At 41.3% G+C, this 144,179-nt stretch overlaps 2 long non-coding RNA genes across 2 annotated transcripts; one reads left to right on the top strand and one right to left on the bottom strand.

Moving 5' to 3' along the window:
* The first annotated feature begins 79,896 nt into the window (after positions 1-79,896).
* On the top strand, positions 79,897-128,216 carry LOC142072858 (uncharacterized). The gene is made up of 5 exons (XR_012669461.1): positions 79,897-80,010; positions 120,472-120,642; positions 125,175-125,256; positions 126,808-126,970; positions 127,844-128,216. It is a non-coding gene; the product is annotated as an uncharacterized LOC142072858 (long non-coding RNA).
* Positions 104,175-109,530, bottom strand: LOC142072680 (uncharacterized). Its single transcript, XR_012669193.1, has 2 exons — positions 109,439-109,530; positions 104,175-105,664 (listed from the first exon to the last, which is right to left on the bottom strand). It is a non-coding gene; the product is annotated as an uncharacterized LOC142072680 (long non-coding RNA).
* Positions 128,217-144,179: the final 15,963 nt, after the last annotated feature.

Here is a 144,179-nt window from a genome sequence, read left to right as displayed (position 1 = left end):
CGGGAGTGACTGAGGAAAATGGTGAGCAGTTGGCTGGCGGGAGGCAGTGAGGAACAGTGGCTAGCAGAGCAGCCAGCCAGAGAAAGTGCTCAGATGGCAGAGCAAGCCAGGGTCTTCTTCCCTGGGTGGGAGGTGAACTCACACAGATGTACTTCTGAAACGGGGTCCTCACTGACCAAGGATAACCACTGTGAGTGGAGTATGGTGAGGGAGCAGAGGGGGACACAGTAAAGAAACTTTTGGTTGTAGAACTCAAGAACATGAGGCAGAAGGCACTGCCCCACTCACTCTGGGGTGGGTGTCCTGCTCACAGTTTTAGGTTCATGAATCCTGATTGCGGCATTTTCCCTAATTAGTGTCGGGTAACTTCTCTCCTTTCATTAAAAGTTTATTTTCTACACTCAGACTCTGTGCTTGCGGGTAGGGAAGTATTCCCTCTCAGAGGCACCCAGGGGTGGTGTGTAATTTTCCCAGGTTACAGGGTGGGGGCTCCACCTGGCAGAAGGTTTACACTTGGGCAGACATTTGTAGAGTAGTCTCCTCTTATACAGTAGAGGCCTGACTCTAGACAGTGCTATTCATCCTTCATTTTAATGACTATCTACTTTCCCCACAAAATCCTTTAGTTAAATAATCAGAATCAAAGTTGCAAATGCTGCATTGCCTTCTTGAGTTCCTATTAATAGCAAAAATACATAAATAAAATAAAAATAAAAAGCCTATCTTTAAGAGAAAGTAAATATTTTAGACTTTACTGTACTAAAACTTTCAATCACAATGTTCTCATTACTTTGACCACATTTTTAACTTGTATTACCCCTTTAGCAGAATAAACCTACCCTTTGTTTAACCAACAATTGCTGTGAGATCTTCTCAGTCAAAGGAAGTAATATTTTTCCTCAGAGTCTTGCTACTGTTTTGAGTTTCTTGGTCTCCTTTCAACTGCTTTGTAGGAGAGCTTGTGCCTGACACGTTCCTTCTGCTCATAATGAGCTTTCACTCAAGCCACTGATCAATAGCAGAAACCAGCAGGTCTGTCTCTATTGCTTGTTTTCTCTATCTTGAATCTGCCAAACTAGATTAGACTATTGCCAAGGTCACTCAATATGTTGCGAGTGGATGAAAAGATATCTGGTTGGCTCTTTATAGGACAGGAATGCAAAAGACAATACTAGAGCTACACTGAGTGTACCATGACAGATTAAATCTGCATCAAGGTCACGGAGGGTATTTTTAGTGAACCTTTTGATACGACTGAGTGTGGTACATACCTGCTATCAGCTGAGAGGCTTGTGTATTATTTTTTTTCAGGCAAAGCCTTGTGGCAACAGGCTTGAGAGGAGGAACTTGGTTTGGGACAAACAAGAAGGGTCAGCTTTTGCCCTAAGAAAGATACTCAGGTGCAGGTCTCATTGAAATCAATGGGTGCTGTGCACATATATCTGACAGTAGAATGTTCCTAGAAAGTGACTAGGGCAGACATATATGAATAAGAGCAGCAAATTCTACAAGACCATCCCTGGGCTAATTAGCCAGCACCAGGAGCAAAGAGATTCCTTATTTGGCCCAGGCCTCTCCCCTTTGGCCTGAATCTGACTGGAAGGAGCTCCCCCCTGGGTGCACCAAGTCCCAGTCATCCCCAAGTTCCCAGTAGTATGCTTAAGGGAGATAAAAAGTATGGCTTTTAATGGACACATCCAACCCATATGAATCCTCCTGGCAAATATGCAGAGACCAATGATTTTCTTACTTTACACTCTGAATGGTTTTGCCCTCTCCTGGTTGGTTGGGGACCTCATGGACTCAAGATGAGTCTTGTGAGGGAATCTGTGATACCCACTCCAAGCCCACCTTGGGGCACATCTACTTACAGTGTGTGCATGGGAACATAAAGCCATATCCTTACACCCAAATTCAGCTAACTGTGGGATAACACACAAGACCCCTAATGGTTGGCTTTGCTGCATCTCTCACCTACCCAGTCATGATCAGCCAAGCCAGGGAGGAAGTTCTCAGGATCCCTCTAGAACAAGGAGTCCTCACAGTTCTCTACAACCATCCTTTCCTTCACAGACCCTCTCTTGCTGGATTTATTTTTCCTGTTCTGCAATCTCCTCTCCATCCTTCTCTCCCTCCTATTCAACAATTCCTCTCTCTAATTCTCTCCTCTCCCCTGCTCAATGTCTCTGTTCCCTTTCTTCCTCTCATAGTTCTGTGATTCCACTAACTCATCCTCTCATGCCTTCACCTCACCATGGAATATATGAAAACAAAACAAAACAAAACAAAAACAAAACATGGAACTAACATGTTGTTTGCCAGCTACCATGATAAGTCCTTTGCTTCTATGCTTCAAGCCTTTTGTGGCAGGGTACAACACCTAGCACATGGGGGCTGATTGGAGCCTGTGATCACCTCCACGGTATAATAACAGTAATAACAATTTATAATAAAGATGGGTCAGAGCTGTACAGTTCAGATCTGATTGCTCCCAATTACACAGGTTTAATGTTGCAAGCTTTTAGTTTGTCCAGCATTCCCAAATTATGGCCTGTGTCTTGGTGCTTTGGCCCTCTAGCTAAAGTATCCTTCAGTCCTACTCCTTTGGGGGCATTGAGGTTCAAAGGTAATCAGGAACAAAATACACACAACTCAAAAAAGGTGTCCTCCCATGAAACTTCAGTAGGGTCCTGCTCTTTATTCAGGGCTAGTCCCCCAAATAGTCTATGCTTCCATTGATTGCCTCCTGCCAGTGTCTGGTCATGCCTTCTAGGACAGCTGATCTAGCTGGCAAACAATTGAAATTGCAGGGCTGCAACCAATCTTATTCACCATTAAGAGAAGCAGAGCTCTGTCTTCCTTCTTGATCATCCCCAAACTCTCATCCTTTCAGCTCTCCTCTCCAGGCTAGATATTGGCTGCCAACGTAGCAGGGTGTGATCACCTGGATCCACAGGCTTTCCCTAACCCTTTCATTGCCAGTAGAGAGCTTACCAGCCTCCTTAGCCCCCTCACTGGGGTGTGTGGCTCCTCTGCCCAGTCACACCCTTGTTCAGACAGTTTTAGGAATAGGCACTACTGAGCTCAAGAGAAGAACTCCCATTGCTGTGAACTTCATATCTGGATTTGGACTCAAACGTTCCCAAAGCTTGCAGTTGTTTTGAATCTGGTTTCCATTGGACTAATGTCTCAATTTTGCTCATCAACGTTTGTTGTACAAATGACAAAAAAGAAAAACATCTGGCACCACATTATATTTGGTATTTGCTGCCCAGTTACCAAGTTCATAACAACAAAGCACTTCATCATGCGATTATTCAAGTAATTAGTCCCATTGACTTCAATAGAATTGGTCATGTGCTTAAAGTAAAGCATGTGCCTAAGTGCTTGGTAGGATTGGAGCCAGAGTGCCCACTGAAATAAATCCGAGAGTCCACAAAAGTCTAACAGAATGGGGCTTAGCTGCTGCTGTGAGATACAGAGTGCCTCCAGCTGTTCTTGTTTTCAGTGTCAACTGAAGATGTTCAGCAGCTTGCAAGGTTGGGCCCACAATATCAATTCTGTTAATAGGTGAAAAAAATATGTACTAATTACTCAAAATGCAAAAGAAACCCCCATAGATAATAAACCAGAGCTTTAAATCTAGGAAATATGCAGTGCAATTCCTTCTTCATTTGACCGAAAGTCTTCAAAGGCCTGCAAGATTTAATACCCGCTTAAGTAATCTGACGGCATAGCTAGCAAATTCGCTAAACAAGAAAGGAAATAAAAAGACTGCAGCTTTGAGTATGTCTATAGTTATCTCACAGTGTTATCTTAGTTTCTGATTGAATTTTAAAGATCCTCATCATGATTCACTGAAAGAGGCCAGACCAAAGCTTCAGCTTGGATGAAAATTAAATAAGAAGCCTGTAATTCTACTTTTCTTTGGCTTTGAAGCATGCAGTGTCCTTCCTAATGGAGGGCTTTTTATTCATCAGATTTAATCTGCAGATCTGCACACATGCAAGGTCACAGTAGGTCATGGTTTGTACCTTTAGACCCCACTGCGAGGAGTCACCAAGCATTTGCCTGGGCCACAGAAAATATTTTGCGCAATCATGCCTGTCAATTTCAATTAAAGTGAGAATTGTAAGTTGATTTACAAGAATTGGCTTCCCTTCTCCAGCTGTATTTTCACAACAGACCTAAGGGGAAGGGGAGAATGTTTTGAAATTGCAACAAAGTGCACCTTAGCGCTGAATTAACTACCATGCAAATCCTAATTGCACCAACCATGTGACTTTTCTAGACCTGTCAAAGCTTTCTTTGTTTGTATGTGATGCCCGAAAGCTCAGTTCTGTTGGGTGTAGAGAATCCCAATCTCTTTCTACATGTGAATGTGAAGGGCCAGGTTGCCCTGTGTGGTCTGATTGCTTTGCATGGTGCTGCCAGCAGAATCTGGTCCTGACATCAGTTTAACCATCCAAGGCAGGATCATCATGTGGCCACTAGCATGGGACAGAGGGCCACACTGAGTAAGTGTGGGTAACCTGTTTTTGTTTTTTTAACCAACATTTTGGTTCTTTTTCTCTTTTCTTTTTAAAAATTTTGTATCCCATCAAAACACAGCTTTAGTATCAGCAAACAGTTGTCTCTTACCCTCCTAATGGATTATTACCTATCTTTAAACTTTTGAACATCTGATGTTGGCACTATTTCTTGTCTCAGGGCTATGGCAAGGGATCATAGCTTTAGAAAACCCCAGACTCTCTGTGCTTTGGTTTCACACTCCCAACATTTACATGGCTGGTTCAGTGGTTTGGGTAGTAGCCTAGGCTGTGGGAGACCTGAGTTCAACTCTGCATTACCACAAGCTTCCTGTTTGACCTTGGACAAATCACTTAGTCTCTCTTAGCCTCTGTTCCACCATCTGTATCATGCATGGGTCCAGTACAATGGAGCTGTACACAGTTACAGCAGCCCTGAAATTGGCCCCTATTTCATAAGGTTAAAGGAATACTGGATAAAATGAGCATGCATGTATTGCTGAGATAGGAATGAACAAAAACTCCCTTCCAGGACAGCTATGGTTAGCTGAGTCCCTGATGTCAGGGCTGCAATGGCATTGTGCTGCTCCTCCCAGAGGCACTGAGGATAAACACATTAAATGTTGTGGGGTGCTCAAATATTAGAGTAATGTGGGCCATAGAAACACCTAAGACAGATAAATATAAAGGGATACACCTGAATATCCGGTAAACATTGAAGGTGTTTCTTTTTACGTATAAAGCCATGCATTTGTTTGCTATCGAACTTGATGTCAGGTAGACACAGTTTTTATGCTTTATTTACAAATTCTTCATGTTGTGTTACACAGTATCAAATCAGCTTAAGATATGATGCAATGAAATGACATTGTACAACTCCAAGTAAGTTAATATAATATGGCAGAATGTTTTAGGCATTTATTTCACTTCCAGTAACCACAATTAATTTGGACAATGGAGAATCCAGCTTGAAATTCAGAGATAGAAACCTGACAAAACTGCCAATGACCTATATTTAATTCAGTGATATACCCTAAATATAGACCTCTATGATAAAATCATGAATGGTGTGGAGAAAGCGAATAAGAAAGTGTTATTTACCTTTTCACATAAGTCAAGAACCTGGGGTCTCCCAATGAAAGGAATAGGCAGCAGGTTTAAAACAAATATAAGGAAGTACTTCTTTGCACAGTGCACAGTCAACATGTGAAACTAGTTGCCAGGGGATGTTGGGAAGGCCAAAAATATAACTGGGTTAAAAAAAGATAAGTTCATGGAGGATAGGTCCATCAATAGCTATTAGCCAATATGATCAGGGACGCAACCCAATGGACAACAGGGAATGGATCATTCAATAAATGCTCTGTTCTGCTTATTCCCTCTGAAGCACCTGGCACCAACTACTGTCAGAAGACAGAATCCTCGGCGAGATAGACCATTGGTCTGACGCAGTATGGCTTTCTTATGTTCTTATGTCTTTAAATTGCAGGCAATCTCTAATTGTTCTTGATAAAAAAAATTGGAAGTTTTTTTTTTTTAGGGTGCTTGGCAAGAAAAGTTGCTAAATCCAGTTAGTACGTGTAGTATCCTTTGAGTTTCTTTCAGCTATAACCACTAAATCTATTGTTACTTCAAGAGGTGATTTGTCTTCATTCTCTACTATTGGTGGTTTATTTGATGTTCTAAATGTATCTTCAGATGGGTTACTCTGTTACAAGGAAAATAAATTTTGCACTGAATAAACCTTTATCAATATTTAGACAGATGTCACAGCACTATTGTACATTTACCTAGGAGGCTTATTCCCTTCTAGATGAGATAAAATATCTGTCCCACCCTCATGTTTAGTTAGAAAAGGGAAAGCAGCAGACAATCCACTTCTAGCACTTTTTGAAAATATTATTAACTTAAGAGGTGACTGAAAGAGGATTAAAGCATCTTGTGCTGACAAATGATTTCAAAGGTGAGATCCATCAGACTACTTGTCTCAGGATCATTACAGTTATTGGGTCTCCTCCCATGAGAGCTATTTGTGCAATGTGTAAATGGAAAATCACCAGAATTATCTGTATGGTGCTCTGGTCCAGAACAGCCAAACAAGCAGTTTGGTCCTGCTGCTCATTTAGTATGGGCAAAGCCAGACAAGGTGAGAAGGCAAACCTTCTTATCATAAAGCTGATTGAAAAATGTCCAGTTGTGGAATTTTGACCACATGTTGGAAAAAAGAACCCCCCCACCAATTTTTGTGAAAATGTTGTTTCATTTTTCAACCAATTATATCTTACTACAATGAACCTATGTTATTCAGACAGCAGGTAAATAGCATGCTCAAACACCTGCCCAACTGGGACCACAATCTTGACTTTCAGCCTCAGGAACACAGATATCTACCACATCAGCTAAAAGACAGTATCCTTTCCTGCCAGCAGTAGTTAGTAAGGCCTTTAACCTCACTGTAGGTCTACATTTCCCTTAGGGCTTGTCTACACAGAAAGTTAATGTGTGGCAAACCAGGAAGGTACAGTGCGCCAATTTGCCACACACTAACTGGGCATGTGGCAGACTAAAAGTTCTGTAGGTTTCAGAGTAGCAGCCATGTTAGTCTGTATCCACAAAAAGAAAAGAAGGACTTGTGGCACCTTAGAGACTAACAAATTTATTTGAGCATAAGCTTTCGTGAGCTACAGTAGTGATGAAGTGAGCTGTAGCTCACGAAAGCTTATGCTCAAATAAATTTGTTAGTCTCTAAGGTGCCACAAGTCCTCCTTTTTTAAAAAGTTCTGTAGTGAGCTTTGATGTTGTCTCTGTATAGATAAGCTCTTACTCTCTCACATATCCACACAGATAGCACACCACATACATACTCAGCGCTTGTCTTCAATGCAACAGTTAGCTCGAGTTACTCCTCTCAGACTAGCTTAGTTTGACTGGAGTAACTAGCTTGGTTTTTGTGAGAATGGTCACACTGCAAAACAACCCTAAAATTACAGTGATTAGATTAGCAGCATTGAGTTACTGGATTAGCAGTTGGTGGGTTGTGGTAATGCAAGCTTGTAGCCTGTAGCTGTATCCCTGTTACATTATTAGCTTGAGCATCGGCAGCACTTGAGCTGCATCCCATGACCCTGGACAAGCCAGCTAACTCGAGTTTAAAGGACCATGGAATCTGTGCTAGAGAGTTTTGTGTGTGTATGGGAGTTGGGTTAGGGGCAAGAGTCAAGCTGTACCTTGAGTCAACATAGCAGTGAAGACTAACCCTTAGACAAACCATGGCTTGAGTGTTTGAGCTTCAAGGGAATTCAAATCCAGCAGTCAGATACCAATCTGTATTGAATCCACTATGCACTATAGAAGAAGAAGGGGAAAAAATCCAGGAGGGGGCTAATGTGGAAGAAAATGCTGTGAGTTTCCTCCACATTGTCCTCTAGGAAAGGGGCTTCCTCCCACAGAATTCTGCCCTAAATACAGTGGGTCTTCAAGAGCCTCCTGAGGCCTTGCTCTGAAACCCAGGCACTGACACTTCCTGGCAGTGCAGCTCCAATGCAGGCCAGAGTTGTCCAGGAGCCAGTTTTGGTTCCTTCCACCACTGCAGTACATTCCTGGTCAAAAGAAAAGGAGGACTTGTGGCACCTTAGAGACTAACCAATTTATTTGAGCATAAGCTTTCGTGAGCTACAGCTCACTTCATCGGATGCATACTGTGGAAAATACAGAAGATGTTCTTATACATACAAACCATGAAAAAATGGGTGTTTACCACTACAAAAGGTTTTCTCTCCCCCCACCCCACTCTCCTGCTGGTAATAGCTTATCTAAAGTGGAAACTCTCCTTACAATGTGTATGATAAATAAATTGGTTAGTCTCTAAGGTGCCACAAGTCCTCCTGTTCTTTTTGCGAATACAGACTAACACGGCTGCTCCTCTGATTCCTGGTCAGTTTATCTATTATCTCCTTAGTTTTATAAACTATGGGCCAATTTCAGGCTTGGTGTAAGCAGGTGCAACTCTTTATTCCATTCTCCTCTTTCCTTCCCACTCCTCACCTCTGCATCAATGTCAGACTTAATAAAGTCTATATCTCCCTTGACCCCAGAATGGACACTGCTCATACTATGAGATACACTAAATGCTGACTGCAAATGTTTTTTGACATATCTACATAATAACTTCCATCAATGGGCCATCAGCTTGGACAAAACCTGCAACAGCAGAAGCAGGGTCTTTTACCATGTGAGCTGCAAGAACATTACAATTGGCTGGTATCGGCTGTTATGCTCTGTGTGGGTTAGCCACTAAAGGGGGACTTAGCTAGCATGTTATATCTGCATACCAGTCTCCTGACTCCATACTGGTAGCTCGGGGGTGATTTAAAGGGCCCGGGGCTCCCAGTCACCACTAGCACAGCTGGAGCCCTGAGCCCTTTAAATCAAGATTTAAAGGGCCCGGGGACTAAAGGCCCTGCCCATTCCAGTTGGGGCCATGCCCCCTGCTCAGGACTCTGGCGTACTGGTAAGTCCTTTAACTTACTTTCACCTCTGCCCAAGCCCCTTCACCCCCTTTCCTGGGGAGGCTTGAGATTAAACAAGGTGAGCACAGACCAGCCCCTTGGGTTTTTAGGACACTAAAAACCAATCAGGTTCTTAAAAGCAGAACTTTATTATAAAGAAAAAGTAAAAGAAGCACCTCTGTAAAATCAGGATGGAAGGTAATTTTACAGGGTAATCAGATTCAATACACAGAGGATTCCCCTCAAAGCAAAAACTTAAATTTACAAAAAAATAACAAACCCAGGAATAAACCTCCCTCTTAGCCTAGGGAAAAGTCACAAGCTAAAACAAAAGATACTCTAACACCTTTCCTTGCTATTACTTACTATTTCTGTAATTTTAGATGTATCATTCAGTAGGAGCTGGATTACTTGCTTGGTCTCTCTTTTGGTCTCCAGAGAGAACCTACAGAAACACAAAACAAAAATCTTCCCCCACAGATTTGAAAGTATCTTCTCCCCTTATTGGTCCTTTTGGTCAGGTGCCAGCTAGGTTATCTGAGCTTTTTAACCCTTTACAGGTAAAGGAGGGATTTTATGCTACCCTTAGCTGTATACTTATGACAAGGATAAAATAGAAACCAGAAGCAAAGTGGAATCAAATCTTTTTTAAAGTTCCGAAAGGTAGCTCAGTGGTTTTCCCCAACTTTTCAATGCCTCTGAATTTCTGTGTTTCTTGTATGAATCACTATTACCTTTTCTTTCACTCTGTTTGTTCAAGCCACTTGTTGCTTCCATCTTATGGTAGATTGTGAGCTCTTTATGTGTACAGTGCCTGACCCAAGACCAAGGCCTCTAGGTGCTAGCATAATATGAATAAATAATAAAAATAATAAATTAATGTGGCAGGAGTGGAAATAGATAAGGATAAATTAAGCCCCCCAAAAGCTGTTTTCAGAGTTGTCTCAGCACAAAATGAATGAGAAAGCCTTGAAAGGCCTCTTGGGAAAGCCTACACTCGCAAGATTTTCAAGCCCAAAAGGTTCAGATACATATTTTAACTTTGGGATAATTAACAGAACTATTAAACCTTTGTATGAGACAGAGCTTTCTCAAGGGCTGGCCTGAGACTGAGGAATGAAGTCCTTCAGGACCTAAGAACCATCACAAACCTTCTGCTCCAGATGCAAAGCGCATTTCTTTGATCTCTTTCTCTAACATGAACATATACCTACATGTCCAAAATAAGCACTGCATACACGTATTCCTCCTTGGTAGGTTTCAGAGTAACAGCCGTGTTAGTCTGTATTCGCAAAAAGAAAAGGAGTACTTGTGGCACCTTAGAGACTAACCAATTTATTTGAGCATGAGCTTTCGTGAGCTACAGCTCACTTCATCGGATGCATACCGTGGAAACTGCAGCAGACTTTATATACACACAGAGAATATGAAACAATACCTCCTCCCACCCCACTGTCCTGCTGGTAATAGCTTATCTAAAGTGATCATCAGGTTGGGCCATTTCCAGCACAAATCCAGGTTTTCTCACCCTCCACCCCCCCCCCCCCCACAAATTCACTCTCCTGCTGGTGATAGCCCATCCAAAGTGACAACTCTTTACACAATGTGCATGATAATCAAGTTGGGCCATTTCCAGCACAAATCCAGGTTCTCTCACCCCCTCACCCCCCTCCCAAAAACCACACACACAAACTCACTATCCTGCTGGTAATAGCTCATCCAAAGTGACCATTCTCCCTACAATGTGCATGATAATCAAGGTGGGCCATTTCTAGCACAAATCCAGGTTTTCTCACCCCCACCCACACCCCGATACACACACAAACTCACTCTCCTGCTGGTAATAGCTCATCCAAACTGACCACTCTCCAAGTTTAAATCCAAGTTAAACCAGAACATCTGGGGGGGGGGTAGGAAAAAACAAGAGGAAATAGGCTACCTTGCATAATGACTTAGCCACTCCCAGTCTCTATTTAAGCCTAAATTAATAGTATCCAATATGCAAATGAATTCCAATTCAGCAGTTTCTCGCTGGAGTCTGGATTTGAAGTTTTTTTGTTTTAAGATAGCGACCTTCATGTCTGTGATTGCGTGACCAGAGAGATTGAAGTGTTCTCCGACTGGTTTATGAATGTTATAATTCTTGACATCTGATTTGTGTCCATTTATTCTTTTACGTAGACACTGTCCAGTTTGACCAATGTACATGGCAGAGGGGCATTGCTGGCACATGATGGCATATATCACATTGGTGGATGTGCAGGTGAATGAGCCTCTGATAGTGTGGCTGATGTTATTAGGCCCTGTGATGGTGTCCCCTGAATAGATATGTGGGCACCTCCTTGGTAGCGGATGAGAGAATAAACAAATGACAGATGCATAGTCACATTCATTGCTTAATACGCTACTGGGAGGCGCTCAGATACTGCAGTGATGACTGTGGCATAAAAACCTAAATAGAATACAATAAATGAATCTGCCTGTCAAAAGAATGGTGGAAGAACATTAAAAGAACAATATTTAAGCATTCACATTTTAAAAGAAATAATGTTTGATGTAGCCTGAGGAAAGGTTGTATCATCATACACACACACTTCAAATTGCATTTCAAAATATAAATTGTGATGGGATGAAGCTGTTATAGAGCCTGGGATGAAGCTGTGCTAGAGCCAGGAGCAAGAGAGCTAATTGGCTGGATGGACTGTCAGTCACCCAGAGAGACAGGGGAAGAACTTCCCTTATGTGCAAAGGGTTCTGGGTAAGGAAGCCCTCTATAAAACTCCCAGGGGCCCAAGTAGGAGTCACAGTTGTAGGAGGAAGGGGTATTTGGAGGAATCTGTGGGAGTTATATTATGAAAGTATGTGTTGTTTTTATTTTAGTTATCTTTAAAAACTTCTCTCAACTGAGTTGTGTGGACTGGGGCAAGCTTTCTGCTGCACACTGCCAAATAGATTGCTTTGTTTCCTTCTTCTGCAGATAAGCATTTCTAAGTCCTCTGCTGATGGTGAATACTCTGCGAAGAGGTGATACTGTTTGTTGGCTGGGAAAAAGCAGGTTTGGAGAAAGCAGTAGTAGGAGTTTCAGAACTGGCTGTTTTAAACCTGCAAATGCAAATAGGATCATTGTGAGTCTGTTTTGGCCTGTGTGTGCTTTAAAACATCTTGTGGTAGAGTGTTGGCTTTTTGGATTAAAAAAAGTTATTTGTTTATTTACAAATAGATTTGTAAGAATGAAATCTTTCTCTAACTTGAAAAGACAGCCTCAGAGCTTATCCCATGATGGTCCAGGTTAGACTACTGCAGCATCTTTTGTAGAAAGATTTTATAATCTTCTGACTCCCCTAATGTTTTATAGCACTGGAAAACAATTAATAAAGTCTGTTTTGTGCAAGTAGTCTCCATCCCTTTCTGCTTCCATACAGGGGCCAGGCATTATTTTGGTGGGGATGGGACTCAGAGTGAAGAATACATGAAGTAGTGCCCACATAACTCTAGCCTTCCCAAAGGGGGAAAGAGGGGTGGAGATTTGGCCAGGTGCTTATTCAGTCATTATCTTGCAGAGAGCTGATCAAAGGGGTTCTGTTTTCAGGATACTCAAATGTGCACATCACAGCAATACAAGTTGTGTAGTGCCCTGAGTGCTATCCATCTTCCCTGCAGCTACCCAGGAGACCTCTGCACTATCTTCAGGGCAGAGGGAGGCCTTCATGTTTGCTGGACTTCATGGGTAATTCCAGGACCCCAAACTTGCCTGTTTTGCTCATATATGGTTAAAAATGAAGGAACTAATTTTTATCTCGGATCTAGTCAATCCAAATATTGTAAATTTGAAAGTTAGACTCAAAGCATTATCACATGGGATTTGGGTTAAAAATGACGGAAGTAAGGAGAGAAGCAAAGTTCCTGTGTCTAGGATGGGAATACAGTAACAAAATCGGGACCTATGTGGTGAACTCTGAATTGCCAATTCTTATGACAGTCATAAAAACAAACCCAATATTTGCTGCTTTGCTTATACCCCAGTTCTTGAACTTCAGTAATTACATGGGACCTTCAGCTTTTTTTATATAAAAATGTTTCTGCTCCTCATGACTGCAGAGAATAGCTTGAAAGCCTGACTCAAGTGTACTCTAAATGCTCAAACCAGGTTAAAAATTAAAAAAAACCCTAAAATTTCATGACACTTTTTTTTTTTTTTGGAGACTAACTCATGACTTCTGAATGTTCAGGATTTGCAATACTGCTGATTATCTATTTTCTTACATTACCCTACCTCTATCTAAGCACACTTTGGAGTCAAAAATCTTGGAGAATCCTCCATCCTCACTGACACAATCCAGAACTGCATCCAAATGCGAGAGGTTGTAAACAAATTTATATTCTGTTTACCGAATGGTTTAGTTATTGGGAAATAACAAGGGTAATGTAAACAGCTCCAGGTGTGGGTGGCTAAAATTGGACTTCTCACTCTTATTATAATTTATTTTGAAATTAAACTAGTAGAATACTAGAACTTGGCCCCATGTCTCCCAGAAAAACAATAAAAGTATCACTAAGTGACACATCTTGATGGACTTCAAAGGTCACTTAAAACTATTAAGACAGTTTTGTAAATGCTTATGCATGACATATATTGTCTGCTCCTCTGATATGATTAGTGGCTTCTGGCATCTCTTGCAAGTTAACTCCATACCTCATCAGAACCAAGAGATTGAAGACAGCCTGGCAGGATTTCTTAACAATGGTGGAGGAGGGGGGAGAATCAGTGTTGTGTACTGCCACAGGGAAAGTGTGGGACAACTTTAAAAGGCACAAAAAGTGACTTCTGTGCCAACAACCAGCAGTGCTTAGATACTTGATGCTTAGATACTATGGTGATAATTATACAAAGAACACGGGAACTGACTCTGTTACCTTACTCATATGGAGCAGTGCCTTTCAGTTCACTATAGTACTCACTGAAGGCTGGTTACTCTATATCAGAGATCCATAGTAGAGCTGAATTCTGTTAGCCCTCATCCCGATAAAGAGGAATTGATCACAGAACTAAAAGCTAATGTAGCTGCTTAGGTGCAAGTGATCATGAGTTGTTTACTTTTGTTACCTGCCAAACGTCTCAACCCGTAGTACATGGCCCTTGTAAAGCACCAAGTATTAATTTTTCATCTTTGCAAAGTATCTGGGGTAAAGAACTTATTCACAAATGTGAGTGATAATTGGGAACTGTTTAAGAACCTAGATACCCAAATCAGTGCAGTTCTATTGCCTGTGTTTAGGAGGTCAGACTAGATGATCCCAGCAGTCCCTTCTGACCTTAATGTCTACATGTGCAGTGAAGTCAGTGGGAATTTTTGGATTGACTTCAATGGCTTTTGGGTCAGCCCCAGAGTAAGGTATTTCTGAAAATAAGGATGCCAGAATTGGGTTTGTGATCAGTCCGTGGCTTGACCACATGCAGTTCTAATGGAGAATGCCAAACTTAAAGTCTGTCTTTGCAATGGGATAGAACAGCCACACTCCTGTCATGAGAAATAATAAAACTTACAGGCAAGTGCTACTTCAGTCAAAACTCTCTAGGTGTCAGTGCTTAAATGAGATGGATGCTGCCCCTTGTTTACTGCAAACCTCTCCCCATTTTCTGTATCTCTGGTGTTTGTTTCCCCTCATGGAAATAGGGTTAACTATTTATTAATACCAAATCTCCCATCATGGCCTGCAGCCCTCCCCCCCACCTCTCTAATCTAATCTCCAATCTGTTTGCAACATGATTGTGGCTGCATTTGTATTTACTACAACTCTTCAGTTCTGGTGTCATTAACAACTTGGCCATTCTTTAACACCTGTCATGAAGGAACCACTTGTTTATATAGCCGGTTAACCTATAGTATGGAAAATGTTGATAAAGATTTCAGTGAAAAATTCCCATTCAAACTCCATGATTTTTTTTTTTGGCAACTGAAAACCAAAAAATTCAACTGCTGTAAACCAGAACACTCTTATCTGAAAACTGTTGGGGAGGAGGGGGTACAGGGGACTGTCTGAATTTTTGGTTTTCATGTCTTTTTTTTCCCCCCTAATACAATTTTAAATGCTTTCTAGGAAAGTGCACACTCTCTGTGGGAAAACTTTCATTTTGTCAAAACCCCAGTTTTCTAAAGTGTCAACAAAATTTCTCACTGACCATACTTTTTAATTTAGACAATTTAAAAAGCTGTCCAGAACTCCCTATACAAGCCTTGAATTGGTCTGTTGCTTTCATACCAGAAAGTATCAGTGTTCTAACGACTCAGTCCCATCTCACTATGGTGATCTGAACCGCTCTGCCTACTATCTGGAAGAGATCCACATATTACAAGAGAGGTCTACAGCTTTTAGAGCAGGGGCGGGCAAACTTTTTGGTCTGAGGGCCACATTGGGTTTCCAAAATTGTATGGAGGGCCAGTTAGGGGAGGCTGTATGTCCCCAAACAGCCAGGCGTGGCCCATTCCCCCACCTCCTATCTGACACTCCTCTTCTCACCCCCTGACAGCTCCCCCTGGACTCCTGCCCCATTCACCACCCCCCTGTCCCCTGACCACCCCTGGACCCGCACCCCTGACTGCCCCCTGCTGCCCCATCCAACCCCCCCCCATTCCTGACTACCCCTCTGAGGCTGCGGGAGCGGGGAAACAGAAGGGGATGGGCTAGGGACTAGTCTGCCGGGCCAGGAGCTCAGGAGTTGGGCAGGAGAGTCCCGCGGGCCAGATATGGCACGTGGGCCGTAGTTTGCCCACCTCTGCTTTAGAGCCACTGCTCTGCAGTGTGTGACTAGGCACAATTAATCAAAAATTACCAGTGCATCCCTTTTCTAAAGATTGTTAATATAATTTCAGTAGCACCAGCAAACAGTTCCAAAGCAGAAGTTTCATGTTCAACAGAGGGAGCTATCTAGCTTCAAAAGAATCTCTCCCTGGTAAAACCAGTTTCTAGTACTTGTCAAATACATTAGTGCTATAGCTTTCTGGTTGCTTGTCTCTACTTGTGTGTTGCATGATGCTCTATTTAAGCTCTGTATTGAGTAATTTAATAAACGTTTAGATGTAACAACTGCTGTTGGTTGTTCTCTATTGTTAGGTTGTTCTTTTGTAGTGTACAGTTAGGGTGGTGGGGAGATGCACTACCCCCAGGATAGCACTAGGAGTCATTGTGCCTCAGTTATTCACTGTTTAACAGTACTCCCCAATTGCATGGTGATGGGAGTAATTCTCTATACCCATTTAAAGAGTGTAGCTCAGTTCCCTCATACAGCCAGCCAGCTACTTTGGGTGGTATCCTTGATACATCTACCCTTCCCTGGCCTGGCAACTCCATGACTAAACATCTGAAGTGAAGCCTCTGTTCCCTGTAAACAATTGTCTGCAATGATGATCTGCCCTTTTGTGGACTATACAAAGGAGGTGAGATCCCCTCCCTCCTATTCTTCTGTGCAGCTGCATAAGAGCAGGCAACAATAGAGCCCCTATTTAGAATGTTGTGACAGATGTGAGATCGTGGTGCCTTCTTCAATACTGATGCTGCAGTCAAGAAATGATTCAGCCTTCTGTGTACATGTCACTAGAGGAGATGGTTAATTGTCACACTGGGACTTCCTTGAAACTTTCCAAAGAGTAACTTCAGGACCTAGACTTTTAACGGTGGCCACTCCAAAGCGAGGTACCCCAAATTAGAGGCCACTTTAGAAATGTGGGTTCTAATATCTCTGGCCACATCCTAATATCCATGAAGCAGTTTCATCCATGATACTTAACATGCTGAATTGCTTTGATACAAATGTAATGCTGTTTTCCTAATATGTCTTAAATTATTGCCAACACCTTTCTTCTTCTTTTTCCTTCAGAGGGCATACTCTCTAACATACATATGGAATCAGAGACCACTTCATTTCCAGTATAACTCAATTGAAAGGAAACATCTAGGATGAATCTGGCCCTTGGAATCACAGGTGTTAGACTGGATGACCTAATAGGTATTTCATGTTTATCTCCCTTTCAGTGCAGAATTATTCTCTATGGTACATTTTTCTAATGTTTTGTCTGGTTAATGTTTAAATATTCCAAGTGGTAGGTTTTTTTTTTTTTTGGCTTTTTGGAACACTTCCTGATATTCAGCCTAAATATTCCATTAATGTCATGTTTGCTTAGTTATATTCCTTTGTACCATTTGACATAATTATCTTCAATTCTTGCTATTTACCCCCATCAAATATATGTAAATAGTTATGTCCCCTTTTAGTTATTTCTCAGCCAAGTCAATCCCACTGGTATCCTAATGGCAAATTAGAAGTTCAAAGAATTTATATTGCTACTATCTATCTAGTAATAGGATTCTCAGAATTGGTGGAATATGAGGTGTAGTTGCACCAGACTAGTACAGAGGGACCAGTATCTCTTTTCTGTGACCAGGTTTCTCTGCATAGAAACTACAACAGTTCATTTGCCTTTTCTGCTGACCACACCACATAGCAAACTAGACATTAGTTTGCAGTCCAGTATCACCCATTAGCCCTCTTTCAAGATGGCTGTTTCCAGGTTTCTCTTCTATTGAAGACCTGTGGATTTTTTTGGTTCACTTGTCCCCAGCTATACTCGCCTGCTTTTTCCAAATCTGACACAACTGAGTTTGCAAACCCTCTTATTCAGTCTGAAGTGATCTGTGGCTGAAGATTAGTGAATAGATTGGAGCACTTTATAAAGTATTTCACACTGAAAACAAACAGGAAGAAAAATAAAAAGGGAAACTCATCTTCATAGTTTCACCTGTACCATTGGGTACCCCACTCATGTCACTGTGCACCATGGTAAACAAGTCATCGCATATGAGTGATGGGTGAGAGAGAATAGATGTCTCACCTCTGCAATTCTGTTCCACATCTGCCAAGTGGGGATAATCCTAGAAATGTAGGACTGGAAGGGACCTCAAGTGGTCATTGAGTCCTTTTCCCCCATGCTGAGGTTGGATTAAATATACCTAAACCTTCCGTTCTTCACCCCTTTGACTATTTAGACTGTAAATTCTTTGGGTCAGGGACTGTCTTACTATGGGTTGGTTCAGCATTTAGCACAATGGGGCACACCTCTCCACTGAGGCCTTCTTGCAGGACTCATATATAACCACTGTAATAGGAAGAAGAATGAAACATTTAAACTTGAGATGAATCTTGTAAGTTAAGAAGCCAAATATTCAATTTCTCAACAGGCTAGCTGCAAATGGAAATAAACTCTTTGCTGAAAAAGAACCAGCTGAGAAGCTTTGTTGTAGTAAAAGATTGTGGAGCTTGTTTTGAATTACTTTGTGCACGTTAAGAACTTTACAAGTTATCTCACTATGTAAAGAATCCTACCATAAGGGAAAGGAGTACTTGTGGCACCTTAGAGACTAACAGATTTATTTGAGCATAAGCTTTCATGAGCTACAGCTCACTTCATCGGATGCATTCAGTGGAAAATACAGTGGGGAGATTTATATACACAGAGAACATGAAACAATGGGTGTTACCATACACACTGTAAGGAGAGTGATCAGGTAAGGTGAGCTATTACCAGCAGGAGAGCGGGATGGGGAGGAAATGGACCTTTTGTAGTGATAATCAAGGAGGGCCATTTCCAGCAGTTGACAGGACGTCTGAGGAACAGTTGGGGGGGGGACGGGGACATGCAATAAACATGGGGAAATAGTTTTACTTTGTGTAATGACCCATCCACTCCCAGTCTTTATTCAAGCCTAAATTAATTGTATCCGGTTTGCAAATTAATTCGAATTCAGCAGTCTCTCGTTGGAGTCTGGTTTTGAAGTTTTTTTTGTTGAAGAATTGCCACTTTTAGGTCTGTAATCAAGTGACCAAAGAGATTGAAGTATTCTCCAGCTGGTCTTTGAACGTTATCATTCTTGACGTCTGATTTGTGTCCATTTATTCTTTTACGTAGAGACTGTCCAGTTTGACCAATGTACTTGGCAGAGGGGCATTGCTGGCACATGATGGCATATATCACATTGGTAGATGTGCAGGTGAACGAGCCTCTGATAGTGTGGCTGATGTGATTAGCCCCTATGATGGCATCCCCTGAATAGATATGTGGGCACAGTTGGCAACGGGCTTTGTTGCAAGGATAGGTTCCTGAGTTAGTGGTTCTGTTGTGTGGTGTGTGGTTGCTGGTGAGTATTTGCTTCAGATTGGGGGGCTGTCTGTAAGCAAGGACTGGCCTGTCTCCCAAGATCTGTGAGAGTGATGGGTTGTCCTTCAGGATAGGTTGTAGATCCTTGATGAGACTGCTGAATTGGAATTAATTTACCCACTGTTTCATGTTCTCTGTGTATATAAATCTCCTCACTGTATTTTCCACTGAATGCATCCGATGAAGTGAGCTGTAGCTCATGAAAGCTTATGCTCAAAATAAATTTGTTAGTCTCTAAGGTGCCACAAGTACTCCTTTTCTTTTTGCGGATACAGTGTGAAACCTACTCTGAAACCTACCCTAAGGGACTGATTGGAGATCCTTTTGACAGTTATAGTGGTTTTGGGTTTTTTTGTTTTTTGTTGTTTTTTTAAATCAGGCAAGCCCAGATTACTGGAGAGGAACATAGCAATATCTGAGACAGTACTCCTGAGTCAATAGAGGTGTGTTGTTATAACAATGCCAACACATTCACAAAGTGTTCAAATGATGGAATATTGATCTTGGTCCTCTCCGTTGCAATGGAATTCTGGAATGAGTGGCTATAAAACAAGCTTGTGTTTAGTTCTATAGAATAGTATTCTACCCTCTAATTTCTTTTTACATGAAACTTACTCCAGGAGACCTTAGAAAAAAGCCTTTTCTCTTATAAAAAGCTGAGCTTGTTTATGAAACCACTCACAGATACAAACAAATGATATAAGACGAAATAAGACTGCAACACCAAAGGAAACCAAGGTAGGAGGTGGTGATGTGAACTTTTTAATAGACAATTATATGGATATTTGTATTACAGCAAAGAACACAATGATCGTTGTAGGAGTTTTCAGTCTTTAAAGGCTTACATTCAATTTCCCCAGTTGATCCAATCCCGACAAATAAAGTCATTTTAGGCTGAAATGTGCAAAGCTGCTTGAATATTTGGATTCCTTAATTTTAATGGGAACTGAGAGAAAATCTTCTGCTGGTGTAAAATATAGCTCCATTGAAGGCAATAGGGCTATGACAATTTACACAAACTTAGGATAAGCCCCTGAGTGTCCTAATCTCCTAGGTGGCTTAAACTAAGTCAAGTCAGCATGCTCTTTATTCCCAGAATGAGGAGAGCCATGCTTTACGCTAGTGTAGAATAATGGAGGCTGCATACAGAAGTATGAAGTTGTCTTTGAACTTGTTTCAGAGTAGCAGCCGTGTTACTCCGTATCCACAAAAAGAAAAAGGAGTACCTGTGGCACCTTAGAGACTAACAAATTTATTTGAGCATGAGCTTTCGTGAGCTACAGCTCACTTCATGGGGTGCATTCACTGCTCAAATAAATTTGTTAGTCTCTAAGGTGCCACAAGTACTCCTTTGCTTTGAACTTGTAGGCTTGGGTATCCTACCATCACATTTCATACACTGTTTCACACAACTGGTAACAGCATGTACCCAACAGTGTACTACCATGCAGGAGACCAGAGTCTGGAATGGACTTGAGACTATAGTCCCTAAATAAGGCCAGATATGAATATAGTGGAATATAATAAGGAAGGCCCTATACAAGCGGTCAGAGGTTGACCATCTATTGTATTGTGAGAAGGAGGATTTCATCACCCCCAGAAGTGCTCCCCTCTGATTGTGGAGCTATAATCCACTACTACTGCCATCCATTTCAAACCCCTCTCTCCAAAGGAAAAGAAATGCATGTAATGATCTGAAATAGGGAAAAAGAATTCCATCTAGTGAGAGGGAAGAAAAAGGGGTCAAAAGCTCTCAAGTTCAGGCCAATATCATGCCTCAAAAGCCTAAAAACACAACCCTATATTGACAACACTAAGGATACCCAGGCTGCAAGTTCAAAGACAAATTCATACTTCTGTATGCAGCCTCCATTATTCTACACTAGCATAAAGCATGGCTCTCCTCATTCTGGGAATAAAGAGCATGCTGACTTGACTTAGTTGATCTAGTGCCAGTAGATCAGTGTAGACAATGATAAATGGTCATAAAAATCACAGTTGTATAATTAGGTATGTACTATATGAGAGAAGTTGGATGGAAAACATCCATGAAATCATCCTGTGCTGTGGGCTGTGTGACCAGTACCAGGAACCAAAGTTCATATTCTTCCAAGGACTGCTGGTGTCACCCCATTCTTATGGGAGTTGTGAAGCCACTCCACCAAAGAAGGAGTTTTAGGAGGAATCCATGGTAGCATGCTTCCCCTGTGCCAGCTGCCACATATGCTAGTTGGCATGGAGGTTGGAGGGCCACAGCTGCACATCGTCCCTACCCCCTTTGGGATGGTTTGCACAACCACTATTAGCAGGAGGGCCATTTTCCAGCATTCTCTTGGGATTGTCCAAGCTCTTTGAAGTGGGGAGGGGAAACACACCTTGGGCACTCCCCTCACATCTCACAATCTGGCCCTGTGTAGCAGGGTGGCTACCCCGCTCCTAAAACAGAAGGGGTTAAAAGCAGCCCTGGAGAGGGCTGTGGCTGGCTGATTGGGGAAGCAGCCACAGTTGGACCACACCCCAATCAGGCCCCAGCTGGCCTGTCTAGAAAGGCTGTGAGCCAGAGGCCTAAGAAGTCTCTCTCCAGGCTGGGAGAGACTAGGACCTGGCTGCCTGCCTGACAGGGTACTGAGGGTGGTGCAGTGCTGGGGAAGGAGCAGGCTGAGTGGGGGCGCTCCAGGCTGGCAACTCCCCAGGCTGTAAGGCCTGGTCCAAGGCCCATAGAGGTACTGGGAGGCAGAGGAAGGCAACAGGTCCTAACCCCCTTGCCTATGATGAGTGGCCTTTACACTGCAGTCTGCCCCAGGGAGTGGGGGTTTGGTGATGACTGGCAGTAGCCCAGATTGAGGCAAGGTGGGGATAGTGGATTGGGGGTTCCCCAGGAAGGGGAGACCCAGAGGCAGAGAGAGGGGGTACTGCCAGGGGGCAGAACCCCAGAGAAAGGGGCACTGGGGTCTGTGAGGGATGTGGGGGCCAGAGCTGTGAGGATCACTGGCCTGCAGAGGGCACTACAGGCTGGAAAAGAGATAATTCCCAAAGACCAGCAGGAGGCACCGCAGGGGTAAGTCTGCTCCTTTACACCCTGACTCATTTCCTGCTAAGGTCTTTCCAGTGAGAACGTGGATTATCACATGGGCTATCTTTTTAAAATTAAACAAGATACGTGGGGGGAGGGGTACCCTGTCTTGTAACAGTGCAATGAAAGAGATAAACGAGGGAATATACATGGAGCTCAACCACAATGACTGACTGAAATTAGTGCTGGGATGGTGCAGGTGTGGTGGGGAGGGAAGGAAGTGTGTATCAGACCTATCAGTATTTGTTCTTGTATCCTCTACACAGTCTCCCTTTTTCACTAGTCTATGCCTTTGTGATCCCCCTGTTACTGTCTGTGTATCATGGAAGCTAGTTTCATGACTACAGGATTTCAGCAAATATGTTCCGCTCAGTGAGTGTAGCATGGGCATTCTTTTGAACGAATTTACTTCAGACAGATGGCATTCCTCTGGGATCCCATGGCTTTGTCTTTCTCCTTCTGGCATCTCAAGTTTCTTCCCCTAGCACAATCTTTCCTCCACAATGTACATCATGGATTGGATCTTGCATAGGAAATCCTTCTACTATTTTGCACATCAGTGTAGTGTTATCCTGCTGATATCTGACTAAGGGCCTCTCATAAATAGGCCTGTATCAAGGGTGCAGATATCAGTGAGGGATGGAGGAGACTTTCTTTATATAGCTAAACAGTGAAAAATCAGGAGAATCTTCCATAAGGACTCGGATTCCTGTGATATTGGACAGATGCATTTTCTTTTGTGGCTTACACACTGTTCCAGTAATACTATTCATTCTCCTCAATACACTTTCCTTTTGTGAAAAGAACTTGTCACTTTGAATCACTGATTCTTGACAGATTACATAAAACAAGACCTTATGTTAACAGCAGTTGCATAAGAAAGATGAATGTTTGTCCACGCTACAGGAACGTTAGTGAAATTTTCTTACGTTACTGCCTCTGAAAGATGCTTTTTCTCCCCCCACTGGGGACTAGTGCTTATGTTCCAACTTTAGTTCCATGTCCCCATTAATGAGGCTCAGATCTGCTAGAATGCCAATGCTGTATGATGAGGGTGAAAACCTGATCCCATTTAAGTCAATAGTAAAATGCCCATTGATTTCAATATTGGCAGGATTTTACCCTTAGACTTCAGGCTTTGTTTCCTATACCACCCTTGGCCTGCCTTTTTCCCAACCCTTCTGTAGACAGATGCCCAGGAGCCTCCGTTACCCCAGGCCTGAGCTCTGCAATGCACAAGGGGAGTGGATCCTCTCTGTAGGTACCCAAATTCTGCTGTCTACCCTTTGCAGTGGAACTGCTGCATCTGAGATACCCCTATGACCAGGGAGGAATGGTGGGATACTCCTACTGTGTGAACCATAAATGAATGAACAGATTACTCCTAGTTTCTATATATCTTAAAGATCAGGATCAGCTAGAACTACTGGGCCAGATTCTTAACTGTTGTAATTTGGCATAATTCCTGACAGCCCCTCTGGAGATTGTGTGTAAATAAGGGAACCTGGATATTCCCCTAGATGGCAACATGACTTTTAGTGGAAAGAGAGGAGCTCACTGAACAGTGATTCATTGTTTTTGGCATTTAGTTAAATAGAACACCCACTATATAAGAGTTTTGAAAGGCTTCTCTTTTAAAAAGTGGTAAACAAAGAACGGTCATGCAATTAACTTCAAACTACTCCTAACATTTTATGAATTTCAACTGACATAATCCCTGTTATCCTGTAGAACCAAGATTATGGTAGGTCATTAAAATGACAATTGCAAGTCCAAACGCTTTAAGAAAAACTATTGTTATGGGGAGGAAAAAACAAATAGGATGCCTCCTGAGATCAAGTAGAAATTAGGGATACCAAGAAGGACATAAAGTGCAGTTCTCAGATACTGGTACTAAAAATCCCTCTGTCACACTTTAACACTCAGGCACTCATTTTGTCTCTGGCCTATGGGAATACTTCATTTCTTTCCCTGTTCTACAATGAAAACCCATCTCAGTTTAACAAGAGAAATCCTCAAGCTTCATTAAAAATGCATGATCATTCTCCTGGGTCCCAGTCATGGACATCAGTAGAAAAGTTCAGATTTCTTAGTACCATTTGTATCCTTTACTTCACCTGAGGAACAGCAAACTAACTTTAACCACGACTTTATTTTTCCATTTGAATCTTTACATTTCAGAATAGAAATTGTAACTGACAAGTCTCAGTACCATCATTACCTGAGATCCAAACATCTTAGGGGTTTCATTGCTTGACTAGCCTCTTATCTGTCCACCTTGCATAAAGCCTCCCATTGGCACCATTTGTAATGTTCAAAGACATCAAAATGGCGCCTCTCTGTCTTAGTGAATCCTTTTGTTTCCAATATATAGCACACATGCATGAGAAAGTGGTGACTTATTCATGCTAGAAACTAAATCTATAGTGTGGCTTATAGGCTGACAATACCAAAGCTGTAAAAGCAACAAGATGATCTCAAGCAGGGGTCTCAAACTCAAATGACCACGAGGGCCACAGGAGTACTAGTGCATTGGCCCGAGGGCCGCATCACTGACACTCCACCCTTGCTGCCCCTACCCTGCCCCCATTTCAACCCCTTCCCCAAAGTCCCGACCCCGCCCTCCCTCTCTGCCCCCAGGGGGAGCAGGAGGGGTGCGGGATGTGGCAGGGGCTCAGGGCAGGGAGTTGGGGTGTGGAGTGCAGGAGGGGTATCTCGGGGGTCAGGGTGCAGGGTACAGCAGGGGGCTCAGGGCAGGGAGTTGGGGTATGGGCTCCAGCCCAGCACCGCTTAGCTAGAGTGGCTTCGGGATGGCAGCGGCACGCACCGGGGCCAGAGCCGGCTCGCTGCCTGCCTGCCCTGGCCATGCACCACTCTGCTCCGCTCCAGGAAGCGGTCGGAACCACATCTCGGGGGGTGGGGGGGGGACACGACACACGGCTCCGTGTGCTGCTCTTGCTGCTCCTCCACATACCTTCCCCAAAGCTCCCATTGGACACGGTTCCCTGTTCCTGGCCAATGGGAGCTGCCGGGGGCGGTGCCTGGAAGCAAGAGTAATGCACAGAGCCATCTGCCCCCCCTGCCCTGGGGCCGCAGGGGCATGGTTCCGGCCGCTTCCAGGAGCAGCACGGGTTCGCAGCGCCACGGGATAGGCAGAGGGGCGCGTGGGATGGGGGGGCGTGGGGAGCTTGGTGGGCTGCACGAAAGAACCCCGCGAGCTGCGTGTTTGAGACCCCTGATCTAAAGTATTAGACCGGACAGAGTGGGAAGTATTTCTTTTTAAAGGTTTAGTGGTTTTAGAAATCTCTTCTGAAACTAATGTACACTTTTAGTGAATCACTGCAGTGGATCAAGTATAATACTAAAGAAATATTCATCTCTTACACAGGATTCCTTTATTTCTAAAACAGAAGGAATCCTCTGTGCTTTTGTGACTGTCAACTTTATGCAAAGTAGGCTTTTGCAAATTCATTGGAAACTGATTGTGACCCGTCGGTTGCCTTGATTTAAAGGGATAATGTTAAGCTTAGCCTCCAGACGTGGCCTTTCTTTTCTCATATTGTAGGGCTTAGTCCTACAATCCTTATTTGTGTGCAATTCCCATGAAAGTCAATGCAAGAGTTGTCTGTGTTGCACCGATAGCTTGCAGAACCCATATGAGCATGGGTATGTGCCCATATATGGTTTTCCCCTAAATAAAAGTACTTTCTTCTCCATCAAATAAACTCAGTAAGATAAGTTTGGCCCTTTGATGCTTCTAACCAGCTTTCATTTAGCCAGATGAGAGCTTTCCACTTGTATTTGAAGGCAGAATTGGCTCAATGACCGCAATCCCAAGAGTAGTCATGAGCAGCTGTACAGTGACAGTATACCCTCTACTTCCTTCATTACAAATGATGCAGAAACAATCTTTCTTTCAGGCTTCCAAGAAGTTCTTACAATATGATTACTCTACATGTTAGTGAGAGTAAGTGACTTGCAGGATTAAGCCATAATCATTATAGGCAGAGAATTTGCTGTTTTCATAGCATCTGAGCTACCTTCCAGTGAGTGCTCAGATATCATTCCTAGCAACATATACACTTACAAGGAAGATTCGCCAACATTCAAACCAATGGTAAAAAGATCTCGCTATCATAGTAGCAAATATAACATGCTGGTGTCTTGCTATGGAGTATAACAATGAGGAAACAGGGCTTAATGGCTGGTATTACCAGGTGGTGCTGTTGAACACATGCTTCCTTACAGTGCAAGCACGCTTTTAGTCTATTGGAGAAAGGCTGCTTGGGTTAAGCAAGGCTCTGGAGAGGATCTGTTAGAGGACCAGCTCTCTGTTTTGGTCTCTGATTAGAGTTAACTGTTGAGACAGAATTGTTCCCTGGTAACCAGGCACTGCTGTTGGGTGGAAATCATCCTGAATGCTGATTGACCATCTTGTTTCAGGACTGGCATATTTATGTGAATAAAACTTGAAGTATACCCAGGCTTAATGTCACTGATTTCTCCTCCCTAAAAACCACCTAGCAAGGCCCCAGCTGTCTACCACTCAGCAAGGTGATACTGGTGTTAGAATATGATGAGGGTGACCAGATGTCCCCTTTTCTTTTTAAGGGACAGTCCCATTTTTGGGGATTTTTTGTCTTATATGGCGCCTATTACCCCCACCCCACCCCCTGACCTGTTTTTTCACAGTTGCGGTCTGGTAACCCTAAATATGACACTGGTGTAGGAAGAAAGGGGAAAATATTTGAATATATTTAGGCTTAGCCTTTCAAAGAAATCTAAGGACTGAGGTGATCAAAACCCTTTTGCATTTCCTTGGGATTTGGGTAACTTCCTTGGGCTCCTTTGAAAATTCCAGAGTTGGTTAATAAGACAAAACCTACCAACTCCCACAGTTGTACATAGAGCTAAATATTTTGCTGAATGCTGCCGGGGCTAGCCTCTGCGTTGTGCTTATTTATGATCTGTCCTATTAAATACCATGGAACAAGGATTTTATAAAGTTCTAGTCCATTTCTATTGAGCAAAATCATGGCTCTCAAAGTAACAAAGCATTTGCTTACATTGTAATTACATGATGCTTCTCAGAACTCTTATTTCTGTAGTTAGCTCTTCTCAAGGTTCCTTCCCCACTCTGAACTCTAGGGTACAGATGTGGGGACCTGCATGAAAACCCCCAAAGCTTTTTTTTACCATCTTAGGTTAAAACTTCCCCAAGGCACAAACTATTTTACCTTTTGCCCCTGGACTTTATTGCTGGCACCACCAAGCATCTAACAAATATATAACAGGGAAAGAGCCCGCTTGGAAATGTCTTTTCCCCCCCAGAATCCTCCCAAGCCCTACACCCCCTTTCCTAGGGAAGGCTTGATAAAAATCCTCACCAATTTGCATAAGTGAACACAGACCCAAACCCTTGGATCTTAAGAACAGTTAAAAAGCAATCAGGTTCTTAAAAGAAGAATTTTAACTGAAGAAAAGGTAAAAGAATCACCTCTGTAAAATCAGGATGGTAAATACTTTACAGGGTAATCAGATTCAAAACATAGAGAATCCCTCTAGGCAAAACCTTAAGTTACACAAAGACAGGAATATCCATTCCATTCAGCACAACTTATTTTATCAGCCATTTAAACAAAACCAAATCTAATGCATATCTAACTAGATTGCTTATTAGCCGTTTACAGGAGTTCTGACCTGCATTCCTGCTCTGGTCCCAGCGAAAGCAACACACAGACCGAGAGAACCTTTGTTTCTCCCCCCCTCCAGCATTGAAAGTATCTTGTCTCCTCATTGGTCGTTTTGGTCAGGTGCCAGCGAGGTTATCCTAGCTTCTTAACCCTTTACAGGTGAAATGGTTTTTCCTTGGGCCAGGAGGGATTTAAAGGTGTTTACCCTTCCATTTATGTTTATGACAGCTCTCCACTGAGACTCTCCAGATATGTGAGCTATGTGCATACTGTGATGTACAAAATCTATAGATAAATGTAGCATAGGTCATAGTACTTGCAACAAAGTCTCTTATTCAAATTTAGGACTTAACTCTGCAAGCAGCTCTGCATATCAAGGACTGCAAATTCAGAGTTGCTTACAGGATTGGGGGCTTAGTATTTTTTTTTTAAGGGACAACAGAGTTGTTGACTGTGCAATTTCTATTTCTACATTAACTTTAATATGGAGGGCCTCCATCTGGCTGTATGCGAAGTGCCTACAAATATTACACTCTACTTCTGAAATGGCTCTTTGAGGTATTTTGAACACAATTTTTTTTCTATGGGTTTTTTCCTCTTCTCTGCCAGGAAAATTGAGTAAACACAGATTGAAAGCTTATTTAAAAAAGCCCTTAAAGTTAATGATGGCTAATAGAAAGGACATGCTTTCTGTTCTTCAGTTTATTTCAGTGGAGACAAATATTACATATGTAATTATTTGAATGCCTGCTGCTACTTTTAAAATATTTATGATATCTTTCAGCTGTAAATGCTGGTAGTTATAGACATAAGCATTTCAAGGTCCTTGGCAATAAAGAGAAGGGCAGTGTCTCTTCAATTATTAATAACCCTCTGAAAGATACTATATGTTTTAACTAAGTTTCTTTGCATGATTGGGTTAAAAGTTATTGCAGGACATCCTGCCATATTTAATTCAATTTAATGTTTCTATTATAGTTTACCAGCATTGACAAATATCTGGCTGGGCATTTCATTTTAAATATAAAAGGCCCAAATCTCCAAAGCTGCTTCAACAAATTGTTGCATCAAACAAGCATGCACCCACTTGCCCGCACAATTATGCATTTTCTGCACACCCAGCACTAGACTGTTTATGCCTTCCTTCGCATTGGTGAGCAGTCAATTGCTCAAGTAATTCTGTGGAGGTCAATGGTACTCATGAGGCACAATCAGACTCAGATTTTTGGCATATTTTATTGAAGAACTAGTTTAAACTTGGCCTAAATGTAAGGGGACTGTTGCCCCCTTACTAACATTCGGTGGGGGTGTTTTAGTTGCTAGCTCCCAGTACTAAAAAGAGGGAAGGGTCCATGGGGAATCAGGACCCTGGGACTGACAGCCCCCAGGAACAATGGGGAGAGGCCAGTGCTCCAGGTCAGCCTGAATGACAGTGCGGGCAGGCTAATCAGGGAGTCAGGAGGCCAGAGAGGTCCTGTCCTCCGTGTGAGCTGGATTTTGCCTGGGTCAGACAGGGTGGGGCCGAGCTAAGGAGAAAGCAGGGGCCCGAGCTGAGCTGGGGAGTAGAGGTGTACCAGATCCAGAGAGAGCAGATCTGTACTGGGAGCAGAGCTGCAGCAACCAGAGCCAGAGGGGCCAGAAAAGCAGCCCAGGGAGCTGGAGGCAGAGCAGCAGCAGTGCAGAGACAGAGTGGTGCTGCTGGGTGCAGTGAGCAGCTGGGGAGACCAGCACAGGGAGACACCTCAGCCTAGAGGCTCTGTAGGCCAGGCTTGGATCGTAACCCCAACAGGGTGGGGGCAACACTGGGAAGAAGGGTCCTACCACTTGGAGCCTGCGAGCGTGTGGCCACCACCAGAGCTAGTGTCCAACCCACAGCATTCCTGCAGCACAGCCAGGGCCGGAGAAGGTGGCCTGGGACTTACAAGGAACAGACTGTAAACTGCCCTGACGTTCCAGAGACACCATTTGTGATGTTCCCTGACAGAGCGGGTTGATGTGTTTCCTTTAACCTTTCCCATTTTTCCTTATTCTTTTTTTTTAAATTAATTGTTGATTAAATAACTTGCATTTGCTTTAACTTGTATGTAATGGTCAGTGGGTCAGAGAAGTGCCCAGTGCAGAGAGAGTACCCCAGAGTGGGGACACCCTAGCCCCTGTCCTAGGTGACCACAGCAGGGTTGAGGGTCGAGCCCCCCAGGAATCCTGGGCCCAGCCTTATTGGGGTTACGAGGACTCTGCCAGACAGGAGAGTGGAAGGGGAGTTCTAAAGGGCAGGGAGGCCACTGGGTAAAGGAAGTGGGAGCGAGGACTCGGATCCTGTCGCTAGCCCACTTCACAGTGCAGAAGACAGGAAAGTTCCCCACAAGAGCGGAACTATTACCCCGCTTACATAAAGAGTAAAAAAAAGGCCAGCAAGTCAGTGCAGACCTTGTACAATTCTTCTGTATTTCCCCTACCACAAGGTGGCTTGCCCTTTACAGGAAGATGGGTGTCAGCCCCATCTGTGACACAACCAACTCCCCTCCAGGTGTGGGACAATGAAGGCTATATGACTGGTGGCTCATATGATCCAGTCAGGCTCTGGGATAGATGAGGGAGAAGGTTGCTATGACTGGCAGAGAGCAAGAAGGATTCTGTGAGAGACCCAGAGAGGAAGATGACTCCTCTAGGAGACTTTGATTCACCAGGAGAGCACTCCAGCTAGGTAAGGCAGGGAATGCCTTTGTGGAACAGCTTTCTCCCTACTGTGCACCAGCCTCCCTACTCTGATAAACAAGTAGCAGTGATAGAACCATGGCTCCTCCCCTCCCTACTTCTTTCTATCCCCTCCTCTCCCACTTACCTTGGGCAGATATCAAGCGAAGAGGCTTGATCTTCCCTTAATGCTGGAGTCACAATCTGAGAAGGGCCTTCTACCCAAGGCAAAACCAAATGAAGGCAATGACAGCCTAGCCCAAAATGAGAAGTAGAAGCCCTATTCTTTGTTGCCCTAAATCTGTGTCTCAGTTTACCCACCTGCGAAAGAGATACATTATTTGATTTTTCTGAATGCCACCGCAAATTAGGCAATTAGCATTTGAACACTGTGAACCTTAGATAAAGGGCACTGCAGAGCTGAAAACTAGTTTACTACTGTCTCTAGAATAAAAGCATGTAATACCATAAAAGTAATCGAGGATACAAACAGCAGCACAAAGGAATGTTCCTACTGTGACACCCCATGAGTATGTCATTCCAAATATTCTAATCCTTAACTATAATGTTAAGGAGATAAAATGCAATGAGCAAGCAGGCAGAGGAGGGAGAAGTAGCAGGGGAACAAGTGGCTAGATTCTGGAATTGTTGCTTGTATGCCCTCCAGGGGACTGCCATAGACATGAGAACAGCACATTCTGGTGCTGATGACATTTATTGGCTTTGACAAGGCGCCTGATGGTGTCCATCAGCAGCCTATATAGAATACTCTTAGCATACTGTATGTGGAGTAAATGACAAAATAACAACTAATATCAGTGATGACTTTGAGAATGGGAACCTACATAGTGTAACAACAGAAGTTGAGCTCAAATGATATGCAGGGAATCCTGTGTCAGAAGGGATATGTGCATTGTCATAAATGATGCAGTTTATCCCAACTGGCAGGTTAATATGCATGTCATTAGTAGACATGTCTGTCTGCATTTCATGGGGAAAAAATAAAATTGCTAGTATACAAGACATGAGATGATGATGCAACTGTTGGGAAATAGGTGAAACTGGTCCAAACAGACATCCACAATGTCTGGAAACAAGAAATTGTGGAATAAAAAAAGCAATGCGGAGTGGAAGTGAACTGATAATAGACAAATGACCTGGCTGTTCCTTGCTCGTAGTTAAATCAAGATGGCTACATCTAGTAAAAAAGTTAAATTAATTGATGCAACAGTGTACATAGCAGGGAAGGAAGCAATTCTTTTAATAGTATGTAAAAAAATTCAGGGCTAGATTTTGCTGACAGGCAAAGGTTGATGAGTATGTGGCACCATCTAGGAGTAGCCCTGTTAGGCATTGTGACTCAGATACTTCTCTGGGGTACAAGTCCTCTCTGATAAGGATAGGGATTTGTTGCTAGCCTATATCACCATGAGGTGAGCAGTTTTAGCTGGTGTGCTAGACTCCCTGCTCACCTGTTCCTCAGCCCTCCCCCCCTACCTGCTCTAAGAAGCCTGCGCAGGGCCATAAAGGGGTAAGGACTGTTCTGTGTGGTCCTGTAGTACAACCTAGTAAATAAGAAATAGGAGCAAGCTTGAAGCCAAAGCTAAGTACATTGTACCTGTAGCTTGAATCTGAAAATTAGTCAACTGAAAAAGCCTATGGGAAACAAATTGACCTTAGTAGCAGATATTAAAGAGCTCTCTTCTTAAATTAAAATACTATGAACAGTTTATTGTGTGAATTTATCAAAAATACGGTAAAAGTATTTCTTGTTCTTCCAGCTTGTTACTATAACAAATGCTGTAGTATCGGGCTAACGAAAAGAGTCAATAAAAATTACATTCTAAGAAGACAGGCCAAGTTATAAATGGGCCATAGAGATGAAACTCTCCTTTGAACACCAAAATTCTCCTTCAAGACAAAATTAAAACGTGTTGACAGCGATCAATGCCAGAGAAGATGGTTTCTTCTAAACATAACTCCGTTAATGGGATTTCAATTCCCAGGTCTTCAAATACATACATTACTTTTATTACATAGTTACTTTTGTTACCTCAGAAACCAAATTTAGGATCTGTCACTGTAGATATATTAATGTGGCAGAATGAGTCTTATGTTGATGTTTGACATTCCTTTCCACTTACGTTCAATGAAAGCTGTATTTTGGATACAACTCAATTATTGCATGCACCTTCAAATGAATTAGATTATGGCTATTCTGCCCATGAAGAAAGTGATTTTTTTTTTCACCCACTGAACACATCTAGGATGTGTTGTTGCCACTTACATTATCTTTAGTGGTGCTGCATGTCTTTGTCTTAACAGAGCTGGCTTTGCAGCACAGTGCAGGAAATATAAAGTTTAGTGGAATTAAATGTCAAATTTGGCATTATAATCTTCCTTCTGAATAACTCAAGGTACAATATGAATTTCTACATATTAGTTGCAGAGGAGAAAAGTATATGTCAAACTTTTCATGGAAATGACAAGGTTCGTTCTTCCCCTAGAAAGAACAAAGTACTAAAAAGTAAAGTTTAGATGTTATGCGTCAATTATTATTGGCACCTGTTTCTGCAAATCAGCCAGTTAAAGAGCATAAAGTTCTCCTGACACAAAACACTTACAATAATTGGCTGTTGGTTTTTTTTTTTTTAAGGTATTGAGCAACTTCTGCAGTGGCCTGATGATGTCAATGGGCAAAGAAGGCCCTCAGTACCCTATAGTTTCAAGTACTAAGCTTGCAAAGCTAAGCAAGAGGGAGACTAGGAAACAAAATTAATGGTGTGGCAGAACAGTTTTGCAGCCTTAGGACTCAGTCTTGCAAACCCTTACGTAAGGGAGCAGTCTCACAGAAGTCAGTAAGGCCCTGATACTATTCCCTTTGAAGTTCATGACAAAACTCCCATTGACTATAATCAGGCCATAAGAATGTCGTTTTTAGAGGGGTAGCACACCCACAACTCCCCAGTTGAAATCTGTAAGATTCCCAGGTGCTCAGCACCTCTGGGGGGAAAAAAAATGAGCACTCATGTGCCATACTCTTATGCTTGTAGGGCCAACCACTAGGAGACATGACACGTGCCCAAACACTGAGCTGGAGAATGATCTCTATTTAGCTGTCTTAGGTTTCCCTATAGCACCTATTACCATAAAGTATAAGCCACATTTAAAATTTTATTGTTCCATATTCAGAAAGACTGGAGAAACTGGTGGCCAGATTCATCAGGATCTGGTCCTAGGTGAGTGCTTCCTTTTAACAGAGAATGCAGCAAACACATTTCAATGTAAACTTAATTCTGAAAGGATCAAAGCGGGTCGTCTTTTTAGAATTTGGCTCTCTGAAATAACTTCAGATTCAAGAACAAGTGAGAAAATATGCCAAGTATAACCTAAAACAGGAGAATTAGATGACTAGTGGATGATGTAGAATCAACTCAAGGGCAGAAATAGCATCAGGTCCATTTTCACTCAGACATGAGAATGATTCTGTGAACCTGTATAAACATCTTTTGAAGTAAGTGTTTGGGAGAGGAAAAATCTTAAATTTCCTCTGTAATCCAGTTTTCTGTCCTTATTATGTGGTTGCACATGAAAGGGCTGAGAGACTCCTAATGGCTGATTTTATTGTATATTGGAAGAACAAACCTTTGATTTCTCTCCACCACATTAACACTCAGCTTTGGCACTTTTGCCCATTTGAACTACACAGCTGGAGATTTCTCCTATTAGTGCTTAAACAAACAGCTGCAAAGATTACAGGTTTCAGAGTAGCAGCCATGTTAGTCTGTATTCGCAAAAAGAAAAGGAGTACTTGTGGCACCTTAGAGACTAACCAATTTATTTGAGCATAAGTTTTCGTGAGCTACAGCTCACTTCATCAGATGTAGCTCACGAAAGCTTATGCTCAAATTGGTTAGTCTCGAAGGTGCCACTAGTACTCCTTTTCTAACTGCAAAGATGTGTCAATAGATTTACCTTGTTTGTTCTGATGCACTTGACACCAGTCAAGAAAGCTAGCTTACTCTCAGCAATGACAGCTTTATATATATACACACTGATTAGCCAAAATTACAGTTGAGCTTAAATCTGTGTGCCACATTCTAAAATGGTGTAACTAATAGCTCCATTAAAGCCATTGGAGCTATATTAGTTCTTCAGTAGACTTCTTGGGTATACACAAGTTTACATTGTACATAAATTTTCTGGCTCTTCCTTTGTTTAAAGGTTGTTTGTATTATAGTAGCACTGAAGGGCCCCTTCTGCAAGGTGCAATACAAACTCATGGGAAGATGTTGTCCCAGATGGTGGTTTGTTGTCGCTGCCTCTTGTCCATTAGAAACAAAATTCTGATCATTGGTTTATTTCAAATATACCACTTTACAATCATCAGATAGAACATTTGTAATACAGTCGCACCGAGATGATCCAGCGGAGATCAAGACTCCATTGTGCTGGGCACTGTACAAACACAGTCAGAGATGGTCCCTACCTTGAAAAGTTGGTAATCTAAACAGATAACAGAAGGTGTAAATAGTAAGTATCTTTATCCCCAATGTACAGATGGGGAACTAAAGTACCAAGAGATTAAGTAAATGCCCATGGTTACACAGGATATTTGGCAGAGCTAGGAAATAATCAGATTTCCTAAATCCTAGTCAAATGCCTTAAATACAAGGCCTTCCTTCCTTTAATGCTATTTGTGCAAATTACCAATTCAGAACATTTATACTAATATCTGCTAACTTTTAATATTTTATTACATGGTCTTTGCTCTGCCTTTTTAGCCTGGACATCTCAACTGTATACCCAAGAAGTCTACTGTTCGTTGGCAAAGAAACCCTTATGAATAATAAATATCTATTACACATCATTTAAAGTGAATAAATCCCATGAAAGGTAATCATACTGGACATAAATTTACTAACTGATCTCCAAGACAGCACAACTTCTTTCTTAACATTTAGAATATATACTTCCACTTCCTTAGGTACCACATTTAATTTGCTTTTACTAAGCATATTGGTTCAGATGATATCAATTTGACACTAAGCACTTATCACAAAACCCTCTTCAAAAATAAGTAACTTTGAAATTTTTATCCTCTGGTCAAACAGCATTTTTTTGCTGGATTTTCAAAGGTGGCCCCATAAGCTTTGTATTTCTGACAAAATGTAGGTTTGAAAGTGCTATAATTAATCAGGCACTAAGTTGGAAGGCAAGAAACTTGGCTTATATTCTTTGCTCCGGCAGTTGCAGGCAATATTAAGCCAATCTCTGTACTTCAGTTTCTCAGTCTGTAATAGACCTAATGATACTTACTTGCTTTGTAAAATGCTATGTCAGAGGTAGCTATTATTTAAAAAAATATTCTAATAATCCATGCAATATAACTGTATGCCTTCTTTTGCCACTGTCAGAAGGTAGCAGAATTAGACAAAGTTTTGGTCTTGTGGTTAAGGCACTGGGCTGACATTGAAGAAAATCTGCATTCAAACCTTGGCTGTGCCATAGCGACTTCCTGTGTCACCTTGGGCGGTCATTTAATTTGACTCTTTCACATCTGTAAAATGGGATATTTCCTTTCTCTCCACCCTTGGCCTGTCGGGTCTCTTTAGATTGTAAGTTCATCAGGGCGGGAACTCTATTGAGTAGTGTATGTACAGTACTGAGTACTATCAGGCTTCAGTCTTGAGTGGGGAAAGGGATGAAGTATCCAGGAGGACTGCTCAGGAGAGTTTCAGCAGGAAGAGAGAAAAGATTGCCCACTCTAGTCTCTTCCCTGTTTCTGCCAACTCCTTCTCTTTACATCATGAGAATAAAACCAAACACACATTACCATAGATATGGGTGTGGTGCATGGTGATGGGTAACTACTGTTATCTTTCTGGTCTGAGTATATTAATTAAAACAAACATGGTGGACCATTTGTTTGAACAAGAAGACCTAGCTTTGTGTACCCAACTTCCTACAGATTAAGAAACACTGAGTGGAAAATGTGGTTGCATATAGTGAGGCCCCCTACGCATTTGATCTGAGTAAACCTTGTTTACACATCTCCTCCAGTGAATGCTTCCGAACACACAACCTTAGACATGAAAATCTATATAGCCACAATTTTAGATGGAACTTCTGAAATATTAATCCAGTTACTCTAATAGCATTTTTCAAACTTCATAGCACCTCTATAAGCTTCCTGTTGAACATGTCATCATACCGATTCTGTGTTGGTCCTGACACAAAACTAATGCAATTCCATGTGGCAGATCAAATGGCAGGAAGAGGTAAGCCCCCAGACATTTTTCTTCATAACTTACTTTAAAAGATATAGATTTTTATTTTTATTATCTTTGTGGTTAAAAAAAAAAAACGACAAAAAACAGGTGGAATGTTTTCTGTCAACCATGTTCTACATGTGATCTTGTTTAGTGTTCTAAAGGAAAAGAAATCTCCCACCAACATGTTAGCATGTGGGCCTTTTTCTCTTCTACTAGAATGGGACTGATGTCAAAATCTATCCTGCTAAATAAAGTGATCACTGGGAATGAGAAAAATGCTGCTGCTTGATGGGTCAGCTGTCAGCTTTGATAGCAGTAGTCATAACTTGCTGAATAAGGGATAAAGCAGGATGAATAAGGGATAAAGCAGAAAAACTTAGCCAGACATAGGTTTGTGACACCATCAAATGTCACTTAGTTTGATTCAAATGACTGGAACATTAGAAACTGTTAGTTTACTAGTTACTTTTTTCTCTATGCTACACTGAACCAGGAATTTAGCAGAATATCTTAAGTCTAAAGGGATATTTAGTTTACAAATGCCATCCAGGCAAAATAGCTTTTTTAAAAAAAAAAACAAAACTTTAATGAAGTTCTTGAGCCAGGTTCTCCTGTGTCAAGACCTGCTTGACGCAACGGGGAGGTTGAAGTAAGGGTCCTTATGGAGCCGATCAGCACTCCATGATTCTCAAGCTGCAGTGGGTTGGTTCTGTCCCTAGTCTAAATTAGAGGAGTCCCTACATCCTCTAACTTACATCCTCTGGCTCCAGTCCCTAAGAAACCAGATACCAGTTGAGAATTGACAAAGTGGGATGTATGCTCCACCCCACCCTTCTCATGCTTTCTACATTGAGATGAGGGAGGCATTTGGAACAAAAGCTGTAGCAACCTGCATGGAACTTGGAGGGAGGAGTACAGATTGCAGGAAGGGAGAGCTTGGAGAGGGCACCAAGAAGTCATAATGTGAGGAGATGGCATGAACGCTAGCTGTAGTATCACTGTAAATAATTCTCTTAAGAGAGTTGGTTTAAGTTTTGAAACACGGAGTCTTTTCATGTTACCTAGCTTGCATTACATGACAAGGAGCTGGCTGTTTCAGCTTTACACCAGCTGTGAACTTTTCTACCTTGGGGAAATTCTCAGCTAAGCAACATGCCCTTTTGCAGCACAAAAAGGCCAGAGCAGAGAGAATCAGGCCCAGTATTTCTTCCCACTAGAAAAGAAATATTAGGTTTGTCAAATGACACCTGCTCAAAGCTATTCCTGGACCAAGGGGGTTGATCAAATAGTTGTTCAGTTAATTAAAAAAATATATATTAGAGCACTTCTGCGCTGCCAAGCCAAATGAGTAATTCTTCCTGTTCTCTTCAAATCTTTATTTTCCAGGGATTCATACAAATAATAAGAGGTTATTAGATTAGTGGCTGAAATCCCCAGTGTAGCAAGGGCTCTAGATGCAAAGTTGTTAGGTGCTATCTGAACACTAGAGCAAATGGGCTGGATGAATGCACTACAAGGTGGGTAGAAAGCTGGCTAGATTGTCGGGCTCAACGGGTAGTGATCAATGGCTCCATGTCTAGTTGGCAGCCGGTATCAAGTGGTGTGCCCCAAGGGTCGGTCCTGGGGCCGGTTTTGTTCAATATCTTCATAAATGATCTGGAGGATGGTGTGGATTGCACTCTCAGCAAATTTGCGGATGATACTAAACTGGGAGGAGTGGTAGATACGCTGGAGGGGAGGGATAGGATACAGAGGGACCTAGACAAATTGGAGGATTGGGCCAAAAGAAATCTGATGAGGTTCAATAAGGATAAGTGCAGGGTCCTGCACTTAGGACGGAAGAACCCAATGCACAGCTACAGACTAGGGACCGAATGGCTAGGCAGCAGTTCTGCGGAAAAGGACCTAGGGGTGACAGTGGACGAGAAGCTGGATATGAGTCAGCAGTGTGCCCTTGTTGCCAAGAAGTCCAATGGCATTTTGGGATGTATAAGTAGGGGCATAGCGAGCAGATCGAGGGACGTGATCGTTCCCCTCTATTCGACATTGGTGAGGCCTCATCTGGAGTACTGTGTCCAGTTTTGGGCCCCACACTTCAAGAAGGATGTGGATAAATTGGAGAGAGTCCAGCGAAGGGCAACAAAAATGATTAGGGGTCTGGAACATATGAGTTATGAGGAGAGGCTGAGGGAGCTGGGATTGTTTAGCCTGCAGAAGAGAAGAATGAGGGGGGATTTGATAGCTGTTTTCAACTACCTGAAAGGGGGTTCCAAAGAGGATGGCTCTAGACTGTTCTCAATGGTATCAGATGACAGAACGAGGAGTAATGGTCTCAAGTTACAGTGGGGGAGGTTTAGATTGGATATTAGGAAAAACTTTTTCACTATGAGGGTGGTGAAACACTGGAATGCGTTACCTAGGGAGGTGGTAGAATCTCCTTCCTTAGAGGTTTTTAAGGTCAGGCTTGACAAAGCCCTGGCTGGGATGATTTAACTGGGAATTGGTCCTGCTTTGAGCAGGGGGTTGGACTAGATGACCTTCTGGGGTCCCTTCCAACCCTTATATTCTATGATTCTATGAAATCTCCACGAGGTTCCAGTGAGGCGTTTGTCCCTATTCAATCTCGGCACTGTTAGGCTTATCTTGGGATCCACAAGCAGTCTGGGCCATCTGCACAAAAGTCCTCCACTGCATCTCTAGGCCCCAGTATGTCTTTGGTTCTTGGAAGTACAGCAACATTAGAGCATACTAACAGGAATTCCCCTAGTTAAGGCTTCCCAAATACCATTTGCAGGTGCAAGAAAGACAATTCATCCCCAATCTATCATCTCTTGCTAAGCAAGTCTATGGGGCTGGAAGGAAGAATCCTATGTTGCTGGATCCCCACCCCATTCAATGAGGGTTCTACCCATTCCTAACCATGATCCCTTCCAAAGATTCTGAGCCCATGGAAGGCCCCATCACTAACAATTCTAGGAAACCAGGATGGTTCACCAGAGGCAACACACCCTCCTCCATTCACATGAGAGAATCTCTTCCATGTTTCCCACTATCCTCCTCCAAAGTTGTTCTGCTCAATATTACCCTTATCTTCTTCATGGCTTGATTTCTTTCATGATTTTCTCTACGTTGGACTTTCTCCAAGTACCAACTGTCTCCTTTTCAAAGTAAGATCTGTAGGATCAAGTTCTAATTACATGAACTTGGGAAAGTCCGTTAACTCATTTGTACCACAAATTAACAATCTGTATAATAAAGGAAAGTTGAGTCTTAACTACTATTAACAAAGTCCTGTGAGACATTTGGACAAAGGGTGCTATTTCAAGGGATATTTCTACTCAGTCTTGCATCTCTGTCTGCATATCAAGGGGACTATTCATGGGAATGTGTCGTGGGAATAGGGGTTATTTGAGCATTCAGGACCTAAATTGTGTGGATTATGTTAGATAACATTTTTCACAATTTACACCAAAATGTGTATATAATCTTTATTTCTAAGATACCCATTGTGATTGTTTTCAACAGTGCAAGTCTTTTCACTTCTCTCTGTTTAGGGCAACTAGATAGGTAAATATTTTACTGCTAAACTTTTGGGTCAAAAGTAGCAAAGCTCAGAAGTGGAAATCAGTTTGATTAAAATTATAAATCAACATCTAACTGGGGGTTAGGGTGAAACTTCCCAGAGGCAAGTTATTTCACATCTACCTGATGCAGAACTTCATGTACCTTCTAACACATCTGCATTCTTGCCAGTCCTAAGCATTTGAATGTCATGAATCAGTCCCCTGCCTCCTGCAAAAAATCTTGAGATTGGATTAAATTAAACTTTTTTAAAATTAAAAATACATTTGCCCTTTGGTTTTTGAGCTTTAAGGCTGATCAACATTTTTTTCCATCAAACCTTCCCCACCCGCCCTTTTTTTAAAAAAAACAGAAAATAGGGTTTTTGACTAAATGGACGTTTCTGGGGGTTTTGGGTTTTTTTTTTTTGTCTTGATTTTTATGAAAACAAATTGTGCATGGAGGATCAGAGGAAACAACATTACAACCTGTTCTATCTTAGGGTGCACTTGGATAACACTTTGGGGCTTTTTTCCACAACCATCAGGACTAGAAACTTTCTCTTTTTAAAAAAGAGAGAGCTGAATTATCTTTTACTTCATCATTTGCCTCCAGGAAGTGGGGCTCTATGAAGAGAACCAAATGTTGCAAGAGTTGGCCACAATGTGTCTGGTTCTGGCGAGTATCTGACAGCTTACTGGACTAGATGGACCATTGCTCTGATTTTAACATGAGAAGTCCTAAACTCTACACTAGAGAATCTCTTCCACAACATAAAATCACCTTCCATTTTGATATAACAAGGACAGAGACTGGAATGACAATGCTAGGTGCAGATCTGGACTGAGATGCATTGGTAAAGCTGTGTGGATGATGCTCCGAGGTGCATTGGCAGACCTGCATGAAAATTTCTTACCCAGTGCCTGCTGACACCAGATTTTGGCACCAGTCCAAGCTATCAGCCTCATTTTCATGACCACTAACCTTTTTTATTTTTCTGGGAATTGAAACTGGCTCAGTATCAAGAATTTTCCAAATCATTATTTACACAATAGTTATTAGCTTCCAATTCCAGTTGAAATTACCTCCATTTGGTAAATATATCTGTTATGTTATAAAATCTTCCTAGTACTTGGATACAGCAGTGAAGTCATCATCCAAGCATTGCTTTGAGACACTGGGATGCCTTCTTCTGTTGATAAAATAGTAGCCTGGCCAGCCACAGCTTAATTGCTTATTAGTAGTTATGCAGACTAACCTTCCTGTGTGGGGAGAATTGGCTAGATGGTTCTTTCATTCTTCACACTTGCCCACTGAGAATCATTTAACCGAAAACCTCTCTTATCAGCCCTAGATTTCATTGAATTAATAATGGTACTGCCAATGGGAGTTTTGCCTCAGCGAGGATCTGACCATGCTCTTTAGATCTGTGCCCTCCCCACACACAAGAAGGCAGGGCAGGAAATGAGGAGGGCTTCCCCCAGATGCAAGTACACTTCACTAACTCTTCAGCAGTGCTCCCTCTGCAATGGGGGAAACACTTTGGACAGCTGCAGCCAGGACAATCTGACTACACAGCTACAGTAGATGGTGGCCATAGAGCTGCATGGGATCCTAGAGCTGTTATGGGTGCACAAGGCCGCCATTCAAAGCCCCATTTTCTCCAGAATTTTGGGTCTGGATCCTCACTTTCTTTTCCAGGGAGCAAACCATGCCTCCCCAATGGGAAGAGGCAGAAAAACATAGTTTCCTGCCCTCTTCATGGGCAGCGCCGTGCAGGACAATGATGTGGGTTGGGGTTATAACTACAGAGTTTAGGCCACTTCTTCCATTTATGATGTGTGCTAACAGTGCAATTAGAGGTTTGGTTCTCTGAATCTGCTGCAGACTACCTGTGTGACCCTAAAGAAGTCACGGTAGGTCATGATTCAGCAAAGGGCTTAAACACAAGCCTAACTTTAAGTAGCCTGATTAACTTCAAGCTTTGCCTCAGTTCCCCATCTGTAATAAGGAGATATTTTCATTTTCTTTGCCCTGTCTACTGATATTGTTAGCATCTTGAGCAAGACTGTACTTTGTACAGTATCTAGCACTGTAGGACATTGACTTCACTCTAGGCATCTCTTTTATTCTTAATATAAAGATACAGTATAGGGAGAGAACCCAAATAGTCTCAGAGACAAAATGCTATTCTGTTTTGCTGCCAGCTGGAATGCAATTCTCTCTATTTTTAGTATGTTCATAAAGCTCCATCTGCTGAAATCATATTACATGAAACTTACTTTTTAAAAAAATGATAGCTGAAAGTTTCTAGCCCTTCTAGCTGCTGAGGAAAGGATGAATGTGTGAGGTGAGTGCATCCTAATGGCTAAAAAGCCAGAAGGTAGAGCGAGAACTCAATTTACACTTAATAAAATCTAATGACATTTATGCCAACCTCATGATTTCTGTGGGCCTTACTCAGATTTCTGAATGTTTTGGATTGGCAATACTGCTTTGCCCAAATCTCAGGTGTGACATTTAGGGTTCTTTCTAGTTCATCCAGTAGTTTTGCAGTTCACTGAAGTGCTGATACTACAGTACAATAAAACATGTATAAGGTTCTCCTCCCTCTTCAGTTTTAAATTCTTCGTATGCTGGTGGAGTCAATGGGTATTACACTGTTTAACTTTAATTAAACAAGAGTCTGGGGAGAAGCCAGAAGCTCCATGTCAAATTAAAACTATTGCCTGTGTAAACATCTTCCCATAAATCCGATTCTCTTGTATACATAACAGTGGTTAATTGAATACCTAAATTTTGTTTCAAATTTTTCTTTGGGGAAACATGTTAAATTTACTTGGAAGCACTGAATTTTGCAGCATATTTTAATTTAGCAAAGTTCAAGTTTTAATATAGCATGTTACCAGGTATGCAAAAACTTTCAAGAGTTTATGGCTGAGTTGAGGCTTAGCAGGGCTAGAGAATAGAATGTGATAACATGAGTAAGAAAGCTATGAATCTCTAAAGGTAAATAAAGTTGGGTAAATAGTTGTCAAATCAGTATCATGATTTCTAAATATTTGAGAATCTAGACAAAGGCTTGCAAAGTTAAAATAACTTTATATACGGGCTTCATCCTGGAATGACTGAAGTCAATGGGAAGACTCCCATTGACTTCAATAGGATTTACATCATGCCCTTTGTTTATATCTAGCACAGTGGGGCCCAGCTCCCATTTGAGAACTTTAGGTATTAGTGCAATGCAACAGTAATAACATTGCCCTAAGACTACTTCTCTCTAATACAAAGCATGTTTCCTGGAAAAGTCTACCTTCAGGGCATGGGGATCAGATGAAAACCTCCATGAATCTCCATGCCCTCAAGGTAGACACTGTACTGAATAAAACTGAGTCTCACCGGTCCAAAATTGGTGGGATATGAGACTTGGGCCCTGTGTTCCAATATGAAATGACTGAAACATAAGGTTCCATTTCCACTGTAGTTAAGGTTGCAAAACATCTGGTTTTAGAACGCCTGGTCCAAAAGGGACACTGGCAGCCTCAGTCAGCATGGCTGACCAGGCTGCTAAATGTCCAGTCAGTGGTGTAGTAGGGCTAAGGCAGTTTCCCTTCTTGCCTTGGCCCCGCATGGCTCCTGGAAGCAGCTGGTGTGTCTGGCTCCTAGGCACAGGGGCAGCCACTGGGGCTCTGTGCACTGCCCCCGCTCCCAGTGCCGTCTCCACAGCTCCCATTGGCCAGGACCTGCAGCCAATAGGAGCTGTGGGGTGGTGCCTGAGGGCGCGGGCAGTGCACAGAGGCCCCTGGTCCCTCTGCCTAGGAGCTGGACATACCAGCTGCTTCCGGGAGCCACCTGCGGTAAGCGACGCCAAGCTGGAGCCTGCACAAACCTCTGCCGCAGATTGAAACCCCATCTCGCACTCCAAACTCCTTGGCCCTAGCCCCACCCCAGAGCACACACCCCCAGCTGGAGCCCACACCCCCTCATTCACCCTGCCCCAGCCCTGAGCCCCTTCCTACACCCTGAACCCCTCATTTCTGGCCCCATCCTGGAGCCCTCACCCCCTCCTGTGCTCCAACCCCTTGCTCCAGCCCAGTGAAAATGAGTGAGGGTGGGGGAGAGCAACTGATGGAGGGACAGGGGATGGAGTGAGTGGGGGCATGGCCTTGGAGAAGGGCAGGGCAGGGACATGGCCTCAGGGAGGGGACAGGGAAGGGTGTTCGGTTTTGTGCGATTAGAAAGTTGGCAGTCCTAACTGTAGTCCTTGCATATAGCCCAGTTGTGGATGGCTAAGATTTTATCTGGTATTACTCCTTTCCAACAACTCACTGTACAAAATAACCTGCTTGCAGTAATGCACATGCATTTTCTTACATGACTAGCATCTCAAATGTAATAAAATCTCCCCCTTAACATTACTTCCTAAACTTCTGTTAGGAGAGTATATGGATCCTGGGATCTAATTATTTAATTCTGGATCAGATCATAAAATCTGAAGCCCATTTTCCTGATTCAGTTTGGATTACAGCTCAAGATAACACATCTCATGAGAACATCTGATTGCACCTTTTGGGGACCAATATCTCATGAGGACAACTCTTCAGACTTCACATCTGAATCTTTGTTCCATCTCTAGTTAAGAACACTCATTGATTCCCTTAGCAGTCTGTAGCATCTTTAGTTAATTTCTGTGGCAATTTGGTTGCAACTTTGGGAAATTGTGCACCTTTTATAAATTGTCAAATCTTACAGAACTACAAAATGGCAACCTAGTATCAGGCACATAAATATAAAGTCTAAAATTCATTGTTTTATCAAGTGACTGAAGAAACTATTGATGTTGTACTTTGAAATTTCAAAAAAACCTTTTGGTCAAACGTATCTTGGCTTGGAAATGGACACATTTTCAAGGGAAAGGGGAGGAGTCACTTTTTAAGATAAATTTACAAAATGTTTTAGTTTGTACTGACTTCAATAGTGGTTTTTATGTAGCCTGCTGTAAAACTAGGCAAATATCTAGTTGAGTTGATGTACCCGCTGGAAAGCCTCTGAGTACCCCCAGGGTACACGTACCCCTGGTTGAGAACCACTGCTTTAATTCACTTTTCTGTTTGATTCTGACGAATGACATCAATTTAATGTTGTTGTGCCAGATTGTGGAATCCTTATTCATATCCATGAGCATTTGTTTGTGATTGATCTCATTTACTCAGGCAAGCAATCACATTAAAGTCAGTGCTCCCAAGGTGAGCAAAGCCTCTACTGTCTGGCAAAGCCTCTATTGATTGTACAACATAAAGAAAAATATGGGGCCAGATTCTCAGCTGGTGTAACTCCTAAATTTGGCCAACATTCAAGTTCAAGGAACTTTAACCTATAATTTACTGAATCAATTGATACCTGGTTTGCTTCCCCCCCACCCCCCTTGCAGGCAATAACATCAAAAGAAACAGGTCTTGATCTTTGTTTTTTCTAATGGAAATGAAGCACAAATACACTCTAACTACTAGAAGTTTTTTTTAAGTGACAGCTGAGAACCTCCAACTCTCTGAATTTAGAAAATATGATCAGATCATAGCAACCCAGCTCTTCCTTGTATGCATATTGCTGAAGGGCAAAGGAGTCACTGGTGTACAATTAAACTTGGTAATTGTTTCTGCAATGATTCAAATAGTCAATGGGCACTGCCTTGCTGTAAGCCAAAGTAAACAGCCAACACACAGTTTTGTCTCTAACTCCCCATCTTACAGAAATGGCAAATAAGAGCTATGTGCCCATCTTTAATGGGTAGTAGAGAGAGGCAGAGGAAATTCTTTGATGGAAATAATGTGAATGGTGTACAAAGCCCACATGGCGCAGAGGAAAGTAAATTCAGATCTGAAGAGTGGTGTCTCCAGATACTGCTCCCCTCATCCACCCGGAGCCCCTGCTTCACTGTGTGGCATCCACAGAATATCTTTCTTTGGAAGGGAGGAGGAGGTGGCTTACCAGAGGTGGGGGAGGAGTTGGGGAACAGGCTCCTTGAGAGCATGCTCACCTCTGAACTCAACAACTTTTACTTATGGAAAGATGGCTATGCACAAATGACTGGCGCTCGGAGTGTCCACTCTGAGCTTTGCAGGTATGAGCAGTTGTAGTTTGGCTTATCCGTGCTGGAGGGAGAAGGAGTCCATTGAGCAGCATGGAGAGGCTGCCTTTCCGGATCGATGCGAACAAACATATTTGCGTAGAATAGTCTCAGGGTCAATAGGCGGGGTCCCCATGTCCCCTATGCCACCTCCTCAGAGCAGACTGTAGCATCACCTCTTGTGTGTGGGGGGGAGAGGCTTTGTGGTGCTATAGGTGTACTTTTCCTTTCCTTGGGCTTTTCTCTTTGATAGAAGCACAGAGACTGCAACCATTAAAGGGCCCTAGCTATACTCACCTAATTCACCAATTTAATGGGTGGCATTTGTTTTGAGAAGGTGGTTGATCAACTAAATGTCTTAAAACTCAACCTGCTTTTAAGGTGGGTTGAGTTAGGGAATGTCTGCAGAGTCAGTCTGTGGTTGTAACTGAAGATGCATAATGTGTCTTATATGGTAAGATATGCCTCTTGTCTAATGAGTTTTGGACAAATTTCTGTACCATTTGTTGGTTGTCCATCTCCAATTGGAAATCACAGCATAGAATGAACACTGCTACCAAACCAAATAGCATACATCCAGGCTCTTTAAATTTGTCCTGTGCTGCAGGAAGGGAATGCATATAAATGTATATTTCTAAATATTTTAGATACTTAATAATGTTGTTCAATGGAACTCAGTCGGCTGGCCAGAAGGAATTTTAAAAGGGGAAGACTTGGATTCCACATGTAGATCTACAGAGCAAAAATTGCAGCTGCCCACTTTTTAATGTTTTGGCTTTTCCAGCCATTTTCTAATAAAATCAACAAACTCTCTGGAAAAGTCTCCCCAGTTTTATTTTGTGCATTGTATTTTAAAGACAGCTGGTAGCAGGAAAAGAAGTCATATTTAGGGTGACCAGATGTCCCGATTTTATAGGGAAAGTCCCGATATTTGGGCCTTTTTCTTAAATGGGCTTGTATTACACCCCCCCCCCCCACCCTCTGGCCTGATTTTTTCACACTTGCTGTCAGGTCACCCTAGTCATATTTAAGAAACTCATCAACCAAGATTGTAAAAATTTTGTACAATTCACAGGTTTTCATTAATGGGTGTGAGTAACGCAGAATGAAAGTTGTGCCCAGAGGACCGCGATCAGCTAGAATATAGAACTGGAAAGTAGAATGTAAATTGTGCATTTTTGTTCTTGTTTTAACTAACATTGCATGGTTATTACTTATTATGGACCATATCTTTCTGTTTAGAGAAGGAATATAGAGAATTACCGTTATGCAAATACCTTGAGGGATCTGATCAAATGCATTTCAGTTTGAATCCATCTTTCCAAGATTGTATGTTACTACTCTGTGTACATGGTAAGCTACTGGCTTAAAAAAAAAAAAAAAAAAAGCTTCTTCCACAGGTTTAAGGGCTCTAACACTTCTCTATTTTGATCCCTTATGCAGGGTTAGGTTTGTGTCTTTAAAAAAAGACACAATGAATCAGGGGCATTGAGTACTTTCTTTTATTTAAATAACCCACTGTGCTAGTCTCTGAAGACCTGACTTTTAAAAAGGGTGTACTTTTGCATCTGCACATAACTGTGCCTGAAATTAAATGTGGAGACAAATGCCAGCACTTAAGGCCCTAGCCAATACATTTTGAAGTCACTGGAAATAATTTCATTAATATTGATGAAAAAAGTACCTCCAACTGCCTTATTGCACATCGGGTTAGGTGCATATGCTAGCATTTACACACCAAACTAAAGGTGCAAAACTATCCATACAGTTCTGTGTGGGTGAAGAACCACACAAGAAAAAGGGCAGGCGGAGGCCATGCAGTAAATCAGGCCTGTAGAATTTCATAAAAGGCTTGAAAAAGTTGTCAACTAAATTTGGGTGAAGGACAGGTGGAGGTATGGGGGTGGCAATATCTAAAAAATCAGGAACAAACTGTTACCAGCTGATAACTGTTTGTGGTTTAGTTGACATCTTCATTCCCATTCCTAGTGGAGCTATGTCCATACTGTAATACAAAGACTGTAACTGAGACTTTTCTTGGCAGTAGCCATATTGAGTCATTCTGGAGAAGCTTTTGCTGCTGCTGCCTATCTTGTTGGTTTCCAGTGCTGCTCAACTGGCGCTTCCGTAAATACAGAATTTTTTTAACAAAAAGGCAAAGAAACTGGTAAGACAAGGTTCAATAGATCCAAACAAGAAAATTATACTTGTTTGAGAATTACGCAGAGAACTACTACAAGACATGACTTTTTTGTCTTTCAAGACAGTCCTATCCAAAAGAGAAGTTACGCACCTGGTGAATCTGTACAGGCTTTACACAGCCCTCATCACCATCTGAGGACCTCACAATCTCTAATGCATTTATCCTCCTCATCACTGGGGTAAGGCAGTGCCATAATACAGAGGGGGGCTGAGGCACACAGGTTAAGTGACTTGTGCAAGGTTACACAGGAAGTTTGTGGCAGAGCTGGTATTGAACCCAAGTCTCCGAGGTCCTAGGCTAGTGCCCAAATCCCAGGAGTGGAGAACAGCACTCTAGAACGGAATGCCAATTATCTTATTCCAGGGAAACATTATCTTTAAAAGTACTGAGTTGTGGTTTCCAACTCTGCTTGAAGCCAATGAGTTGTAGGTGTGTTCTACCCTCTGAAAATCAGACTACTGGACTGTTGAATGGATCTGCTGTAGGATGTCAGGTCTAAGGATTCAAAGGTCTAAGGATTCAAAGGACAAAAGGGCACAAGCTGTGAGTTGCTGAGCATCTTCCGTGAGTTGCTGAGTTCCCTCAATTCCCACAGATTTCAAGTGGTCATTGAAGGAGTGGAGGGAAATTTGAGGTATGTGTGAACTGCCCATTTGGATAGAAGTGAGGGTTCTAGGAGTCAAACATACTGTGGCAAATGGAAGCAGACAAGCAATACCAGACAAAGAGTTCAGCAGAGCTCCTCTCAACCTTAGAAGCTAACAGGAACACGTGTTGCTGCAGGGACCATAAGGAAGAAAAAAGAATCCAGGTGATCTCATTCTCCATTCTGAGATTTCAGTTAGTATGGTAGGACTTTGTATTCTTGTAACATCCCATTTGTGGTCACTCTAAAGGATAAATGGCTTTGAATGTATCACAAACATTCATATTGTACATGAATAACTGAAAGAATGAAGTGTAAAGGTCAAAGTTGCAAGAACATAGACACCTTGAAAAAATGTCATTTGATTTTTTTAAGAGCTATTAACTTCACCACATTTTCCGGTATACTGGCAGGATTGTGCTGCCAATGAAGAGCTCATTTTAAACGGTTAATTTTGAGCTGTTAGTTAAGTTTTTTAAATGTCCAGAAGACCTGTGCAGTAGTTTTACTAATGGGAACTTGACCAGCACCATGATAATTGCTTAAAACTCAGCATAATTATTTGGTTTTATAACAGCCCTTTTAGATATCACTCTTTGCTTACCGGGGTCCATCACATCTTGAACTGTCTTCTGAGCTCAACCATGAGACACGAATGAATGTTTCTGGAAGATTCAAGTTCAAGATCCTAGGAACATTGCTTTGTGCTTTATTTTTTCTGCTGAGGAGCCTCTTTGTACTTCCCTTTACTGATGGTAAATAGTGAATAACAAAATTTGCACAGCTATTCTTGCATGATAACTGCAATTTTGGAATCCTGTCCAACATGCAGAAGAAGGTACTCTGCTACAGAGGTTTATAGAGCTGAACTGAGGCTAAGGAAGCAGAGCAAGATGCTGACCATGAATGAGCTTGGAAGATGCAATCCCGAGAGATTTAGGAACCCTAAATCCCCCCATAGTGACTTGCCAAAGAAGACTTGCAAGAGACCATTCAAGATGGAAGTCCATTCTACACACCAGTACTGCTACATCATAGCCGTGTTTATCTACTGCTGCTGTACAGCTATCTTGGATAAGAACTGCAATGAGAGGAGATTTTGCATTATTTAAGTCTGGAGCTCTTTGGTGACTAATTGTCACTAACATCTCTAAATGAGTAAATCATTTGACAGCAGTTATTTAAAATAAAATGCCTATTGATCTCAATTGCAAAAATCCTAGTGACTTCAATGGGGAGCAGCAACAGGCCATTTCCGAAGGAAGGAAAAAGGAATGTCTCATGGGTGGTTAACTTGATTGCCATTCAAATAGCATTCACAGAGTTCTAGCTCTTTTGCTTTCTCAGAAAGGTAGAATTCTCCTTCAGCTTCCCTTGCCCGGATCATAACTTAGGGGCTTCTGTAGGGCTGGGGATAATGGTGAGCTCTCACCCTTCCCACTTTCTGTACCTGCCCCATCTAGGTTCATGTGTTTCTGCAAATAGAGAGTACAGGGGGAATGATCTTACCCAAAACTATCTGCATTCTGCTGCCTTGAGGCTGTCTAGACAAAAGGAAAAGCTTTCAGAGTAAAGCTAACAACTAGTGCTGCTAATCTTAGATCATCTGACTTTTTTTGTTTTTGCTCATCCCTACCATGTATCAGACTGCCAAAGAATCAGTGAGAGTCTTGGGAAGATACAGGACAGCTAAATGCAGTTTTAGTGAGTGGCTAGACAAGATGGCACTGTGATGCCACTGTGAACTCTCTACTCCAAAATTCCATTAGGAGAGATGTCACAGCATTTATATTTAATATACACTCAGTGAACTGTTCTGGCCATAGTGAACTGAATCTGGTGGAGGAAATTAGTCCATTGACAGCTGCATGCCAAGTATCGAGTATAAATGCATCTCTGTCAGGGAGAGTAGGCAACTTTGTCACCCTTTCATCAGATGTAATTGAATGCCTAGAGAGGTGGTAATTACAAATACCATCCAAACTGCACAGACTCATTTGTCTTTGTTTATCATCAGAGCAAGTGTATTGATCATTGCTAAAGCATTAAATCTCCCTAGAGAGGAACAGGAAGGTCAGATTAATAAGGCCTGACATGCATTGTAAAATTCAATGACAAAATTCAAGTGCACCTACTCTTAATCGTTAGGTGCACTTTACACTAACATAGCAGGTGCTTGCTGAGAGTTCAGCACCTTTCTGAATCTGGCCCTATAATTGGAACTGTTGTAAGGGTAACTACAGTATCTGATGATCAAATGTAGCTTGAAAAGTCCTGAAATGCATTCCTTCCCCCCCCACCCCATCAACTGCCATCGTGTTGCAGATGAAGATAGACCAGCTCAAATGTACCTTTTTATCTCCTGTGAACCCAGTTCAGTGAGCATTTTCTAATAATCTAGTCCCTGATTCTTCACAATTTATGTCAATGGGAGCTTGTCCATCAACTTCAATAGACACGGGATTAGATCCCTAGTAAGGGCACTGCAAAGTATTGTGGTTGCACACATGCATTTTTGATTTGGTAAATATATTTGCCTTATATGCAAAACAGGGGTAGAACCATGAGAACTAAGTTTCAATGGCAAGTGATCATGCTATCCTTTAAGATTTGATCTTCAATCTCCTAGCAAACTGCTAACATAGTTCTTGTTTTGCAGGATTCCCTACCAATAATTCTGAGACAATAAATCATTAATAGATGTTTTAAATTAATCTTTAATCATCATAGAGCAAAAAAAAATCTCTTTTCAGGGACAGAAAGTCTAGACTATATACCAGTTTTCAGGTGGTCTGATTAAGTTTCCCACAAAGTTAGGGGAATAGTCAAAATTGGCTTTATATTGGAAAGGGAGATTCAGTTTTAACGATGGAATAGTTTTCAAACCTTTATAATAAGAGAGCCTGTAATCACTTCCTTTTAGTCTCAAATTAGATTTTCAGGCATGCCAATTAATAGAACCTTGTTTTCTAAAGATATAATCTTTCCTGTTTTGAAAGCTTGACAGATCTAATGCTTTCAAATTATTGAAGCTGACACACCTCCTCAAGAAGACTGTTTAATCTGTCAGATTCTTTTCTCCTTTATGCTCTCTATCATTGTAGTGACTTAACTGATTGGGAGGGGAGGGTGGCTTTTTACTTTAATTCACCATTGTTAAAAGACTTTTTTACCTGTGATGGAATTCATCCTTAGAAAGATGAGAGCTAATTAAAAATGCCCAATATTCCAAAAGATGAAAGGTATGATGGAATGACAAGCTGGTGTCAAAATCAACTGTGTAGGGGGTTACTTTTCACAACAGGCATTTAAAAAGAGATGATGCCTTGGCACGAAACAGCCTTTTAGATTGTGCTGACCCTTGATTTACAAATGGTGCGTCATTCCAACTCTGCACCAGCTCAACATTCTGACTTAGGGTGAGAGCCAACCACCTCTTAGTGGGAAGAAATTTCCCCTGTTGGCCAGTTTCCCCATAATTTTCTTCTACAGAGATTCTTGTACCTTCCTTTCGCGCATCGGGTATTGGCCATTGCTGGGAACAGGAGACTGGACCAGATAGGCCACTTGTCTTATCCAATGTGGCTTTTCCTGTGGGAGCTAGATTTTAACGTAAGCCATAGCAAGTAGCACAAATGTGCTTGTAAGTCACAGGGAAGACAGAGGAAAATAAATATAAAAAGCAAGAGAGTACTATTGTAGACATAGGACAGAATTCTCTACTCAGGTTTGGCTCTTTTGCACCACTGAATAGATACAAAGCAGCCAGAAGCCAGCTGCAATCGACCAGCAGAGAATTTCCAGGTCAGAGGGGAACTCCCTTCTGGCCAGGGGTTCTGCAACTGGGTTCTGTGCCTGCTTATTCTCTGACCCCAGTCAGTGTAGGAGCAGAAGGAGGTAGGTAGAGGGTACGTTGGGGGTGAAGAGTGGGTGATGGCAGAATTCCCTTACACTATGCCTATCCTTTGCTTGTGCAGGTCTATTAAGAACCATGCCTCAGTGACATATGTTAGTTGCTAAGCAGCAGATCTAGCTCCAATCAGGGCTAGCCTGGCACAGAGTAATCCCACACCACCCCCGTACATTGAGCAGAGCTCTGGCATAGGAGAAAATCAAGCCCCTTCAATAGCGCATCCAGCATGTAATGAGTCTAGGAGAATCAGTAACAGTTTCTCTTGGCCTCGCTGATTCAGGATTTAGACTTCTTATAAAGAAAACAATGGGATCTAAAGAGAACTGGACCTATTTAAAGAGAGCCAGGTCATGTCATTACAACTTTAATTATCCTGACTGGTTGACTTTTTCAGAAATCAATTCAACATCATCACCTTGTTGTGAAAAAAATATTGAAAATTTGTCTCCATGGTTAAAGAAAAAATGCACTAGTTAAAATTTAAGGCTATAGAAGTGCTATAGCTGTTTCTAAATCTTTAGTTTGTACATATCTTTTTCCTGCTGAAAATGGGGAAACATTATGGTGGGTATACTTAATAACACAGAAATTAAAAGCAAATTCTGGCAGAAAGATGGATATAGTTTAGTGGGAATGGTTGGGAATGGAGGGGTTTGCTGTGATGAAAGGAGCCGTGTAATATTTCTAATGCCCTAAGCCATTCAGTACTCCATTAAATTTTTTTGTGCTTTTACCTACCCATAGGAGTGCTATAAATCATGTCAGGTTTGCAGAGGTATTGAAACACTAACTTACTGTACCATCCTCTAAAGAGGACATTTTGAAGAAGCATCAAAAAAGCATTTGATGCTTTAGGCAAACAAACAAAACCACAAAAACCCAAGAGTAAAGGAAACCAGCAAATTATGAGAAACCTGTCAGCTTGTGTATTTGGTACACTTTAATTTATAAATTGGACTAATTGGTTTTATATTATAATGTTTCACAGAGACACCTGCATTCAAATCTGGATTTCATCACAAACTAAAATGTGGTTTTCCCCATCTAGCTCCCAGAGAGTTGATCCATATCGCCAAATCAAATGACAAATTTAGCACAACTTGGCAGTCTCCTCTCAGGAGAGGACCAAAGATAGACTAGCAGGGAAGTTGCAGACTAATATGCTTTGGCAAAGCTGTATGAGGAAGTTCAAACAGCTTTTGTCCTCACTTTACCTAAGTTTAGTGAGCATTATTAGTCTCTTCTGTAACCAGTAAAACTCATCAAAAGAGCCCACGAATTGAAACAGAAATCCATACTGAAAGGGTGATATGTGACTCTGTTCAAAGCAGGGTTGGCATGCGAACTTCAGTAACTCAGGACTTGTTACATAAGGAAATACACGGTTTTCATCTTGGAAAATACATTGTGTGAAGAAAATTAAAGTGTTTCCACAATGGCACCATGTGGGGAAGATTTCATACCAACTGTTTCATTACTTTTGCTATTAAAAGATGCATGCATTCTACATCCACTTGTCCAGTGACGTAACAAGCCAGAGAGACTATAGGAAAGACCTCAATCATTTTGCTTTTTGTTCAAGGCTTGAGATAATTATTCTCTTATCTGAACTGATTCACCTATTCCAAGTTTTTAACTTCCGTGGTCTGAATGAAAGCAGGTTATATAAATATCCATATTTTTCTCAGCCAATGACTTAAAGTCATGAGTGTGTGTCTTTAAATCTCAGCTCAGCAGATCATGTAAAGGTATTTTTATTTTATTTTTTGTATGGATCATTATAGCAGGGAATGCATCCCTTCATTACAGAGAAGTACAGTGGGTACTTCAAGAAGAGATAAGAATACAAACGAGATTATGGCATTTAATAAAACTGGATTTATTTCTGCTGAAAATGTTGACTAAAAAAACCCAGAACTTTTTGGCTCAAAAAAAAAATCCCAGTTTTTGGCCAAAATTATTTGGTTTGGGGATTTTTATTTTTGATAAAGTCAGTTTTCAGTGGGAAGCAGACACTTCCCAAAGAGAACTTTTAATTTAAAAAGCAGTCTTCTGTTAAAGTGGTTTTGATTAAAAAAAAAAAAACAATGGCCAATCCTGTTTAATGTAGGTGCTCAGTTTTGTCTTCTGTTTAGAGCCCACTGCCCACCTTTTGGTTGTGATGTGAAACTAAAATTTTAAGTTTTAGATGTTAAAGATCCCATGACACTTGTTGAAAAAGTATTTGCCCTGGTGAAATTTTGAGTTTTAACTCCCACGTATTTTTACATTTCTTCATTCCAGCTGCAGTGTCAGATGAAAGTGATATGGTATTCTTTACTTCCTGCCCTAAACTAACGCTATTGTGTAGTACTGATGTGTCCAGTTAAATGGGGGCCACATACTACCCCCTAGTTGACTACATTTTAGCCGTGGATAAAATGATCTGTATGTATAGGACTTGAGTCATTAGCCCCTACTTATACAAATTCCCACAGAAATCAAACTATTCAAATTCCTTTATACCTTTCATAGTCATTCACACCAATACAGTGAGTATAAACCACTAGCCTTCTGACTTGCTATTGTTTTACAACCCACTTTGCACTGGCGCAAATGACTACATGCGGTTCAGCCGAACGGTGGTGAGTCAGGCATATAGTCTGTAAAATTCAGTGGGATGAAAGACACAACATGGATATATGATATCATCATCACTGTTAACATTGCTTTTCTCTATGCTTTTGAATATAATTTATTGATTTCAATGGGAGTTTGCATGAGTAAGAGCTGAATGTTTTAATTTATTTTACAGTCTGTAATCATAACCATAATATCTAAGTGACAACTGAATAAGAACCTTATGATTTGGCTTTAACATATTCATATAGCTAAAGTTCTAATACATTATATAACTCTGATGGATAGACATTACAATAATGAAAAATTTACAGCAGGGTAGCACTAACAGGACGTTATGCACAAACAATGTAGTAGTTGCAATTAACCAACAAACTGCAAACACAGGCAAACCAAAGCTTAATATGCAGTGGTTTACTTTGTTCTGCCTTTGTCTCATGGTGTTCTTAATTTACAGCATTTGCATGTACAATGGTAGGTGGATATCCCACAATAAATTACTCAAGCTATAAAAATTCAACTTATATGTAAGGGTTAAAATGCATTTTAGAGTGACTCTTTAAAAATATATTTTCCAATTACTTTCATTTCAGAGATACCATTGTAGAATGTAAATTTTAGTTGTCAGTTCCCACAACTGTTTGCTAGCTATGTGGTGAATACATTGGAGATAAATAATACAATAAATTTGCACTGAAATTACACTCTGTTGCTTTGGTTTTTATCAATCTCCACATGAAGATTGATTCACATTATAAAATGGAACATCTTCAATAAAAATCAAATATGCTTCTGATAATGTCATGGAATAGAATGTATTCAATTTTTTTTCCTTTAGGCTTTTGAAAAGCTGTCCATTGTGGAAAATAATAAAAGGGTAGGTGCAAAGCTGAAAAAAATAGTTCTCCAGTTGGAGGGATCAGAGAATGTCAAGTCTTTTATAATAAGGTCACAGGGAGACACAGCTTATGGATGATCTGGATGATAAATACTGGTATTCCCATATTTTTGAGATGTTACACTAATTTATCCCTGAACAGAAATTGCAAACAAGAATGGTCATGTAGATAAATCACAGGTGCTTGATTCTTCTCATATGCTCGTGTAAATCAGGAGGCTCTCCACTGAAGTTAATTGGGTTATAGTGGTATGAAAGTGAGAAAATAAAATCCTAGGCCTGAGAGTTAGCCCCCAGCTTGGCACTACTGAAATCTTGAATTCTGCCATAAATTACTGTACCTTATATTCTTATTCCCCAGCCTCGGATTTTAAATTATGGGAATAGAGCCTAGCATACCCCTCATAATATCTTTATGGAGGGTGAAATTCAGCTGTGCAGAGCAGCTGTAAGCCCTTTGACATGGATTCTCTCTCTTCTGTGTCTGTATAGTGCCCAGCACAATGGGTCCCAATCCCAATTTGAGTCCTTTGGACACTGCCATATTGTAAATGCTTACTACTACAACAGCTATGTCTCATGGCCTATGCACAATTTAATTACTACTGAAACCCACAAAATAGGACTTCAGTGATGCATGGACTCTGCGTGAAGGTATCAGAGTCTGGCACAAAGCAGAGCAGGGAGAAACTATTTCCAACAACATCAACAAAGCAACGTCTGCAACAATTGCTCCTTCTAGCAAAACAAATCTTTTGCAATTAAACAGTAGCATTGTTTTCTCAAGTTTGTGTCATTCGTTTTGTGGAAGATTACACTGAAAGTAGTAATTACCATTGTGGCCACCAATAATGGCTTTAATCACTTTAAAAAATGTCACAGGTCTCATGCTGCAATTTTCTAGAATAACCTTGATGCACTCCTTTACCTTTATTTTTTTTCCAATTAAATTGGCGTGTTCACAAGTGGGCTATAATTGCTTTAGTTTACTAGGAAATGGAGCTTTACGTGACCTGTTCCATTATTACATTTACTAAGTATACTTACCATATTTTGCTGTGTGTTGGAGACATTATAAGAAGCCAAGGGGAAAAGCTAAGCTGCTGTCCTCAACCAAACCTTTAACTTCCCTGATTATACATCTGCATCTAGTTCTGTTCAGCTTAAAGAAGTTCAGGCCGTCAATTATGAACATCAGAGAGCTAAAGTAGATTGCACTGTGAGAGCCAACCATGATGGGGTCACAACAGATAGTTTTGGGGAGTTGAGGGTAGGCACACTGAAATGATATCAGTACAATACCATGTGGGTAATCAGTCTACATTACTCCAACTGTCACTTTGTGAAGCCTCTGAGGAGGCTGAAATGCTTTAAACCATAAGTTTTATGATCTGTCAGGTTATATAAAGCTACTCCATCCCTTCACGCTTTCAAGGAATGTTTATGGGGTTTTTTAAATAGGTAATACCAGTAGTAATAGCACTTTACAAGAGAAATGGTACGAGTGAACTGACAAAGGGAAGCATTACTGGAGAAAAATAAAATGATCAAATCCTCAGCCAGTGTAAACTGGCAGTTCCCATGAAGACCTATTTATACCACTGAGCCCCATGGAGTTACACTGACTTATACTAGCTGAAGTTCTTACCCAAAATATACAGCTGTGTAACGATTTGTGGATGGCTCCTAGGTACTACTTTGACGAGGGGGCCCTTCTTCTCCTAAGCCACACAAAAAGCACACTCCAGTCAATAGAGTTGGAGAGAAAGCAGGTCAGGTTTCAGGAGGGGAATTATTTCAGCTTGATTCAAGGACTCAAGAATGCAAACCAGGCCCAGCCTGTTCGCATGCTAGCATCTCAGCATACAACAATGGCCACTCAGCACATGTAATAAAGATCTCCTTTCTACAACCCTGCCTGGTGCGTCACTTCTTGCTAATAAAGCTAGTCAAAAGTTTTCCCCTCAACTTTTGTGATGGAAAATTTGGGTTTTTTACATAATGAGTCTGTTTTCCTCAGATTTTCAAAGAAAACCAAACCATATTTTCTTCCAGTTTTCAGCAGTTTGTCTGAATTTTAGATTGTTGGCAGTTTTTGGTTTGGAAATTTATTTCTATTGGGCAATAGAAGTTTTCAGATGCTGTTTCCCCACTTCTCTTCTGCCCATGATCTTTGTATGCTTGTGCACTAAGAAACTTCATTAAACTGCTCAGTAAAGGATGATGGGCTGGATCTTTCCAAGTGGTTATAAATGTCTTTGGGCAGCTGCTACAAGCTCTCTCCTAATATTTTATAATGTGTGTATTTAAGCCAGTGGTTCCCAAACTTGTTCTGCTGCTTATGCAGGGAAAGCCCCTGGCGGGCTGGGCCGGTTTGTTTACCTGCTGCGTCCACAGGTTCGGCCGATCGCGGCTCCCAGGGGCCGCGGTTTGCCGCTCCAGACCAATGGGAGCTGCTGGAAGCAGCGCGGGCCGAGGGACATACTGGCTGCTGCTTCCAACAGCCCCCATTGGCATGGAGCAGCAAACCACAGCCGGTGGGAGCTGCGATTGACCGACCCTGCGGACGCGCCTGGTAAACAAACTGGCCTGGCCCAGCCCAGCAGGGGCTTTCCCTGTACAAGCGGCGGAACAAGTTTGGGAACCACTGATCTAAGCACTTGATTTTAGAATCTCAGGCTCCTGGAATTTGTTAGTCAAACCTGGTTCCAAAACTATGAACTGCATTGTGCGGATGGAACACAAATACCGGTGCGCCAAAAAGACAGTAATGAAATCCCATGTGGCTGATCGGCAGCTGAAACTGTCAGTGAAGTCAATGGAGCTATGACAGTTTACACCAGCTAAGGATCTGCCCCTAGATATATAGTACACTTGCTATAGCCAATACAAGCGGACTCACTTCCGTTTGCCGCTATACACGCTTCCTCTGCCCCTGCTACTGCATGCCCTCCTGTTTTTATGAAGTGCCTGCTGACAGTGTGGCTCAGTAACATTTCAACCTGAAGCAAATACTCACCAGCAACCACACACCACACAACAGAACCACTAACCCAGGAACCTATCCTTGCAACAAAGCCTGTTGCCAACTGTGTCCACATATCTATTCAGGGGACACCATCACAGGGCCTAATCACATCAGCCACACTATCAGAGGCTCGTTCACCTGCACATCTCCCAATGTGATATATGCCATCATGTGCCAGCAATGCCCCTCTACCATGTACATTGGTCAAACTGGACAGTCTCTACGTAAAAGAATAAATGGACACAAATCAGATGTCAAGAATGATAACATTCAAAAACCAGTCTGAGAATACTTCAATATCTTTGGTTACTCGATTACAGACCTAAAAGTGGCAATTCTTCAACAAAAAAATTTCAAAACCAGACTCCGAGAGACTGCTGAACTGGAATTAATTTGCAAACTGGATACAATTAACTTAGGCTTGAATAGAGATTGGGAGTGGATGGGTCATTACACAAAGTAAAACTATTTCCCCATGTTTATGCCCCCACCCCCCCCAACTGTTCCTCAGACATTCTTGTCAACTGCTGGAAATGGCCCACCTTGATTATCACTACAAAAAGCTTTTTCCCCCCTGCATTCCTGCTGGTAATAGCTCACCTTAAGCGATCACTCTGGTTACAGTGTGTATGGTAACACCCATTGTTTCATGTTCTCTGTGTATATAAATCTCCTCACTGTATTTTCCACTGAATGCATCTGATGAAGTGAGCTGTAGCTCACGAAAGCTTATGCTCAAATAAATTTGTTAGTCTCTAAGGTGCTCCTTTTCTTTTTGCGAATACAGACTAACACGGCTGCTACTCTGAAAAAAGTAACATTTCTGATATACATAACCTTAGTTAGACAAATCCTATGAATGCTAATCTGAGATACACCAGTAAATTTTGTGCTATTGTAAGCCCGTTACCAGATTGCTTTTCCCTTCTCATGAGTCTCTTATTGAAACAATAGCTAGAAGTTCTTCATGTTTAAAATACTCAAGCGTTTTTTCCCCTTGACTTTGGTCTGTGGATTGGGCCCAAGATGAATGAGTATTATGTGCCAGATCCTCAGATGGTGCAAATGGGTGTAGTGAGTTACACCAACAAAGGATCTGCTGCTGCGTGTTCAAGTAACTGTATTCTCTGTGCACTCATTAAAAAAGCAACAAATGTGTACTGTGAGCAAGGTATAACACAAAAATGCAGACTAGAGTATACAAAATGGAGCTGCGTGAAGAGCATGTACAACGTGTACTCAGCTAGAAAATGTAAAATGATTAAGAGAATGATGGTAGGTGATTGATGCTTGATGATTACCTGTTCTGTTCATTCCCTCTGGGGCACCTGGCAATGGCCACGGTCGAAAGACAGGATACTGGGCTAGATGGACCTTTGGTCTGACCCAGTATGACCATTCTTATGTTCTTCTTGTGTTAGGAAATTTATTTACTATGAGGATGTGAGCATAGCATCCTTGCTGCCTCTTTCTTGCCAACAGAAGTTGGTCTAATAAAAGATATCACCTCACCCACCTTACCTCTCTAATATCCTGGGGTTGACACAACTATAACCACACTGCCTACACCCTACAATCTTTATCCACATACTCAGGAAGCCTTTGTTCATCCAAATCTTTTTTGTATAGAATATTTTATTCCCTGAAATTAGCAAAGAAGTTTTTTTTTTGGTCACTTAGTGATCCAAGATGAATAAAGGATAATATGTTTGTTTTTGATTAGCAGTAATGGGATGTAGATATACAAATGTCCTTTGTGTGCACATTTCTTCTCTTGTTGTTCAGGGATTATTTAAGTACTATTTAAATATTTTATGAACGTGACCGTTAGACAATGAAAATCTTTTAAAACAGAAATTCACATCACTTTGTATGTCAGTTAAGTGTCTCTGACTTATCCTGGTTAGTCCATGACTCTGTCATTGGGCAAAATGTACAAATAAATGTTTTACATTTTTCAACTCTGGGGAATCAGGACTAATTATACTATGCAAGTTACCAGTGGAAGTACATAACAGAACTTCATAAAGTACTTCAGGCTTGTTCTACTCCTTGATAAAAAAGCTGTGTCCTATTAAAGTTATCCATGGCTGTATTTGTACATGCTAGATCAGAGATAGGCAACCAAAGGCGGCACGCGAGCCGATTTTCAGTGGCACTCACACTGCCCGGGTCCTGGCCACCGGTCCGGGGGGCTCTGCATTTTAATTTAATTTTAAACATTTAAAAAATTCTTAAAAATTTTAAAAACCTTATTTACTTTATGTACAACAAGAGTTTAGTTATATATTAAAGACTTCTAGAAAGAGACCTTCTAAAAACGTTAAAATGTATTACTGGCACGCAAAACCTTAAATTAGAGTGAATAAATGAAGACTCGGCACACCGCTTCTGAAAGGTTGCCGACCCCTGTGCTAGATAGTATCCTGAAGTTAGATGCTGCTCATCTTGGACTTCAGAATTAAAAATCTATAGCCTACTATCAGGCTCTAACACTAATGATCTGCTATCTGAATAATTTAGTGGCAATTAATTATCAATAATCATGTTCATGGTTTTGCTTAAAGGCCAACCAAGAACAGCACTGTACAAACATAGACTTACAGGTCTGCCCCAAAGAGCTTACAATGTCGATAGATAAAGCAGGAGAAAGGGATATAAGACAAGCAGAGTGATCCATATGATCATGGCAAATGTCATGTTAGTTCTGTGATCGTTTTTGGTTTGGCGTTATGTTAGGAGAGGATTTTCTGGTTGGAAAGTCAAAGAAAGGGAAGGGGTGGGAGGGAACTGGAGACCCTATTGTAGGATCAATAGCCAATAAGTACAGGGGATTGGCACCTTCCCTGACAAAGTCAATCAGTCCCTGTTTGGACTGCTTCCTAGAGGCGTTGTGCCAACTTCAGTCTCTAGCTGGCTCCTCTCTGGTGTTTCTTTCCCAAAGGCCACGTGGCTGGGAGGAGGGACACTGCATAGGACCTAGCACCCCCAGAGATCTAGTAAATAAGTATGTAACCTCAAAAGAGTTGGAAGTCATAGCAGCCAAACTTTCCTCAATCTCTATCCTTTTGTATTTCCAGTGATACTCTGTGTGAAGATTAGGATGGTGGGGGAATGATCAGATCCATCCCTCTGGGAAACATGGCTACCTGCTATCACTCAATACTTAGGCATTTTTTCATATGCAGGTACAGGGGATAAATCTTCAGTCCTAGCCCCATGTTTTCCCCCCTCAAATTCACCCTGATTTTTCTCCAAGAAGTGGGAATGTAGCCACTTCTCCCATGTGAAATCTGGCAGTTTGGCTTTGTTCACGCAGACTAGCACACATCCACTTCCGCAGAGACAGTCAGTCCAGGCACCCAGAAGTCAGGCTATAAGGAGAGGCTCTGTTATAGGCTGGAAGTTAAGCACTAAAGAGGCTCTCTATAGTGAAGACCAGCATTTCTGCAGGGAATTGCCCACAGGTTTGTGAGATGATGCTGTGGAGAGGCACTCCCTTTAATACTTCACCTTGACCTCTGTCCCTTGGAGTTAGAGTCTACATGATCAAGGGGCGCATACGGTGGAGGTACAGCTTCTTCAGTGCGCTCACCAGAATTTCCTTGCATGAATAGAGGTGAGCATATGAGAATGACCTGAGCCTCCCAGATCTATAAACCCGGGCTGGAGCACTAATCTGGACAAGATTTCTCATGAGTCACCTGCTTCCATTCAGACTGTAGATACTGGAAGAAAAGCCACTTTTGTACTATCTGGTTCCTTCCAGCCCAGACTTGGGTGAGAAAATGCAGAAGCACTCTGTAGCGGGGCAGCTACCTCAGGAGTGTCGTCATCCCCAGGCCATAGCTTTGCCAACACTGGGCCAGGCCTGCCTATGTCCTGTAAAGGTCTCTGGGGCAATTTAATGTTGCTGTTGAAGGAGCTGCTCCTGGTTTTGGTGTGGAAGCTTCTGCCACTGCTGCTGGAAGGCATATTGCACCTCCTGGTTTTTTTGTGGACAGCAAAAGTGGCAGGAGGACCTGCAGTCTCTTGCTGCTGGTTTGTCTGTGTATCAGCAATCACCCCCATTTGTTTTTTTTTCATTTACTTCTTCAGTTTCCACTGCCCTCCTTGTCAGGAGGAGGGATGAGTACCCTGCTGACTACACCAGTCATATCAGCCTGCTGCTGTTTCCATCTCAGGACTGGTCTACACCTAAAACTTAAGTTGCTCAGGGGTGCGGAAAATATGTACCCCAACAGACTTAGTTAAGCTGCCATAAGCGTCAGAGTAGAGATCTCTAGGTAGTCAGAAAAATGCTTCCATCAGCCTAGCTACAGCGACAGAAGGGGTTTTTCTGTTGCTGTAGCCAGTGTCTACACTACAGGGGCATAGCTGCTGTGCCACTAGAGCACTTGCAAAGTGGACATATTGTCAGTGAGGTAACAATGAGTTCCCTTTAACAGGCCACAAAGAGAAGATAAACACTCCTATAGCTCTGTCTCTAATGGAGCCTTCTGGAAAAGTACATACACAGTTTACAGGATCGTGCCACAGAGCCCAGGCAAAACTATGTTCTCTGGGTTCTGGCAGAAGCTTCTTGAACAAGGTGCAGGCTTGTGCAGTCTCTCTCAAGCCTCCCTGCTTAGAGAGTTCTGTAGTCTTTCTCTTCCGCTTTGGAGCTCCCTGCTGCTCTTTTCTAGGGGGATCACCTGATCCTTCTCAGGTGTGTCCGCTTTATAACTAGGTTTGGTTGGCCCCAGGCCTCCAGCCCTGAAAGGGGCAAGCCACCCTGATACATACACAAAAATAATAAAAAAAAAATACTATCTGGCTTAAAATTCTGATAAAGAATTTTGGGGGTTTCTGTAACCCAACTAAAAGTTTTTATCCTAATATTACCCCTCCTGATTCCTATTCGACTTCATACTTGGATAAAGTTACAATATACTTTCCCTTTGGCAACTACTTAATCATAATTTAATAAAGATTTGTTTGTCTCAACTGGTGTTGCCCTTGGTTTTGAATGGAAAAGTGAATATCTCATATCTACATACCAATTGGTTTTTATATTTAAAATTTCCAGTGCTTCTGTGTTAAAGCTTGTCTTTTTTGAGGGGCAGATCCTCTGCTCCTGTAAATTGCCCTGGCTCGACTGACATCAGTGGAGCTATTCAGCTACACATCAGCTGAGGGGGCTGGCCTCAAATCTAATTTTAAATAACTGTGCAGCACAATGCTTTCCCCACTTCCCATGTAGCTTGCTGCACTGCAGATGCTCTACATGGCTGGAGGTGTTTATTTCTCATACCTGAACTCTGCTTTGTGTTCCAGGTATTCTGCATCTCAAGTGGAATACCTACACTTTCAGAAGCATTCTGCTGTTTAGAGTAAGATTTTGAAAGGTCCTGGATTTGTAATATATATATTTTTGGAGGGGTGGAAGTGGAGAGGAGGAAAAAAGTTAAGAACAGAAAGGTTTTGCAATTCTGTGAAATACTTGGCAATGTGTTTCCAAATTCTGAATGGAAGAACATTAATTTCATTTGATAGTTCTGCAGTTCTACAGGATGTAAATGATAACTAGAATATACATAAGTCTGAGTCTCCTTCCATTTATGCCAGATTCTCATTGAGGAAGTCAGATGAGAATAATGCCACACTTGTTTCATTCTTGTCCTATTAAGAGCCACATTAATTTAAATTTGGTTATTCTAAAGCAGGGATCAGCAACCTTTGGCACGCAGCCCATCAGGGAAAGCTGCTGGCGGGCCGGGCCGGTTTGTTTACCTGCAGCGTCTGCAGGTTCAGCCAATCGCAGCTCCCACTGGCCATGGTTCGCCATTTCAGGCCAATGGGAGCTGTGCGAAGCGGCGGCCAGCATATCCCATCCCTCGGCCCACACCAGGCTATATACTCTTATTGGTGAGGAATATAGTTAGTATACGGAGCAAAAAAAGCATGGGGAATGAAGATTAGTCTGGTGACAAGAGTCTTCATTCTCCTCTACTACTCCTGATGAGTGATTCTGAATCTGCAGGTAGGATGATGGTTCAAGAGAAGTGCTTTAGTGCTCTAGATCACTAAATAGTTGTAGACTTTAGGGGCTAAGACCCAGACTACAGTAGTGGGGGGAATCGAGCTAAGTTACGCAACTTCAGCTACATGAATAACTGAAGTCGATGTACTTAGATCTACTCACAGCAGTAAGTCAATGGCTGATGCACTCCCATCGACTCCACCTATGCCTCTCACCCTAGTGGAGTACTGGAGTCAACGGGAGAGTGGTCGATTTATCACGTCTAGACTAGACTAGACTAAATGTGATAAATTGACCCCTGCTGGATCGATCGCTGCCCGTCGATCCAGCAGGTAATGTAGACAAGCCCTAATTGTTCCATAGTCAGTAAAAATAGAGAAAGTGGTGTCATCAATGGCATCATCCTAAACTAATGTGAATAAATTTCACTTTGCAGCTTTGAGCAATAAGCAGCAAGAATCATGTTGCCCTCGCTTTGCTAAACCCATTCAATGAAAACAGCTTGAGTAGCTCTTGAATTGCTGTATATAAATAACTTATGTACTCGGCACCATAAACATGCATGACACTTGATAGACAAGCAAAAAACAATATCCGCACCCGAAAAATCAATATAGTAAATTGAAAAAGAGGGATGTTGACAGCCATTACAATACATTAGCTATTAGGAAATGCAGACAGTTGATAGGGAAAGCAATAGATATCAATAGAAAAATCAGTGGTTAGCAGGATTAAGACCTGTAAGAAGGACCTTTTATAAAAGATATCGGGAACAAAAGAAATCCCAGCTATGGTATACGTCTCTCACTATAAAGGGAAGGTAAAATTGTCAATGATGCAGCAAAGGCTGAAGTGTTCAATACATATTTCTGTATTTGGAAAGAAGCTGGATGAGGCATTCCCATCCTACGGTAATAATGAAATAATTTTTGTTCCAACAGCTGCTAGGAATAGATTGTTGTGCTGTCCAAGGAGCAGACCAGAAGACAGATTGTGATTCTCAGTCACAGTATGACTCCCAACTTATCCCTGCTCTACAAGGGAAGTATCCTACACCAGGCCTATGCCTAGGGCAGCATACTTTCTCCAGTGCACTGGCATAGCTATGCCAGTCAGCTTATTTTGGAGGGAAGGGGGTACAAGAGCGTGGAACAAAGGCTCTGCCCAATCTCCATCCTGTCTTGCCCACTTGTACCTCCCAGAGGCCTCTGTCCTCCCCATGCTGCTACCCATGAACTGTGCAGTTAGTGCAAAGTAATAAAGAGTAGCTTATGTCCGCTCACTCCCTTGTACAGCCACAGTCACATAATGGCACATACTGACAGATGGTGACAAAGAAGCATATACTTACTTTGATATCTAGGGACCAAAACTCATAATCGCAACTAACAAATAATTAATACTGTGTTCATTTTATCAACATCAGCTGTGTGCTTGGTACTTTACAAGACATAGCCTCCCCAGCTGAATGGGGAGGAAAGATACTCATGATAATAAAAGGGAGCCTGGCAGCTATCGTATTCTATGTAGTAATTAGAGTGGGGGGAAATCACTTTGTTTTTATCACAATTTCATCCTTATTAAAAATTCCTGACCAACTCTAGTTATATCAATTTCTCAGGATAAAATGAAAATATATTGTACAGTAGATATTATAGGTGCTCAGATACTGTCATGAATACATCTAGAAAGAGATTAGATGCAATCTAAGTAGGATACAGTACCGTTGAATTCATGCATTCATTTCTGGCCTCCCCTCTTCAACTTAACATTGTCTGTGTGTCTCTGGTTATGAATCATTTTGATATTATGTGATAGTCTAATGTTAGTGCTACACTGTGTTGAAATATAAAACTTAACAAGAATTAAGTACCAGCCTGAGACAACAATGAGTTAATGCAGCCATAAGTCATTTAAAGAAGGGGAAAAAATCATTTATTTGCCACAACCCACTGTAAGAGCTTGTTATAAGGTGGTAATTTGTTTGTGACTGTGTCTAGCTCAATGGGTTTTGCTTCCACTGTCTCTTCTGCTGAGGCGTTTTCAGGCCAATTTACTTGATTCTGTTTGCTGTATTCATGTGATTTTTAGGTTTGCTTTGAACCTGAGACCCTTATGACAACCAAAGACACTGCTAACAAGAAGTACGGTTAGTAAGTGATTTGTTTTCCAATTTATTCATTCAGTGCACACACATATTACATTGAGGGGCATGGAGCAGACTAGTAGCACCACGTTTTATTAAGCTTGCCCAACACTTCCCATGATACGATCCTGTTTGCATACAGCGATCCCACAATGCACCGTTCCATGCCACATGCATGTAGCACGCAATTGTATTCCCAAAAGAGACAATCTAAAAATGGCAAAGTGAGCATTCTAGGTTAATTGTCGCTCTAGACGCTCCAAATGATCTCCGCTTTCCAGCAAAGAAACACGTTCTGCAGGCTCGGTTTGTACCCTGGCAATGAGCTGCACACAACAGCTTGCTCAGAAACAGGAGTGGCTTGCAGAAATGAACATCAGAGACTGCTAATGTCGAGTGGATTCACCGATTGTACAGAGCAGCTAGTTCTTCATATTTATTTGATTTGCATCCAAGCACATGCTCACTTAAAGGGTGCCAGAAAAGAGATTAATACTACTAATAATAACAATAATAATAATAATAATAAATATAGTATTCACTATTTGTTAAACATCAGCAGTGTGCTGACACAGAAGAAGACATAGGAGTTGATATTCTGGCCCCACTGAAGTAAAGGGGAGTTTTGCCTCTGGTTTCAAAGGAGTCGGGGTTTTACCCATGGTCCCTACACTGAGGAGCTAATAGTTTACATAGACACAGCACACATCACCCTGAGTTCCAGAGAGGTTTCTTTGTTTTTGTTCTCTCTGTTTAATCGAATGGACCAGATGCTGTGCTGTTTAGACCTGCACCTCTAGCGCAAAGCTCCCCTGAAGCTGACATAGCTGGGTAAAGGAGTACGCATCGCAGCATTGTGTTGTGGGGAGATGCTACGTTGGCTCCTATATCATTCACCCCCCTATGGTTGGTGTAGAGGGTACACAGCCAGGGCATTTATATGCTCAAGTGATCCCCAGCTGGTGTGACAGCTGGTGCAGCTTACAGCATCCCTTGGGCTTGTCTAAGGTGTACTGCGTACCCAGCCTAGGGTGTCTATACATCCTGTTTTGGCCAGGACAGTCCCTTTTTAAAGACCTGTCCCAGAAAAAGTGGGCTTTTGTCCTGTTTTCTCTTGCTGACTTGATTAGTTGGCAAGAGCAAATGGGACAAATGCCCACTTTTGGCAAAAAAGTGGGGTGCGGAAGAATGTGTGTGGGGTGAGCAGCAATGCCAACCCCACACGGGGGGGATAGGCAGGGCTTGGGTGAGCAGTGACACCAGCCCCAGCCTTGCGTGGGGGTTGAGCCGTGATGCCAGCCCCAGCCTTGCATGGGGTAGGGGCTCGGACCAGCTCAGGGCGGGCAGGGGTCTTGGGCGAGCGGCTTGGGGAATGCAGCGTCCTGTTTTCCCTTTGGGAAATATGATCACCCTAACCCAGCCTAGCACTGATCAGCCCAATGACAGGGAAATGCAAAGGTGAATTAAAGCAGCCTTTGTGCCCCATCCCCAGCCGAGTGGTGCAGAGTGCTTTTTGGTCACTTGCTAATTTCTGGGCCAATGCATCATTTCAGGGTTTCACAGTTAAGATTGCCTTCAGAAGGGAGTTTCATGCTGGACAGTGACAAACCAGTTTGACTCTTATTTTTGAATTTTACGAAAAAATAACATGCTGTATTTAGGTTGTAAGGTCTCTGAGACAGGGACTGTGTGTTTGTTGTGATTGTCCAGTTCACCGCACAATAGGTCTGTGGCTGCTATGTGCTACTGAAGTACAAGTAAGTAAGGATAAAATTGAACCGGTGAATATCAACCCATAGGAGATAGTTATCTATACTCCACACTGCACTCATAAAGAGAGGCTGTGAAGGAATGTGCAATTTACCACCTAAAACAAACTGACATGCAACATGCCATAAAAAGGTATAGGACCAATAATGCAGTTTTATGGAGAGATGCTTTTCAGTATAAAAAAGTTTGCTTTGCTTCTAGCAGTAAACAATCAAAATAAGCATCTTTTGATGTAGCCCAGGGTGAAAGCAGCCTGTTTTATTTGCTGTTTGAGAAGAAATCAACCAACCAACCATTGTAGATACAAAGCCTCTATTCAAAAGCTACTGATTCTATTACTTGTTAGATAATCAGAATAGAATGACAACATTTATGGTATGTACAGAGTCTTGAGCATAATCCTCCCCTAGGGAGGTGTTCAAATTGCAAATGCATTACTTCATAAAATAAACATATGCATGCGGTCAGCATCTTGGTGGCTGTTAGTTCTGCATCTGATATCAATGTTTAATTTGGTGGTGTATAAAAGCTAACTCCTTAGTTGTAAAGAGGCTGGTTTCAATGCCAAGGACTTCCATACAGGCTGCATTTGATTTGAGAAAACATGATAATTGTAGTCACCACCAGAGTAACAAGTATTAAGGGAAGAGAAGATTGGTGTAGCTCCTGGTAAGAAACATTGAAAGATAATAAACTGATATGTTGCAGGAGGCTGACAGTCATAGGTGAGCACTGTCTGCTTTTTCGACTTGTTTCAGAGTAGCAGCCATGTTAGTCTGTATCCGCAAAAAGAAAAGGAGTACTTGTAGCACCTTAGAGACTAACAAATTTATTTGAGCATAAGCTTTCGTGAGCTACATCTGATGAAGTGAGCTGTAGCTCACGAAAGCTTATGCTCAAATAAATTTGTTAGTCTCTAAGGTGCCACAAGTACTCCTTTTCTTTTTTCGACTTGGTGTGCCTAGGTTTAATCACCAGATAAAATCCACTCAGCCCTGTTGAGTGAAAAATGAGACCCACCTCAATTTAAACAGTTTTTTTCAGCCTTTATTTTGTACATTTTAATACAATGCTATTATTGCTTATAAATTACATATACATGCAAGAAAGATAAGTGACTAAGTTTCTTCTCCTGGGGAAGGGGTGATTATCTTCAAATCTTTGGTTTCTGCTATATTTGTCATGTGTCTTCTTCACTCTCTTGTGGTCCATTTTCAGGATGGAGAAAGGAAAATAATAGTGTCCCCCAAGGACCAGTACTATTTAACATATTCATAAATGATCTGCAAAAGGAAGTAAACAGTGAGGTGGCAAAATTTGCAGATGATACAAAACTACTCAGGATAGGTAAGTCCAAAGCAGACTGCAAAGAGTTACAAAGGGATCTCACAAAACTGCATGACTGGGCAACAAAATGGCAGAGGAAATTTAATGTTGATAAATGCAAATTTAATGCACATTGGAAAACATAATCCCAGCCATACATATAAAAGGATGGAGTCTAAATTAGCTGTTACCACTCAAGAAAGAGACCTTGTAGTCATTGTGGATAGTCCCTTAAAAAATCCACTCAGTGTGCAGTGGCAGTCAAAAAGGTGAACAGAATGTTGGGAATCATTAAGAAAGGGATAGATAATAAGTCAGAAAATATCATATTGCCTCTACATAAATCCATGGTACGCCCACATCTTGAATACTGCATACAAATGTGGTTGCCCCATCTAAAAAAGATATATTGGAATTAGAAACGGTACAGAAAAGGCCAACAAAAATGATTAGGGGTATGGAACAGCTTCCACATGAGGAGAAATTAATAAAACTGGGACTTTTCAGCTTGGAAAAGAGATGACTAAGTGGAGATATGATTGAGATCTATACATTCATGACTGGTGTGGAGAAAGTAAATAAGGAAGTGTCATTTACTCTGTCTCATAACACAAGAACTAGGGGTCACTAAATGAAATTAATAGGCAGCAGGTTTAAAACAAACAAAAGGAAGTATTTCTTCACACAACGCGCAGTCAACCTGTGCCAGAGGATGTTGTGAAGGCCAAGACTATAACAGGTTCAAAAAGAACCTGATAAATTCATGGAGGATAAATCCATCAATGTCTATTAGCCAAAATGCCCAGGATGTTGTCCCTAGCCTCTGTTTGAAGCTGGGAATGGGCAAGAGGGGATGGATCAAGTGATGATTACCTGTTCTGTTTATTCCCTCTGGGACACCTGGCATTGACCATTGTTGGAAGACAGAATACTGGGCTAGATGGACCTTTGGTCTGACCAAGTATGGCCGTTCTTATGTTTTTATATTCTCATTCCATAATCCAGATTCAGTATACCCAGTTACCTCATTTGTGTGCCTATATAGCTAATCCTCTAATTAAAACTTTCTCATGCATATATCACAACTAACGTAAATTAATACATTTTTGCTTGTCCAGATAAAACTTCTTCTTTTTTTCTGTCTACTTCTTTCAACCCTGCTGGTTTCTTCCCGTTGTTTGTTCTTCTTTTTGGTCTGTTTTTGTGGCCTTGGGGTGTTTTGGGTTTTTTTTTTTTTTTGGCTTGTTAACTTGCCTTGTTAGGGAAGGGGGGAAGAGAGATGGTGCCAACAATTGTCTCTTGATACTGTACTTCACCTTGCCATTTGCATAGGCTGAGAGCTTTACAGATAAGGTACACAAAAGGCTTACATAACCCTGAAGCAGTTACAGCTAAATTCTGAAATGCTGCATCAGCAGAGATGCATCCAAAAAGCAAAAATTCCTTTATCTTATAATAAATAATTTCTAACATTATTTAAAATTTAATATATATATATATATATATATATATATGACTAACATACAGTTCATTAGTTTTCTAACTACCCTTTGCAGAAATTTACACTGTACATTATGGAGGGTTAATAACTACATGAGAGCAACCTAAATCCAGTCTGTTCTAGATAGTTAGATTATGAAAATTAGGAATGAAGACAACTTGCTCTCACAGCTTCTAGTTGGAGTTGTAATATCTGTAGTGGACAAAATAAAGATTGACAGAGGATGTCTCAGCATGGAAGCCTATGCAATTATAGTGTGGGTAAAAGCTGTAAATAAAAGCATTAAAAGCTACTTAATGGATTTTCATCTTTTATATTGTAGCTCAGTATGAACTATGTTGCTGAAAATTAGGTTGTGAAATGCTGGTTTCAAAAATATAAGTTGTGATCCAGTAAATTATATGTATAACGTACTTCTAGTTAAACCTACTTTAAGGTTGCAAAGTCAAGCACTCAAATGTAACAAAATGCCAGAACTAAGGTTGCCCATGCACCATTAATTTGTCCCCTTGCACATTATGATAGTCTTTAAACAGATCCCACGCTATTTTTTCAGTTCTATTCTTCCCACTCTGAACCTATCTGTGACATTCTGTACCTTGTGGGAGCACCCTGTAATCCTCATATTTCTCATTTTTATCCAATCGTGATCTTACCTTAAAAGGCATGCTTTATATGTATCAGGGGAAAGGTTATGATCTGCTGAAAGGTTTCAGAGTAACAGCCGTGTTAGTCTGTATTCGCAAAAAGAAAAGTCTCTAAGGTGCCACAAGTATTCCTTTTCGATCTGCTCAAAGTCATTTCTGTCCACATATGTATATTATTAATGTATATGAAATTATGAGAATTGCGTTCTATGGTTGTCACTAAAACATGCTGTAAGTTGGGGAATCAGCCAGATATTAACTCCCCAGAGGCAACAGCAAGGAAAGTAACTAACACCCGGGTGGGGTATCAATCAACCCATCAACAACCATTGTCCAGTAAGGGAGCTACAATGCAATGACTCACCTGCATGAGGCCACACCAGGGGAATTGCTCAAACTTGCCTGGAGACTCAGCAATGCCCTCAGACATGCCTGGACTTGTGCTCCCCAAGACACAGTGGCCACATGCGAGGCCTTTTCTCCTGCCCCCACCTATGCTGCAAGCAACAAAGACACCAAGAAGAAGACTGAAGATTCCAACTGAGGAGACTGGCCCAGATTTAAGGAACAAACCTATATATTAAGGACTGAAATATCCAGTGGGGTGAGAAAAACTGCTTAATCTAGATGTTTCCCAGTCTAATAGGGTTGAGAGGTTATACTGCGTGCTTATATATATATATATATTTGGTAACTAACCCTGACTTTTTGCCTAACACTTTTAGTCACTTACAATCTGCCTTTTATAGTCAATACATTTGTTTTACTCTTTATCTTTACCAGTGAGTTTGTATGAAGTGTGTGGCAAACCTCCTCAGGTTTTGCAAAGGCTGGTGTATATCCACTTTCCATTGATGAAGTGGTGAACCAATTAATAAATCTGCATTGCTCACCTTGAGAAGTGCAAGATGGTATATTCCTGAGGTACAGTGCTGGGATCTGGGGGGATTTGGCTCTGGTGCCTTTCTCTGTGTAATTCATGAGTGGATCTGGGAGCATTCATGCAATCTAGCTGGGTTTGGGGTCTCCACATGCAGTTGTGCTGAGTGATAACAGCTCCTAGAGGGGCTTGGTGCTCGTCACGAGCAAGGCATTGTGAGAGACAGCCCAGGCTGGAGAGAGTTAAGGGGCACAGCGGTCCCACAGTTCCAGGCTGCACCCCGGGATCTTGTCTTGTCACACTATCATCCCAGTCATCCCCTGCACCACAGTCCCAAGTTACAGTCTCTCCTCCAAGGCTCCTTAATTTGCTAGTCCCAATCTCCCCATCCAGCTTCTCATTTGATCTTAATCCTTCTTCTGAGATTTAAAGTGGAATTTAAGTGATGCAAAGACATTATACCTGTAATCTACACAGGAGTGAATGCCACTTACTGTTACTTGACATCTTGCATTAGCCAGTATTTCGTAATAGTCTTTTGCAAATTAACACCCCCAATGACAGCAACAGCTATGTAAATAAAGTAACATGAATTGCTGCTTGAGGGCAGTGATCTTCTTTTACCAACAGTCAGATAGTTGGTTTATATCTCCTCCTCTTCTTTGTTTAGCCAAATAGTGCCATGCTGGAAGATATGCTTTAGTCAAATACAAGTTATTCGACTCAATGAGGGGGTAACTGGGTGAAATTCTGTGGTCTATGTTATACAGGAGTTTGGAGTAGATAAGGTAAAGGTCCTTTCTGCCTTTAGAATTTCTCATTCTATGAAAAACCTTCACCCCTCCTATTTAAGGCCAGATATTTCCAAAGGACCAATGGGAGTTAGGCACCCATCCAAGTATGTCAGTTGCTTCACACTGAATAGGAGTTGGTTTCCTATTGACTCCTTTGAAGAGCCCAGCCTAAAAAAGATCCTTTAAAATAAATAATTGCATTTGCGCATATAGCACCTTTCTTTCAAAGTATGTCAATGACCTTTATATATTAGACCTTATAGTTATGTAATACAACAAGGTCCTGATCCTTTGACATGCTAAGTAGTTCCAGAGCCATTGTAAATAGCCTGAGATCTCACTGAAAAACAGTTCACAAACTTCAGTATGTAATTACGTGTGAGACACTTGCTAATGCCAAAAAAAACCTTTGCTGTCCTAATAACTTCCAAAGACCGAGAACAAAACAAGTCATAACATCGATTTTTGTATTCTAGCATGTCCTGTGTATACAACAAACTAAAGAGGCTAGTTTGTTCAAGATCATACAAGTACTTACAGGAGGAATCCTCAAATGAGAGAACTCACCTATGGAGGCATTACTACTATGTGTTTGCTGACGATCTGGCCCTCATGCAGTACTTGTTGTTCCTACTATGGAAGGCTCATTAACCATACATTACTTCACCCAACATAAGTTCAAGACATTCAGCTCTGCTAAATTTTTATTCTTAGGTGATTAAACTTCTATAAATGAACCCTGGAGATTCCTTCAATGACATCCATAATCTTTTCCAGGGCTATCTCATGCCCCCTTTTAAGTAGCATTCTCCGTTAAAATCCATGGAAAGTGCTGCTTAACAATCAGTATAATGAGATTGCCAAATGTCTCACTAATTCTTAGTTTATAGTGAGGCATTATTTTCTTTTGCTGTGTGCTCATAGGTCAAAATCCAGGCCTTTCTTCAAAAGTTCCTGTAAATAGTGGTTTCAAATGAAATAGCTGAAGCAGGGTTACATACTGCTGACACATTCTACATATATGTCAAGCAGGTGATCCTGAAAACCCTAATTCATGTACACATAGAAGTCAATGAGACTACTTGACCATGCAAGGCCTATGTGTATGGGGGAGGTTGTGAGAGCCCCTACTTATGTGGGGGAAATGGTTACTCTTCTGCTTATGTTTTCTGTCTTTGTGGGGTGGAGGTGGGGAGAAATGCAAAGACCAGCTATAGTGCGCTGCAACCCCTGAAACTAACCAAGTCGTTCAATGGCTTTCATAAATCATAAAATAAAAGACAGCACCAATAGTTAAATTTTCTTAAAGGTTAAGAAAGAGAAGATTTTGCATTTAATTAGTAAAAGTATTGAAATCAAGCTGACCCACCCCAAGAAATAGAGGTCAGACTATGTAGGATGTAAATCACATGAGGCCTTCACCTACATTATTTTGTTTAATTAAAATCCATATTTGTGATGTTATTTACAGTTCGGTGCTGTGAAATCAATTACTGAGATGCATTTCAATTAAGACAGGTTAACACTCAATCTAAGGCACTAAACCCATAGCATATAATTTCAGAGTACTAATCATTGTTATGCTAATGGCTATTTGACATCTGTTCAATGAAATTGCGCAATCCTTTTTGGTATCAATTTACTCAGTAATCTTTTTTTTTTCTGCTTCACAAAGGGTAGTGCTTCTGATCACAGTTGAGTGACGCCTGGACAACAGTAATGGAGTTTACTTTAGTTCATTCTTAATCGTGCTGCTTCCTGTGTTTTCTGATCAAATTTGACATGGATATAACTAACTCCTTTAATGCTAAGAGAAGATACATTTTTATTAAGTGCTTCTGTTCTTGCCAGTGACCTGAGTTCTATTCTGACTCTGCCATTGTCCTGTTGTGTGACCGTGGGCAAGTCAGTTCAGCACTCGGTGCCATCTTTACTCTGCTTTGACTTCTAGGGTGTTCAATGAAAACATGCTGTCTTGTACCCTGTGACTTTGATTTTTACACAACATTAAGAATATGAGGAAACCAAATACACACACACACACACACACACACACACACACACACACACACACACACACACTACTACTACTTTGTTAGGGTCTGGTGGTTTCTGAGTAGTGTAGAGGTACAATGTCAATCAAATGTTGACCCATCCAGACCCCTAAGGCCACACACACCTGTCACCCTAAGTCCCTCCTCTGGGTATTACTTCTGGGGCTGACAATGACAGGTGACCAGCAGCTAGGAGTGGAATGTGACCCCCTCTAAGAACCCTCCCACCTCCCCCGCTGCCCTATATTAATTGGAGTGGGTTTCACCACCATAGGCCCTCCTGGAAAAGAAATGTGTAACAATCAACATAGATATAGCACAAGAGTCTAGGCCAGAATCCCGATCTCTGCAGTTTAATGGTTGACCAGTCAGCACCACCACCCAAAAGCCTCATCACTGTGTGGAAGAGGCCATCTTGTTTCACAAATGTATTTTTCAGAAATTGTGGAAATGCTGAGAGGAAACATGGCCTCCTTCTCTACCCACTTGAGAACCACAAAATGTGTTGTAGTGGCAAGGTTGCTTGGCCACCTGCAAGGAAAGCTACAGTTCTGGGGAGGAGGAAGGAGCTGATGAAGGGAGCCCCTTCAGCCAGCTGTTAATGGATATGCCATAACCTGACCCCAAGACCCAAGCACTCGTGAGGCAAACTGATTAGCATGATGGCCACCTGGCGTTTGCCCCCACAGAGGAAGGTGACTACAGCTCTTCGGAGTCACCAGTGGACAAGGTGAACAGAGAAGACGTTGCTTGAGTAAACGAAAGAGAAGAAGTAGTGGTCAAGGATGGGTGTAATTGGATAGGTACTGATCTGATTTTGAATAAATCTGAAAATCTCTCAACAGCTGGATGCCTTTGTCCAGGGCCTCTGGGTCTTCTAGAACTTCGCATCAAAGAGCAAAATGACTTGGGCTCAACTTGTTTTTGTTCAACACCTAGACAAACTGTTCAAGAGGACACCAAGTGTGCAGAGTGTCATAGTTATATGGATTTAAGAATGGGCCTTGGCATAGAACTAACTAAGCCTGTGCCATGTCATGAGCATAAAAGAGTTATGTGGTCTATTGCATGCATTTCTGTGTATCCTATCTTTAATCGTTGTCTTTCGGAGTAGATTTTTGAAAATTGTGAGGGCTATGTTATACACACACCAGGCCACTGGCATCATGACTTTGTCAATTGGACTTCGGAAGATATAAACTGCCAGCTGTGGGCCCTGCGTGCTAACCTGCCTTTGGAAAGCTTATTAAACATTGTTATTGCCATAGGCTATGCAATTCAGTGTCTGTGCTTATCCCAAGAAAACTTAAAACAAGGGGGGAGACCTTGGTAAATGCTGTGCAAAGCACTAAGGACCCTAACAGTGTTTTAAACAAAATTACTAAACCAAAGGATACCCATTTAACACATTATATTGACTACCTGATCCACACAAAAGTTACAGGACCCTGCTTAGGAAAAAATAATTTGTAAGAAATCTAAAAGGATTAAGTTAGAGATGGAGAGGGGCCAAATTTGATATAAAATATAATAAAACTTAGTATCTGTAAATACAAATATCTGTTGAGAAGATCTTTGTTTCTGTTACAAAGTCTATGTGACTCTTAAATAAGATTAATTTTTTTTTTATTCAAGGAAATTTAAGACTTTTAAATAAAAATAGTTTGTGGGAACGTTGCTATTGTGTCTTTAAGAAAAGAGACCTATTTACAGCAGAAAGCGAATGCATGTAATACAGTGATGGGCAGCAGCGAACCGCGGCCACTATGAGCTGTGGGCGGCTTTGCCTGCGGACGGTCAGTGTAAACAAACTGTCTTGCAACCCACCAGCGGATTACCCTGATGGGCTGCGAGCGGGCCACAGGTTGCCCACCACTGTTGTAGTAATATCCAGGGGAAATAAAACAAAATCATTGTTTAAAATAAAGCAAAAAAAGGCCTATATTCTATATAAACCATGGATGTTTGAGACATGCTTGAGTACAATACAGCTGACTCAACCCCAATGAACTAGACTGGTTTAAACATAACCTGTTTCAAAAATGGGGTTGTGTGGAACAATTGCCTTCACATGTAATCACACACCAATGTTTTCTTAATGTTCCATCAAAGTTTGAGATTTTAGGCCTTCTTCAGGTTGGAAAAATTATCAAGAATTAGGTTTGATGGTTCACCAACAGAAAGGCGGGCGGTGAGCTATAATTAATAGTAAACTAAATGAAACCTCAGGAGTTTGTAGAATGCTATGGGTCAGCCTTTCTAGAAACTCAGTCATAAAAAGTTTAAAAATATATTTTCAAAAATAAAAAAAATGGTCTAACCCAAAACAGAAACATTGCAAGGGTTCACAAACCTTCACCTTATTTATAAAATAATATGTTGTAAGAACAATCAAACATTTAAAAGCTATGGGTATTTGTGAGCTGTTTACTATGGTGAAACGAAGTCCACTTTTATTTAAAAACAACCCAAAACTTTAAGCACAGAAGGAACATGTTTAAAATGAAAACAACTAAGACCTTCATTGACATCTGCAAGTCTGTCAGTCAGGAGAGAGTATATTAATATTAAAGGTTTGTTATGTATGATGATTTACTGCGTAAGACTGTAAATATATATATATAACTAAAAATTAGCAAAAAGAAGCTCTGTTGTGTAGACAATTTAATTTGCACCCACAGATTACAAAAGGGAATGTTTGAGGAGGAGTGCATAAATTCCTTACATATCTATTGATTAAGAGCTGCAGTGATCAAATGAACCTGCTAACTACAGACATTGAGGTCCCTTTGAAACAAGAGGTAGCTTGGTATAAAAACCTAAGCTTTATTGAAGACTGTCTTTTTACAATGGAAACCATTTTGAACAGCTGCTGCTGGACTACAAGATGAGGTATGTTTCTTGTTTTATAACTGTGAAAATGTATTCTACATTTTTACTCGTTGTACTAATAGCGGTACACGTCTTTATTGAAGTGTGGTCTTTTTAGTATGGAAACAGGAACTTCAAGCTGTATTTCACCAGGACAAGATAAAACCCCATTTTAACTGTAGTTGTGTTTAATAATGTTTTTTTAAAACTCTGCTATTAAATAAATCGTATGGGGGCAGGGGAGGGTGTTGTGCATTTGGGGAATAATACTAACTAAAATTTTGCTTGTTCTTTAGCCAGAAGGCCCAAATACTTGTTGGGGGAAAAAAAGAATAATCATAATCCAGCACCCCTGTGCATAGATGCTGGAACTCGGGGTGCTGCCTCACCCCCTGGCTTGAAGTGATTTCCATCATATACAGGGTTTACAGTTTTGTTCAATGGCTCTCAGCATCCCCACTATACACATTTTGATGCTAATTTTGTGTGTGTGTGTGTGTGTGTGTGTGTGTGATGTAGGGGCATATGCCATGTCTCTTATTTTTTTCCTATGGGAAAATGTATGTGTGTCTTATGAGGAGGGTACATAAATGTGTGGTTTTTAAAATTATTTTGTTGCAAACTATTTGGTTTTGGGTGTTTAAAACACTGGGGGGGAGGGGGGTTACTCTGTGCAAAATGTGTTTTTTTGTGTGTGTTTTCAGCAAGCCTAGATGTGCCTGAGATTTTGTTTTTTATTTTTTACAAAATTCATCGCCATCTGCTCCTTTTGTACTAAGCTATTAGAATGCAGTTTTAAGATCTGGTCAAAAGATAGCACCTTGCTATGGTGATGTAAGAAAAACATGCAGTGATAGCTGCAGCTGACAGTGGGGGAGTCTTATAATTGTCTAATGTGAAACACTATGTCAGTGGCATTTTTTTAAAAAAAATTAATAATCCTTCTAGGAAAAAACACACTGTTTGGTGGGTGTCCATATGAGTCAGAAAATGCCGTGGTCATGCTTTGTCAGGCACAAGGCAAGCCAGTGTTCCTCTGGCTGGTTCCGTGGGTGCATGTTGACCATCAAACCTAGGGGTCTCTGAGACAGCCTGCCGCCTGGGAATCAATCACAAGGGTACACATCTAAGAAATTCTCTTTTGTGAAAGGGTCCACTGATAAAAACACATGCTAGCTGTACAGTGTCCATATTCCCATGTAGTCAAATGGAACATTTTCCCTGTGATTTATTTCTGATATTGTCAAAAACCCCATACACAAACATATTGATGGTGTCTTTCAAAGCCTTTGCAAAAGATATTTCTGCTCTCAGGTTCCCTGTTTTAATCAGGGAATAGTGATAGGCACATACCTGATCGGGAGACACATCAAAGGCAAACAAGGTGTAACCCATCACAAATGATCAACGGAGAACAATCTTTCATGCCTTTACCAGCCATCTGCACCAAATTCATACACTCTCACATGCAGTTTCCGGCCTCAACGTCTGATTGCAGAGAATTAGCTGGTATCTGTTCATCATCCACATATAAGGCCACAAAATTAATATTGTAATGTTTAAAGTGAAAGGAGTTTACAGTGTAATTTCCACTAAAGGCAATATTATCCCCAAACTCAAGGACAAGCATTTTGGGGAGTTGCCCCAAGAATAGGTTCTCTGCGGAAATGCTAAACACTTTCATTTCCACATGGTTCACAGGGGTATATAGCATTAGCAATAAGCATTAATGATCTGGAGGATGGTGTGGATTGCACCCTCAGCAAGTTTGCAGATGACATTAAATTGGGAGGAGAGGTAGATACGCTGGAGGGTAGGGATAGGATACAGAGGGACCTAGACAAATTAGAGGATTGGGCCAAAAGAAATCTGATGTGGTTCAACGAGGACAAGTACAGAGTCCTGCACTTAGGACGGAAGAATCCCATGCACCGCTACAGACTAGGGACCGAATGGCTCTGCAGGAGTTCTGCAGAAAAGGACCGAGGGGTTACAGTGGAGGAGAAGCTGGATATGAGTCAACAGTGTGCCGTTGTTGCCAAGAAGGCCAATGGCATTTTGGGCTGTATAAGTAGGGGCATTGCCAGCAGATTGAGGGACGTGATCGTTCCCCTCTATTCGACATTGGTGAGGCCTCATCTGGAGTACTGTGTCCAGTTTTGGGCCCCACACTACAAGAAGGATGTGGGAAAATTGGAAAATGTCCAGCGGAGGGCAACACAAATGATTAGGGGACTGGAACACATAACTTATGAGGCAAGGCTGAGGGAACTGGGATTGTTTAGTCTGCAAAAGAGAAGAATGAGGGGGGATTTGATAACTGCTTTCAACTACCTGAAAGGGGGTTCCAAAGAGGATGGATCTAGACTGTTCTCAGTGGTAGCGGATGACAGAACAAGGAGTAATGGTCTCAAGTTGCAGTGGGGGAGGTTTAGGTTGGAAATTAGGAAAAAAATTTTCACTAGGAGGGTGGTGAAACACTGGAATGGGGGAGCTGCAGTGGGGGAGGTTTAGGTTGGAAATTAGGAAAAAGTTTTTCACTAGGAGGGTGGTGAAACACTGGAATGGGGGAGCTGCAGCGGGGGAGGTTTAGGTTGGAAATTAGGAAAAACTTTTTCACTAGGAGGGTGGTGAAACACTGGAATGTGTTACCTAGGGAGGTGGTGGACTCTCCTTCCTTAGAAGTTTTTAAGGTCAGGCTTGACAAAGCCCTGGCTGGGATGATTTAGTTTGGAATTGGTCCTGCTTTGAGCAGGGGGTTGGACTAGATGAGCTCCTGAGGTCCCTTCCAACCCTGATATTCTATGATTCTATGATTCTAAGGCCTCCGCGTACCAGCCATACTTCCTTTACAAAAAGAAAACATTGATATAACTGGTAGTTTAAAACCTTTGGTTGCATCACCCATTAAGCAGAAAGTATCTTTATTGCATGTCAGTTTAATTTTCACATCCACACCATTTTCTTGAAAAAATAGGTTGCTGTGTAGATGACCCAACAGCTCTATCTCCCTGCTCTGGGTCATCAGGTTTGCCCACCTCACAAACCCATCCAGATCCGTTGCTTTGTGTTGCCCAGAAGTGTCTTTGTAAAACAGGTGGGTGGAAAATTGTGTGGCAAGGGTGGTGTTGCTGTAACTGGGCACCAGTTCCATAAAGGCCCTGAAGGGTAACAGTTATTGCTTTGGCTTATGAGGCAGTCTCCCAATGTGACGTCCTAATGACTGAAAATAGAGGCCACGGGATAATTCACCAGATCCATCTAGTCCCCCTGTTGAAGGCCGTTCCATCTTCTTTTACAATCTTGCAACAAATGTACAGCAGTGTGTTGTTTAAATCCATATAATCTATGCCATTCCCTGCTATAAAATGTCAAGGCGGTCATCCTCCATAATGGCTAATAGAGGCACTATCTCGATGTAGATGCTTTTCTTGATGCTGGTCTGGGTAGGGGCTATTTGGAACAAGCCTAATTTAGACTTGGTGCATTCTTCAGATCTGCAGTGAACAACAGCCATATTGATTGAAATGTCTTTACCAGGTGGTGAGTATCTCCTGTTTGTCTCAGACTTCCTCTTGGTCTTTCACTTATGGCTGGCCCTGTGTGTCAAGGCCTGGCTTTTAAGGGATTTGTGGGGGGTCGGGGGGGAGCGAGACGTGTGCATTGCAGGTATGATGCATTTCTTTTTCTTAAACTTCCTACGTTTAATATATATCAGCCTTGATCCCTCATGTGTAGCCAGGTTGCCCACCTTCTCCAGCTTGGGAGACATGGCCAACCATGTCTCTGGATATGTTTTAAGCAGATGTTTTTATCTGGAGTTTAATAATTTCTAGCCCCTTCCTCAAAAGTGATATAGCTTTTCAAAAGAGGCTGTGGAATATTCTGTCAATGCCAGCCCCATATATTATGGAGGCTCTATGATATCTAGAAGAGGCACATCCAGCCTAGGCTTTATACTAGTTTCTGAAGACAGGAGGGTCCCCGTAATTTTTGGGGGGTCATCATAGCATATTGCTTTTTAAAAACCCTGCTCTCTCTGGGAGTGCAGATGGTGTCTGTTCTGATCTGTCCTTATTGCAGTGGTGATGGTATCAATTGTAGTGTTTACTGACGGGGGTTAATACAGTTTATCGTATGTGATGGTGACAGACCTGTTCCTTCTTCAGATGGAGATGCAGCATAACAGGGTATAGAAAAGTCCTTCACAAACTGATGTGTGCTGAGAAGAGAATTTTTTGACACTGCTATTGGGGCCCCAACCCAAAATATTAGCTAGCTCACCTTTCGTAGAAAATGCATAAGCAACATCAAAGGATTTAAATCTAACTTTTCTATCCACAAGGTTGTATTTCATGATCACCACAGGTGGTCCTGGATGACTAGCCACAATGTTGTTCATATGATTTAGTAATTTGTTCCAGCTGTGCAGGTACTGTATTTTTACTTACCGTGAATCCCAGGACTCCGGGAGATCTCAGAACTTAGCTAGCTGTATTGTACAATTGGGGCTGGTGTTTTGGGGAAAAATCCCAGAGCTGGAAATTGCAGGGCAAAGTGTTATAAAAACCACCATCTCTCATTTTTATAGTAATTGTTTTTTTTCACGTCTAAATGTCAGAGTTGAGAAGCTTCCACCCAGTTCTTAAACTTGTCAAGCCACCTCAACCATTTCACCAGTAGCAGATTTTTTTTCCTCTTTCCTTTCTGAGCTGGAATATTTTCAGATCTGTAAATCCTGTCCTGTTTGGGGTTAACTTTTTGTAATACTTTGGGGTAAAAAGACCCAGTAAATCTCTTAACTTGTATATCGATTAAAAAATTACCCGGGTAAGGCATCATTCACTATTTATATCTCAATGGTAAATGTTTGCTCACAACCTTTTTCAAATGCTCAAAAGTTTTAGATGCACTCATGGGATCACCTTTTCTAAAAGAGGCAACAATGGTTTTATTTTAAAACTGTTTCCATAAACCATTATCCATACCCTCAGAGAATTTGAGTGGCTAATGTCAATGGGTCTGGTATGTATAGCTGTGTGAAAACATAGGTTGTAACTCTTCATAAACTCAGGTAACATGTCAATGTAGTGAAAAGTGTGGTGGGATGTAAAATATTTCCACACCTTACATTTTAAAGTTCTGTTAAAGCTAGGGCTGTGACTTCATTATTAGTAACAAAATAGTGAACATCATGTCACTTTAACAGTTTGCTTAAAGGTTTGTTTAAAAATTCTTTTCCCAGTTGGGTTTGTAATTTTTTGAGTACACAACCTTTGCTGAAAATACCTTGGATACTTCACAACCTCTCTAGTCTTGCCCACCTAAGGTGCAGGAATAGTTAGATAAAATATATATTGCTGCTGAGATGTATTTAAACTGTGGTAGTGTTTGGAGAACTGCTGTGTATCTACCAAATTTGCCTGCCATTGGGCATCCACATCTGAAAGGACGGTCTTGTTTCTTTTAAAACTTATTTGAGCCGGTTTGTGTAAAAGGTATATATCTTGAAAGCCAAGCTATTAACTATCTTCTGTTCAAAGTTTTAATATGCTTCTTGGCTGCTTGGAAAAAGTGTTCACCTCTCCAAAGCATCCATCTTCTCCCTCCTTCTCCTTCTCAGAACTGTCACTGATGTAGCACTTTCTTCTAAGGTGACCAAGCATCATCAGAGCTACAAGGAATCTTGTAGTTCTCCTGGGGGTGGTGAAGGAGACCATGTTTCCTTTCAGCGTTTCCACAATTTCTGAAAAACATGCTCTTGAGACAAGATTCCATCTTCGACAGCAATCGGGCTTCTGGGGGTGGTGCTGCCAATGGGCCGATTCTTGAATGCCAGATACTGGGAGTTCCTGCCTAGACCCTTGTGTACCAATCAAAATAAGTATAGCACATTTCCCTTCAGGGAGGGCCTCCAGGGGTGAAACCCACTGTTATTGGTGGAGTGTAGTGGAGGAGTTCTTGCAGGGGTCATATGACCCTTTTTTGGACAGGTCTCCATACCTCAGAACTTGCCCTAATTGGTCAAACCCACTCTTGGGGACATCCTATGAGGATGAAATCCACTCCGATTGGTAGAGTGTGGTGGGGGTTACATGCCACCCTCTGTTTCCAGTCACATGTCACACTTTGCCCTCAAAGTAATACCTCAGGGGAAAGGACATATGGTGACAGGTGGGAAGGGCCTGCAGGGTCAACATTTGATTGATGTTATACCTCTTGACTACTCTGTTGGAATATAACACAGGGAGACCCACTGGAGAGGTCACAAACTACGAAGAGATACTATCTTGCTCATGATCTGCTCCCCTGCTTGAATGACTTTTCTAAAGTATTCTGCCCTGTATGGATCTTCATTTGCAAGAGCTGTGCTGTTAGAGGAATGGCAGTGGATGTCAATATGAATAGGGATGAAGGTCCATTTACTTTATTCTGATTTAGTTTCCTTGACTTTTGGAATGGGCTACTAGATCCCAGTGGGAGCCGGAAGGGGCAAACTCAACACCCTTGAAGATGATAATGCTTTGCTCGGGGCTGCCATTTGAGGGGCATTTCAGTGCAAAGACTTTTTTCAGAGGTGCTGGCTGAAGTGAACAGGAGCTGCAGATGTTCAGCACCTCTGCACATCAGGCCCTCAATGGGTAAAGGGCGGTTTCCTAAAAATCAGCCCCCTTCAAGGGATGTCAAATTTAAGCACCAAGAAACTGAGGCCCCTCCAAATCACTAGTCATGTTAAAAAATGTAGGCCTCCAACAAAACAATATGATACTGCCTACTCAGGTACTTAGTCAGATACACTTATGAAACTTACTTTTTTAACTTACTTTTTTATCAAAGGTGAAAAACGAATCATCTGTTTCTTTGTCACTTTATAACTGGCCCTGGGGATTCCTATTTTAAGGATGGCTGTTTCTTTGTTTTTGCAATAGGATACCACGTTGTCCTTAAGAGATAACAAGCTAAGATAAAGAGTTATTATTGAATTTCTTTGTCGGACTTTTCAAATACTTCTGTGCAAACTTCAGATTAAACCTGTTCACTTCCATGGCCTTTCTCCCTCCTTCCCCTAGGGTCACTATTACACAGGTATACAAAATAGCTCTTTTGATTTGTCTTGTGTATATTCTCCACTCCTGAATATAGCTGTATGAAAGTTTTGCTTCAAACACAAAAATTGGCTCAGGTTTGCCCAAGCTTTCCAAATTTTGGACAAGATTGGATTGAATTTCAGGCAACCATTGAATGGGAACCATGCGTCAGCAGAGATTAAGTTTGAATTTTTGACATGTTTGTTTCAATCTGAAACTCAAAACACTGCTAATAGGTGCAAGTCCATGGGTGAAAGGTTCACCAAACCCATGCAAAATAAATTACTGAGTTTTGCACAGCTGTAGTCCTAATGCTCCATCTCTCCTTGTTCATACAACTAATCCTGTAGTTCCATCTATACTTTGAAGATCTACCACCTTGGGAGACCTATCTGTGCATCTTAAAACCCAGCATGGTTTGATCTTGCAGTGTAGGTGAAGCAAAGTATGTTTTAACCTTAATCGTGGGTTGTGCCAAAGCTTTGTATTTGGTAGAGTTTAGCTAGTCCCAAAATTTCAGAATTCAAATGAACTTTCTCAAAATTTTAGATTATGAAATAAAAAAAGGAAACAAAATTTTCATATTTTTGAACATCTCTAGCTGGGTTAAAGTACAGTAAAATAAAGTTTGGTCCCATCTACTATGCAAGACAAACTCTATCATTTTTTTCTAGTTTCTTAACTTCATGTTTTCCAATAGGGTAGATTATCAAAGGCTTGTTTTAGGCAAGACCAAAATATGTGACGCAATTGAGATTGCAGACCTACTTTTACCTAGCTTGTTGAAACAATTCTCTCATACCTGTAAAGATTCCATCATACCAGCCACTCAGGAAGAAACACAAGATGCAGAGGGGTGTGGTTTCATTAGGCCGCAGCTTTATTAACTCATCTGGGAAACACCCAGAAATACATCATACCGTGCAGATTGTCATCATTCTGTGCTCAGTTATTCCCACCTATTTGGGAGGGATGTTGTCTACCCTCCCTGTCCCTGCCTATTGCTTTGACCCTCTCCTCTAAGGATTAAGGGAGGCTGAGGAAAGGGGGCAGAGAGTTGTTCTCCTTACTGTATCAGACATTAGGACTCTTTCCTTAGCTTCTATAGGGGATACCTTCCCCTAAGTCCACTTCCAACTATAGCTTTTCAGGGAACCGGACCCCTATGGAATGGAGACCTGCGTTGGACATTTGCCAGAAGAAGGAGCCAGAATGAGCTCTTCTGTCTCCTCCTGACCCACAGCCAGATTCCCAAATAACAAACAACTTCCTCCCTAATATCAGCCAAAAATATATCAACTCCCCACTTCCAGGGGTGCACCCTATTCTCCCTAAACTCAGGTACCCAATACAATATTTCCTTAAGAGTAATTACTGATCCTCCCCATTCACATACAAATTTAGCCATCTCCTGATTCAAGCACCTTCTGGCTTTGTCAACTTGTGCAGTCTTGGCAGCTGTCACCATATCCTCCACTGTAACATTACTGACCAAACTGTAATCACCTCAGGGAAGAGGTCCTGGGTCTGCCCTAAAATTTCTCTTAGCTCTGATGATCAAGTCAACTCCCTTACAAAATTCCCAAATAGTTTTCATCAAATTGAACAATTCCCGTGTCTTCCATTACTGTGTTTTGTTGTGGGAAGAGTTACACTTCATTCATAATTCAGAATGAAGAAAATGTCCTTAAGGTAGAGAGATAACAGAGCTTGAATTCTACGTAATTTTGCCAGTGTTTTCTTTGTTCAAGTGAATCATATTTTATTAATGACATGGGTTTTCAAAGGACTTCCTTGTATAGTTACCATTTTAGAAGTGAAGCAAGTATCAAAATCACTGATGTCTAGTCAGTTTTCAACCAACATGACACACTGATGGACACATTTCAAGCTTACACGGAGCTCTTCTTCTGGGAAACTTACTCAGAGTGTCACAGCTAAATACAAGATGGAACAGATTGTTTAGCATAAGTAGTTAACACATTTCAAAGGACCATTCAAGGTGAAGTGTCCAGTCATAGGGGGAAAGGAAGGGGAGGAGGGGAAAAAGCAGCTGGGGGGATTGTTAGTGGGGTATAAATTGTTGTAATAAGCCATACATCCAGTGTCTCTATTTAGTCTATGATTTTTAGTGTCTAGCAAAGTTATGAATTTAAGCTCCCAGGCTCATCAGGATTAAATTAATAACTTTACTTACCCGCCACCTTCCTTTCCTCCCTATGGAGGGGTGTTAATGGCTCTCTCTCACCAACAGAAGTTGGTCCAAGAAAAGATATTACCTTACCCACCTTGTCTCTTTAATATCCTTGGATCGACATGGCTACAACAACATTGCATACCTTGATGGGCAGTCAGTATTTTATAAGTATCTTGTGCTGATGGATGATTTCATGCCTAATTATTGACTCGTTGCTAGGTTTTTAGGGCATAATATTACAAATTGAAACACTTATATTGGAAAGCAGTTGTGTGTGTGCTTTACCCTAAGTACATGATTAGTCCAGGAAATCAATGAGAATATTCACATGTTTAATGCTGGGTATGAACCTAGTGCTTTGCTAGATATGGGGCCTCAGGACTCTACCTTGCAAAATCTCACTCACACTAGTTCTCTTTACTCAAATCAATCAAAGTCAGTTGGAATATTTGCATTGGTAAGGACTCAGGACTGTGGTTTTATCTAGCCTATCATTTGAGAACTGATTTGTAATTATACCATATAAGAAGACGATGTCTGAAAAGAGTTTAACTGCTCTTTTCAGAATAAAAAAAAGTATTGTATTGCATTAAGAAAACATTCAAAGGGCAAAGGATCAAGTAGTGTTTTACTCTCTCATTCTATATAATAATCACTTTCTGTTGTCTTGCAAAGCTATGACTTTGATGTGCAGTGCATAAAAATTCTGCATTACCAGCACTGCTCCTCTTTAGTTATTTTCCAAGTGATTTGATTTCCTCAATAACATTATAACTACATGGAAGGCTAACAAGTTGTAATTAATGTATTCAGACACTTTCTTTTGTGACATTCTAGAATGTGAGTGACAGCGGGAAGGGGAAAAAGCAGTAGAAATTGAATGCTGTAGGAGATTATCTTAAATATTAAAAAAACTTGACAACTTATTGGCTCTCAACTAACATGTTACACTAAAAGAAAGAATGAGAGCCATTTCATATAGAAAAATATGGTTTCGCTTTTGCTTTTTGGTGTGTATGTGGGGCAGCTTTTAAAGGGAAACTAACCTTTTTTTAAAAAAAAATCAAATTATTAAGAAGACAAGTCATTAACCAAATGTTGTCAAGATATATAGGATAAAAAGTACACAAGCATTTCTATTATAGAAAGTCTAGCAGGAACAATTCTGATTCATTTACATCCCAGTCCCTGAGGTTGCAATTGGGTTTTCCTTGCAAATAGTGATAATTGATTGTAAGAAACAACTAAATGGTCTAGATGTATTTGGTCCTGCCTCAGCAGACTAAAGAGCATGTCCTTTCATGGCTGCTGAGGCAAGACCAAGCATGTCTAGACCATCCCTGAGAGGTGTTTGTCTGGCCTGTTCTTAAAAACCTTTAATGACAAGGATTCTGCCACCACCCTTGGAAGCCTAGCCTGGTGCTTAACATTTCTTGCAGACAGTCTGCATCAGCTACTGTAGGGGGAAACACAATGGTAAACTCAGGACTTGGCAAATAAATATTTGTCTAATTTGCACCCCTTGAAGTCAGTGGGAAAATCCCCACTGACTTCAAGTAGAACAGGAAGTAGATAACGCGAATATCAAATGTATATTTACTTTAAGTCCTTTGACATATCTTGTTGCTGATCTGGGTTATTAAATTATTCTGGTTAAATTAAATTAAGGCTACCATAACGTAAATTTGTTTGCAAGGGATATTGGAGCACACAGAACTCCTACCTCTCTCACTCCACTGTGAAAGTCAGTTATAATTTGCCCCGTTCAGTCCCTTTGGAAGATGGTGAATAACATTATGGGAAATAGTGGCAACCTGAGAAGGGGTGGGGCATGTCCCTTCATACCTTGAGTACAATGCAGCATCTGGAGGGCTGTGTTGGTGGATACAAGGGGTAATGGTGAATGTGCTCTGCACAGCATCCCTGGGGGCATTTTGCTTACTCCCAGCCTCCACTTTGATGGGGCACTAAAGGTATGTCTACACAGCAGCTAAACATCTGTGGTTAGCCCAGGTCAGTTGAATTGCACTCGCGGGACTTGGGCTGAGGGGCTGTTTAATTGTTGTGTAGATGTTCAGGCTCAGGCTGGAGCTGTGGGAACCTCCCCCCTCACCTGAATGTCTGCAATGCAATTTTTCAGTCCAGCAGCCACGTCCTGAAGGTCCAAATCAGCTGATCTGGGCCAGCTGCAGATGTTTAATGGCTATGTAGATATACCAGCTGTGGCTAAAAGAGGCCATTCTGGGATGCCTAGGCAAGAAAATATCCAGTAAGGGCAGAGAGGTTATTTTACTTGGCACTGGTGTGATCGCTGGTGGAATACTGGGTCCAGTTCTAGTGCCCACCAGAGAAGAGCCACAAGAATGAATAAAAGGATTAGAAAAAATGATTTAGAGTAATAGACTCTGAGAGCTCTGTGTATTTAGCTTAACAAAGAAGGTTAAGGTGTGACTTGATTACTGTCTATAAGTATCTGCATGGGGAACAAATATTTATTGATGGGCTCTTCACTCTAGCAGAGAAAAGGTATAAGATGATCCAATGGCTGGAAGGTTGAAGCTAGACAAATTCAGACTGGAAATAAAGGGATACATTTTTATCAGTGATAGTAATTAACGATTGGAACAATTTACTAAGGGTTGTGGTGGATTATCCATCACTGGCAATTTTAAAATAAAAATTGGATATTTTTTTCCCTAAAAGATCTGCTCTAGGAATTATTTAGGGGAAGTTTTATGGTCTGTGTTATACAGGAGATCAGACTAGATCAGTGGTGGGCAACCTGCAGCCAGCGGGCTGCACACAGCCCGTCGGGGTAATCTGCTGCCGGGCCATGAGAAGTTTGTTTACATTGACCATCCAGAGGCACAACCACCCGCAGCTCCCCGTGGCCGTGGTTCGCCATTCCCGGCCAATGGGATGTGCTGGTCGCTGCTTCTCTCAGCTCCCATTGGCCGGGAATGGCGAACTGCAGCCACTGGGAGCTGTGAGCGGCCATGCAAATTTAAACAAACTCTCTGGTGGTCTGCCAGTGGATTAGCCTGATGGACTGTGTGTGGCCCGCAAGCTGCAGGTTGTCCACCACTGGCCTAGATTATCAGAGCATTCTCTTGTGTTTTTGGAATCTATTAATCTAGAAACCATTCTTGCTCTATTTGTGCCTCTGGTCCTGGCCCACAGCAGGAAATGCAAAAGCAGACAGGTCCATTTAAAAAGAGTGTATTGAGAGGGCTAACTGACTTATGGGTCACAGCATGAAGAAATTTGCATAGCCATGAGAGATTTGTTCCATAGATAAATAGAGGACTCCATTCTTCAGGGCTATCAATCAGCCAACTTTTGGCAGAACTACATTCACAGATCTGAAATATATTTAAGTGTTTAGAATACCTGAAAAGGTTCTCATTTGGTTTAAACTTTAGGGAAAAGCAGTTCAGATTGTTTTTATTTGGTCTGTACCATTTCACCCATTCATAGAGTGATAACTCAAAGCTTTTACGAATGTGCTTGCATTTTTTGCAATGGCTCTCCAAGTAAAGATCCTAATCCAAAATTTCCCCACAGTGACGTCCAGTTATGGTTCAGTCTCTTATAGACTGAGCTGGGTAGCCTGAATACAGATCTGTAACCAGAACTTCCCCTAAGAAAATCTAATGGCCCAGCTACAAAATGTTTGTGGTCTTACTCCACTTCATACTTGCTCTATTTTGATAGTCCTGATGTAAGCTATCCTACTTTTAGAGTGGTCTCATGTGAATAAGCTGCTGTACATACCACGCAAGCTACTAGAACTATTTCCATCAGGGTGATTTAGAACACCCATTGCTCTGAGGTTTCCCTGATAGAGAAAAACTCTTTTACTAAATGGGAAGTGTGGGGAGGAAATTAATATTTTTTTCTAAAGCATTTGACGAATTGAATAAATGGATTTAGTTCTGCTAAATCAAGTATTAATATTGCTTGGGCACCCTGATCTATTTCGTTCAGAAGGCTTAATACGATGAATAGAAAATCATCAGATTCTTGGCTAAACTGTGGTTTTATGTGGTTTTATGTGAAAGATAAGATATTATGCAGCAGCAGTGATGAAGAGACCTTGTAATTTTTGGAAGCCATTCAAGGAAAGCACAGTGGATATGACTACACTGTAAGAAAGGGGAACCTGTGGTATATTCCCTGGTGGTGCTTATAGGTTGGCAGGCAATGGAGCCAAACCTCTACTCTCCCACCTCTTAGGCATATCTTTTCTAGTCCATTACGTAGGGTTAGCTGCCCCCCCCATTCCTCCAGTTAGGACTTCCTCTGGGGAAGGAGTGCAGGGAAATACAGAGCTATCTTCACTCTCTTTCCTGAACATCCATGCAAGGTAATGTGTCCTTAGGCCCTTCCTGTATATTTTTCAGCCAATGAAATTCCCATTTGCTCTGGCACATTCTGTAATCCACAGATCTTAATCCTGAGATTATCTATAGATAAAATCAAAGTGAAGCACTTAAAACAGCTCTCCAGTCCATTATTTCCCCCAGAAAGTTTAAATGGTTCTTTGAATGCCAATATTAACTTGATATGGGCTAAAAGATACATATCCATGATCCTTTCTGGTCTACCTAAATAGCTTGACAAAACTGACATCTAGACATGTGCTGGTACTTCAGTGTAAGAATTAGTGTCAGAATTAGTACAGAGATGTTGGCCCAGATCTGTTGCATTCCATGGAGGTAGGCTGATTTGCACCCACTGTGGATATGGCGTATATATAGATAGATGGCCAATGAAACTTGTAAACAGTTTAATGATTCATGTTTGCTTTAGCAATAAGAATGGACTTGGACTTTGTGGCAGACCCAACTCCTTTGTCCCTGTTTTACTGATGTTGCTACTTGGTCACTGGACAGGACATCTCCCTTCTTTGCACAGGTCAGCATTTCCCCTCAGTTTTTGGGCCCCTTCAAGCTTCCTTTCTTTTTACAGCTAGTATTTCACTTCAATGGTCTGGGGTCACCAAATGTGTATAACGACCAATTAATTCTGTGTCATCTAAAGTGTTGGTTTCAAACTGTGGGGCGCGCCCTCCTGTCTGACAAGGTGTGAGGTTGGGCATGGGATTGTAGCTGACTGGGAATCCAGGACAGGGCAGAAATAGGGAAAGCATCTGAGGTATCCCCAGCGATTGCGGGGGAGGTGCAGCCATCTGCTCCTCTATCCTATCCCTCTTCCCCTCCCAGACAGCTGAGAACTCCCCACACGCTTTGCCTGCCGCTGTCCTGCCCTGGCCCAGACACCCCCAGCCAAATACAGCCCTGCATATTTTAAACCCTCTGGAGCCTGTGGGAGCAAGAGGCGCTGGGAAGGGAGGGTGAGGATCCCTGGTCCACTCTGCTCTGTGCTGCCGTGGGTTCCTTCTGAGATGGAGCTAGCTGGGTTCTTCTGCAGCCCACTCCCCTTGGTGAGTCGCTTTCTGTCCCAGATGGTCAGGAGTTGGTTAGGGGGGCTGTTATATGACTCCCATGGAGAAAGGGAGGCACAGCAAAAAAGGTTTGGGAACTCCTTATCTAAAGAGACGTAAACCTGACCAGTTTACGTGCAGGTGTTTATGGGTTTCTACTTCATCTATTCGTCCACTTAGAATCTGGACCATATTTTACCTGCTTTCCCATTTATGTTCCATGTGCCAAATGAGGCAGAAAGAGAAGGTTGCATCACTTTTTTTGCCCTTAGTCTTTCTATCAACTCTGTGGCATCCTCACCCATCCTGGCCTTTAGTCTGGATGTGTTTTCAGTTTCATTTTGGCTGTCTCAACTTCCACAGCCCCCGACTGCTAATTTGTCCAATACACTAGGTACTGGGACTCAAGTATGTATTATAGCACATGTTTTATATCGTAAAAGGACACTGTCCTGCTATGGATGTATAATAGAAGTGGTAGAACAAGTTGGAAAAAAGTGACTTTTCTTGTGGAAGAATATGTCAAGTTTTCAGAGAAATATCAAAAATTCCAAATATTTTGGCTGAAAACAAAAATACTTTGATTCAGAAGTGCCCCTTCAGTGCTGCACGGCAGTTATAGGACAGGTGCCTCTTGTTAGCATTCTCTGTAGGCTGGACTCCCTGGTCGGACTACATCTCCAATGACACACCATGGTCCCCCTTTGCTGAGGGAGGTGGTGTATCATGGCAGTCATATGGCCATGTATCATGGGAGATGAAGTCCAGCTGAGGAGTCTGGCCCATAGAAGAGGATGGAGCATGAGGCACTGGGCTGGCACTTTTTCTGTTTTGGGGCATCTGGGCAAAATTGAAATTTTCAGCAGAGAACAGATGCTGTGTGTGAAAAATGTAATTTAGTTGCAAACCCAATTTTCCACTGAAAAACAGTTTTGATGGAAGATTTTTCAATCAGCCCTTAGGAGTGGAGGTGTGACCACTGTATAGGAAGGATCTGTACTTAAAGGGAGCTACACTTGTGAATGGGGCAGTCAAATTCTACAGGTGAGAATACAAGGAATGGAAAAACAAAATAAGTTATAGTGGAGATGTCATAGGACAACCCTGCCTGGAGCACCCTCTTGCAGCAGGTTGCAACACAGGAAGTGCATCAGCCTCAGCTTCCCTTCTTGGGAGTCCCCCAGGAGCTCCACTCAGGCTTTCTTGTTTCAATTCCACCCCTCCTTGGGGCTGGTGTATAATAACATGGTCCAAATACTTCATAATAAAAGTCTCAAACATAGTTTCCCATACCCAGCCTATGTAGTCCTTAAAACCTTGCTCTTCTCAGTGGGGTCCCCTTCCTCTCCCATTCTCTCTGCTGGAAGTCCTTCTATACCACATTCTGGTGTCTTCCACTACACTTAGACACTCTGTTGGTCTCCTTCTATCCCTCTGCCAGGACAACCACCCAAGCCCTTCCAGCTGGCGTGCAGCCACTTTCTTCCCAGCAGGAACCCCTAGAGCCTCTCTGCTGGGAGATCATCCTCATCAGAGGAGCATCCCTCTCTCCCCCAGCCCTCTCACTGTTCCTCTTGGTCCAGCTCTCTGGTGTAGATATGTTGACGGGTAAACCCCTCTGCCTTCAACCCTGTTTGGGCCTCTGCTTTGGCTATCCAGTTTAACAGCAGCAGGCAACTCCTTCTGCTGCTCTCTGATGACCAGCCCTCTGGCATAGCTCTGTGGGTTGGGGTTGTCAGCCAGCAAATCCCTCTTGCTGTTTTTCTGCCTTCAGCCTTCCCCCAGGATCCATCTACAGCTTTATTCATTACCTCTAACATGCCCATTTCTCAGTTGACTTAGGCAGTCCTGACTCACTGAGCTTTTCACTCTCAGATTTTCCCTAATTCTTTATAACCAAGGTGCTGTCTCAACTGACCAAACTGGGAGTACCCATTTTGGCACAGGAGAGCTGGACCTGCCTCTTTCACAAGGGCCAGTCTCTCTCTTACAGGGGTTATCCGGTGCCAGGACAGGAGGAGAAATTCTTGCCCAAATTTTCTGTGACTGGTACTTGAAATCCAAGCATCATCAGTGGGGTTCTTATGTTATATGGGAGGCAATTTTACAATCCAGAACACAGGCCAGGCAGGGAAGAAGCTGTCCTTGATCTATTTCTCAATGGAAGGGAAGAACAGATTGTGAATGTGACAATAGTGAAGCCTGGTATCAGTGATCACAAATTTCAGTGGGACATAGAGGTGGGTTCATAATCACAACAGAACAAGGGTAGAAGATGTTAAAAAAAAAGAGGTAAGCAATCTAGGGCCAGATTTTGATCCCAGTCACGCTGATTTTAATCCAATATAATTCCCATGGAGTCACTGTGGATTTACTTTGGTGTAATTTGACATCAGAATCTGGTCCCTAGTAAATAGGATGTAATGGGAAATACTGCTAAAACTCAAGAGTGAGGAAGAAGGCTAGAAGATTCTAAAAACCACAATAACAAAGGATGACTAGACTGCAGTTCATCATTTAAATTATATTACTTTTGTCACCTTGAATTTTGCGGCTTTTTCTTTTGCCTTTGAAAACCATGGTACAGTTTAAAGTAGCCTAAAAAGCAGCATGCATAATTTTGTAATCATATGTTCTAGCAGCTGCATCTATAACTCTTTCTTAACAGAGGTTTTACCTCCAGTATTTTTTAAAATATCATATTCTAAAACTCAATAAAAATAAGGTTTAATTAATGTGTGTACATCAGCAAGGATTCAAGTCCTGCCGTTGAACCTATATTCCCTAAAGAGCTATTTATGAGCCATGTTATTTTAACCGGTAGGTAAAGGTAAAAACAGATGTTTGGCAATATTTATATTTTGCATCCGTGGGAGATATGTTTAACGGGCTATTAGTGCGAGTCTTTTAATCAGTTTTAGGTTAAGACTATTGAACATCTTAATTTCCTAAGTTTCTGCTTTTAAATGTGAAGTTCCATATCAGTCACCAGAGATTTACAGGTTGGCTGGTGGTGGGGAGGTCAGGGGGATGCAGGGAGAATAACCACCTACCAGCTATCCTTTCGATGGATCTGATCCAACATCCAAAATGACAGAATAAAATCATGAGCTGCACTGTGTCTTCAGATCAAAATGCAAAGCACAAAAGATTTCCCCCTAGTCATTTGATCAACTGCTCTGGAAATCTCTATCTGCACGAGAGTCAGAGCTGCGCAAGCCATACTAATGCTTGATTTAGCAGAACTAAATCCATTTATTCCATGCAAAGCACATTCTTTGGGCCAAATGTACTTGCCTTATTTATGCAAGGAGTCTCCCTTGGATTCAAAAGAGCTCAGTGGAACTACTGTTTATTATTATTATTATTGCTAGTAGAAGTAGTAACATTGTGCCAGTAATTTACAGAATGCTTTAAAGATGAGTGAAAATGTGGGAGATCACAGCCTAATTTAGCCATAGCACAACCAAGGATAAGAGAAGGTAGGGTGAGAAGAGATACTGCAATATCCTTCCTTTTGGCCTTGACAAATACAATCTTGCCCCACTCATATCCATTCAGAATGCTTCTGCAAAGATCATTTCCCTAGCACATTACTGTGCCCATATCACCCCCCTCTTTGCATCCTTCTACGGCTCCCCCTTCTCTAATGCCTCAAACGTAAACTTGTCTTTACTTTCAATGCCCTTTATGGTATCATCTCTCCTTTGCTATTGGGATGTTAACTCTTCCCTGCAATTAGCCCATGATGCCAGTCTCCATGCCCCAAATGTAAATTTTCCAACAAGCACCTTTGTGCTTTTGCCTATGCTGCCCCCTCATGCTTGTGAGGAGCTCCTTGTAAACATCCACAAAGCTACTTTATTTTCCATCTTTAAAACCCTTCTCAAAACTCTTCTTCACATTGACGCCTACCAAAAACTTGATGCTGGTTAGGCTTCTGGTGTGCCAAGACTGCAGCCGATCACGCTGACTCACTTTTTCCTTAGACTCCCCGCCTGTATGTATCCATCTACTATCTTTTGTCTCACACTTAGATTGTAAGCTCTTTGGGGCAGGGATCATCTTTTTATTCTGTTTGCACAACGCCTTGTACAATGGGGTCATGGTCCATGGCTCCTAGGTGCTACGGTAATACAAATAGTTAATCATTAAGCTGTGGTTTGGTACATAGACAATTTCAATCCATTCCTGCTCATGGTGAGATCCGTAGCAATCCCCTGTGGATTTCAATGAAAGCTGGATCAGATTCCTAGTTATTTAAATAGGATATTTCCAATATATATTATAAGTTAACTCTGAAGGAAGAAGATAGTAAGAGAGGATGTCAGAGGAAGGCTAACCAACAGGAGACTTGAGGAAGGTGTAGGGAAAACAGTATCTGGCCCAAAGTGTTGATCAGCCATAAAATAGGATTTAGTCAAGCCTGAGATCTTGAGCATAAGTTTGCATTTAGTGCTTGACCAGGGTAGAAACAGGCATGATCAAACCCGAACATTTAAAAATATTAACACCTGAAAACATACACAAACTGACACACACAAGAAACTATGAACATATTTTGAACTGAACTTGGAAGTGTTCAACTAGCTTTACTACTAAGGTCATTCCAAAAGGATTTAAAAATAATAAGTACCTGGATATTGGATTTTCTGTTTATTTTCAATGAGTCAGGGACTTTCACTGTGATCAGAATAACCAGGTTAAACTCCAGAGGGACATAACACAGCTTGTATAGCAATTTATATTATGAAATAATGCTTGGACAAAACCATTTAGTCCGAGTAATATATTCATTTTCTTTGATCTTTCTTGGGTACTTCATTTGTTATTCTATTATGTATTTGAGTTCCATGTTAAATACCTTTCTCTTTATCTGTACCTAGATAGTCTTATCCTCCCCCAGAGGAGTGAAATGTTGCATTTGGTGATCTCATCTATGTGCAGCAGAAAGAAATTATTCAGTTTTCATCTACTGCAGTGCCTGTTGCTTTCAAACAGCAGAAAAACAATGGTAGTGATTTTACTTTGCTTTTTTTCTCCAGTGCCTTATTTAAAAGAAGGTAATTATAGTATTTACCAGGTAATATATTACTTGGTATTTATTCATTACTAAGTAAATTCAACATACTTAGTAGACAGCACTCCATCTTTAGTACTGGAAATACCATGGTAAATGTCACAGGGTAATAACTTAAATTTGTTAGACTCTGAGGTGCCACAAGTACTCCTTTTCTTTTTGCGAATACAGACTAACACGGCTGCTACTCTGAAAAGGGTAATAACTGTTGAGCATTTACTGTCTGTCTAATTTTCAGTACAGTATTTGTAAGGTAGCTATCATCTTGCTGTCTAAGTGATGATTAATGATAGTAGAGGCCAAAATAATTGCACAAAAGGACTGCAGTATGAAGTAAGATAGCTGAACTCTCATGTGATGCTGCTATAGCTACTTCTTTATTAACTATAGTTAGCAAAAGGTAGTGGGGGTTTTTTCGGGGGTGGGGGGGTTAAGAAAGAAAAAGAAAAAAGAAAAGACAGTTGAAGTTTAATCACTGTCGCTACCTGATATTTACAGGTCTGTATTCAGGAACTACATTCTCAATTGCAGAAATTTTAGCTGCCTGTCTCCCTGAAAACAAACTATATGGAACATGTCTTTATATCCTCAGAACCCTGTATGATGAACAATATTAGACTTGAAACTAGGACTCCTTGAATTCCATTTAGCTCCCAACCCAAGCAGTGCATGAGAAGGCCTTGTGTTGAAGTGGGGAACATTCTGAGGTGATAGAAACAAGAGACCCTAAATCTACTTGCTCTTTTGTTTAAAACGAGTTGCCTCATTGCTGTTCCTTCATAACAATCCCACTTTTGACTTCTTGACCTTGGCATGGCTCGCCCTGCCTATCAGTTATCATGGACACTGGATACTCGTGGCTCTCCACGCAGGTTGTAATTTCGAGTACCTTTTTTAAAAAAAACAAAGAAACATAAGAAAATTGTCCTGTTTTCACTTACTTTAAAATTTTTCACCTACTCAAATTAGGCATGTGAAGCTAGTAAAACTCAATATAAATAGGAGCTTCCTGTCAGGGTGAAATTTCTGAAGTACAACCAAATCAGATACTAACCTCTTATGCTAATGTGCCTGGGATAGTATTTACCAATTTACCTTTGAAGCAACCACTTCAGTATACCTTTACTAATAATACTTTGCTGGTTAAGCAAGCTGGGACTGCTTTCTTGAAGTTCAAGCATTATGGGCTGATTACCTCTGCTGTGATACTCTGCTGTGGTATAACTTCAAAGCCAAATAAGAGAAAATCCAATGAAGATGTCTATAAAGAACCCAAATGAAAACCCAGTAGGCAATAATACATTTGAAACACGTGATGAGAAGCTGAAGGATAATGGTTTCTGTATGAGACTAGTTCTGTTTGTAAGGTATTGAAAGCACTTGAGATAATAAATAGTTTGAAAAAGCATCGCTATTCAAGCAGTCACTCTTGTGATTGTCTACACGTCTCAATCTGCCCTCTTAAGGTTTTCTTCATTAAATGCATAAAATAGTAGTGTAGAAGTTATGCCAAATGGGTAATGTCCAGTAAGCACCACTGAAGAACAATTCAGCTTCCTATAAAGCTCAGCATGGAAATGTTTTGCAGCAACTAAATCTGGATTTATTGCTGTTAGGGCTCTAGCTGCCATGTTGACCATCAGTTTCTGCTACTAGTAACAGGAAGCAGAGCTGGATGAACTACTCATTGCAAACATGTGTTAGATATTTAGCCCCTTTTCTGTTGAGCAAATTGTGCATCAACCAATCTTGATGGTCTTGAAGCTTATTTGTGATATCGGCCAGGATAACCTTAAGACTATGGGTTGTCTTGGACAACTTCACTTTGACTGTTTATGATTGTTCGTGGTATAGGCTGACTCAACTAAGTCCCATAGTGCTATTTTTGCTTCCTGACTGGATGGTTGAAATGTCTTAAACAGGAGAATGATGAATAACAAATTGAGAGATGCAAACGTTTTTATGATTACCAGGTGGAAGGTTGAATATTTGCAAATAGCAAATAATACAATTCCACTATATGACAGAAAATGGAACTCTTATGCACTAAAACATGTTAAAATAGTTCATTTTCTATACAACCAGGTCTAATAGAAGAAGAGAAACATTCTCTTTGGCTTTGTAGGATGCTAGGTAGTAAGAGATGCTGAGCTTGACTCTGATCCCTGATAGGCCTGATGCTGCAGATCCATGCACCCTTGTAGAATCTCAACTTAAATGGGAATCGCAGGGTTCTGTGTTAGCAGGATGAGGGCCTCTCACTATTTCTGCACTTGTAGTCCATTGACTTTTCTGGAGATTCTCCTGATTTGCAGTTCTTAACTTTGCTTGAGCACATAGGGCATATTGCAATATACACCATATCATATACACACATCACAGTGTTTAGGGATCTTCCAGAATAAAAGATGGCATATAGATGTAGGCTGGGATTTTCAAAGGGAGTTAGGTCTCATTAAAAAAAAACAAAAACCCTCCAAGTTGAGATATGAGTCCAGAAAATGTGGAGTATCTGATACAACTCAATACATGCTAAGATGAAACTAACCTTGCCATTCACTCCCCCGAAAAGCTTTTTACAATATTTAAACTTATTACCAGCAATTCACTGTGATCTCATAAATGATTATGGTCATGCTCACTTTATAAGTGCAAAACATCTGTCCTCACTTAAGAACTATTCTGACACTAGTGCGCATTAGAATGCTTTAAGCGTGCATTCCACCCCCCCCCCCATACACACACACACACTTGTTTGCATCAGCACAACTGGAAGGCATGTATTCGCTCATACCTCTTTGTATGCACATGTGCAAAGTTCTGAATACAACTATTGTATTTATCACCTTATGTTTAAGTAAATATTGAGTCGGGGTCTGATAGCTTCAACTCTAACACAGTGGGCCAGATCCTCAACTGGTATAAATTATGATGTCAGTGAAGATGTGCCCATTTATGCCAACAGAGGATCTGTCTCAGTGTCACCAAGCCCTCACTCATATATTCAATATCTTCTGAAGTGTTCTAAATGTAAGAAGTTTTTATTAGGCATATTATAGTCTACAAGTCATTCTAAGAAAAAAAGCAGATTACATTCACACAAGGATTATACAGTGAGAGACTTGTCCAGGTTCCAGGGTCAATCACACTCAGTGCAATGAGTTGCATTTCATAGGGTTTCCCCATGTTCCCCCCCATGGGGTATGTGTTTTGAATAACTAACTTTGTACATGTTATTTTTCAATCCTTTGTCCAATCATACTTTAAATATCCCAAATGATGGAACTTTGCCCCCATCCCCATTAGGCAGTCTGTTCTACAATATCTGTTTAATATGCCTTGTGATCAAGTTCCCACTTCAGGTTACTTATGTGTCCTCACTTTATACCATTTCCTCTTCAGTGGTCAACAGTAGGAATATATATTTAAATCTTAATGAGTTGTCTTTTATTTTAGTGCATAAATATCCAAGATGTGATCAAAGCAGTCATCCTCCTTTGATTGTATATTGCATAACTGCCAAAACGTTCAAATGTAACTAGAATGAAATGCTCAATGAGCATAATACAGGCTTTCCAGGAGGAAAGAGGCATATTTAAACTGTTTTGAAAGATGGATAAGCACTATAATTGTAGTATATTGCATTCATATTTGTTAATTTGACAATTTGACAATCTAAGCATTTTGTTCTAACATGTAGAGACATTTCACACCAGCATGTGGATCAGTAACTCAATTGAGTGGGTTTGAACTAAACAGAACAAAAATAAGTTTATTTCTAAGACACAGTTTAGTCTTAAATATTGTAATAAATTAGTGAGTGTGTATTGTGCCACATCCCTCTATTGGATGGAATCAGAACTATCCAACTTCATCATGGGCCCTGTACTGCAAATAGCTAAGGAATATTTTGCATTAGCTTAAGTTATTGGGTCCACTGAATTTGGAGCAGTGAAGTTTTGAGTGGCCACAATATGCTGTATTGTAAAAATCATAAAATTCAAGCTGGCTGAGGACTTGTTAAAAATTCATAAACTGTTTGAATAAAAGTTGTTCAGAACATTAAATAATTTAATTTAGACATGAAGACTTAAAGCATGAATCAAGAATAATCAGTTTGAGCTTCAATGAAATTTTTTTCATTATTCATTAAATCATTAGCCAATCTTTTTCTATTCTTCATTTAGTAATGTCTTCTGATCCATTATGTGTCTACTTTAGCTATCCTTACTAACACTAGTTGAAATTCACCCCTGTGCAGCATAAGGCATGGTGGGGCTGAAAGTGGGACTTAACTGGTGCACTGGCCTTGTGTTAACTCTGCACAAGGACATATTTCACTCACTGAGTGAAGGAACAAATATAGACACCGTGTAGAATCAAGCACATGGGTTTATTACGTACAGCACGGACAGAGTGTCACCTCGCTTATTAGGCTCAGAGACACTGTCAAACAATTGATTACAATGGATTATATGGATTTTCCGTAGGCGGAGGGAAATGACTGGGTAGGCAGTCCCAAACCCCTGGATAGATCTAGCAGCAAGACAAGATAAGCACAGTAGCCAGTGGTCAAAAGGTTACATAATGTCTCCACCCATGGATTCAGGTTAACACATGACACTTAATTAGTACACAGGTGTTTTCCATTAAACAATATATAAAGTGTGTTAGTATAAAATATATATATGTTGAATTTTGATTTGGGATCCATAGATAATGAAGTAGCTCCCTTGATTGTCCAACAGGTACACACTTAGGAGTTAAAGCAAAAGGATAAATGAAAAGTATATAGCAATAAAGGTTGTCTTTTAATTTTTCATTTGTGTTTGTAAGGCAGGTACTGGCAATGGCTTGGAGGAGAGGTGCACATCTGTGAGAGGGAGGATATCATATCTCATACTGATATATTTGAACCTCTTCCATAAACTCAAGGCTGGTGTGTAGGAAGGCACCTCTTCTACAGAAGAAACAGGGCCCCTTTCATTCCCATGGTCTGTTCTCAACTTTGAGATAAAGCCCGCAATTATAATTTCCACCTGGCTTCTTGCTGACCAAGCTTATCTTAGCAAAAAGCAAGGTTGTCCTTTGTTTGTTCTGCTTCTTAGCTAATATTGTTCACTATTTGCTAGGCCTCTGTCTTCTTGACCAAACTCTGGATTTTGGGCCTGTAAAAAGAGCTGACACAGTCTATATATCAGGTTATAACATAAACAGCAGACGGATTTTAGCCCTTCAGTCCCTCCTCTTGACCCTAGGGTTCCCTAACCCACCAGGTCAATTATACCAATTTCAATGTTCCCAGTCTATTTCGGAGTCACTGGTAAAGCACCACTACCATCAGGAATGTCAGGATAGGCACTCCCCACATAACTTGACAAAATAGCACCCAGATCCATCCCCAGGGAACCTTATCACCTGAGATAGCATTGCCCATAATCATTGCCTTAACCTGCACTGGGTGGTTCTGTGCCTTCAAGTACTTCACATTGGCCTGGTCCACAGTTTCCCCTATCAGGTTGTACCTCAGACGGCCTTCCCCAGTATGCTTCTGGGCCTCGGCCACCAACTCCTCGATCTTCGCCTGCAGGGCCTGTAGACCGTCCTCTAGATACTTACTGCCGTAGTGCCATTCCGGATCCCATGTTAGGTTACCTGTCATTGGCGGAGTACGGTGGAGCCGCGTCCCGTCAACGGTCAAGGTCGCCTTTCGGGGTACCGTCATGCACATGGATGGATGCCTTGAGGGGCAGGGCTTTCCATTTAGCTCAATGGAGTGGTTCTGGGCAGTCACACACCACTAGGTACCGTTCATCTGGACCAGCTCCGTGTGCGCCAGTTTCTCAGTGATGGCCACTTCGAACCTAGACAGATTCATTAGAATATTATATGGGCACGTACACAGAATTTCCTTATCAGAGTTGGTGCAGCATTCACTAGGATACAATGCTCTCCCAGCGACCTCGGCGTATGCAATGCTTTCTATTTTAATAACATGACCCCTCCTCCATACTGGCAGGGAGGTCACCGTCCTGGCTCGCTGTAAATGAGGGATGCCCAGAGGTACCAGAAGGTTAAAGAGTATACTGTGACCTGTCCAAAGTGGTCTTTGGACTCTCATTGATTCTCTGTTTCCCCATGCCCACGGAGGGGTACTGGGGAGATAGGGTCCCACTACTTCCATAATGGCTGGGTGGACCCGGCCATCAAGGAGATCGGTTACAATTCCTTGTGTGGTGATGGCCAAAGTTTGTCCTGCTCTCCAACAACTCTCCTCCAATGCCTTTATTTTGGTACCATGTCAGTATAATTGGCATGCTACTTGCGTCCTTCCCCATGCACCACAGGGACAGGAGGAGCCTCCCCATGGTCACTTTGGTTGTTCTGGCCACCCTTCTGTCCTTCCTCCTCCACTTTCTCTTGTTTACCTGTGGAGACACTTGTGGAAACATTGTTAGTATTGACAGTTGCTGACTGAAACAATTTTAACTGATTTTGGTGCCTCCAAAAAGTTTCCAATTTGCTCCCAACCTTTACACATGTATTAGTAGTCAGAAGGACCCTCATAGGGCCTTGCCACCTTGGCTTTAAAATTCCTTTAACCTCTGGGTAGATACGACACATTACCAAATCCCCAACTTTAAATGCAGGTTTGTCCAAACTGCTGTTATCATCCAGCTGGGTTTGATTTTCTTTCACTTGGTTGTATAAATCTTTTAACTCTCTGTCCAATGCCTTGATGTAACTTTGCAGCCTGTCTGCAAAAACCCCCGACCCCTCCCCCAGCGGGGAGGATCACATTACTAGGCATTCTCATTGCTCTTCCTGTCATTAGTTCAAAGGGTGTCAGCTGAGTCAGCATGTTTGGGTTTCCTCTGATTCGGTACAATACAGCAGGGAGCATAGGAGCCCACCCATGCCCTGTGTCCAGTACTGCTTTTGTTAAGGCTGCTTTTATTGTCCTGTTCATTCTTTCCACCATATGTGAACTTTTAGGATGGTATGATATATGGAATCTTTGCTTTATTCCTAGTGCCTTACATTCCTCTTTCATTACTCACCTGTAAAGTGAGTTCCTTGGTCAGAGTCTATTGACAATGAAAGACCCCATCTGGGTATTTCTTCTGCTAGGATCCAAGCCACTGTTGTAGCAGTACAGTTCTTGGTGGGGAATGCCTCTACCCATCGGGTAAAAGTGTCAATAATTACCAAGATATAAGTGAACCCCCTGCTTTGTGGCAAGGGTCCAGTAAAATCAATTTGCAGATTCTGCCATGGTCCCTCTGGCCGTGGCTGGTGATTCAGGGGTACCTTTTTCCTTCTCCCCACATTCACTTGTGCACATGGCACACATCTTTTGAGAAATTGTAAAGCATCTTTTTTCATGGATGGCCACCACCAGTGTTCCAGGGCGGCCCTCATTTGTCTCCACCCCGGATGAGCTGGAGAGTGGATGGCATGGAGCAGCAGAGCCCGTATGCACTACCACAGCTACCAGCTTCCCCCCATCCCCAGGCCCATACCAGAGGTGATTTTTATACACACTGCCTTGTTCTTCCAATTTACTTTTCTCTTCTGGGCTTATGGTTGCATATAGTTTTTTTTTAAGTTCACCTCTACCTCTGGTACTGTAGCTGCACAGATCTTAATAGGACTTGCTTGTGCAACTTCTTTAGCACGTTTATCGGCCCAGTAATTTCCTTTTTGTTCCTCACTTGAGATTTTATTATGTTCTTTTATCTTTACTGCTGCCAGTTCTGATGGTAGTTTGACAGCTTCTGTTAGTCTTTGAACTGCCTCCATATTATTGATGGGCTTGCCGGTTGTTGTAAAAACCCTCTTCGGGACCACACATCCATATAATCATGCACTACTCCGAATGCATATCTGCTGTCTGTGTATACAGTGAGCTTCTTGCCCTCCCCCACTCTCAGAGCTTCCGTGAGAGCTGTCAACTCTGCCTCTTGAGCTGACTTGGATTCATCCAGCTGTCCTGATGCTATCACTGTCCCCTTACCGAGCACCACTGCCCGTTCGGTGTGTGGCACTCCATTGTCATACTTTCTTGATCCATCTACATACAAAACTATATCTGGATTCTCTAATGGTTCTTCCTTAACCTTTCCCAAAACTTCCTCTGCCTTATCTATGAGACACTTATGTACCTCTCCTTCTATGTTCAGGTATTCAGCTACATTTATTCCCTTGTCCCTTGCTATAGAGAAGTTGGGGGTTTGCAAGCACAATGCTGATTCCCACTGACTCCTCTGGGCATCTGTTACAGATCTTAGCCGCCCGCTATTAAGGAGATCAATAAGTGTATGGGGTGTATGTAGCACTAATTTCCCTGTGCGGGTGTATGATTCACAAGCTTTTACCACCCATGTAGTGCAAGCACCGGTCCTCCCTGGGATACAGGGAGTCTTAAGGTAGATAGGTACGCTACTGGAGGCTGCTTGTCACCATGGAGCTATGTCAGTACAGCTGAGTATTGAGCCTTGCTGTGGCTGCAGTAAAGGTGGAATGGCTTTCCCATATTGGGTAAGCCCAAGCTGGGGGCGGAGGCTAAAGCCGGTTTTATTTTTATAAATGCCTCTTCTTGTTCTGTGCCCCATATTACTGACTCATTTGCAGGCTTTTCCCCTCTAGTGAGGTTTTGAATCGGTTCCACCATCTCTGAGTACTCTGGTATATATGTTCTACAGTGATTAAGGAGTCCCAATACCTTCCGGACTTCCTTAACTGTCCGGGGTCTTTTTAACTCTCGAATTGCCTGTTTTCTATTTACTGTGAGTGCTTTAACTCCCTCTGCTATGTTATGCCCTAGATATAAAACCTGCTGCTGCTGTAACTGAGCTTTTCTGGCGCTTAATTTAAATCCAGCCTCACAAAGATATATAAACAGTCGGTTTAGGGTTTTTAAATGGTCCCTTTCATTTGAGCTGATGTCAGGTTCCTCCCCCACTCTGAACTCTAGGGTACAGATGTGGGGACCTGCATGAAAAACCTCCTAAGCTTATCTTTACCAGCTTAGGTCAAAACTTCCCCAAGGTACAAAATATTCCCCCCCCCCCGTTGTCCTTGGACTGGCCACTACCACCACCAAACTAATACTGGTTACTGGGGAAGAGCTGTTTGGACGCGTCCTTCCCCCCAAAATACTTCCCAAAACCTTGCACCCCACTTCCTGGACAAGGTTTGGTAAAAAGCCTCACCAATTTGCCTAGGTGACTACAGACCCAGACCCTTGGATCTTAAGAACAATGAACAATCCTCCCAACACTTGCACCCCCCCTTTCCTGGGAAATGTTGGATAAAAAAAGCCTCACCAATTTGCATAGGTGACCACAGACCCAAACCCTTGGATCTGAGAACAATGAAAAAGCATTCAGTTTTTTACAAGAAGACTTTTAATAAAAAATAGAAGTAAATAGAAATAAAGAAATTCCCCCTGTAAAATCAGGATGGTAGATATCTTACAGGGTAATTAGATTCAAAAACATAGAGAACCCCTCTAGGCAAAACCTTAAGTTACAAAAAAGATACACAGACAGAAATAGTTATTCTATTCAGCACAATGCTTTTCTCAGCCATTTAAAGAAATCATAATCTAACACATACCTAGCTAGATTACTTACTAAAAGTTCTAAGACTCCATTCCTGGTCTATCCCCGGCCAAGACGACTACAGACAGACACAGACCCTTTGTTTCTCTCCCTCCTCCCAGCTTTTGAAAGTATCTTGTCTCCTCATTGGTCATTTTGGTCAGGTGCCAGCGAGGTTACCTTTAGCTTCTTAACCCTTTACAGGTGAGAGGAGCTTTCCCCTGGCCAGGAGGGATTTCAAAGGGGTTTACCCTTCCCTTTATATTTATGACAGCTGGCAACTATCAAGTCATCTAATACTGCAGGATCACTGTGTCCCCCTCCAAGAGTACTTGTGCTGTTATTTCTGCCATTGCCGTGTGGAAGATGGAGAGAGAATTATGGAACCCCTGAGGTATTCGGGTCCAAGTGTACTGCTGGTCTCCCACTGTAAATGCAAATGTCTCCTGACTCTCCTTTGCAAGGGGAATACTCCAAAATCCATTAGCTATATCCAGGACTGAGAATACTGAGTGTCCTGGTTTTAGCAAATTAAGGATGGTGGCAGGGCTTGCCACAATAGGATATGCCTTTGGAGTCACCCGGTTAAGGTGGGTGTAGTCTATCGTTAAACTCCAGGTCCAGGTTAATCTGGCTTCCGGACGGGCCAAATTGGGGAGTTAGTTGTGGAGGTGTTTTTTCTAATTACCCCTCTAGATTCCAAATTAGTGATTATATTTTTAAATGTCTCTAAGGCTTCTGGTTTAATTGGGTACTGCCTGTGGGCATTGTGAGCTGGCCCTTCTATGGATATAGGCTCCATGTTTACTAGCCCACAATCTTGTTTATCTGTTGCCCACACTTCAGGGTGAAGGGAGCACAGTGTTTCAGCTGGACTCTCCCCCCACTCTGGTATTATTGCCTTACTACTGGCAATCATGGCTATATTTTGAGATAATTTCTCCTGTTTGGACCCTCCAGCCCATTCAGCGCAGCTAGCTCTGGGGTTGATTACTCCCCCGAGTTCCTTAAGGAGATCTATGCCACAAATTGTGTCTCCCTGTTCGGGGCAAACCCAGATTTAACTGACTGTGACCATATCTTCAAATTCTATTTCTACTGGCTGGCTTTTAATTTTCCCCCTCCCACCACTTCAATCCATATGGTTTGACAGGTGAGGGGGAGATCTTGGCTGGTTATCTATACCGAGGCTCCTGTGTCTATTAACATACTACACGGTCGGCCCCCCACTCGTGCATTAAGAAACATTCTGGGGTCACCTTTGGTTCTAGCCACGGAGGCTGCTGATACCTATTTGCTAGCCAGGAGTTTGAGCAACTCCTAGATTTGTTTATACTTTTCCTGTTCTTGGGTGCTAGTTGTATCCATTTTATTCTGCTTCTTTGGCCACTGACCTTCCTTACCGCCCCAGGAGTGGAAGAAGCTTTCCTTTAGGTGGCCGCTCCTCTTACAATTACTGCATATTTGATTTTCTTTTTATCTTTACAGTCACGTGCCAGATGTCCAGGCTCATTGCAAGTGAAGCAGACGGTGGTTCTGACTGCATGAACTGTTGCAACTTCCTCAGAGGGGATGGTGGCTGCTACCTTTCTTTTTTTCCTATTTTCTACTTCTGTGGCCCATTTCATTACTGTTGAGTATGTCTCTCCCACTGAGATGCCTAATGCCAGGACTGCTTGGTGGTCTGCAGACAGCCCTTCCTTTAGGATTTGGAGGAATACATCATGGTCTCAGGATGTTATATTCTCCAGATCTCAATAAGCTCGGAATGCATTCCATTTCTTTTCAGCATAGGACATGGCAGACTCCCCTTTCTGCTGAACCACTGATTGCAGAGCCCCCCAGTTAGTTGTCTGGGCTCCTAGAACAGCAGATAGTGCATTCCTGAAGTGTCTGCATCTGGGTTTGGAATTCCTGCTGGCTCTTCAGCCCGATCCCCTCCCTCAGGGTTGGGGTTATGATCTTCAGCCCAGTGCCCCGTCTTCCATTTATTTTCTAAGTTGTCCCACACATCCCTGGGGCATTTGCACTTGACCAGGATGTGAACATCCTTTCTATGGAGGCCGTGTATTTCAGTCAGGCCACCCAGCTTGTCCCTGAACTCAGTGTTTTTGTTATCGCATTTGAGTTCGGGTAAATCAGACAACAGTGCCTGTTTTTCCTGGGGGGTGAAGGGACGATAGATTTCAGTGGTTTCTGTCCTGAGTCCCCTTACTGGTTCACCCTCCGCATTAACATTTCTGAACCTTCTTAGCTGCGTTTTGATTGGAGCCATACACTGTACTTGCTCCCCTGGGCCAATTAATCCTTGTAGTGCCCCTTCATTATCTCTGTGGGGGCTTAAATTTGGCCTTTCGCATGAAGTAGTGAATAGAGGGGGTTCTGATTCCTCCCCTTTGTCTTGTGCTGCTGAGTTTTCCCACAGATAGTTAATCAGTGGTGCCGTTGGCTGACAAATGCTGGGAGTGGGCTCTCCCCCTCCTGCTCCGGGCGTGTGTCCCAGGCATGATGAATGTAGTTTTTTTGCTCTGAGATCTTTTCCAACTTCCTGACAATTACATGGTTTAAAGCACAAGCTCTTACCCTTCAGAGCCTGATTCTCAGATTTTAAAGTTGCAATTTCTCTTTCTTTTAGGTTGAGTATATCCAATAACACTATTACTGCCTTGTCTGTTTTGTCACTTTTCTGATTATTCCACCAAGTAACCAGATCTGCCTCTGGTCCAGCAGCAGAATAGTTTGTTTTTTTAGTTGCTGTTTATCGGGTTTTGACATTTTTATACTCCAAATATTCTCGAGGGCGGATTATCGCCTCTCCTTTTGATGCCATGGGCTTTACTCACCCTGGCCGCTGACCTTGTTGGGAATGTATGTCTCCCCCTTTATTTCTGTTGTCTCAATCTCCACAAATGTCAGCCTTAATGGGGATTTACGTTTCCCCCCCTTTTGAATACTGTGGTCTAAATCTCCACACAATTGCCGGCCTTATTGGAGACTTGTGCTATTCGAAGACATGTACGTCACATGCCTGGGGGGGCGCGGGGAGGGGCGCTCCCCTAGGGCTTGCAATGTTACGTGCAATGAGGAAATGGGACCACCAGTTTGCACTGCCTACCGCTCGTGTACCCAGCCAGTCCTGGGCTTAGCTCACGGCCAATCGCTTGCTGGTGGTTTATCCAAGTCCTCCGTAACACACTCCTTAGTTTAAACAGTACATAACCCTCTTGTACATGTCTCCCCTCCCAACTGGTACACTTATTAACCCCTCTGCTTATACTACACGTGTCTAGGTTCCTTTGCACTTAAATTTTAAAAAAAGGTGGGAACAAGATGTGTCTGAAAGGCGATGAGAGACTTCTATCCTGGCCTAATGAGGTGGTAAATTAAACGTATTCACCTCATTTTGTATTTCAGTCTCAGTTCCTCAATCAGTTCACAAGCTTGTATCCCGGATGAGCCCCCATCTGAAGGAACAAATATGGACTCCGTGTAGAATCAAGCACATGGGTTTATTACGTACAGTGCGGACGGAGTGTCACCTTGCTTATTAGGCTCAGAGACACTGTCAAACAATTGATTACAATGGATTATGTGGATTTTCCATGGGCGGAGGGAACTGACTGGGTAAGCAGTCCCAAACCCCTGGATAGATCTAGCAGCAAGACGAGATAAGCACAGTAGCCAGTGGTCAAAAGGTTACATAATGTCTCCACCCATGGATTCAGGTTAACACATGACACTTAATTAGTACACAGGTGTTTTCCATTAAACAATATATAAAGTGTGTTAGTATAAAATATATATATGTTGAATTCTGATTTGGGATCCATAGATAATGAAGTAGTTCCCTTGATTGTCCAATAGGTACACACCTAGGAGTTAAAGCAAAAGGACAAGTGAAAAGTATATAGCAATAAAGGTTGTCTTTTAATTTTTCATTTGTGTTTGTAAGGCAGGTACTGGCAATGGCTTGGAGGAGAGGTGCACATCTGTGAGAGGGAGGATATCATATCTCATACTGATATATTTGAACCTCTTCCATAAACTCAAGGCTGGTGTGTAGGAAGGCACCTCTTCTACAGAAGAAACAGGGCCCCTTTCGTTCCCATGGTCTGTTCTCAACTTTGAGATAAAGCCCGCAATTATAATTTCCACCTGGCTTCTTGCTGACCAAGGTTATCTTAGCAAAAAGCAAGGTTGTCCTTTGTTCTGCTTCTTAGCTAATATTGTTCACTATTTGCTAGGCCTCTGTCTTCTTGACCAAACTCTGGATTTTGGGCCTGTAAAAAGAGCTGACACAGTCTATATATCAGGTTGTAACATAAACAGTATACAGATTTTAGCCCTTCACTGAGTAGAACTTTACTCAGGGAGTAATCATAGTGAAGACAGTGGGACAATTTCTAGAATAAAGTACATTCCTATCCATTATTGGCCACATTTTGCAGCCCCTAGGCAGATAAAATTCCCATTGAAATAAATACAAGTTGTATATTTTTAATTCAAAATGCTGCCCTACATGTTACACCGGATGAATACATTGAGTTGGGGAGGAGAGGGGAGAAGAGAGAAACTTAGAACTATGGCTATACTATGAAAGTAAAGAGATGTTGGTATATTATTTTTATACTTAAGCAGTATACGTGATAGGTATTGTTAGTTGGAGCCCTTTGATATGCAGTAATGCTAACATTAATTTTATATCCTTAAAAAAAACCCTCTGAAAATGTCTATTAAAATACTTAATTGCAAGGTGCTTTTTCTTTTCTTTCAATTGCTCTCGAACTTAGTGTTCTTTTTCTCAGAATATGCAGCATTTGTAATTTTGACAGCCCATCCAGGGAAGGGAGACAATCAAATGGTACAAACTGGTAAATAGAAGCAGGAGTGAAAGCTTTCAAAATCTTGAGTTGGGGAGGTGTAAGTAGGTTAACTTTTATTTATTAGAGGATTTGTAGGACTTAGAAAAGCAATTGACTTTCTGTAATTTAGAGTAAGCACTTGAAAGCTTCAAGTTATTTTTATCGATTGCAGTTCTGCCTACTGGAAGGCACCATAGCGCAATGGGGGGAAATCTTTGCCACTATTTAAAATGGAGGCGACTTTAAACCGCACAGAGGACAGTTAAGCGCCCCACACTCATTGACTTTCAATGGGAGTTGAGCCCCTAACTGCCCTTTTTGCCTTTGAAAATCTCCCCTTACATGCATGTTTATATTTGCCCTGTCCCTAGCTCTGCCCCGTCCTATGGGCTCAATCCTGCAAAACATGGAAGTTCCTTGCCCAGATCTTGCATGTGCTTAACTTTAAGCTGGTGAGTAGAACTGAGGAAATAGGGCCAAGTGGATAGGGCATTCGCCTACCACTTGGGAGTGCTGGGTTCAAATTCCTGCTCTGCCAGAGACTTCCTGTGTACCCCATGGCAAATCTCTGTGTCTCAATTCCCCATCAGTAAAATGAGGATAATAGCACTTCCCTACCTCACAGGGGTGTTGTGAAGATAAATACATTGAAGACTGTAAAGTGCACAGATATTACAGACATGGGCGGGGGGGTCAAAAAAAGTACCTAAGGTAGAACAATTTGAGTTAAAGTGACTACTTACCTGTTTTAAAATAATAAAATACTTAATTAGTGTGCTGGATCAGAGCCAGAGCACTCAGCAACGTGCAGAATTGACTAAGTACATCTTGGATTATATACTTAATGGATAGCCATATTTTAGGAAGGTGCTGTATTTTGTAACATCATTGGATGTTATAATTAAAGCTTCCTCCTAGGACACTGCTGTAAATAATGGGTATCATTCTAGTGTTTTATTCTGCTGAAAAATTATATCTCAAGGTTTTTGGTTTTTTTTAATTAATTTAAGGGTATTCTGTTGTGGAGAGAGAAAACACTTGTCATATCTCCTTTGCAGCCTATTTTAAAACTCCTGATTAGGTGCTCTGCTCTAATGATGTCCTATAAATTGAAGACACAATCATACCATTACATTTATATTTTTCACAGGACATTTTACAATCCTGTGTAGACCTTCTGGCTAATTACAGGATGAAAAATAAAAATACTGCAATAGTCAATAACATAGTGCTTCCCCAAAGCTAGTAATTTATATTCACTGTGCAAACACAGCTAAATGGATGCCAGCATTTCAAGTTTTCTGTGCTTCTGTTTGTTTATGGCCCACCACTATTCTTTAGCAAGAATTCCAGGCATATCGGTGAGGGTGAATACACTCCCATATCCTACATTAGTCAACTCAAATATGCAGGCATTCATAATAACTAAAGAGAAAGATCATTCACAATTAAAAGAATCATAGGCATTTATATGCAGTTAATGCCAGTTTCTTTAAGGGCATTCATGGCCCAAATTATTGACCAGATTCAATCAAGTCTTCAGTTTTGCATATCTACTTTTGAACATACCAATAATTGCGCACACAAAGTGTGTCACTCATAGACTCCCTGAGATGTGCACGCAAAATAGAACATGGTTGTTCAGATATGCACAATGGGAGAATGCTTCAATGCAATGTCAGTTGCATGAGCCTATGTGGGAATGCAAAAATGGAGGCAGAAGCTGAAAATGTAGGCCCTAATTATCAACTTGCTTAATCTCATATCTAACTTTAACCATATGATGAGTCTATTTTCAGGGTTTATAGTGAGTGTGTGTGTGTATGTATGTAGTGGGGATTGGGGGTGGGTTGGGGAGGGGAGGGTTGACTCCCTTTTCTCTGCTAAAAGCAGCTGGACAGTTCCCCCAGGGATTTGGAAGGAACTCATATTTTAAAGCGAAACACCACCACTATTGTCAAGTTCATGATAAAATTGGACTAATTTCACAAAATTGAAATAAAACTAAAAACTACTCCCCTCAGATGTCAGGTTTTTGGTTTCCATTCTAATTACTGTACACAGCTTCAGCTGATGGGCCTTCATACACCCAGTTCAGACAGACATTAGGTGAGAGGTACGGATAGTATCTACCCTCTGCTGGAGTGTCATTGTCTATAGATGTTGAGGAATAAACTTAACTGAACTACAGAGCTTAGATTCAAGGGAACAGTTCTGATTAGGGTTAAGGCGGACATGAAACAACGGTATAAACTTTTGCTTTCAGGACAGAAGAATTCTCGGTGGGCTCACCTCCATGGGTACGGCTGGTCAAAAGTTTTCCATCAAAACTATTCTTCAGTGGAAAATTGGGTTTCTGACAAAGTGAAGATTTTCATGGAAACTTTTGACTGTTCATTTTTTTAAAAAGCTGAAAATTTTTCAGCCAAAATCTGAAATTTGGGGGCAGGTTTCACCTGAAAACTTGATATTTTTTTTCAACAAAAAGTCAAAATTTGCCATGAACCCCACTGTGACCGGATACGTCTCAGATGGGGGCAGGTTTGGGAGGAAATTGGTTGCTGTGCTTCCCAGCTAGAGAGAGGCTGACAGCTAATAGAATGCCTTCCCTGTGGAAGGAGGACATGGATCATCTAAGAAGTGGAATGACTTGTACTGAAGCCCCATTGCCTGCTGAAAGGGATTGTAACACTTTCAAAGCCCTTTGAGTAAGAGAAGCCAATATCCTGACTGAAGCTGCCTACAGATTTTCTTTTTCTTTTCCTTCATACTTTTATTTAACCTCATTTGCTGACTGAGGACTGTTTTTGTTTTTGCTTCACCTTGGAGACTGAATGGGGAAGGAAACAGCCCAGAGGCTTCAGCTGGTGGGTTGAGCACCAACCTACTAAAGGGAGACATGCCCATGGCACCTGCTAGGGTAGGGGTAATTGGCCTACAGACTTATGCTCCCCACAGAGCTCCTGAAGTGGCTTCTCAGTCAAGCACAGATTTGTGACACCCTCTTACCCCTGTTTTCTGACCAGCTCTAGTTATGAGATTGTTGTTGGGGTCTGGAGATAGCTGCACATCGTCTTCTGGACCAGACCCGTAAGGTGGTTCTCACGCAGCAAGTCTACATAAGTAAAAGCACTCTCTAAAGAACACTTGGGAAGGAAAGGAAGAGATAGCAATGACATATGCTTCTGTTTCTGAAAGATCTGCTCTGAAAGGATGGCCATCCTGTGGGACAGACAAGACTCCAGGATGTAAACCAGGGAAAAATAAAGCTGAGAAGCTTTATTCCAGTGTTGCTTTGATGAGTTCTATTTGAATTATCCTGAGGCAGCGCTCTCTGAAGCAATCATTGGTAACATAAGGTACAACTAGCAACAAAGAAGTTAGCAGCCTGGCAGGGCTTTATGAATTCATCCAGAAAATAAAAGATGGGTCATTTGCACCATCTGCTGCATAAGTATCAGTCAAAAGGAGGACAGCTGAAACCTGGGGCCATCAATACTGAAATGCAATTTAGAGGTGAAACAGCCAAGTAAACAAAGTGACTGGGTGGCCAACAGACTGAGACTACTAGCAAGAGAAATGAGCAGACACAGCTGGTCGTATTTTTCAGTTTGCTTCTCAGTTGTCTCTCTTCCTTCTCAGATTTTCAGCACTGCTCACACATAGACATGTTGTAAAAGGAAAAGGCACAACAGCACAGTTTCTAGTGTCATGGACTCCTTGTGCCCATTCATTTTATGGTACGAGAGGAAAAAATGACACTGCATAGTTGTTTTATTCCATAAAATGATGGGCATAGATGGACTATTGAACATGTTTTTCCTATTCACAGGGCTGGAGTGAGACTACTGCAGAAAGGATCAAGTATTTGACCAGCATTGCTCTTTGGGCCCCAGTTTACAGACTTGCACATGTGCAAAGAAGGATATTCACATGCATATCGTTATATGCTCATGTAATCAAAATGGGACTATTACATGTAAACGTTGGGGCTGTGTTCATCAGGAATGTGCAAAAGTGGCTGGGTGTCTTTGCATATGCAGATATAACAATTCTACATTTATATAGGCATTAATGAATTTGGGTATTGGTAACTTATAATCATATGTCCACTAAAAGACATCAGGCCAGATTTTGTCACCTTTACTCACTGATTAGCCCTATTAATTTAGATGGGACTACTTTCAGAGTCAGATAATTACTCCATTGGTCTGATCCAAATTACAGTAAATAAAAGTGGACTTTGATCAGGGGTAATGTAAGTAATGGTGGTAGGAGCTGGTTCAAACACCTGACATTCTGATGTATGCAGTATTAACACAGGGGAAATTGGGATATCAGAATAACTTACAAAAATATGATTTTTTAAAAAGTCTTGTTGAGACTGGAAAGCCGAGATTTGTGTAAGCCAGAGAGAAGGGAATTGTAACAGTCAGAGTAAGAGGAGCGAATGCCTGGGTGTCAGGAAAGTTAAGGAAGCTAGAGGTGATGATAGGAGCTAGTGCCCTTTACTGCCCTTATCAGATTCAAATGGAATAAAAAATGGAAAGTGAACCTGAAGCCTGTGGAAGCGCTTCTGCACACACAGTGGTAGAAAATCAAACTTCTGAGTGGAAGAATTGAAAGAGAGGAATGTGTGGGACTAGAAAAACTTGCTTGTGTGTTAAGGTCTGTTTCTGAAAGGATATACACATGAACAAAATGCTGTAGGCCATGTCATTGTTATTCTCCTTCGTACCATTCTCTCTAGCTTCCAGACCGGGCACAGCTCATGAACAGAATGTACTGTACAAGTGAAGGGGGTAGGGGAGAGAAAAGGGAGAGACAGAAGAGACCAGTAAAGGAAGAGGCCTACTGTAAACAAAAAACAGCTGTTCTACTACCTTCATCAAGAGTTGATTGGACCATATCTGAGTCCTTCAGAGAATATGAATAATCCAATTATCACATTAAGAATGCAAAACAGGGGTGATGTCTGACAACATACACTCCTCGATTGTCAGTCGAGACTTTGAAAATACAAAAAGCCCAAAAAGATAGAGGACTTAAAAGAGCACAAAGTAAGAAAAATTAAAACAACCAATCAAGGTGGGTGGGAGGGAGGCATGAATGCAAACTGACAAGGAAAACCTGGTGTTCAGAAATGAGATTCCATAGCCCCTCTCCACCTTCTTCTTGTTGTTAATTTATTGGTGTTATGGTAGCACCTAGAAGCCCCAGGGATAGGCCAAGATCCCATAGTGATAGGGGCAATACAGCACAGGATAATGTTGTATCCTTGCCCCTTCATATTGCTAGTTGTCTTAAAGCTACACTGTGTCCAAGCCTATATGCAGTGGAGTAGGAGGGGGAAAGGATGCCTCCTACACACGCACACATAACTGCTCAGGAAGTAGGTGGGGAGGGATGAAGAGTAGGTGCGGCCGTGGGTTCCTGTACAACCACCAAATGCTAGCTGAAGAGACATGTGACAACTATTGGAAATTACTCCTTCCACAATAAAGCAACGGAGGCTGAGGATGCATTGTTTCACTGCAACACAGTCCTTCCAATGCTGCCCCCGGGGTAATGCAGAGACATGCTGCCTCTACTGTAGGTAGTTCAGATATCTAAAGTTAGCCCTGGGCAAGCTATTTAGAATATGGACTGTCTTCCTTTGTGTGCAACACCTAGCCCATGCTGGGCACTGCCAGTATACACATAATAATAATGCACAGAAATTTTCTCTGAGTCACTCAAGAAAACAAGACATACGGATCGATATAAATATTTGGCCCTTTAAAATTCCTCTTGGCTTTCAGGGTGAATTCCACTGAAGTCCTGTAAAGGAGACACTGTAGGAAAGGGGGAATTTTAAAGGGCAGAACTGTACACATCCTATATCTCTAGAATAAGGTTTGAATGACATTCATACATTTTGTTTTCAAATAATTACATCCTACACTGACAGAATTATCTCTGATTGAAAAATGAGCAGGGCAAACAATAACTGAGATAGTGTAATATTTTAGTAGTTCAGTGAACCATTTAAAGCAGGTATTGACTTACTCTGTTACCATAAATTGTTATATGCAGTAAAATAGACTATGGGATTGGATGATTAATGGTGAGCGCTGCTGCAGGCTGAATTTGAAACTTGGCATCCAGAATTTTTTATTAATATTCAGTGATCTTGATAATTGACATCCTTGTTTTTGTGCTTAGATTCAGCGTGCACAACAGACAACAAGAAAAGATACACACTCTACCGGCTCATATTATTCAATTACTGATTGGGCAATAGGACAGGAAATGAAATGGTTAGCTAACTACATCCTTCACAGATGGATTGGTTCTGAAGCACTGCAAGGCTCTATTTGAGATGAAAAATGATGTGTAAGTACACATATCACTAACTTGGGTGATTTTGTAAATCCCAATGGGCACCTATCTGCATCTCTAGGCACCTAAATAGCTTTGTAAATCTGGCCCCAACACACTAGATATAGGCAAAGCAGGCACTCCTTATGGTTTATTAAAATCTTTTTGTAGTTTTTTGAGTTTGCAAAATCAAGGAAAGTTCTTATCTGAGCCCAATCTTATTCAGCCTTAAAGTTTAGCAAGAGTGTGTGTCAGTGGGGGGCGGAGGGGAGGGGGATGTTCTGATCCATGTCTTTTGGCTGATATGTTGCTGGTTTTAATGGGCTTATAGAGCTCTTTTTTTATATCTCAAATGTGGTAAGTGAAGAAGATTAAGTGCTACTTATTTTTCAAGTCAACAACCACCCTTGTCTGAGAGGCAGTGACTAATGAGGCCATCTCTTTGCTCCCAATTCCCACTGTAACCCTGGTGAGGTTTTGCTGATTAACCTCAATGCTAGACATCAGGCTCACTCTTGTACTTAACTGAAATAACATGAAAGGGTCACTTTACTGCTCTCAGGCAGATTACATTAGCGAGCGTGTTTGAATGTGTGGGAGGTTTTGGCTTTGCTTATTATTTTTCTATTAGGTCTTGTCTACACTTGCAGGGGCTTGTAGAGTTTGGGCAGCTACATGCCACAGTAAAAAGCAGGCTGCGTCCACCCTGTGGTGGGTAGCTGCATGTGTCAACGGAGAGCTCTGGCATGGGGGAGACGGAGAGGAAAGGCTCTGGCAGTAGGGAGGTAGCAGGATACTACACAGCTAAAAATAGCAGCATGGACGTTGGAGGCCCTGGTTGGGTATGTAGAGGGCTCATGTTGTACATCTGACCGAATCCAGTGTATGGTAGGGATGGAACCAGCCAGAACAATCAGCCCAAACTAAAGCCCTTGAGTTTTGGAACCATTTTCACCAACTCGTCTAAAGGGAATTTAACTGATTTAGCTTGATACTGTAATTTTTAAACGCCTATTCTTCATGCATTTAAAAAGCATTGTTATTCTCCTAGTTTATTAATAAATTCTTTGAATCTGAATTCTTTTTTATTCCTCCTTTACGTAAACACACCAGTTTCTCAATTTTGAGCTGCCCAAGAGAGCTGTGTTGCTGGTGCTGGATTTTTATGTAAAGATCAAGGAAGCATGTACTTTGATAAACACATATAAAATATGGATTTTATGAACAGGCAAAGGAAAGGATGATGCAAATATGATTTCCTACCAGCTGGTGAGACTATTGTTAATGCAAAACTGCCTTACAATATCTCAACTGGAAGCCGAAGAAGGGACTAAATTTTTTTTTTGAATAATTCATAGTGAATTCCTGATTGAAAATCACTGTGTATTTCATGGACCATTTCCAAAAAGGGTTTACTTTATTGAAATTTTTCATTAAAAAGTTTGAAATGGTCTGATTTTTTAATAGAATGAAGCCGCTACATGCCACAGAAGAGTTTTACTCTGGAAAAGAAGTGCCAGGGAATCCACTAGTGACTATCTTATTACCACTGATGTTTATGTGGAAAGTGCTTTTGGTCTGTGGTGTTGGGCAGTAGTATAAAACACTTAGATTTAAAAAAAAAAAGAACTATTGTTTTCTGTTCTTGAAGCTGACATTGAAAACTTTTCAGGATTTCTTTTTTAGATTTTCAGGGTGTTTTCCCTTTCTTGTCTCCCCTTCCCATCCCTTATTTTTTCATTTCATTTCAGCACTGGAAATGGGGAGGGTGTTTGACTTGTTTTTAATTTTGTCAAAAAATCTGAAAAATCTCTGTGAAGATGGACTTCTTCGAAAATGACAATTTTTTTGCTGAAAAGAGATCACAACTAGTGTTATAAAACAGTGCTTGAGATAAGAACTAGTTACTGGAGTCTGAGACAGGATCAAGGAACTGAAATTAATACTTGGAATTTATTTGGAAACAGTTACAGTTTGGACGGAGGTACCCAACCTTTTCCGTACTGTGACCTCTCCACAGAAACAATAAGCTTCAGGATCCGCCTCCTCAGGGGTGCTGGAACAATTTTTATAGTGGGGGGTGCTGAGAGCCATTGAACCAAACTGTAAACCCTGTATATAATGGAAGCTACTTCAAGCGAGGGGGTGCGACAGAACCCCTAGTTCCAGCCCCCATGCTCCTCCTATCTTTCTATAAAGAAAGGGAGGTTTATTTTGACTCCCTGATATCATCTGAATGATGGAGCTTCCTCCCAAGATCAGCCTTCATATGGTCTTTCTCATTCCAAGAAGGCTCACACATTCCTAATCTAAAGCTTAACCACGGTTCTGTATATAAGAATCTTTTGAGTTGCAGATCATGCTAGCAGTATGAGAACTGTCATGTCTTCAGGATGGAAAAACGGAGAGGAGAAATAATACCCTGCAGTGCTGATCTCTGCCTTGGTACCAGTCTCACATCCATCAGTGGTTGTCACTGCAGAAGCCAGTATAAAGGTGTCCGCACATAGGAAAAAAAAATGTATAAATATAATGAAAACCAGTAAGGGTCCATTTTTCCTACAGAAAAAAGGAATTGAATTTCTCAGGCATGTGGCAGGAGGTTGCTGATTAAACATAAAACAATGCTATAAAAGTGGCAGTGTAAAACAGAGTTGTGCTCAGAAAATGTCTCTCTGATGAGATTTTCCCTTGTAAAACTCAATCTAGTTTCATGTATTTTGCCTATAATTTTCTTCCCTGCTCATGTCGTCCCTCGCTTTGCTGTCTCAAGTTATACAGATGAACTTCCTTTGGCACATGTACCACATTAAGATATAAAAAAAATGGAAATTTCCTAAAGATCATGCAGAGCGAGAGACGACTGATGGAATAATGGGTAGCTTGCTCCTCATTTGTACATGTCACTGTATGTTGACAAAGATCAATAGTTTCTTTTAAAGATGGCACCTTTGGGAACTGAACACTGCAGGGTATGAATAGCTGACTAGATTGTGTAAGTGTGTCTGATATCAAACTGTATTGAAATCAATGAAACACCACCTGGTCTTATTTATTGTGATGGGTAGCACACAAAGGTAGAACTATATGACAATCACCCTACAGTCCATCAGAAAACTAGATATGCAGAAAAATTATATTTGAAAAATAAGGGCGTTACATAGATATGATTTGGAGTATTTATTTTAATGTTCAGCTCTTGCTTATTCCCCCATCTCCAAATTTATCTTTCTTTCGGTCTATTCAGCTGTTATAATGATGTTGGATACTTTGATTGCATTATTGTATACAGAAACTGGCCTGCAATTTCAGAAATAGAGCCTCGTAACTGCATAGTATTGTCTGGAATAATAGGTGTTAAGAAAGTCTGGGGGTGAGTAGCGAAATAACAAATGACTAGTTAAAAGATTTAGTTCATGGCATGAGAAAATGGGCTAGAGAACCTTCTTCAAGCCTGAAACAGCCTTTTCAGGCTATTCCAAAGAAAATTCACTCACTAGGGTCTGGAACAGGATATATCATAAGAATAAATTCTCACTGGATAATTACCAAGCATTAGAAAACATTTGCTAGCTTCTGACAGAGGCAGGTAGAAATTAGAAACGAATTCTTTAATAGATGCCATTAACATCACACTATAAACTCCCCAAACTGATTAGCATCGGATAACATACATGTTTATTTCTGAAGCTGATCATGTATTAAAAAGGTTTTAGAAAATAAATATTTCTCCAAATGACTTTCCTTTCAACAGTACCAGGACTTTAAACGTATGACAGTCACGCTGTCCTACATCTGCCATTTTGTATTTGCAATATGAGTCTATGAAGTTATTGTAAACCTTTTCCTGCTGTCTTTAATAAGGAAAAGGTTCCCATTAAAATAACAGGCAATGCACACAGGTTTGGAAATGAGCCTAAACCAAAACTCTGGATTCCAACACTCTTGACCTGTGGAAAAGCTTCAAGGCTCCTCTAAATTATGTCCTGCAGGCCATGGCCACACCCTTCTCCTTCTGGCCTTGCCACTCTTGATTATTTGCCATGTCCACCTGTTTGTCCCTTATGCTGGCACTGGGAGGGAAGTTGGCTGTCCTGTATCACTCAGAGATTCCCCTTGCAAAAGGAATCTCCAAACAGAGAGACACACCAGCTTTCCTGCCCCATGCAACTAGGGAATATTGCAGAGGTGCCAGAACAGGGCTCAGGAATTGAGAGCACAGTGTCTAAAATGGGATTAATATATTTTGCTCCTTGTGTTGGAAATTTATCATGTGGAACACCTGCTCTGAAATTTATTCTGGCTCGGGACCCAAGCAAAGAGCATTATTTTTAGAGTTCAGCATATCTTCACTCTTGTTAGTAGATCAATTATGAAAACTCAGTTTCACCACATGGAGCCTGGGTCAGCAGGTCCTGTCTGAAAAAATGGCTGTAGAAAAATAAAAAGGGTTTAAAAAGTAGAAAGTGTGTGTCAAAACCTGTTAAGGCTCCATCAGTGCTTAGGGCGAGAAGCACTTTAAATTCACTATTCATTTTATTTTATAGGTGGGAGCAATGCTTTCTCCAAAAGTTATAATTCTGGGAAGGCAATAATGCTGTGGATCATAGGGATAGTCATTGTAACCAGGTATGTGTGTATGTGAGTGGATGTGTTTGCCCATATGTTTGCTGTGAAAAAAACCATTGCTTCTTTGTCATTTTTTTTCAATGTGACATAAAAGATGGTATAGTCTAGATTTCTGTAGGTTTGTTCCTTAATTATTTATGTATCAAACATGCAAGAATTTGAGAGGAGGGATGGTCTTCTGGTAAAATAAATGGATAGGCCCTGCAGAAAACTCAGGGTTCAATTCTTGGTTCTGCCATAGACTTTCTGTGTGAACTTGGGCAAGTCATTTAATCTGACTGTGCCTCTATTCCCCATCTGCAAAATGGGGATAATTGTTCTTTTCCCCCCACCCCTGTCTATTTAGATTGTGAGCTCTTCAGGAAGAGGACTGCCTATTATTGTGTTTGGAGTGTCTAGCATAATGAGGCCATGTAGTCAGTAAAACAAATAATTACACTGATAATATACACATTTTCAGAAAAAGTGTCCTCTTTATCTGTCTTTTTTTGTTTGTTTGTTCACATATACCTGGCTAATTTCCATAACCCAGTCTCCCATTTTGTTTCTGCAATTGAGAGCACAGTTTAGGTGATTTCAGTCATAAATCAGGTACTGAGATATCTAAGCAACCTTAACTGCACCCACAAAAATTGTGGGGGCAAATTTTAGCTCTTCTGAGATTAAAGAAGCTATGAGCCATGTCTTGAGGCTTAACAGTACATCTGAAATCCCAACTGATCAGACTCATTTGCTAGGAGGAGATAGACTAGTTTGACATTCATTTCTGACAGTCCTTAAATCTCCAGTTAAAAATGTCACTTTTATTATACAAACCTATATTTCCTCCAGACGTTTTTATTACTTATTTCACTCAAAAATCTGCATTTTAATTAGATGTTCTAAGGACATCAAACTCCTAAAACTTTCAGCAGCTCATGAAGATTGGGGACCAAATTATGGCTGTTGAAAGTCCATTTACTTCAGAGGAGTTACACCAGCAGAGAATTTGACCCTAGCTGTTCTCATTAAAGACGCTCTTATTTCTGGCCACTAAGGGAATCTGAGCATTGCAAGTACCGACTGCTCGTTAATTACCTGTGCATATTTGTCAACTGAAGACCTGATCTTTTCATTGATCTGAGGAAACATGATTATATTTCTAAAGAACACAGTGTCTCAAAGCAGGAGATTCTGGAGTAATGTGATGGGGTATACACCACTCTGGACAATGTGGAGGTTAAGGAGCTGCTCTGAGCTCATCCAGCTTTGCCCTGCCACACCTTCAAGACATGCACTGGCTGGGAGGAGGAACATAAAAGAAGAGCACAGCAGCTCACTTGTTGGTAGACCAGGGAAGAGAACAGACCTTCAACCGTCCTCTCCTGAAGAGAGGGCTGAGGGAAGGCAAGGTCTTCCAAGACAGTGTTTTCCCAGGCCTCTCACAGAGGGAAGGGAGGGCCAGATCCTGAAACACCCTGCCTGAGAGGAGGCCTTCCTGTCTATCTCTTTTACTAATTCAGTTTATTTGTGCTCATTCTTCTTGCTTTTTGTTCACTGATTACCGCAAAGGGGAGAGACTTTTGAAGTGACCTGGGCAGAGAGTCAAGCTGCAGGAAGAGATAGGCCACCACAGGGACGGAGTAGCAACTATCAAGAGACCCCAATGGAGAGAGAGTTACTACTACATGCCCACCAATGAGGAGGTGCCACAAGTGAGCTAACCCACTCCCAAGTAATGAACTCATTCATTTGAATTTTCTTAGTGCACTTTATGCTTCATTCTGCATGTTACACCAGCTTGTGTCAGTTACTGAATATTAAGTAATCTGACATAATGCAATCTGACAGGATGCTGCAGGCAGGGAATCTGAAAATTTAAACTGCCTAAAGGGGAAAAAAAAGCTGATTCAAAATTTAATGCAATATTTTTTTCCAACTGTACCTTGCTACTTGAAGAAAGGTGTGGGTGAATAACATGAAAAACGAAGCTGAAGTCAACGTACTTATCATGGTGTCTTCACTGCGGTGAGTCAACTGCTGCCACTCCCCCGTCGACTCCGCCTGCCCCTCTTGTGGCAGTGGAGTACAGGTGTCGATGGAAGAGCGCTTGGGGTTGATTTATCACGTCTAGAGTAGACGCGATAAATCGATCCCCGCTGGATCAATCACTGCCCGCCGATCTGGCGGGTAGTGTAGACATACCCTTAGTAACTTAGTTATTCCACTTGTAACTTTCAGAGATCGAGATTATAACTTGGGCTGTACAGCTGTGCAGGTACATAAGGGACTTCTCCTTGTGCCCCTCCATAGGCTACTCACACATTGCATCCAGCTGCAGAGGGCTAAGAGGATGCTGCACACCTGTTAGTCCCTGCTGGGCTGGATGATCAGGCAGTGGATGTGAAATTTATTCCCCAATATACCAGTCAGTAAAGCTGAATACTTACTGTTTCTTCTCTGAGCTTCTTGTGGGGCATCACAGCTACACACAGCTTGTGGCAATGCCACCAACTAGAATGAACAGAGTGTAGGACTGCCAGTAACCAAGCTCTCCTGAAGGGTAATCCCAATTCTAACATTAACACTGCTTCTCTTTTGGCCTCAGGTAATTAGCTCAGAGTTGCTGAGCACTCCCAGCATCCATTGACTTCACCTGGATTTGTAGGTGCTCAGTGCTACTGAGAATCAGCCCCCATTAATCGTTCTGTCCCATCTTCCCCAATTGAAGAAAACAAGAGGACGATATTTCCCTGCCAAACAACTGGGTTCTGAGGAGAAGCTGTTTAATATGCTCTTTGAGAATGAACAGAGCTTTGATACAGCAAGTGCTAATTGCTATTTTCCATGTGCACAAGTAAGCTACAAGATGTGGGGCAGAGCATATATCTTCAATGTCTTCACATGACTAAACATACATCTACACAGTCTGTATTTGAGGAACTTTGGCTGAACGTTTGTCATGAGCTGTTTTTCTGAAAACCTCCTGTCATGAATAAATTCATAATAAAAGGGATTTTATACCCACTTTCAAGGTGGCCATTTCTGAGGTCCTTCATGACAAAGGACATTCCAGAAACACGGAGCTGCAGAAAGCGAAGCTGTGATTTAAACCACAGCCCATGCTATGAGCTGGTGTGGTGGTGCAGTGCCCACGGAGGAATTCTCAGAGATAGTGTTTCTGAGACACTCCTCTGGAAACAGAAACACTGATAGACCCTTTGATAGGGTACAGTCTGCCCTTCCTCTGATACTTGGCCCTGTGCAGATGTGGGTCAGGCAGGTCCTTTGGGTTTCTGTTGCCACCTATGACACTAGAGATCTTGGTCCTTCAGCATCAGGGGCCTGATGGAATTCTCATTGAAATCAGTGCAATGACTCTCCATTGACTCCAAGGGAATAGGACTGGGCTCTATGGATGAAATCCTGTCTGATCCCATTAAGGTCAGTGGGAGTTCTGCTATTTTCTTCAATGGAGCCAGGATTTCACCTCAGCAGTTTAAGGACCAGGATTGTGCCTAACTTCTCAGAGGCTCAAAAGGGGGAAGTCTCCTGGTGCCCTTTCCTTCCACTGCTTGTCCAGGTGTCAGTGCCAGATACAATTAGAAGATACTCTTCTTGAATCTCCAAGCACCAGACAGCTATGGCCCCATATCCTCCAAGATAAAGGGTGTTGAGGGAGTGAGACATTTGGTTCGGTGATTAAGACAAATCCAGGTATCACTGTAAAGCCCTACTGCATCAACCTTGTTCTACTCCCGGGAGATCATGCCGCTACACTCGCAATGCTAAGTATGCAAACATTCTGGGAAATTATCAGATATAGCTTTCTTTTCCACTGTACTACTTTAAAACGAGTCAACTCAGTCCCCAGACTGCACAGTGGGTATTTTTTATTGTTAGCATGATGCCTTCATTTCAAATCTTAGGACTGAGTTGTCAATGCAATTTGAAATATGATAAGAAAAAACTATAAATTCAAGGCTTACAGTTGATTATTCATAATTGAGTTACAGCTCATTTGTATATGTCATCTCCAGCCCCTCTGTATAAGAGCAGTGCTAAGTTCTGACCACACCACCAAAAAGAAAAAAAATGTCATTTCTTTCCTGTTGGTTCATTTCTAGTTCCAGCTTCCCACTCTTCCTCTGAGTTGTGCATACGAGGAGTAAGCTTTCCCACCTGTCCCATTATTTAATTCTCTGACCCTTGTCCCAAATGTCTGGATGCATGACAGATAATACCCCATCTTTAAATCTTGACAAATGAATACTAATATTGATAGAAAAGCAGTATAGATCTGCCCCAACACTTAGGTTAGAGTATATTGCAGGTATCAAAGGGGAGACACTGTCTAGTGCAGCAGTGGGCATGTGGCCCGTCGGGGTAATCCGCTGGCGGACCGTGAGACAGTTTGTTTACATTGACCATCCACAGGCACGGCCGCCCGCAGTTACCAGTGGCCGCAGTGCGCCGTTCATGGCCAAGTCTAGGGATCACTCAATTCCAGGGATCACCTCTTCAAATGAGGTAAATAGTTATAGTTCCATACCTAAGTTTCTTTGTGAATCTAATCCATTAATGGTGTTTACAAATTTATAATAAATAGAGAACATTTCTTATCATTTACTGTAGGTACTATATTTTCCACTGTTTGTGTCCTACATTTTTTATTGCATTCATATTGTAATGGGGTGTTTTTATATCCCTAAGTAATGCTAATTTCTGAAATATATCAATTGGTTCTGAAATTACTTTATGGAATTTTACCTATACTTATTGCTTTAGGAAAGATAATTTCTGATTATGGATTAGCAGCTTCTGCTGTATTCAGATTTCATACGTATATCCATCAGTCAAAAATACCTGATAGATAAAAGCTACAATTGGTAGATGCTCCAAAAAGTTAAAAATCTTTGAGCAAAAATTAAAATGACCAGTGGAAGAAGCAACAAGGGTATTTGGGCTGCAACAGCTTTACTTCCGTGCAAAGCGGTGAAGTGGTAGATACTGCTACAGGACTTTGGAAAATATATTGCCAAGCTGCTCCTTAGAATATTGAATTAGTTCCTCCATTGAGGTTAAAGGTATTAGGCCAAATTCTGCACCTATTGAAGTCAACGGGAGTTTTTATAATCACTGCAGCTGGACCAGAATTTGCCCTATTTCTTCATGTCTGTGTGTACATTTTTTATGGCATAAAAGACCGCCTTTTCCATTTCACCCAATTACTGCTATCCAAGTTGGTAATGGGGTAATTTTCAGCACATCAAATGCACTCATAGACGCATCTCATCAGAAAATTGTGGCACATCTATACTACTGCATAGATAACAGGGTTGAAGTGACCTCCTGTGTCAGCTATTCTGTCCATCTGAATCACAGTAGGATTGTTTCAATGCTTTCTAAAGCATCACTAATATAGCTGATTCTCAAGCCTTGCACTGAATATCTTTACTGACATCAAATCCTCAACCTTTGTTGGCAGCTAATTCCTTGGCATTCTCTAATTGTCAGTATGCGTCTTAGCTGCATTTATTCTTTAATTATGTTGTAGGAGAAAAAATGAGTTCATGCCATTGTTAATAGGAGCAACATGATATTTACCCTCTTTAGCAATAAATATATTGCAAAGTCCTCAACCCATTCATTTTTGATGGTAGAGAATATTAAGTTATGCAGGTTCTAGAATCTGAAATGAATAAATTTAAATTCATTACTTATACACAAACCCCAACAACAATCTTAACACTGACTTGATTTTTGCTATAACTCTGGCAATAACAATTCTGCCGAATTTCAGTTTACTGACTTTCAAAAATCCAATTTAGGATTAACGTGAGAGCAACAACTAATGTGAAAAATTACTTTGAAATTTTTGGGTCTTTAAATGTTAACTCACAGCACTTAAGAAAGACATTTCACTGCAGGCTTAAAAAATCCATACATCTCAGAGAAAAGAGGCAAGCAGTTGACTATTAAAGCACAATTTTACCCAGCTGTCAAGTTGAACTGGGTATCTTGCTTTATTGCAATCTGATCATTTCAAGCAATACTTTAACATTAATACACTGCTTAACATTGATGGATATGTTACTGGATCCAGAGAAGATAATATTTGACATCAGTATTCTCTTCTTACTACTCATTGCAGTCCCAAGTTTTTTGGTTAGTTACAGCAATGATTCCAGCTTTTTTACCTCCTCAAACTTGATGAACAGTACCAGTAATTTGACTTGGAAAATGAAAACACAATACATATGATGGGAAAAATTATCCAAAACAGGGATATTCCATACAAAGGTGAAGTTTGGAAATCAGCAATGCCAAAAAAGATCTAGGGGTGATAGTGGACCGCAAAAGAGACCTGGGGTCAGATCCTAAATTGGTGTAGCTCCATTGACTTTGGGCTTGCATTGGGATAAGGAGAAAATAGAGGCAAATTGCACAGCATGGAGAGGAATAAATCCTATCATAAGGGTATGTGAGAGGAAAATGGGTACACTGGATACGTTTCCCTCTCTTTCATATAACTACCTTTCCAGCCTCTGCAAGTCATTTGTCACAGCCACAGAGAAAAACTAGACAAGGTAGGAAATTGTGGAAGAGGCCCCATCTGAGCAGCATTCTCTTTTCCAACTTCAACTGCTCCACCAGGAAAAGTCATGGAGAGCAACCTGTGGTTCCTCTGCAAAATCAGAGCCCCAAAGGGGTCTGGCAATTATTGGCAGCATTTGGCTGTTGGCCCTTCTATGCTCCAATGGTTGGTGGAGAGCTGGAAGGGAGAGAGGGGAGACCAGCAAGCTACCTCCTCACAGTTGGGCAGGATCCACAGAGCTTAGGCTTCAGAGTAACAGCCGTGTTAGTCTGTATTCGCAAGAAGAAAAGGAGTACTTGTGGCACCTTAGAGACTAACCAATTTATTTGAGCATAAGCTTTCGTGAGCTACAGCTCACTTCATCGGATGCATACTGTGGAAACTGCAGAAGACATTATATACACAGAGACCACGAAACAATACCTCCTCCCACCCCACTCTCCTGCTGGTAATAGCTTACCTAAAGTGATCACTCTCCTTACAATGTGTATGATAATCAAGTTGGGCTATTTCCAGCACAAATCCAGGTTTTCTCACCCTCCGCCCCCCCCCCCCCCAAACTCACTTAGGCTGAGTTCTGGAGATGCTCTGTACTCCACACCCCTGCTATTTCTGGCTGTGGGGGTTGGAATTAATATTCAGAATCCATTGTAGCCCAAGAGATTTTACCTTATTGTTTTTCTTGGCTTTTTTGTAAAAGGGAAGCATGTGAACCAATGTGATTTTGAGCAGCATGAGTCTGATCCTGCAATATGCTGAGCCCTTTTGCCTTGATTCAGCAAAGCCTAATGTTATACATGTGCCTAAGAAGCGGTCTGCTGGATTGTGACCAGACTGCTCAGCACATTACAAGGCAGATCCCTTTTTCAGACCAGAGAACTGAGCCTCTCTTGTTACAGCTTTGGAAGGGACATGACTAGAATAATGCAATTCCTTCTGTAGTCCTCACGTTGCTGGAAAGATGTAGTCAACTTGGAAGAAATTCACAGATGAGTAATAAGAACAATTAACTGACTGGGGGGAAAGACTTGCTAAGATTATAAAAAGAACCAAATATGTAGACTGTCTAGATGATGATTAAAGGAAAAATATCAAGGAAACAATTCCACTTCTGTAAACTCTCTTGAATTACAAAAGAACTAAGCCTTATAGCGAAATATATCAGTGCATTTTGGAGTAATGATTGTTCTGTGACTTTGAAATAGCCTCCCAAGGGAGATAGTGGAAGCCCAGTCCACTGAGGCATTTAAAAAGACAGTTTTATGCTGTTGTGAACTGAGAGTGAATTTGGCTCAATGTGTTCAGTACAGTGCTTCATCCCAGGAGTTAAAAAGTATTTACAGGACTATTGAAGAGAGGCAGGATGGCCTTGGTGCTAGTACACATTCAGTCTTGGGCTAGATTATGGAACCTTTACTCAAGCTGGTGAGCATTTACTCACATGAACAGTCCCATCTCTTCTCTATGTATCAGTTTCCCCATCTTCTAATGGGGATAATAACACTGATCTGTCATACAAGATACGTATAGGTGTGAATTCATTCATTAATATTTGCAAAGCAATTTGAGATCCTTAGATGGAATTATATAAGTGGAAATTCTTATTAGTAATGGGTCAAATTCTTAGCTTTGACTCATTTTCTACTTGTTCTTTAGTCAGTCAGATTTCAATTGAAGCTAAGGGAGGATTATATGTGTTTCATGTATGCTTGCTGGGTAATATCATGAAGGACTCTGTGTGTCTAAAAATAAACTGGCTGTTTATTAAGAGCTCAGCATGCAGAGATGCTGCAACTAAAGCTAGTATTCTGGCCATATGCACACCAACTTCTGGTTCCTCCTCTAAACTCTTCCCTCCTGCACCTTGTGCTTCTCCCTCCAAATTTGATGCAGGTTGCTACAGCATGAATAGGGATGACCAAAATGGAGTGAGGAGTTTAGGACTTGGATAATGATAATTATCAGTAGTAATCCTAGTAATACAAATGAATAGTAAATTCCTCAACATAAAAGAAACATGAAGGTCTTTACTCTGCAGACCTATGTGTTTAATATTCTCATGTGGTACAATACAATTCTGATTTCATTTAGAACCATAGTATGGTTCTATAACAAACCCCGTCCTCATCCAAAGGACCTGATCCAAATCTCATTGAAATCAATGTAAAGATACCCAATGACTTGGCCCATGAAATTTGTGAGCTATACAAAGGCCTGGATTGGTGATCACCTTACACTCTTTGATGAAATTCAGAATGCTAGTTATGCAATTCATAACAAATTACTGAAATCACTGTTGGGAAGAGAATTGAATTCTCTTGTTTTCAGATAAGTGCTCAGTAATGCAGCTAATGGGAGAGCCTTATTAGCTTAGCCCACTGCCTGCTCTTTTGAAATTAGATTTCCTGCTGCTACTCAGACCACTCCAGAGATGAATGGCCAGGATCTGTGCTCAGTTCCATATTCATTGCATTCAGTTTAAAATGAGCACAGGATTTGATGTAAATTACCACTGTGCTACTGACCTCAATGGATCTACACCAATTAACATTAGCTGAGAATCTATCTTGAAAAGGTGCAAAAACATGTTGAGAATCAAATGATTTTGTCTGCACAAAGTAAAACGAAATATGGGTGTTTTTAGCTTGCTTATCTCAAAACAGGAATCAATACTTTCTATTTAAGAAGGCACTTTAGGAGGAAGGAAAACACAACCTAAATTGCCACTGTCTATCTGAAATTACTCTTGCTTACAAAACATTTCATTTAAATGAGGCTTTATAAACAACTATGCTTTGGTTAGGCATTCTGGTACTACAAAGATGGACACCATTACAAAACCTCAAGGTAGACACTGATAGAGTCAAATGACAAATTTCTATATGCTTTGACATTTGTCTGACGCTATCCCTGAAATCCTCTTTCAATTTTTAGAAAGTCACCCATCACCATGTTATCTGAGTCCTACTACTGGGAATTCAACATCCCCTTGTTAGGACATACCTGGATGTTTCAAAATGCAAACAGTGTCTAATGTTTGCTACTCTAAAGTATTTCCCATAACCATATATTTCTATAGTAGTGATTCTAACAACACAGCACCTTATTAGTTCAAGCTAGCCACTATGCTTTAACATTACATGTCAAACAAAAGTTTTTTGTTTAAATTATTTTAACTATATAAATATGAGCAAAGGAAAATATCTCAGCCTATGAATAGGATGTTGTGAAATTAATTCTGTGTAGAATTGATCCAGTTACAAATTGTAACTGTCATAAGCAGAGCCCCCAAACTCTATTACATTAATTTATGTTGTAACTTGTGTTGAAGACATTTAGTGCTGATGAAAATGACATTACACTATACTACTGCCTATCTAGTCTCCTACTATGTACAACACATTTTTTTGATGATTTAGTTGGTTTAAAAACACTTGAATCTACACACCAAATACATTTCAAAAAGTCAAGTCTTATTCACAAGGGAGTAGTTTTCAAAGGAAAGACTCCTGGAAACTCTTAGGAATTTATAACCCAGATAAAGCAAGGTAATATATGTGGACAGATACATTTATTTAACAAGACTTTGAAGATATGAACATGACCAAAAGTATATACTGCTTAGTGAATGTTAATGTTATTCCCCAGCTTGTTTTGACATAAGATCTATAAAATCTCCCATTGACTTCCATGGAGTCAGGATTTCATCCATAGTGAAATCAGCTAAGCTACAAATAATGGACAAGTCTGTTTCTTGTACTATACACCCATCCAGAGGTGTAAGGGGGAGTAAGACCAAATGATGGAGTATAGGGATGATGATCTGCATTGTGGATCACAGTATGGTCTCTGTGTGGCTGCTGCTCCTCCTCTTATGGTGGGACGCTACTAAGCAAGGGTGGGGAATGTGTGCATTCGTGGCTTTGTCTACCTCCACTTGATGCATTAGCCAACAGAAATGAACCAGTGCAGATGAAAAAGGGATCTGCTTCTGGTGCTGACGAGCAGCAGATTAATTCTCTCTGGAGCAAGGCAGGGAACCAAGGGACAAACTTGAACTCTCAGGATCACAGTTTGTTCTCTGATCTGCTTCTGAGACAACTCAACTAGATGTTGCTGCGTACTCAGAACAGCGGTTGTGATATCACAGTCTAGTCCAATACAGGCTGTTGCTACTCTTCTGATGTGAAATGGAGAGCTGCCAGAGCAGTAAAGCAAAACCTAAAGAGGAGCCACTGAAATAGAAGTGAGAGCTGCTTTGGAGATGATGAGCTCCATGAAGCTAAGTTTATCTGGCAGTGGTGAAAGAAGAGAGGAAGGTGGGGGGAAAAGATAGATAGAGCTCCTGCAAGAGGCTTGGAGAAAGTGTACTAGCGAGAGTTTGATCCAGTTCGAGGTATGGAGTGGGAGACTCAGCACCATGAAACACAGAAGAAAAGTGGCCCAAATTCAGATCTGGATTTCAACTGCCCCCAAAGTGCAGAGGCGATGAGATCTAGATTTTATTTCATCTCTTTAAATCTGTCTACTTAAAGAACATCAATATCACCTCCAGGTAGCATACCAGCTGGCAAGAACAAACCTGAAACTCAACTAGTGCCTATCTCATGACAGATCCAACACCTCAGCCCCCTGATTTTGACCTTCCATGCCATCTGTGGGCAAGCTCAATTGCTTCAGATGTGGAGAGATCAGATGTGCTGCTAATGGCTATAAGTGGGCCTTTGTGAGTCTCTCTTCTGCTGCTATGGCCTGTTAGAAGATGTAGATCATATATTGCAGGCTGCATCCATTGGCAAGGGTTGCCTGATACCCTCATGCACATTGAATGCCTGATACCCTCATGCACACCCTCAGTCATTGAATGGGTTAAGATATTTAGACGAACATGCTTGACTTGAATGTCAGTGTAAATGCAACCACAATAATAAAATAACAACTCATTATAAAGACAAATGTATTTATTTATTTATCATGAGCCTTAGTGTTTGTATTTCTATTGCAGTACCACAGTGAGGCCCAAGTATTGCGCACACAATGAAAAGGCACTCACTACGCCAAAGCTCATCCAGTTAGTCAGAGCTGTAGGTAATCAGAATCTGAATTCAGAATTCTGGCACTCTGAAATTCAGAGAGAAGAGATGGAGGTTTGGTTTGGTTCCCTATATGCAATGGTGATGCTGCTGCTGTTGTTTGTTGTTTTCAGACAGAAAAATGCTCAGTTATGGGGGTTTCATTCCATCTTGACTTTTGTGTTGACTTCTCATGAAACTGAATGGTTTATGATACTACCAGAACCATCCAATAGAACTGCATCCCAATAACTGTCACTTGGCTGTTTTTATTCTGTGACTAATAAGTGAATGGATAAATAGCTAATCCATTAAGAATTTACCTTCTTAAATATAATGCACACAACCATATTGTGTTTATTTAAAATAAATACTATCTTGATTGCAAACTCTTCAGAGCAAAATCCTTGTGGTTTTTTTTTCTGGTAAATGCCATGCCCTTTGTGTGTGTGTGTGTGTCTTTACATATGTTAAATAACAATACATATATGTCTGCCTTCACTACAGCTAAGGCATTTCTGAAGTGCCCATTAATGTAGAGTCTAGACACCAGTTGTAATGTTGAATTATATTTCTGTAACAAATAGTGAGAACTCAAATAAATCCCTAAAAGGCCCTTTCTATATTCTTACATAATATATAAACTTTGAACTATAACATTAAGAGAAGATACTCTAATCCAGCATGAAGCAAGGATAAAATAAATTTCATGTTTTTTAAGGCTAAGGGGACCATTATAATCCTTTACTCTGATATCCCTGTGTAACACAAGTCATAGAACCTCACACTGTAGTTTCTGAATCAAGCCCATAACCTCTGTTTGCCTATAGCATATCCTTTAGAAAGACTTGATTTAAAGTCTTCAAGTGCTTAGAATCCACCACAGCCATACGTAAGATGTTCTAATAGTTAAAGTCTATCTGGATAATATATTTATCTCTACTGCAATCAGAAAGGAACAAAGATATTTTTTGTGTCTGGGATATATGCACATAGTCAGATATACAGTGCTCTTTCTCATGTAATGGAAATCAGGGAAAGATTTTAAATGTACTAAAATTCCTTCAACCTCTTCATCCCTTGCTGAATCTCTCTGTTTTGCTCTCTCCCCCAGCCTTCCCATACAGATTCAGTACTCCTGTGCTTTATTATTTATTTTATTTACTCTCTTCCTGCTCAGAAAGGTGAAACCATGTGATCAGTGAACAGAAACCATTCCATCATGACCAATCACACAGTTCTAAAAGCAAATTCCATAGAGAGGCTACTGGAAGGGACACTTGTTGCAAACAGTTGATGAACAACCCATTGTGTCAATAAGTGTCTAAAATCCATCCTTCAGCAACTGTGAACACACAAAACATTGAAAATCAATGGGTAGGAGAAAAGGTCCAAAGCTAATAAAGAAATAATTCAGCATTAATAGTTTGACCGGTTATTTGGCCCTTACTACTCTCTTTGGTTCATTTCCCATCCTAGTTCTATTTTGGGGAAGGGAGAGGGGTGGATTCCCTCTCTTTCTTTCATCCATGTGTTGTAACTAGCCTTCTGATGGTCGTTACTCTGGAAGAATATGCTTGATTTGGCTATTGCTTTTGGCTGCATTGTCCGTGTTTCCATCATTAGTGTGCTGTACATTTTTTTTCAGCCCTTGAACCTGTCAATAGAGCATGTCAGCTGTATTTCACATAAGCTTTAACCGATGTGGCATGCATGAGGTAAACCTCATCCATCTTCCTCCTAGGGAAAGAAGCCTCACTACAGTCCTGGACCAAACACAACTGCTGCAGTACTGAACATGAGTGGCCAGCAGGAAGTCTGCTCAGAGGCTAAAGGGAGCTTTCCAGATGAACATGACAAGACATTTGCTCAAAACAACAGATCTCACAGCACCTGACTGGCTTAATATAGAGCCAACATATTTCCATCTGTTCTATTTCTGTCAGCTTAATTTTAGATTAAACCTATTTGTTATCTAAACTTCATCTATTGCTCCATTTTCAAGAAGGTGGATCTATGCCAAGAAATCTCTTGCCTTTGGTGCTATTAACTATTGCTACATGAATTTTGCTCAGACCTGATTGGGATCTAAGTGGTGATTTCCCTCGGACAAAAAGAAAAGGAGTACTTGTGGCACCTTAGAGACTAACCAATTTATTTGAGCATGAGCTTTCGTGAGCTACAGCTCACTTCATTGGACACGAAAGCTCATGCTCAAATAAATTGGTTAGTCTCTAAGGTGCCACAAGTACTCCTTTTCTTTTTGCAAAGATAGACTAACACGGCTGTTACTCTGATTCCCTCGGACATTTAGTCTGAGCAGACTTTCCCTTTGGCTGCTAGTGGTTTACTTCAGCAAGTGATGGTGCCATCCAGAATCTCTTCCTGATAAGGTGTAAATGCTACTCTTGATCAGCAAAGCTTGCTATATGACTTGGAGTATGTAGTTTACATCAAACTTAACTTTAGACTGCTGTGACCTCAGTGACCTCTGGGAGTTTATGCCATAGTTGACTTTGGCATTCAGTGGCTAGTACACTGCACTCCTGTTTGATCATTCTTGTTTGACCTTAGCTCACTCATGTAGCATCATATTTATGTTGCATGGCACCATTTTATGAGGTGATGTGACACTAAGTAACACAATGTGACATTCAAAATGCAAAATGGTGCTCTGGAAATGTGACATAACTTGTTTAACATAAATATATGCTCTTAGCTAATCAGCATCCAGAGACATTGTTTCCAGTCTAGCAACTAATGTAACTTAACAGACAGCAAATCACCATAGCAAACAAAAGCATTATTGCCTTCTTTGGCTTGAAAGTGGTGAGAAATTATGGACAAAATGAAGTTTGCTCACTCTGATGAAGGAGCATGGTCACTCTTAACTGTTTTAGAGAGAGAATAAAACCCCAAATATGCATTTGGTAGGTCAAGGCAACCTTATTATTCTATTTTAAAAGGCTGCTCTCACTTTTTGCAATTCTGCTCCTATTCTCATCTATATCACAAGACTCATTGAATCCTGAATTAGTGCTATCAGTTTTGATGCATGAGTTCAGAAGATGGTCTGCTGTTTCCTTTCTTTTTTCTTTCCTGAGACGGTCTCTTGGATATTGTTTACTCTGTCTCTATACTTGTACACGTGTAATTATATGAACAGTAGAGCTAGTAGAAAAAATGCTAATTTAAACATTTTTCTTAAATAAACAGAGACTCATTTTAAAAAAAACCTCAAAATTAATTCCATTTTTTAACATCTATATAGCCTGCTTCCCCAAAAAAGTTAATTTGAAAGTTTTTCACAAAATAGGGACACATTAACCCTATGATTCTATGATTTTTCATGAACATTTTTGCAAAAACATATTCCCACTTTTCAACCAGCTCAGGTGTGTACTCTGATTGACTTCAAAGATAAGAACATATTTAAATACTACCTTAAATATTACCTTTGCAACATCTGTATGAGGTACAGCATGTAAGTGAGCCCAAATTTCACTAGTAGGGAAACTGAGGCATGAACACCAACTTTTAGCCAGATCTCAATGCAAGTCAGAGCCAGAATCATAATTCCAAAGTTCCTACACCCCAGTCTCATGTTTATGTCACTAGTTTAAAAGCTATTATAGATTTCAAAAAACAAACAAATCACCGAGCATTGAGTATTTTATTTTCCTGTAGGGTCAGTGTGTGAATGCTGAAGGTTTTTTTAAGTTATTTTTATTAGAAAACAATGGTAATAAATGCATGCATGTAACCAAAATCATAAAAACAGAACACTTCTCCAGAGCCTCAGTACTTATCTTCTGGCAGTGAACTTTCCAGCATAGGTTACAAAGCTTTCCCTGCTCTGTGCAGTCTCTGACTGTGTCAAACAAAGAAGCCTCTGACTACAGTTCTGTAAGCTGGCTGGGAAGAACTGTATCCCTCTGTCTTTGCTCTAATTGGAGGATATGGTGTTTAGATGTTGCTTGTCATTATTAGAATTGGGAGCACTGGCTGTTGGGAGTCTGAAAGGACTGGAAACAGGAAGGAGCGGGGAGGAGTTGAAGAGGCTGAGGGAGAGCTACTGAGGGTGCAGCAGCAGCTGGGAAAAGAGGTTCCCACTTTAAAAAATAAAGTCCTGTTGAAGTTTGTTAGTACCTTGAGTGGCTACTACAACAGGGGAGTCAGGTGAAGATGCTTCATGGGGCTCTGTCTGCCTCTTGCAATTGCAATGGGATGCATTTTCCCCTCCTCTTTTCTGTTTTGTGTGTTACTTTCCTTCACACTCTTTCACTACTCTCTTTGGTGTTGCTCATTTCTCCACAGGCTCCTTGAGTCCCTCTGAAAGTTGATTAGCTATATTTTTTCTCTCAGCTGTGGGATGGACACAAAATCACTGAAATTTCCTTTTCCCCACCCCCCACTGGCCTCAGTATTAACCTTGAATATCCTTAAATTAGTATTCCTTTTACTGCTGTTTCTCATTCTTGGTACCATTTGTAGGTCATTCTTCACCAGGAAGGCAAAAGAAACCTCCTCTAATAGGCTTAATTTCTGTGCTTGTTTTTCAATGCATTGCTTTTACCTGAGCCTGACAAAAGGAGGGTTTTTTTTTTTTACCCAGTATCTTTGTCTACATTGATTTATTCATACTGACAAGACACAAAAAATCATCAGTAAATTATATTATTTCTGAATTTAAATCATGCAGAATTCTAGCCTGGACCTAAAGGTAACCAATAGTTACACTGGATAAAGATGGTGGTGGTGGTAGAAATATCAGGTGTCCCGTGCAAGACATAAATCAGGCAAGTTCCAGCTGCGTCATGAGCTATGTTGAGTCATCTAGTCTACCCCCAGCTGAACAAAGGTCAGAAGGATCCTTCTGTATGGCTATATGGCCAATAGAATAGCTTCCAACTTAGTAAAATTGCATTGCCATTCAATAGTAAAAGCAGAACTACAAAGAAACACAGGGGAGGGGAAGGGAAGATGATCAGAGAATAAAATAAGTGAACCACAAAAGGTGCAGAACTTCCATTCAGGTAAGGTTAGATGCTTGCTTATCTGAAAAGCTTTGAACTGCAGATAAGGCAGAATATCTTGCATGATTCGGCTTTTTCGTTTGATTTCTAACTCTTCTTCTGAGGCAGAAAATAGCTCAGGAACAGACTTTGTTGTGGTCTTTTGATATTTCCACTCTGTTTTTCCTGAAACTAAAATGAGAAGGAATTTGTATTTTTTAAAAAAATATATAAACAATTAAAGGTTGGGTTTGGTTCCTTTTGAGCAATAGGCAGTTTAAGCCAAGTCACTCATCCCTGATGATGAAGTAGAATATAAGAACATAAGAACAGCCATACTGGGTAAGACCAAAGGTCCATCTAGCCCAGTATCCTGTCTTCTGACAGTGGCCAATGCCAGGTGCCCCAGAGGGAATGAACAGACCAGGTAATCACCATGTGATCCATCCCCTGTCTGCCATTCCCATTTTCTGGCAAACAGAGATTAGGGACACCTTCCCTGTCCACCCTGGCTAATAGCTATTGATGGACTGAAGGCTGAAATACAAGGGATAAAGAAATCTTAGATTTATCTGTCTTCTCTTGAAGAGGAATTAATAAATCCAGCAATATGGTGAGATTTGTCATCAGCCAGGTTGTACTTTCAGAAATAAACCAACCAAGACATTTATTTTCCTTTGTAAATGAAGAAGGAGCCCTCTCTGCCTATCACTATCCATCTGCCTTTAATGTGCCTGTCACCATAATATCCATATGATATACATATAATGAAAACAGGAAAATTTCTATCCAAAAGGAAAGTACTCTTCATCTCTCCCTCATTATGCTGGTATCTCCCTGGTGGTTATTTTATTATTAATTATTATTATTGTCATTTATTTATTTATTTATTATTTGTAGTCCAGTAGCTCCTAGGAACCTAGGCATGGACCATGACCCCACTGTGCCTGACTCTGTACAAACCCCAAACTAAAAGATGATCCCTACCCCAAAGAGCTTACAATCTAAGCATGAAACAGATGGATACAAATAGACAGACGGGGGACTACAAAGAAACAATGAGACAATATTAGTTGTCATGATAGGCAGTAGTCCTCAGCACACTAGTTGCCAACCATTGTCAGGTTTGTTTTAGTCATCATGGAAAAGGAGAGTTTTAATATTTTACTTTTATTTTATTGACTGTTTCAGTCACAAATGTTACTGTTATCAAGGAAGCCTTGCACAAAGAAATTGATCTCTCATTGTCCACTGAGGGTGGCAATAGTTGGATTTTGTTCCACTAAGAAAACCCTGCCTTTGACCACTGAGAGTTTCACCCTGATCTTGGTTAGCCATGGCATTTTTGAGGAGTGCAGATTTTATGGCTGTGTGCAGAGAGAGGGGAAAACCACTGAGCTGCAATGCTTTAAAGATAGGAACCAGAGCGTTGAAACAGAGTTTGCACCTGTTCTCCAACACATTGAGCTGATATTTCCTGGGGCACAGCCATTCAAATCAATCTGAATATGGCAAGCTCAGCTGGTTCACACTATGGACTGCCATGTGACATGCCCATTACATTTCATAGCATGTTGGAATGTATTGCCCAAGCTGTGATATGCTTTATGCCCCATTAGGCCAACTGGGCTTGTCAAAATTTTCAATGACTGGTGATGAACACAGTTAAAGGCCTTGTGTTGACTGAACCAACAAACAGCCACCTTTCCTGGCTTACTGATGTTCAAAGGAATAGTCAATAATTCAACATATCTAGAGAATAGTGATGCCAGAGGTCTAGATTATATAGCCTGCTTCTACCTGAGGACTGTGCTGAAATACTGATGGATCAGATTTAAAAAGTGTTTATTTGTTTTTTTTAGTTGGAATGATTTAATAGCAGTTTTACTGACAGGGACTTTTTTCAAGAGAACCATATGTTTCTGAAATTTCCATGCTCGATATAACCCTAGGGCTGATGCTTCATTTCCAAGTATACTAGCTTGTCACAAAAAGTTATCAACTCAACAAATCCACTGCAAAGTTGAATGTTACATTTAGAACAACACAGTGCTCCTTAGTGGTCACTTATTGCCTAATTTCCTTTGCTTGACGGTGTCACAATTGATATGCAAATAATGTTGACCACCAGAAGTACATAATCAGATGGCCAATTAATCATCAAATGTTGGCTTCTTGAAGTCCAGACAAGTCAAGCCATGAATTGCAGACTCAGAGCAGAGAACAATGTAATTATAATCAACATTTTATCAGTTCTGT

Source organism: Caretta caretta, chromosome 7 (assembly GCF_965140235.1).
Source record: "Caretta caretta isolate rCarCar2 chromosome 7, rCarCar1.hap1, whole genome shotgun sequence".
In the NCBI taxonomy this organism is placed as follows: Eukaryota; Metazoa; Chordata; order Testudines; family Cheloniidae; genus Caretta; species Caretta caretta.
This window is presented reverse-complemented; position numbering and strand designations above follow the sequence as displayed.